General features: G+C 40.2%; 4 protein-coding genes across 7 annotated transcripts; all 4 read left to right on the top strand.

Moving 5' to 3' along the window:
• Window positions 1-5,822: 5,822 nt before the first annotated feature.
• LOC105033649 (transcription initiation factor TFIID subunit 15b) lies at window positions 5,823-38,540 on the top strand. The gene is made up of 6 exons (XM_010908533.3): window positions 5,823-5,974; window positions 6,085-6,217; window positions 6,307-7,048; window positions 35,714-35,864; window positions 35,947-36,028; window positions 37,871-38,540. Exons 1-6 carry the CDS (start codon window positions 5,911-5,913, stop codon window positions 37,986-37,988), a joined length of 1,290 nt encoding a protein of 429 aa, XP_010906835.1. The 5' UTR covers window positions 5,823-5,910; the 3' UTR covers window positions 37,989-38,540.
• LOC140851912 (uncharacterized) lies at window positions 9,350-13,105 on the top strand. The gene is made up of 2 exons (XM_073244059.1): window positions 9,350-12,006; window positions 12,086-13,105. Exons 1-2 carry the CDS (start codon window positions 11,521-11,523, stop codon window positions 12,251-12,253), a joined length of 654 nt encoding a protein of 217 aa, XP_073100160.1. The 5' UTR covers window positions 9,350-11,520; the 3' UTR covers window positions 12,254-13,105.
• Window positions 38,541-75,804: 37,264 nt separating the features above from the next.
• On the top strand, window positions 75,805-113,892 carry LOC105033651 (protein DOUBLE-STRAND BREAK FORMATION). Of its 4 annotated transcripts, XM_029261385.2 has the most exons (6): window positions 75,805-75,896; window positions 76,019-76,226; window positions 76,937-77,080; window positions 79,267-79,402; window positions 79,475-79,517; window positions 112,530-113,398. In XM_029261385.2, exons 1-6 carry the CDS (start codon window positions 75,838-75,840, stop codon window positions 112,591-112,593), a joined length of 654 nt encoding a protein of 217 aa, XP_029117218.1. In that variant the 5' UTR covers window positions 75,805-75,837; the 3' UTR covers window positions 112,594-113,398. The 4 variants fall into 4 exon arrangements, with proteins under 4 accessions (XP_029117218.1, XP_073101045.1, XP_010906838.1 ...); XM_073244944.1 differs by lacking the exons at window positions 79,475-79,517; window positions 112,530-113,398 and adding an exon at window positions 113,517-113,892; XM_010908536.4 differs by lacking the exon at window positions 79,475-79,517 and having other exon boundaries at window positions 112,530-113,392.
• A 3,892-nt stretch (window positions 113,893-117,784) lies between these two features.
• Window positions 117,785-118,920, top strand: LOC140852105 (LOB domain-containing protein 12-like). The gene is made up of 2 exons (XM_073244946.1): window positions 117,785-118,046; window positions 118,395-118,920. Exons 1-2 carry the CDS (start codon window positions 117,789-117,791, stop codon window positions 118,725-118,727), a joined length of 591 nt encoding a protein of 196 aa, XP_073101047.1. The 5' UTR covers window positions 117,785-117,788; the 3' UTR covers window positions 118,728-118,920.
• The last annotated feature ends 25,259 nt before the right edge of the window (window positions 118,921-144,179 follow it).

The following is a 144,179-nucleotide window of genomic DNA, read 5'->3' as shown; positions in this document are numbered from 1 at the left end:
CTCTGAGAAGAGATAGTGGAGGTCCAATTATGGCATCATCCGCCACAAGCGGGCCTTACAGTCCTCAAACTCAAGGACAAAGGCAATGACGGTGATGTCGATGGCTTCCTTCTCAAATGCCGTGGAGGTCTTGTAGTTTCTGACGCAGCATTCTTGAACTGCATGGGGAATTTGCTCGGCTTGGGGGGCACCCTCGCCCCCAGAGGATGGTGAAGATCATGAATCCAACGGTGCCCTATGAGAGGAGGACTACTCGGGCCACCTTGCTCTCCTCTGGGCCTCCCTCTCAACAGCCCTCTGCTCCTTCACTAAGTCTTTAATGGTTTTCTTCGAAGGCATCATAATGGCGAGAGGGAAAGAAGATTTTTGCAAGAACTATGAGAAGAAGGGTGGGAGGTAGAGTTCAATCGGCCATCAACCTCCATTTATAGGCATCAGCGTCCACACCAATCACCAACCTGAAAGGTGCAATTGTCCTTCGGACCATAAATGGCGCATTTTTCTAACTTTAAAAATCAACATGGGTGATGCCTCGTGGACCAGCATGTCACCATGTGGTGTATTCTCGAAGGACCGATGTCTCTTCTCAGATTTCATCCCATCAAAAAAAATGACGGCCGTTATTCCCTACAACCATTGCTCACCCTAGTCAAATTCATATTTAATGAATTGAAAGTTATGAAATATTAGGGCACCCTCCATGATTCACATGTGATGGAAAAAACACCGAGGAGTCCTCATCGAAAATAGGAAATCTTTCGAACCAAGATGGATGATGATATCAGATAGCATCACATAGCAAAAGAAAAGGCAATATAAGATAAGCATCTATTATTGTATTTATATGACTCATCGTAAGTGTAGGAGCATCGATGACCTCAAAAAATTCTACATTCAATCGTGACTAGCTCCAGTCTCTGAGGCCTCATCAGGAACCTCCTCATGGACTCTCTCGATAGCAGGATCGAGCTTATGGATCTCCACGCCCCTGGACCTACCCTGAGTGGTGGAGGGCTTGGTGCTATATTCAGAAGAAATGTTGGAGAGATCAAGCCCTGAAAATGCTATCTTATTCTGGTTTTGGCATGTCCAAAATCTAGCCGTATAGCCTACATCAAATATGCACCGAACCATGTCGTCTGGAGACACGAGATTGCCCAATCCATATCTGATCAGGCTTCGAGTTCTTATGACTACTCGTCGACTTTTCCTCAGCCTATATTCGGCGACCACATTGCTCGAGTGCTCAAGCTTAGAGATCTTATCTTGGGCAGCATGGAGATCTTTCTAAAGCTGCGTCACATGGTCAGTGGAGCACCTTCTCACCTCTTTGGCAGCAGCCTCCGATGACTTTAGTTTCGAGATCCTATCCTAAGACTAATGGAATCGGAGATGGATATCCTGCTACCTGACAGCGGTGCCCCAAGTGGCATCCTCTACGAGCTTGGATAACCTTGCAGACTCAGCTGTCAGTCGAGCTTTCTCAGCAAAAAACATCACAACACTCCAACGATTGATCATCTTCAACCGATCAACTTCTGCCAAGGCCTCACCTAGAGCTTTCTGATCTTGGATAATTCTTTCTTCCAAGCAGCAGCCTTCTTATTTAATTTTTTAATACTTCTTTCAAGGTTATCTATATACGATCTGATCCTTACTGTAGATGCCACCGATAAAGCCTCAACAACTGGAATCGAAGGAATACATTCAACAAGAGTGCACGGACGTAACTAGATAAGTAAAAGAAAAGTGACATGAATTTAGGCAAATGAAATGATTATTTCATTAATAACTGCTTTCTTACAAAGCAAAAGAGAGGAAGAAAATATAAATTTCATTTTTCGACCTTGTCTTGAGGAGCGAAGGAGTCAGGCATGACTCCTGAAGAACCCAGAGATGCTTCAGAAGGACCAACAGCTTCAGAAGGACCAGCAACGAGTGGTAGAGAAACTTCAATCATCTTCTCTTTGCTCTTTGTCTGCTCCTCGATGGCCTCAGAACTAGGAGGAGCCAGCTCAACCATAGCCTTCTTATCATCCTCATCCTTATTTAAGAAGGAGAGGTTGGCCTTAAGAAGTCGGGCGGCAATCAGGTGGCGGCAAGCATCAAATCTGATCCCATATCCCTCATTGAAAGAGTCTTGACCGTATTTGACCAAGGCATCATGGTATTCCTCCAATGCCTTATAGCCATCAATCACCTTGGCCATCTCCTGCTTGAATTCTTCTGAGATCTTGAAGGATTCCACGGCTGATCGGTGGGCCTCAGCAACTTTTTTCTCAGTCTCTCACCTGGCCTCAGCAATCTGGTCCTTAGCCGGCTCTATGGTCTCGATAACTTGCTCCTCGGCCTTCTGTTCAACCTCGGCAACTTTTGTTTTGGCCGCCTAAAGCTCCTCCCCTCTTTGCACAAGCTCGATGAAAATTTTATTGAGGGATTCCCCCAGCATATCAACTTCTATCCTAGCCATGTCAGCGTGCACGTGCACCTCTATGGCATTGGATTCGGCCTTTCAACATAAAGCTCTGTGGATCTCTACCTTATGCACGTGATTCAAAGTGTTGAATAAAACATGGAGTACCTACAGAAAGGTTATGATCAGTAGAAATGCAAGAGGAGAAGTCCAAGAATGAAACTAGGGATAAAGAGGGCACTTGATGTATGGCAGTCACGGAGTACTGCTGTAAGTCGTCGAAGCCCATGTCAGTGACACCCTTTAGCTCCATGGAAAGAATCGATCTCTCGGTTAGTTCTTTGATAACTCTCCAGTCATCAAAAGTTGCATCCTCAAGAATGGAGTCAAGGCGAGCATCAAGATCTATTTTGCTAGAAGGAAGAGGCATGTTGCTTGGGCTTGTAGCAGGAGGAAGCTGAGCGGAAGAAGACTAAGCTCTAGTCTCATGAGGAGGTGTCGAAGCAGTGGGTAAGAAAGCCACAGGTGGTGGAGACGCCAGCACTAGAGTGACCATAGAAATTGGAGCTGAAGCCAATGGAGTCAGACTTGGAGGAGTGGAAGTCGCTCAGACAACTGTGGCCTCGCCCGCTGAGCCACACTCATTTATGGTCTTTCCTCGATGGGTCACTAGCTTCTTGGAGGTACCTTCGAGTGCGGGAGACTTCCTTTTCTTCGAAAGGTTCTGTTTCATTTTGACGATGTCCTCGGGCCTCATCTCTACAAGCAGTTGAACTTGGCCAGCAACCTTAAAGAAAAAGACGAATAAGATTGACAGCTATACTACTCACCCCTGAGGTCGGTCTAGCACAGTCCAGCATTAAAAAGAGCCTCATCGGACACCAACTCATCGGTCAAGGGAGCCTTAAAGTCTCTAAGGGTTCTAAAGCGATGCTCTTCCTTAACCTCCAGCTTTGGGACGTTGAACATTGAAGCCTCCGACCTCAGCTCGATAAATCTTAGTCTTCCACTGTAGGGCTAGACACAAGCAAGAGTCGCTCCTTCCACCCATGAACAGAAGAAGGAGCGCCCTTGATTAGAGGAGAAACCTCCCTCTAAGAAGAAAAATACCATCAATCCTTGGATTAAGAATATCTTTTGATGGTGAAAAAAGAGTAAAAGAGATCAACAGATAGTTGGACACTAACCATGATATAAAAAAAATCTACCACGAATCTAAAGGAGTTCGGAGCAATAGCACCAAAAGACAAACCATAAAAATAGAAGATGTCAAGGATGAAGAGATAAATGGAAAAAATCTTAAGCTTGCCCAGAGTGACTCTTCATGCATGGCAAGCCGACCAGGAGGCAGGCTATCTACACGCTCACTTGCCTTGGGGAGTTCAAGATCCAAATCGAAAGGGATCCCATACCAAACCCATATCTGACTCTAATCATCTGAATTCAACACAGAGCTATAACCACTGGGACTTAGCTCGCTTTGCTCGGCCATCCTCAAATAAAAAAACTGAAAGGATATCTAAAAAAAGAAGGGAAGAATAAGAAAATAGATGGGTGAGAAAGAAAACTTATCTGAGAACGAAAGAAGGAGATAGAAGAAGTGAAGCAGTCACCAAGATCTTCAAAAATTCCTCTAAAGGATGCACTATGGAAGAAGAAGAAAAGTCCCCTGTTCCAAGAAGTTGTAGTAATGAAAGAAGAGAAAAGAGAAATCAAAGAGCCGGACAGTAGCCGAAAAAGCTAAAGACAGGCACCTCTCTTATTTATAGCCAGGAGAGGATAACACCTGGATATCAAATCATTTCTTTTCCAACAAGTTGCAGGATATGGTACATATGGCATCTCTCCATTCGATCGATCACTGCTGTTAGTTACATAAATCGACACCACAATTTAAAAAAGAGATATTGAAATGATGTCTATTTAGTTCTGCCATGATGACTCAAGTCGTGCTGCCTTACTTCCGTCTCAAAAATCATGCACGTCCTATTAGTTGAAGAGCCTTTTTACATCCTCTATCTTATGAAAAATAGATGTACTCCCTTTGTCCGACTAAAGTCGGACTCGAGAGTAGGAGGCATGAGTTGAAAAAAAATTTGCATGAACTGATTGCATGAAAAGGCCCAGAGTCTAAGATAATTATGCACTGCAGATCCGCCTACCAAGTCCATCGCTGACTTATGGTTAGCCATGACTCCCGCCGAGCTAATTTTCTGCAACCGCCTGGCCAACATCTTATTCCCTGAGCAGATAGGTCATGGCCGACCATCATTTGGCAAATCCCGCGTGCCATCTCCGATGTCTCCTCATTAGTCGATCATGTCTGGTCAACCAGCTTCGCACCAGTGAACAGATTCTAGGGTAGCCGACCTCTAGTCTTCGCCGACCAACTCTCATTTCGACAATACTCAGTTGGCAATCTCATTCGAAATGCAACATCCCCCAGAAAACAACTGTCTCTAGACTGATAAGGTAACTACAACCGTCGCATCTTGAAAATCTCGAGCGATAATTTCGTACCTCATGAATTATGTCCTGATTATATGGGATCGTGCTGATCACTTGCCAACTAAAGCTCCAACTTTTCGCTATAAAGGAGACTCAAAGAGAACTCCTGAAAAAAAGATACGTCATTATTCTGCCACTCACGCTTATCTTTTTGTTGAATGAGAGTTCTGACTTAAGCGTCAGAAGATCCTCGTCGGAGCTATTTCTGATTAGAATTTTTATGCATGTCACACCCCTGGGAGGCCAATCTTACTATCGACTCCAGCATCCCGACGTCAAAGGAATTCTCGCATCAACAACATCAATTCCCAAAAAAAAATGAATGAGATATATTTGAATTTTGATCTATTGATAAACATAGAAATGAAATGAACTCTATCACATTTCATTGAGTGGATAAAATAAATAAATAATTTGTATCTTCAATTGATAGAATGAAGTTATGAGATGGTCTAAATCAAAGAAGATAAAGACGGGCTGTCAACATCATTTTTTTTTTTTTTGTGAATGAAAGTTGCTGATTTATGAAGAATCTATGATATCACGATGATTCTCACATCTTCGGATGATATTTCCTTTGAATAGATATTCATCATTAGATTTTACCATTACAAGAGTTTTGTTACTAAGGTATTTTTCATTTTTTAGAATTTTTTTTATTGATAATCAGATCCTATGCCACTAAAAAATCCATCATAATAGCTGTTCTTTCTTACTGTAATAACGGCCGCTATTTTCAATCATCTTTACTGCGATCGCTGATTCTGCGATCGTACGCAGCTTACTCTCGCTTTCGTAAGATAGTATGGCGTCAGCGTGCTGAGGTAAGCGCGGCCGGATCTCAGGGCCACCATATAAGCTCCTGCCGGGCGAGGGAATCCAGTCTCAACTAGCTCTCCGCTCGAAGAAGCGTGCCCTAAGAACTGAGGCAACGCTTTTCCTCGTCCGTCTCCCCCCTTCCTCGATAAAGCAGGCAAAACCCTAGGGGCATGTCGGGATCGTACCGCTCTGCCCCGCCGCGCGGCGGCGGCGGCGGCGGAGGATACGGCAGAGGTGGCGATAGATTCACTTTTCTTTCCTTTCTTCATTAATTTTTTCTTCTAGAGTTTTTTTGGGTTTGGGTTAAGTTTAGAGTTTTGGATTTTCCGCTTTGTTCTAATTAGGCGGGGGCGCTGGATACCACGGTGGTGGATATCAAGGCGGCGACCGTGGAAATCGGGGAGGCGGCGGGTGCCGAGGCGGGGATCGTGGCAGCAGGGGCGGCCGAGAAGGGGATTGGCTTTGCCCTGATCCTAAGTATGTCTGCTCCCCTTTTTATTGTTGCTATTCCTCTTCAAGGTTTTCTTTTTCAAAGTTTGTTTCTTACTAAAGCTGAGTTGATCCAGCTGCGGGAATCTGAACTTTGCACGGAGAACCGAGTGCTATAAATGTGGTGCTCCAAGTCTTCGTGGTGGCAGCAGCACTGGTGGTTATAACAAAGGGGGAGGGAGAGGAGGAGGAGGTGGAGGTGGTAGTGGTTTTAATCGAGGTGGTGGATATTACAGCAGAGGTGGTTGTGGTGGTTATAGTGGAGGTGACGGGGGTTACGACAGGAACCGTGGTGGTAGGAGTAATAACCATGGTGGAAGAGGTGGTTCTTACGGTAGTTGTCAAGGTAGAGATAGAGATGATGCTGGTTATGCTCAAATTTCCCCACCACTTCCGGCTTCATATGGTGTCCCTCTGGGAGATGACCCACCTGGTCCAAACTTCTGTGGCGAGAATAATTCTGATGGTGTGGAGCCTGATCCGCCGCCCATTAGCTATGGTGGGCCCCCTTCTTATTCCGCTTCATATGGTGCCCCGCCAAATCTATATGGACGTGGTGGTCCCATTGGTCGTGGGGTTCCGCCAGTTGGTTATGATGGTGGCTATGCTGATCGTCCGATCCCTGGCCGTGATGGTGGTGCTCCTCCATGCTATGGGGGTGGTGGGCACCGTGGTGCTCCTGTTGAGCCCGCTCTTCCAGTTAAGCAGTGTGACAAAAATTGTCGGGAATCCTGTGACAATTCCAGGATCTACGTCTCAAATTTGCCTCCTGATGTCACCGCCGAGGAGCTTAGGGAGCTTTTTGGAGGAATTGGGCAGGTATTTGCATGCACATGGATTTACATATGTATGTACATATATATTGCTTATGTTAATCCTTTTACATTATAATTAATGGCATCTAAGCATGTGTTAGGATGACATCATGATAGTGCATTAGTCTCAGAGAATGCATGTTGTTTCTGTTTGCATACAATCCCAATATATATGTATGTATGTATTATTTTTTCTCAAATATTCATTCCACATTCTCTTTGGTAATTTTATTAATAACTGGGCATAGAAGAGAGGCATTTTATCAGCAATTAAAAATCTTATGTTACCAATGTTTTCTACTCCATTTTATTGGATTTGATAGTGACAACAAAATCATTTGAGCCAAGAGGATAGGATTTTTAGTTTCTTTAGGGTCTGTTTGGATGGTTGAGCCCAAAATCTCACAGGATTGTGGGTTTGGTCAATATAACCATCAAAAAACATTGAATTAGTGATGCAGGACGGTCTAAAATCCTATATGCTATGCACCAATACAGAAAACAAGATGTTACACGTATCCTACAGGTTGCTATCCCTTAGATGTCGCAGGCAAAACAGTTTGTAAAAATAAAATTAAGCGAATAATTTTTAAAAAAAATAATTTTAATAAAAGAAGAATGTTCGGTTAAAGAAAATAATAAAGTAAAAAAATTAAATCAGATAAAAAATTATACCATACAACGTCCAACGAGTGCGCAATTAAGCTAGTATGATTAATCTGAATCAATTCACAATCTGTCCGCAACAATCTCCTAGCTAGGCTTGTAGATATCTACATAGTCAATTTCTATCCAACAGCCACAATCAAATACCATGCAGGAAGGGAAGGATTGAATTAGATTCTTGGGATTTTTAGGAAGTAATATTATGAGTTTTCTGAGGAAAAAAAATAAAAATAAAACTATCTTACGCACCCAGCTTTTATTATCAATGGATGATATGTGTAGATCTGGATCTGGACAAAAAATTAGCACTACAATCTTTTTTTTTTTTAGAAGCAAAGAGATTAAAATGCTAATAGTTGACTTTGGGCTGAAGCTGGCCCAGATTGTTGGCAGAGATGGCTGGTCAGATGTCTCGGATAGAGCACGCAAGGAGAAGGGAAAGGAGATCTTCGTCTTCAATCTTTGTCTTTTTTCTATTTCTTGAAATCTCCTAATTTTCTCAAATCTCAACCAAATCTCATAAGTAGATAGTCAAAATTTGTAAAAAATGGAGAACACAGATCTAAAGAAGTATTAAACTTTGGACCTCGTCAGAATCTCTGGAAAAGAAAAAAGAAGCTTTCACCACAACTCTTTTAACAAAACTTGAATTTTATTCAATAATTCTGTCTTTCATAGCCAAAGCTTTGTAGGTTATTTATATACTAACACATCTGAGAATAACAGAAAAATATTTCAAACCTAGAGACTTAGCTAAAAAAAGAAAGATGATCAAATAAGATCTTTCTAAACAGAAAAAAAAAGATGACAAAATCTCTCCAAGCAGAAAAAAAGATGATAGAATAAAATCTTTTTAAATAGAAAAGGAAGATGATAGAATAAAATCTTCTTAAACAGAAAAAGAAAAATGATAGAATAAAATCTTTTTAAATAGAATAGGAAGATGATAGAATAAAATCTTCCTAAATAGAATAATTCAGAATATATCTAAAAATATCTTCAGGTCCATATAGTGGATTCGGGTGCTGACTTGTGCCGCCTTCGTTGATAGACCTGAAACTTAGATGTGGACGCAAGTCGGGCTCGGTCTGCATTATCCCCTCTCGACTTGAAAAAATCCGACTCCGACGGATTATGGCTGATGTAATCCTTATAGAGATTTGGAGTAATGTCTCTAAGCTTGTGCTTGGTATCCATGTCACTTCTTCATCAGGTCAAAATTCTTACTTTACCATAAAGCTATGCGAATCACCTGATCGTGTAATAACAATTTGGTCATCAAGAACCTATTCAATTTCTTTTTTCTTCCTCAAAATATTAAGTATGGGTGGAAGTGGAAGTGGTGGTGGAGGTATACTTATGAAAATGGGGCTATTGATGGAAAGAGGCTTATGATAGTAGCTAAGATCCTCAATATTGACTATTGAGCTAAAACCAACATCAGTGGGCAAATCCAAGACATAAACATTTGAATTTAGTCGTTTCAAGATTTTGAATGGATCCAAATTTCTCGCATGTAACTTTTTTGCGGTATCTGTGCGAAATCATTCTGGTCGAACCCTTACCATAACCATATCTTTTTCTTTAAAATTTTCTTCATACCGATGTTTATTTGCTTTATTTATATAAACCTTAGTTTTTAAAATGATTGCTCGTCTTATTTTATTATGCAAGTTTTTTATATGCTGAACAAATGCTTCAGCATGCTGGCTTGATCTATAGTCTATAGATAATGGAATTAGCTCAATAGGTGTCCTAGAGTTGTAACTAGTGGCAATCTTAAACGGACTCATCCCTGTGTTGCGATTAATCGAGTTATTGTAAGCAAATTCGGCCATAGACAAAATGCTATCTCAATTTCTAGTATGATCACCTACTAGACAGTGCAATAAGTCACCTAGGCTTCGATTGACAACCTCGGTCTGGCCATCTATTTATGGGTGATATGGTGAAGAAAATTATAATTTAGTATTTATTAGTTCTATATTGTTTTTCCAAAATAACTCACAAATCGCACATCTCTATCATTCATAATAGTTTTTAGTAATCCATGCAATTTTACAACCTGATCAACAAAAAGCTTTGCTATGTGGATGGCGTCAGAAGTCTTCCTACATGGTATAAAGCCTGCCATCTTAGAAAATCTATCAACCACCACAAGAATCGAATCATGATCTCGAATAGTCTTAGGAAGTCCTAAAATAAAGTCCATGCTCAAATTTTGCCATGGGGCATGAGGTATGGGCAAAGGTGTATACAAACTAGTATCTTTCATTTGCTTTTAGCAGTCTGACATTTGCCATATTGGGCAACAACACGTGCAGCATTCCATTTAAGACTCGATCAAAAAAAGTGATCCTCTACCAAAAGAATAGTCTGATCCCTATCAAAATATCCTGCTAAACCTCCAGAATGCAACTCTCAAGTCACAAACTCTCTCAATGAACCTTGGGGAATGCACAAGTGTCTATTTTTAAATAAATATCCATCATGAATAATAAAATCAGGGTTGTCACACTATCCATCTAGAAGGCTTTTGTAAGTTTCACCGAAATCTGGATATGTTGGATAATCCTCTTTGACTCGATCAAATCTTATAACTTGTACTCCTACAGCATGCAAAGTTTTAACAACACGACTAAGGGCATTAGCAGCTTTGTTCTCGACTCCAGCAAGATGTTTAAGAATGTAAGTATATTCCTCAAGAAATGCGACCCATTTGGCATGTCGTAAATTCAATTTCTTTTGCGACTTAAGATAGTTAAGGGCTTGGTGGTTCGAAAGTAAAACAAACTCGTTAGATAACAAATAATGTCGCCTGTTGCTGCTTGTTTCGGCTAGGTTGGAAGGCGGACGCCTGGTCCTTACGTAGGGAGTGCTGGAGTGATCTGCAAAAGAAGTCCGAGCAGGAGGTTTTTACTCCTGTGAGAATTCTCCGACGCTCAAGTCAGATTCAGAGAATACAGAAAGTAGCAACGAGTTCTCTGAGAGGGACCGCTTAACTTACCTTGATCCTCAGAACTTTGGTGATTTATAAAAAATATCGTCGAACAACTGTGAGATTATGCAATCTCGATATTGCAGGGCCGTTCAACATGCCATAGCGGGAGAGATATTTCAGCCTTCAATCGTTTACGTGAAATCAGGGGAGTTGGTTACGTTTGAGCCCATCCACTTTAGTTGGAAAGCTGTAGCACATGCCTGAGAGCTGATCAGCTGAGGCTATCGAAGGCTGGTGGAGGCAAATAGCCCGTGCAACAGATAAGAGGTAAATAGCTCTGTTCTACATACCTCAGTTTTGCATTTGGGCCGACGACTGCATGGATAGTCCACTGATATGAGGTGTCAATGACAACATGTCAAATCCGAGGCATTCAAGATACTACCGTGACACTACTCTCCTACTCCTGAGTTTGAGAATCAGACGAAAAAAGTATTTCGAGTGATTCCTCGGATCTGGGGATGTGCGTGCTCATGCTTCCATATGGCCCCGCATTTAAGTTTGATGACGTCAGTCTGACAAAGAACTATCGCGAACGACCACGGTTGATGGGACCACTCAGCTTGCGGTTTTCTCGAGGGTTTGATTTCATAAATGGTGGCTCTCTGTCTTCTCTTTTGCCGTCTTTTTAAATCTGACCTACAGATGCGCTAAAAGACAATCGCAACTTCTTTTCTGCTCTAGATTTTTGTTGACTCTCTATAGATTTCCAGCGGCAAAATAAAGAATTCGGAGTTCGTGAAAAAGTTTGAATTGATATTGGCCCAGAAAAGACAAATCAAGGCTCCATTGGCTGGCCTCCGACTTCGATGGGTGGCAATGTCGGGGCTCCGACCATCGAATCGACTTATGCGGTCATGGGGGATGTGAATCCCCCTTTAGTCATTGAATTTATGGTCCCTCTTTCGAAGGTTAAGACGGAAGCCTTACTGGAGGAGATTTCTGTGAGGGAGATCTTGATGGAGGAGACTTCAGCAGAGCCGATCTCGATGGAGGAGGCTCCAGCAAAGGGTACATGGATGAAAAAGACAGTTGGTCATCCAGGAGAGACTCCAGTAGCTGTAATAGAAGCTGAGAATCCTTCGGAGCAAGCAGTGCCCGCTGCGTATCTTTTTCTTCCGACCACTTCTCAAGCAGGTCCCTTACAACCTGTGCCCGCTGCTCCGTCCGCGGCAGAGAATCTCAAATCTGCAGCAAAGTTTCTGAGAAATTTTCTTTCTCTTGTCGAAAAATTATTTCTTGAAGAACAAGAGGATCAACAATGGATGGTGAGCACCCTCAGGTCCCTTGCCCAGGTAAGAGATTTTTCGAATCTCTCCTTCCTATCTCCTGTGACTTGTGGCATCTAATAGCCTTGATGTTAATTTTGTGCAGGTTGGGCATCATCTGGCCAGCTTCATTGGCTTTATTTCTGATGTGTCTGCACTAGAGCTTACAGCAGTGAGGGAGGAGATTGACTTGTTGAAGTACTGGTTGGAGCAGGCGGAAAGAACTAATACCGAGCTGACCAGAGAGCTCAACTCTTTTGAGGAAGCCCTTTAAGAAGCCCAAGAAATAATCAACCGTCATGATGATGAGATTAGAAAGGCCGAAAGGAAGATTGCAGATCTCAAGAGGCAGAGGTCTAAGGTCGAGAGGGACTGGCGCCAAGCTCACAACGACGTAGAGCGCTTGAGGAGAATATTCGGAGTGAAAAAAGGCCACGATTACACCTTCGAGGCTCGTTCTCAAGGGAGACCCAGTAGAGGCTCGGCCAAAAGGGCCAAGATCTTGGATAAGGCCAGCTATAGAGAGAAGACACTGCAGAGGGGTGGAGGCTCTACCTCCAAAGAGACTCAAGTGTCTTCGGAGCCATCCACACCTCAGGTCGAGCTTCAGGCGGCTCTCTCAGAAACGAAACGCTTGAAGAAGAAAGTTAAGGATAAAAAAATATGGAGGCTCTTCTTCATGGCTGGCTCGCAGACCAGGAGCTTCTGATCGAGAAGGCCCAATGGAGAGTGGATTGGCTGGCAAAGAGAGGAGTTGAGGTTATAAACCAAGCCTGCAAGTCGGCATTCTTCGCTGGCTTTGAGAGGTGCAAAGCAATGATTGAGTCGCATCTTTTTACCGTGCATGCAGAGCTTCTGAAGGCTAACTTCCTGGATGACAGTTTGAAGGTCGAATAGTAGACAGCATCGAAAGATTTGCAAGAATATTTTGGTACCTTGTTGAGCCGAGCAAAGTCGATGCAGCCATCCAAACTGAAGAGGTTGCCATCAGCAAAACATGTCGCTCCAAAGCGAGTCGCACCAATGATGCTCCGAAGAAGTGATGTGTTTTCCCTTTCTTTTTTCTTATTTTTTTTAACCTGAACTTTGTAATCGTCTTAGATGCAAAAGAATAAAGTTCGTCTTTATTAGTGGCACTTGTATTTGAATAGATGCGTAAACCATATTTCGAGCAACATAAGCCATATTTTGAGCTAAACTAAGTTAATCTGTAATAATAAAATATGATTCGAGCCATATCACTTGTACTTGTATGTAGGTTCTGGAGGAAATTGGAATTCAAATCGTATCCACATGGTGGATACCGCCACACGTCCGTGCATGTCTTTTCGAAAGTGGCATAGAGTATGCTTTACCTGCTACCAGCATTAATTGTCATATCAGCGGTAGGAGTCACATCCCATCAACAGCTACCACGCATCGAGCATCCGCTTGCATTTCATCGATTCACGCCTTCAATAACTAGTTTTGAAGATATGAATTGTCTGGAGATGATTTGATCTCCGGGTCTATATAAACCCCAAACGAGACAGTCTTTTAGGGTTATCGACTGTCTTTTCCTTGGTCGCTTATTTTCTTCCGTCGTCTTCCGCTTTAGAATCTCCTTTTTTTTTCTGTGAGGGGAATGGCTTTTAGGAGCTCCGACTTTGCGCCATCGGGATTCCGGTCTGAGTTGACGGAGAGAGCTGTGATTCTGCTCCATGAGCAGTACCAGATTCCTCTAAGATTTCAATTGGAAATCCCAGGGCCGAACGATCGAGTCTACCAACCTCCAGCAGGCCGGATGAGCCTCTATGAAAAGTACTTTCGAGTCAGGCTGAGGCTCCTCCTTCACCCCTTTGTTGCTTTCCTCCAGTTTTTCGAGATATCATTGTGTTCGATGGTACCCAATTCATGGCGGTACATCTGTGGCTTCACTGCGGTGCGCATGCTGGCTAGGATCGAGCCCAGCATCGCATTTTTTCGCCTCTTCTTCAACCTTTAGAGACATATAGAATCCTGTGGATGGTGGTATGTGTCACTGCGAAGGAAAAAAAATATCCGACCGCTGATCCAAGACGTCTCGACCGCTGTCCATGACTGGAAGGAACGCTTTCTCATTGTCTCCCAGACGTTCGGAGAAGACTGGGGGTTCGTCGCTTGGGGCGAACCTTAAGAAGCCGACCGAAAGAGCCCGTTTTGGACCAGCACCTGAGGCAAGAAATGGAGACCTTGTGAAGCTTCAAAGTTCCAGAGCTGAAGGAGCTACTTTCTGCTCAGACGTTGTTCAACATCGGCATTAGTCGGGCCAGCCCCCAAGGTGTGCATAGGTTACCTGCCTTAGAGCCTCGTGCCCTGGCTCTTTTTATGCTAACCACCTAATTGCTTTGGTTGCAAAGATGGACCTGAGCCCCCCCAAATAGTTGGAGAAGATCAAAAAGTTAGAGAAGACAGCCCATCAGAAAAGGGTGGCCGAGTCTGTGGGTGGCCGGAGCACCTGTAGCAGGGTTGCAAGTTCCCCTGTGCTGCTAGCTTCTAGGTCAGAAGATTCTGAGTCTCTTTGCGTGGACGACTTTAGAATTGTGAGGGTTGGCTCATCGGCTGCCTCAGCTTCCGATAGGGATCGAGGAAGCCACACAGACCGTGGCTTCGAGGAGGTATCTCTGAGCCTGCCAGCTTTACCAAGCCCCAAGTCATTGACTCTTTCACTGAGGAAGTGCCCATCAAGACAGCTGGGACTTCTAGGGTAGTGCCAGCTGGAGTTTCTGGAATCACGGCAGTCGGACTGGAGCTAAAGGCTTCAGCTTTAGAGGATTACAAGCTGGCATATGAGCTGTTCACTGGAATGCTCCTCGTAGCTAATGTGACTAAACTGCTAGCCGTGCCGTACAAGGAGATGAGGAAAGCAGTTGTGGAGACCGTCATCCGGGTAAGCCAATATTTCTGTAGTTTTGTTCAGTTTAAACATGTACTCACCAAGCCTTGCTGATAAGAGGTATCTTTTGGCAGCTCGTCCATTACCTAAATAGGTACATGGAGAGTGCCCATGGGCATTCGGCTGAGGCAAGAAAATATCAAATCGTTATCGAAATGCTCAAAACGACAAAAGATTAGGCATTGAAGGAAGCTGAGGAGGCCACTATGAGGGCTGACGAGATCATCAAGAGGGTTGAGGATGCTGAGAAGGCCTTGAGAGGAGCTGTCGAGAAGAATTATCAGCTAATAAGTGTCCAAGTAGCTCAAGCGGCAAAAATAAAAGAGCTTGAAACTCTCTTGGAGGAGAGCCAGGCCGCGGTCGAGGCAACAAAGAGGAAGGCAGTGGAGGCCGCTTCAAAGGCCGTTGCGGACTTTCTGGCATCAGCTGAGTACGAGGATGAGAAGGTTGAATTTTTCGTTGACGTCTATGATGTTGGGAGGCAGTCGGTCCAGGACATAGTCGCTGCCAAGTATCCAGAGCTCAATTTGAATTTTTTTAATGAAGTCTGGGATCCCACTGCAATCGATGCGCCTGCAGCGGACGTCTCTGCTCCGGATGCCACCTCTTAGGCTTAGGTTTTTTGTCTCTTTTTTGTATTCAGAACCTTTTAAATCATTGTAAAAACTTTCAAAAGAAATGAATGAGATTCACTTATCTTCATATCCTCTTTCTATTTGAGATTGCGTATTTTTATTCAGCACACCGATCTAAGGTAGTTACTCACGCTTGCCGATCTGAGGCAATCATTCGTGGAGACCGATCTGAGGTAATTGTTCGAGCGGCGTTCTCACTCTACTTTCAACGTGGGCGGTCAGGAGAAATGACAGCTGTTGACTTCTCCGATAGAATAACACCTAGGAAAGAATGTAAGACTTATAGGAGTACACCATGCTTGTAAGAAAATGCCACATAGCCATGCCTTGATTCACGAGGCATTAGTTGGATTTATTTTTGGCTCTGAGAAGATACGCCATTTATTGCTTGGTGGACAGCTGTGTTCCTTCGAGCATATCAACCGGCAGTTGAAGTGGGCATCGACGCCTTTAAATAGGGGCCAGAGGCCAGTTGAAACCCCCAATTTTCATCTGTCTCCCCTCTGACGCTATGGCACCAACTTTAGCACAAATTAAGGTCAGAGTGAAGGAGAGGAGGGCTTTCATAAGAGTAGCCCAGGAGTGAGTGAGAGCCAGGCATGCTGGTTCGTCCTCTTCTCATAGGGCGCCCTCTGTCACACGATCCCAATCGGCTCTTGGGGGTGGACGCACCTCCCAGTTTGTGCAGATTCCTCCTGACGTCCGGGCTCGCTGCATTCAGGAGTTTCGAGCCTCCGCGGAGTTCGCAAAGGAGGCTATCAACATTGCTGTTGTCGCCTTTATCGATAGTTTTGAGGACTGCAAGGTCCGCTTGCTACAGATGATGCCATATCTGGAGCTTCGATTCCTTCAGTCCGAAAACAGTGACGAGGAGGGGGCTTTTTCATCAGACAAGGATCGAGCTTCCTCATCTCTTCTTACCTTCTTCTTTTTCCCTTTTTTTAGGTGCTACAAGCACTGTCTCCTTGTAAATATTTGAATGAAAATAAATGAAAAGCAGTTATCCCATCTTCATGATGTTTGCATCTTCTTTATTATGCTTCTGTATTTTCATTTAGCGTGTACCGAGGCATTGCAGAGGTCTGTTCCAACCTAAGAAACTTAGAATTGCTTCAATCTGACTCAATTCTGACCCTAGGAGCTTTAGTTGAATCAACTCTGGTTCAGGAGACAACTCCATGAAAGCATAAGGGATAAGGCTGGATCTGAATAGAGGAACTTTACTCTGCTTATCTTGTGAGCGACAGCTTGTGCTCTGCTCGTAATACGAAAGGCAGCGTGTGCTCTGCTCATCTTGTGAGTGGTAGCTTATGTTTTGCTCGTAATTATAAATTGAGGGTCTTGTAAGTTAGCCCTCCGAAAGTCCCTTTGGGTCTCCCTCTACTTCTCATGCGACTTGGGCTCTGCAGGGGTCTTATAAGTTAGCCCCGCCTCTAAGTCACCGAGGTATTGTCGTCGATTGAGGGTCTTATAAGTTAGCCCTCCAGAGGTCTCTTTGGGTCTCCCTCTGCTTCTCGCGCGATTTGGGCTCTGCAAGGGTCTTATAAGTTAACTCCACCTCTAAATCGTCGAGGTATTGATCAGTTTTTCAGGCCACTCTTATGTGCAAACAAGAATTGATAAATCTGAAACTTTATATATGCGATAATAAGATGTTACAACATCCTCATTGATAATACACACGGAGGTTGGCCGAATTCCATGGCCTAAAAAGTGAAGTGCCATCAAGCTACTTCAGCCAATAGGTCTCAGGGCACACTACTTCATCCACTTGATAAGGATCTTCCCAATTAAGTGATAACTTCTCCTGCTCAGTGGGTTGTGATACCTCAGCTTGCCGCAATACCAGGTCGCCAACTTGAAACTCCTTGGTCTTGACTCGGGTATTATAGTACTTGGCCACTTTCTAGCGAAAGGCGGCCATCCTCATAGCGACGTGCTCCCTGCTTTCTTTGATCAAGTTGAGATTAGCCCGGAGCCACACTGAGTTGGTGTCTTCATTATATTCCTCCACTCTAAGGGATGGGAGCCCAAACTCCACAGGAATGACTGCCTCAGTCCCAAATGCAAGATTAAAAGGAGTCTCGCTGGTTGGGAGTCTCTGAGTAGTTCGGTAAGCTCATAGTACATGATGGAGCTCGTCTACCTAGGATCCCCCGATCCACTCTATCCTGGCCTTTAAGCCCCGTAGAAGAGTTCTATTTGGTCACCTCCATCTCTCCATTTGCCTGTGGGTGACCCATCGAGGTGAAGCGGTGCTCTATTCTATATTCTCTACAAAAATTGCAGAGTCAAGCATCACTGAACTGTCTGTCATTATCTGTAATGAGCACTGTGAGAAGATCATAGCGGCAGATGATTGACTTTCAAACAAAATTTTTTATTCTTGCCTCGGTGATGCAAGCAAGAGGCTTGGCCTCGACCTATTTTGTGAAATAGTTGATGGCCATCAAGAGGAACTTACGTTGACCCGATATGAGAGGGAAGGGGCCAAAAATATCCATATCCTACTAAGCAAATGGCCATGGGGCACTGATTGGAGTTAGAAGCGCTATCGACTGGTGCTGGATGTTGGAGTTTCTCTGGCATCGATTGCACTTCCTAACAAAGGCACCTGCATCTTGCTGTATTGTGGGCCAATAGTATCCTTGTCGAAGGATCTTGTAGGATAGGGATCTACCCCCAAGTGACTTCCGTAGATTCCTTTGTGGACCTCCCGTAATGCATAATCAGCCTCGGATGTAGCGAGCGGCTTACTTATCTTCCGAGCCTCCCTGCGATTAGGCGGTAGTTCTTCCGACCGTAGATACTTTAGCAGGGAGTCGATCCAACAGGGTTCTTCGTCAACTTGCTAGACGATAAGAGGCTCCTCGAGGCTCGAGATTTTCAATACTTCGAAGTAGGTCTCTTTTTTCTGATCAGTCGGCAGTAAGGCTGCTAACTTCGATAGTGCATCTACCCTGGCGTTTTCCGTTCTAGGAACCTGTCGAATGTCACAACTCAAAAAGGCTAAGATTAAATTCTTTATCTTCTAGAGATATTTCTTCATATTCTCCTCTCATGCCTCGTATTCACCCTTTATATGCCCCATCACCAGTTGGGAGTCGCTGAAGACCTTCAGGTGTTGGGCTCTCGCTTCTCTCGCCACCTTGAGTCTAGCAAGCAGAGCTTCATATTCTGTCTTATTGTTGGTGGTTGGAAATTCAAAGCACAATATGTATCCCGCAACATTGCCTTCAGGATCAGTTAAGGTCAACCTAGCCCCAGCTCTAGAAGCATTTGATGAGCCATCGACATGCAGCGTCCATAACTCTTTAGGATCAGATCCTACATCTGCCTCCTCATTTCTTGAGTTTTCAGCAGTTTCTGAGGCCTCACCAGTTCTTGAGCCTTCTCCATCTTGTGAACTCTGCTCGTTTGAGATGGTACATTCCAAGATGAAGTCCGTCAGCACTTGGGCTTTGATGGAAGGCCTCGAATGGTACTGCACGTCCAACTCGGCAAGTTCAAGAGCCCACTTGTAATTCATCTCGATGTATCCGGACAGTGGAGAACAGTCTTGATTGGCTGGTCAATGAGCAGTACAATAGTATGGATCTGAAAATAGGACCTAAGTTTTCTTGTCATGACGACCAATGCAAAAATCAACTTTTCCAGCTTTGAATATTTGGTCTTGGCATCATGAAGGACTTTGCTGGTGTAATATATTGGCTTTTGAATCTGTCCTTCTTCTTGAATGAGAACTGCGCTGATCTCCACTGGAGAGACAGCGAGGTATAGCAGTAGCTCCTCACCAGATTGAGGCTTTGTAAGCAACGGTGGAGAGCTGAGATATTGTTTTAACTCCTCAAATATCTTTTGGCATTCAATAATCCATTGGAAGTCCTTTGGTTGCTTGAGGGTCTGAAAGAATGGGAGACACCTCTCAGTCGATCTGGAGACGAAGCGGTTGAGCGAAGCGATCCTGCTAGTGAAATGTTACACCTTCCCAACTATTCTCGGTGCAGTCATCTCAAGAATTACCCTGATCTTCTTGGGATTCGCATCGATGCATCTTTGTGAGATTATAAATCCAAAGAACTTTTCAGGGGTCACTCCAAAGGCACACTTCGCTGGGTTCAACCTCATCTGGAATTGGTGGATAGTGTCAAAAGTCTCTTAGAGGTCAGCAATATGGTCTGAGACTGCACGGCTCTTGACCAGCATATCATTTACATACGTCTCTATATTGCAATCGAGTTGATCTTTAAAGATCTTGTCCACCAGATGTTGATAGGTAGCCTATGTATTTTTTTCAAGCCGAAGGGCATCATCCTGTAATAATAAAATCCACGGTCAGTAATAAAGATTATTTTTTCCTCATCTTCAGACGTCATTCGGATCTGATTATAGTCAGAAAATGCATCCATGAAGCTGAGGAGCTCATGCTCAGAAGTAGCATCCACCATCTGATCTATCCGAGGCAACAGATAGCTGTCCTTGGGGCAGATCTTGTTCAGGTCGATGAAATCGATGCACATGCGTCACTTTTCATTCGTCTTTTTGATCAGGACAACATTCACCAGCCAATTTGGATACATTGGTTCTCTGATGAAGTCAATTTTGAGTAGTTTGTCCACTTCCTCAGATATGGCCTTCTGGTGCTCTGGGGCGAAGCTTCGCTTCTTTTGCTTCACCAGTCGGCAGGTTGGATCCACCTTCAAGTGATGGGACATCACCTTCGGATCAATATCGGATATGTCTGCAGCTGATCAGGCAAAGAGATCTGCATTTTTCTGCAAAAGAGCAGTTAGCCGGCCCTTTGTTACCTCATTTAGGTGTGAGCCGATCTTCACTGTTTGCTGAAGATTCTTTCCTCAGTGGAATCTTTAGAAGGTCCTCGGACAGCTGGGCTTATTCTTCGGACAGATCATCTCGGGCATCCAACCTAATAGGAAGTTCAGGTTGGACCTCTGTTTGAGATGGCTGGCTTTCTGCTCAAAGTTTGGCAGCAAAACATTATCGAGCCATGGTCTGATTGTTTTTGATTTGTTTTACTCCATTTGGAATTGAAAACTTCACCATCAAGTGGTAGCTCGACACCACGATTTTTAGAGTCTACCAGCTTGGACGGTCAATGATTGCATTGTAAACTGAAAGGAGCTTGATCATCAGGAAATTGACTTGGATCGTCGTCCGTTTTGATGCAATACCCACTATGACGGGCAGTCTAATCATTCCCTTTGGGATCATGGAACTCCCAGAGAAATCTTAAATCAGGGTATTAAATCTACCTAGCTGATTTGATATAAAACCTATTTAGGCGAAGACAGAGAAATACAAAATATCAACCGAGCTTCTATTATCAATGACTACACAGTGCAGATTAAAGTCAGCGATATTCGCTATTACAACCACCGCATCATTATGCGGGGCTAGCACACCCTCTGTATCCCACCCAGTGAAGGTAATGGCATCTTCGTGCTCATCTTCGAGCCTCGGCCTCTTCGCCGTCAGAAGCTCCGTTGGTCTGGTCGACCCCCCAATTATCATATGGATTTCACCTCGGATGGGTCGGTCTTCTACTACCGCTGGTCTCCTGCTTCCTGTCTCACCGACTGCATTAGTGTTGGCTGTGGCTGAGGCAAAGAGAATGGCTACTGAGGCAGAGGAGGTGACGCTGAGCTCTCGGAGGTCATTGTGGAGGCGCTCTCCTTCGGATGAAGTGGTTCAGTCTTCCCTACCGGATGAGTCTCTCAATCTTATCACAGAACTGCATGCAGTCTTCAATATCGTGACCATAGTCGTGATGGTAGAGACAGTATTTATTTGGATCACGATGGCACTTTGGCTTTGTCCGCATGATTGGAGGCTCGGGCAGCTCAGCTTGAACTCCATCAACACCTCTCCCTGGAAACATTCAAAGGCATGTAGTTAGTGTAACACGTAGGAGGAGAGGGTCGTCGATCCCCTCTCGGAGGGCTTCGTGATCGATGGCTTCGGTCCTCATTTTTTTACCTTCAAAATGGGGACTGGGAGTGTTGGCGGGTTCTCCCCTCCCGTCTTGGAGAGCGCTCCTTGTTCCGACCTGCCACACCAAAACTGGTAGGGGTTTCTTCTACGAAAGCCTTCTCCGCGCAGGCATACTTCTCCGCACGGACAAGCATGTTTGGAAAGTCTCGGGGATAAGTCTTAGTCAACGATTTTTTTCAAGTCGTTCTTCAGTAGGCTATCCATCATCGTGGCCATCGCAGTCGACTGGTCCAAGTCATAGACCTCTAAAGTCACTGTATTGAAACGCTTGACAAAAGCATGGATTGACTCGCCCTTCCTTTGCTTGATGGTGTGGAGGTAGTCAGACTGCTTCTGCCATCATCGGCTGCTATCAAAGTGACCGACGAACGACTGGCACAGATCTTTGAAAGAGTGGATGGAGGCCGGCTTCAGATTTGAATACCATTGTCGAGCGGCCCTTTTAAGAGTAGCAGAGAATGCTTGACAGAGGATGGCATTTGCCGCTCCTTGAAGGAGCATTGCCGCCTTGAAGGTCTCCAAATGATTGACGAGGTCGGCGATCCCATCGTAGGCCTCAAACTGAGGCACTTTAAACTGCCGGGGGAGTGGCTCCCACATTATCTCTGATGCAAAAGGTGGCTTGCTGTTGAACTCATCATAGGGCGGCACCGAGGAACCATTGTTGAGAGAATGGTCGATTTTTTCCTTGAGCGCTTGGAACCGCTTCTCTATAGCAAGATTTTGGATGGTGCAGGCCTTGGATTGCTGAGGAAAGTGGCAACCGAGGGTTGAGTCGTGCTCTGATTGCAGGCTAGGAGATCACTGCCTAGTTGGTTGCTGGGTCTTCAGGCGGCTCTAGTGGGTCTAGCTCCTCTCTAGGCTTTGAGGAAGCACCCACGGTTGCTCTGGGACGTCGGATTTGGTAGGGATGCCACCGCAGGAGGTGTGGGTGACGTTGCTGAAAGAACTGGTTGCACCGCTGGAGGGGGTGCAGGAGTAGCCTGAGTAGGTTGTGGCACCGTCGTCGGAGGTGCCAAAACAGTCTTGATTGCTTGAACAGCGACTATCAGATTTTGAACCTATTGAAAGAGTAGGTTGAACTGGTCCACCGTAATCAATGCTGGTTGGGCTAGCGGAGGAGTCACCATCGCTGGTGGCTGCGCTTGGCTGGCAGCCTGGCTCCCTGCCTGGTGGGAGGTGGCAGCATTGGAGAGACGAGACGATACTCATTTCGGTGGCATGATGATGCAAAAAGTCGGCTCTTTCTCTATCTATTGCTGCTTGTTTCGGCTAGGTCGGAAGGCGGATGCCTGGTCTTTGCACAGGGAGTACTGGAATGATCTGCAAAAGAAGTCCGAGCAGGAGGTTTTCGCTCCTGCGAGGATCCTCCGACGTTTAAGTCAGATTCAGAGAACATAGAAAGTAGCAATGAGTTCTCTGAGAGTGATCGCTTAACTTACCTTGGTCCTCGGGGCTTTGATGATTTATAAAGAATGTCATTGAATAGCTGGTTGAACAGCTGTGAGATCGTGCAATTCTGAGATTGCAAAGCAGTTCAATATGCCACAGCGAGCGAGATATTTTAGCCTTCAATCGCTCCCACGAAATCAGGGGAGTTGGTTACGCTTGAGTCCATCCACTCAGGGTGGACAGCTGTAGCACGTGCCCAAAAGCTGATCGGCTGAGGCTATGGAAGGTTGGCCAAGGCAAATAGCCTGTGCAATAGACCAGAGATAAATAGCTCTGCTCTACGTACCTCAGTTCTGCACTTGGGCCGGCGACTGCGTGGACAGCCTACTGATTTGAGGTATCAATGACAACATGCCAGATCCAAGGTATTCAGGATACTACCGTAACATTGCCAATATTGTAGGGCTTGCACAATTGCATTCAATTTTTTATCATATATGGAGTACATCTTCGCCTCATTTAGTTTTTCGCTAAAATAAGCGATTGGATGACCTTCTTGACTTAAGACTCCATCTGTTCCTACTCCAGATGCGTCACAAGAAACCTCAAAAATCTTCTTGAATTTGGGCAACTTCAAAACAGGTGGACTAGACATATGCTTCTTCATTTCATCAAACACTTTATCCACACCCTTAGTCCATTTGAATTCTCTCTTTTTCATGCAGTTTGTAATCGGAGCCATAATTGTACTAAAATCTTTAATGAATCTCTGAAAAAAGGTCGCTAACCTGTGGAAACTTCTAACATCATAAATATTCTGAGATTGGGGCCACTCTTGGTTTGCTTTGACCTTATTAGGATCGGCTGACACTCCATCCACAGACACCATGAAGCCTAAGAAAATAATCTTAGTTTGCATGAAGGCACACTTCTTGGTATTAATGTAAAGTTTTTCTCTTCTAAGAATATCTAAGATCTGCCTAAGATGACTTAGGTATTCGTCCTCGATTTTATTATAAATCAGATTATCGTCGAAATAGACCACAAGGGATATTCCTATGAAAGGTTGAAGTACTTGATTCATAATATGCACGAATGTACTTGGAGTGTTTGTCAAACCAAACGGCATGACTGGCCACTTGTATAAACCTTCCTTTATCTTAAAGACAATTTTTCATTCATCTCTTAGCCTAATCCTTATCGAATGATATTCGCTTCTATGGTCAACTTTTGTAAAAATTGCTGACCCAGCCATCATATCAAGCATATCATTTAATTGAGGGATTGGAAATCTATACTTAATAGTGATCTTATTCGTGGCTCGACTATCGATATACATTTATCAAGTTCCATCCTTCTTAAAAGTAAGAAGTGTCGGAACGGCATAAGGGCTCATACTCTCCCTGATGAAATCCTTTTTAATCAAGTCATCTACCTCATATTTCAACTCATTATGCTCCTTAGGGTTCATCTTATAGTGAGGCAAGTTTGGCAATGACGACTCAGAAACTAAATCTATCGCATGCTGAAGATCTCTTATGGGTTGAAGTCATCGGATAACTCATTTGGGGTCAAATCAGAATAGTTAGACCATAAGTTTCAAAGGTTCAAGGTCAGCTCAAGGTTAAGGGAAGGCTCCTTTACCTCTCGGACAAGTAGAGCGTAGACAACTCCAGAATCGGCTTTTCGACAGAATTGCTTTTAGTTCAGGAAGTGAAGCAGTTTGGTTGGCTCTACCTTAGTGATGCTCAACGTGTTCTCCTTAGATGTAGTTGGTCCTTCAGGTGCACTAGGTTGGCTAGACGGATACTGAATCGGCTTAGTTCTGTGAGGTCTCAACACAATCTTTTTCTTATTGTGGGTGAAGGTGTATGTGTTTGGATGGCCATAATGTGTAACATCATGGTCGTAGAACTGTGGTTGTCCCAAAAGAATGTGTCCTACATTCATCGGGAGGACATCACACCACACTTTATCCTATATGTGGCAAAGTGGAGTGGGATCAAACATTGCTCAATGACAGGTATCGTAATCTTATCTACCCAAGCAACTCTAAAGGGACTCAGATGTGGTTTAGGGGTCAGTTTTATCCGGTCGAGGGCTGTTTTGGCAACCACATTCATGCATTTACCGTTGTCGATGACCATCTTGCACACCTTATTCTTGCACTTAATGTGTGGAAGATCGTAGTGCATCGCCAGTCATCCTTATCCTTTTTGGTGGCAAGGACACAACAGATGACTTGCAATGGAACAGTATCGTCGGGATCATCTACATTGTGTGCTCGTCCTCGTCATTGGAAAATTCTTCAGTCTCATGCACTACTTTTTCGAAGTCATCCTCATCGTTTTTCATCATTAAGTTACGCTTTTGAGGACACTTATTCGAGTAATGACCCATTCTCTTACAGTTAAAACACTTCATTCGGAAAAGATCTGGCTTGGTTCCCTCAACTATAGCTTTTTCGTTAGAATCTCAGTTAGGTTGATTGAAGGGCACGATGGATTTTGTAGTGTTTTGGCTCCTATCAGTCCACTTTCTAGTACTCGACTCTCCGGTTTGGTGATCGAAATGCCTAGTTGGAGGTTTGAGATAATGCTCATATTCGAGTGCCAGTTGGAACACATCCTCTACAGTGATGACTCGATGGAGTGTGACCTCTTTTTGAATTTCCTCATGTAGTTCTCTCCTAAACCAGGCAAGGTCACATTTTTTTCTTCTTGGACATTGCGCATCTAACAGAAATCTCATCGAACTTTTGTATGTAATCCACTATGATCAACGAATTCTGACGTAATGACAACATCTGTTCCATCCGAAGTTGCCTATGGGTGAGGATAAATACTTTTTACTCAATTTGGCTTTCATCTCATCCCATAATGCGATCGGTGCTTGTCTAGACCTATTGCTCAACACTTAGTATTGTTTGGCTGCTCCTACGAGTTTCATTTTGGCAAAACGAACACGACGGTCATCAGACATATCATACCAATCAAAGAATTGGTCCATGTCAGTCAGCCAATTAGTGAAAGTCTTAGGTTCAAATCTACCATTAAAGGTTGGGGACCTTAATTTTAACTTTCTTGATAATGTTGTCAACTGGTTGGAAGTTGAACCTAAAAGGGTTACGTTAGTTTTCATTGCTTAAAACTTTAAGAGCTGTTCTAGTTGGAGTAGCATTGGGATTCATGGTGTCATTTGTGGTCTGACTAGATTTAAGGGTAGTCACATGATTTCGTATGTCGTCTAATTTAGTATTCAAAGCAACCAACTGTTGTAAAATCTAGTCTATTGTTGTGGGGGTCAAAAAATATCTGTACAGGATGATAAATTTTACCACTCCTAAGAATCATGCACTGTCCTATGGCTTTGATACCAAATCGGATGCAGGACAGTCTAAAATCCTATATGCTATGCACCAATGCAGCACACAAGATGTCAAGCCTATCCTACAGGTTGTTATCCCTTAGATGTAGTAGGCAAAATAGTTTGTAAAAATAAAATAAAACCAGCAATTTTTTAAAAAAAATAATTTTAATAAAGAAAGAACATTCGGCTAAAGAAAATAATAAAGTGAAAAAATTAAATCAGATAAGAAATTATACCATACAACATCCAACGAGCATGCAATTAAGCTTTTTGATTAATCCGACTCAATTCATAATTTGTCCGCAACAATCTCCTAGCTAGGCTTGTAGATGTCCATGCAGTCAATTTCTGTCCAACAATCGCAATCAAGTATTATGTAGGAAGGGAAAGGACTGAATTAGATTCCTAGGATTTTTAGGAAAGAAGTAATATTATGATTTTTTCGAGTAAAGAAAATAGAAATCAAACTATCCTACGAACTCAGCTTTTATTACCAATAGATGATATGTGTAGATCTGGATCTGAACAGAAAATTAGCACTACAATCTTTTTTTTAGAAGTAAAGAGATTACAATGCTAATAGTTGACTTTGGACTGAAGTTGGCCTAGATTGCTAGCATGGATGGCTGGTCGGATGTCTCGAAAAGTGTGTGCAAGGAGAAGAGAAAGGAGATCTTTGTCTTCAACCTTCGTCTTCTTCCTACTTGAAATCTTCTAACTTTCTCAAATCTCAACCAAATCTCACAAGTAGATAGTCAAAATTTGCAGAAAATAGAAGAGAACACAGATCTAAAGAAGTATTAAACTTTGGACCTCAACAGAACTGGCAACATCTCGAGAAAGAAAAAAGAAGCTTTTACCATAACTCTTTTAACAAAACTCGAATTTTATTCAATAATGATTCTGTCTTCCATAGCTAAAGCCTTGTGGGCTATTTATATATTAATACATCCGAGAATAATAGGAAAATATTCCAAACCTAGAGACTTATCTAAAAGAAACGAAGATGAACAAATAAGATCCTCCTAAATAGAAAAAGAAAGATGACAAAATCTCCCTAAGCAAAAAGGAAAGATGATAGAATAAAATCTTTTTAAATAGAAAAAGAAGAAGATAGGATAAAATCTTTCTAAATAGAAAAAGAAAGATGATAGAATAATTTTTGTTTAAATAGAATAGAAAGATGATAGAATAAAATCTTCCTAAATAGAATAATTCAGAATAAATCTGAAATTATTTTTAGATCCATATAGTGGATTCGGGTGCCGACTTGTGCCACTTTCATTCATAGACCGAAAATCCGGACATGGACACAGGTCGGGCTCAGTTTGCATTAATTAGAGGCCGGACTAAGTCTATGTCAGCAATCATCCAAGACTATCTTTTATATGGGCCAGTCCAAATCCTATATTCCAAAGATCCCTGCATATTGGAAATATAAACTTAGCCCGGACTTTTTTTTTTCTATTTGCACTAGCCCAAGCCCATGAATCCTATGGGATTTTGGGTTTAGACATCCAAACAGACCCTTAGGGCCTTGTTTAGATGATTGGGCCCAAAATCCCATAGGAATCATAGGTTTGGGCCAATATAACTACCTAAATAAGGATGGGCTAGGCTTCTTTATAAATACCTTGAGGAGAAATTCTTTGTACACCGTCTGCGGTGTAGAAAATCCGACGTGGAGTGCACAACTTTGTCCGATGGGGCCACGTAGCCATCGCTTTCCAGCGCGTATTTAATGCACACAGTTTTATTTTTTCGTTTGAATTTTTGAATGATGAAAATGTTTTTCTTCTGAAAAAATTATGACATCCTGTGTCGATATTATAGTATTCTGCATTGAAATTATGACTTTTTGCATAGGATGTCATAATTTTTTCACATGATGTCATAAAGAGGAAAGGGCATTTTCATCATTGAAAAATTTTGATAATTTTTTCGGAAGGGAAGAGGTATTTTCATCATTCAAAATTTCAAATGAAAAAATAGAATTGCGGACATTAAATGCGTGTTGGAAAGCGGTGGCTACATGGCCCAATAGGAAGAAGTGATGCACTCTACGTCAGATTTTCTATACCGTGGGCGGTGTACAAAGAATTTCTCATACCTTGAGAACCATTGCAGTGGACTGGCCTGAACCCTACATAGAGAAAAAAAAGACCTTAGCACAGGCTGTGCTAGGCCTTATTTAGATGGTTATATTGGTCCAAACTTGCAATTCCTATGGGATTTTCTATACCGTGGGCGGCCTGAACCCTAGTTTTTCGAAGTCATCCTCATCATTTTTCATCATTAAGTTATGCTTTTGAGGACACTTATTTGAATAATGACCCATTCTCTCACAGTTAAAATACTTCATTCGGAAAAGATCTGGCTTGATTTCCTCAAGTAAAGATTTTTCGTTAGGATCTCGTTAGGTTGATTAAAGGGCATGATGGATAAAGTAGTGTTTTAGCTCCTATCAGTCCACTTTCTAGTACTCGACTCTCCGATTTGATAATCGAAGCTCCTAGTTGGAGGTTTGAGATAACGCTCACATTTGAGTGCCAGTTGGAACACATCCTCTACAGTGATGACTCGAAGGAGTGTGACTTCTTTTTGAATTTCCTCACGTAGTTCTCTTCTAAACCACGCAAGGTCACATTTTTTTCTTCTTAGACATTGCACCTAACAGAAATCTCATCGAACTTTTGTATATAATCAACTACGGTCAACGAATTCTGATGTAATGACAACATCTGTTCTATTTGAAGTTGCCTATGGGTGAGGATAAATATTTTTCACTAAATTTGGCTTTCATCTCATCCCATAATGCGATCGGTGCTTGTCTAGACCTATTGCTCAACACTTACTCAGTATTGTTTGGCTACTCCTACGAGTTTCATTTTGGTAAAACAGACACGATGGTCATCGGACATATCATACCAATCAAAGAATTGGTTCATGTCAGTCAGCCAATCAGTGAAAGTCTTAGGGTTAAATCTACCATTAAAGGTTAGGGATCTCAATTTTAACTTTCTTGATAATGTTGTTAACTGGTTGGAAGTTGAACCTAAAAGGATTAGGTTAGTTTTCATCGCTTAAAACTCTAAGAGCTGTTTTAGCGGGAGTAGCATTGAAATTCATAGTGTCATCCGTGGTCTGATTAGTTTTAAGGGTAGTCACACGATTTCCTATGTCGTCTAATTTAGTGTTCAAAGCAGCCAACTGCTATAAAATCTAGTCTATTGTTGTGGGGGTCAAAAAATATTGGTACAGGATGATAAATTTTACCACTCAGAATCATGCACCGACCTACGGCTCTGATACCAAATCTGATGCAAGATGGTCTAAAATTCTATACGCTAGGCACCAATGCAGCACACAAGATGTCAAACCTATCCTATAGGTTGCTATCCCTTAGATGTAGTAGGCAAAATAGTTTGTAAAAATAAAATTAAACAAGCAATTTAAAAAAAATAATTTTAATAAAGAAAAGACGTTCGGCTAAAGAAAATAATAAAGTGAAGAAATTAAATCAGATAAAAAATTATACCATACAACATCCAACGAGCATGCAATTAAGCTATTATGATTAATCCAACTCAATTCATAATTTGTCTGCAACAATTTCCTAGCTAGGCTTGTAGATGTCCACGCAATCAATTTCTGTCCAACAATCGCAATCAAGTATTATGTAGGAAGGGAAAGGACTGAATTAGATTCTTGGGATTTTTAGGAAAGAAGTAATATGATGATTTTTTTGAGTAAAGAAAATAGAAATCAAACTATCCTACGAACTCAGCTTTTATTACCAATAGATGATATGTGTAGATCTGGATCTGAACAGAAAATTAGCACTACAATCTTTTTTTTTAGAAGTAAAGAGATTAAAATGCTAATAGTTGACTTTGGATTGAAGTTGGCCTAGATTGCTAACATGGATGGCTGGTCGGATGTCTCGAAAAGCACGTGCAAGGAGAAGAGAAAGGAGATCTTTGTCTTCAACCTTCGTCTTCTTCTCACTTCTTGAAATCTTCTTTCTCAAATCTCAACCAAATCTCACAAGTAGATAGTCAAAATTTGCAGAAAATGGAAGAGAACACAGATTTAAAGAAGTATTAAACTTTGGATCTCGCCAGAACCAGTAACATCCTGAGAAAGAAAACAGAAGCTTTTACCACAACTCTTTTAACAAAACTCAAATTTTATTCAATAGTCATTTTGTCTTCCATAGCTAAAGCCTTGTGGGCTATTTATTTACTAACACATCCAAGAATAATAGGAAAATATTCCAAACCTAGAGACTTATCTAAAAAAAATGAAGATGATCAAATAAGATTGTCCTAAGCAAAAAGAAAGATGACAAAATCTCCTTAAGCAAAAAAGAAAGATGATAGAATAAAATCTTTTTAAACAGAAAAAGAAGAAGACAGAATAAAATTTTCCTAAATAGAAAAAGAAAGATGATATAATAATTTTTTTTAAAATATAATAGGAAGATGATGGAATAAAATCTTCCTAAATAGAATAATTTAGAATAAATCTGAAATTATTTTCAGATCCATATTGGGGATTCAGGTGCCGACTTGTGCCGCCTTCATTGATAGATCGAAAACCCGGACGTGGATGCAGGTCGGGCTCGGTTTGCATCAATTAGAGGCTGGACTAAGTCTATGTTTACAATCATCCAAGACTATCTTTTATATGGGCTAGTCCAAATACTATATTCCAAAGATCCCTATGTATTGGGAATATAAGTCTAGCTCAGACTTTTTTTTCTAGTTGCACTAGCCCAAGCCCATGAATCCTATGGGATTTTGGGTTTGGACATCCAAACAGACCCTTAAGGTCTTGTTTAGATGATTGGGCCCAAAATCCCATAAGAATCATAGGTTTGGGCCAATATAACTACCTAAATAAGGATGGGCTAGGCTTCTTTATAAATACCTTGAGGAGAAATTCTTTGTACACCACCTATGGTGTAGAAAATCCGATGTGGAGCGCACCGCTTCGTCCGATTGGGCCACGTAGTCACCGCTTTCAAGCGCGCATTTAATGTACACAGTTCTACTTTTTCGTTTGAAATTTTGAATGACGAAAATGCTCCTTCTTTTCTGAAAAAATATGACATCTTATGTCGATATCATGGTATCCTGCATTGAAATTATGACTTTCTGTACAGGATGTCATAGTTTTTTCACATGATGTTATAAAGAGAGAAGGGTATTTTTGTCATTAAAAAATTTTGATAATTTTTTCGAAAAGAAAGGGGCATTTCATCATTCAAAATTTCAAACGAAAAAGTAAAACTGCGGACATTAAATGCATGTTAGAAAGCGGTGGCTATGTGGCCCAATAGGACGAAGTGATGCGCTCCACGTCAGATTTTCTATACCATGGCCAGTGTACAAAGAATTTTTCATACCTTGAACCATTGTAGTGGACTGGCCTGAACCCTATATAGAGAAAAAAAAAACTTAGCACAGGTTGTGCTAGGCCTCATTTAGATGGTTATATTGGTCCAAACCTGCGATTCCTATGGGGTTTTGGGCCCAATTAGGAATATAAATACCCGAAGAACCATTGCGCTAGGCCGGCCTAACCTCTATAGGGAAAAAAAGACCTCAGCATTGGTTGGGCTAGGCCTCGTTTAGATGGTTGTATTAGTCCAAATCCATGATTCCTATGGGATTATGGGTCCAGTCATCGAAACAAGCCCTTAGTGTCTGCTTGGATGTTCTTGCAAGAATATCATGTAGGAATCATGCCTGTTGGCCTATCTAGCCTGCATCTTCTAAGGGTCTATCAAAGTTCTAGCTTAAATTCCAGCCTGTTGGCTTGTTGGTCTTTTGGAAAAAAAAGACTTATGGAGGTTTTTTTTTTCTTTCCACAGGATTCAAGCTGGGGAGTGTTTTGTTGACATGGGCCACGCTCAAATGGACTTTCCTGCCCACAAATCCAGCAAGAAATTCAGCCCTAATCCTGCTGGATTACCTAAACAAGCTTTTAATGAAATCTTGCCACAAAGGATTTATGTGTAGTGTGTATCTGAAGCTGTTTGATAATTGTTTTTAACTTGCCAATCATCTGCATGAAACTTGAAATATTAATCTTGTTAACTGCATTAATATTTTGTATGCAATTTTCCTTAATTAGAATGCGTTTATAAATGGGGAGTGCAGTGGAGTTGGACAAGTGTCTCCACAAGCATTCAATGATTTTTATTTTTCAATTGTATACAATGAATGGAGTAGTTCTGGAATTAGTTCACGGTTCTGAAATGTGTCTAGCACCATGACATGCCAATCCATTTATATGTGCCACTTAACAACATATTTCCATCCATCATGGATCAAACATGTTAGATGATACACAATCTATGTTTCTGGATTGTTGCATATTTGATTGTTTTTGTGATGATTGTAATTTGAACCTGTTCTTTTGCTTACAATATAATATTCCCATTTATGATATCCTGTCCAGTCAAAACTCAAAAGAATTATTGCACACTCCATGATAATTAAACATGCAGATTTTGCATGTCTTCTGCAAACTGTTCCTTATTGAACAACTGTACATAAAATATGCATTGTTCAGGCCACAGTTTTTGTGACTATCTTTTTGGAGAAGGACATGGAGTGGAGATGGAGTAAACATAACTTTTGTCCATGTTATAAGGGGTGATCTTTTGCTATACTTATTTTGTAAATATTCTTTGCTAATAGATGTTTTCTAATAAAAGTTAGTTAAATACTAATGTGAAATGTAATAAGCTAGAGTATTCACCTTATATGAATAATGATGATGTACAAAATTGCTCTAATTTTAGGGGATTAAACTTTACCATAAGGTTATTGAAAAGGGTAATTGAACATGGATTATGAAAATAACAACCACTTTAGATAAGCAGATTGGGTTTATGCTTGAAAGGTTAATAGTGGTGGCAATCTTCTTACCTAGGCAACTGATAAAAAATTATAGAGGAAAGGAAAAAGTCCATGTATTTCATCCAAATGCTTTGCAAGTAGTCAACTATAAGAAGAAAGTGTGCTGATAAATGGTGGATGGATTGTTTTAAAGACATGTATGCTAGAACGCTCACAAGCACATGAAGGTTCACACTAGGTCCATGCCATTTTACACTTAGATTAACTTGCAACTAATATTCAGGAAGGTGTAACACAGCACATGTTATTCCAACAAAATAGTGTTGCTTGATGAGAATAGAAGTAAATTAAATGTTAAGTTAAATTTATGAAAAACCGCTTTAGCAGATCAAGACTTAAAAATCAGCATACTAAAATAATGTTTATGAAATACAATTTTAGTGAAAATAAAATGAAGATGGGGTCCCAATTGAGATTGACCAACAATAGATACCACTAAGTGATATGTTTTATTATATGGGACATATTATATAAAATAATGGGGAGTTAGATGAATATATATGTAATATGATTATAGTTGGTCAGATGAAATGAAGAGGTGCTTTTGGGGTATTATGTAATCAATATTATACCTTGGTAGTTTAATAGGAAATTTTGTAGAATAGCAAAAATCATGTAATCTTGTATGGCATAGAATGTTGGACAATTAAAAATGTTCAGGAAACCAAATTGAGAGTGCAGAAATGAGAATGCTAATATTATAGGTGTAATAGAAGTAAAAGGGTTACAATGAGAAATGAGTATATTAGAGGAGCTGCTGGAGTTGCACAAGGACAAATTGATGGTTAATCGATTGAGATGGTATGGGAATGCACAATAAAGATTTGAGAGGGTTCTAGGAAGAAGAATTACTTGAATTTGTCTTGAGGATGCAGGAGAGAGAGAGACATGACACATTGTGGATGGAAGCTGAGGAAAGCCTGATATAGCACCATAGGTGGCCCTACATAGGAATTCTTGGTGAATTAGTATCCACAAAGCCAACCCCAAAAGCTGGAACAGGCTTGATGGTTATGGTTATGTATATGTACATATATGCATTATGTATGGTTTGGCATAAACTCAATTCTTATTACTATCTTATAAGTCCTTTTGGAGTATCACCAATTTTTTGTGAAAACATAATCAAAAGTATACTGCCTTTGTCCAATTCTTATATTTTTTATCACTAAACTTCTTAATGACTTTTGAAGGATAATTTTCATTTTGGAAGGAATAGATGAGTATTTTTGGTTGTTGTTTTGGATTTTGACTTAAAACTAGTTGTATATGAATATGATCTACTTAATTAAGCCTGTATCATGACTAGATCATCTGTTAGTTTACCAAGATCTGTCTCACTTTCCAGGAGCCTTCTCTTGACTGAAACAGTGATTACTGCAAACCTTTGTTTAGCTTTATATTTTAAGTAAACTTGCTATTGCACAGTCCTCACAAGAGACAAGGAAAGTTGGAACTGCATGTTCACAACATCCATTTCTAGCTAAGGCTAAAAGTATAAACTCCTTGAGAGGACTGCTTGCTAGTTTTAATCAAATTTTTCCAAGAAGCTAAGATTTAGAATCAAACTTTTGGTGGTTGAAGTGTAACCTTCATCCATGAGCAAGGAATCGTAGGACCTTTGAAAAAAAAATTGCATGGTTTGAATTCTGCACCTAAAACATGGCATCCATTTTGGGCATACAAAAAAAGCTAGTTGTTGCACAAAAGCTAGCTCCCATCCTAAGGAAGGACAATAGGCACTTCAAATATTCACCCAGCAAAGCAAGAATCTCATGATTAGCCTTCTGGCAAACTGTTAGAAAAGTCCTGAGGGACTTGATAGGTACTAGGTGCATGTAAATGCTCTACGACTTCTATGATGCTAGGACATTGCCACCTGTCTATACATTTTGTGAATTCTAGTACTTGTTTCCACACTCTTGTTTGATACACATTTGCTTAAGGTCACATTAGTCTTTCACCTCATAACGACGTTCTCTCCTAGATCTGTACTCTCCCTGTGAATAAGACCTTAATTCTCTATTTTGTCCTCTTTCCACAAGATTCTCCTCTTATTGTTATGATATTTAAATCGAATTTTTAATGAAAATTAAGTATGCAAAGCCAAAGTGGAAATGTTTGTGGATTACAAGAATCTTATATGTTTACACTTACATATGCCTGTTTTCTTTGTTTTTAATTTAGTCATCACAATAAAATAACCTGGAAATTATTTTTGAATAATATTTTGCATTTGCATTAGCAAGGTTTTCATCTTTATATATCCCTGCACATAGATATGTTCATAATTTACATAATAGATGATTTATGGTTGAGAACTTAATAGCTTTACTTTTTCTGTCTTACATACATATTGTACCAAGCAAGATATCTATTCTATCTAATAATATCTCTGTCTTTTATTTTTTGGCTTGTAATTGAACTATTTTATGTATCAAGCTGGGATCCTGAATGTTCAGATGCTTTCCATTTTTTAGGTTGGAAGGATCAAACAAAAGCGAGGCTACAAGGACCAGTGGCCATGGAATATTAAGATATATGCTGATGAATTTGGAAATAACAAAGGAGATGCTGTGCTATCTTATGAAGATCCTTCTGCTGCACATTCTGCAGGGGTGTTCTATAACAGTGAGTATTAGCATGTAATATGTTTCTACTGAATTCCTATTTTCTGTTAATTTCATTTTTGATGCTGTAACAAAACTGTCAGACTACAATATGAGAGGCTACAAGATTAATGTTGCAATGGCTGCAAAGACTGCACCTAGAGCTCCACCTGCTTATGGGCATGGGTACCCACTTTCCCCTCACTTCCTACACTCCCCAATCAATTAATATTTTTGGCTAGATAGGTATACATTCTTCAGTGGATGCTTTGTTTGGAACATATGTCTTGCATATGTGCCGTTGGTACTCCAAGGTCATTGGAATGGTAGGAGCATGCATAAGTAGTAATTTTTCTTGCCATAAATGCCACTGTTTCATGATTTGTGATATCTTTTTTTTGGCAGAACATTTTAGTGAAATTGTGCAGATATTATATGTTATTTGTGTTGAATATCTTATATAGTTTTGACTAGAGAACCCAAATTGTTAATTTACCTTTTTTCTATAAAGTATATGCTTTGCTTGTCTTAATGTTGCATTGTTCAGGGTGCTTTGCTGGTTTTATGATGCGATCTCTCTCTCTCTCTCTCTCTGTGTGCGCACATGCGTGCATGTGAGTGTGCACATCCAAGTACATAAGAGGAATTGGTCCATTCTATCCTTCAACTTAACACGGCTATGATGCTTTGGTTCGTAGTCATTAATCTCATATCTTGGTAGATTTAAAGGATAATAATAGCTAGTATGGTGTAATAAATTTAACTAGTTCTCAATAATGGTGTTGCATAAGCATGAATACAGGTGTTCAGCTCATGCATAATTAGGTGTTTGAGCTTCTAAGAGGAAAAAAAAGGATTTAGGGCTAACTATTTTTCTAATAAAAAAAATTCAAATCATATTGTTATAATTGTTCTTAGAGTTCTAAGACGAATCATATGGGGCAAAGTTTTGTTGTTTAAATAAGTAGGAAGCAGGAGTCTTGTGTACAGCTCAGAACAGTAGGATTTGGTCAAGCAATTGTGTGCACATATTGCACTAAAAAACAGTTCATTGGATGTTAAAATTGAAAAATGGGAAAAACCATGTTAGTATGAATTTGTGGTGGATTTGAAACATTTAGTAGCTTGTGGATTTCAAGCTAACTTTTGGAGGGGCATTGAGTTCTGTTTTCTATATCCTAATCCTATATTAACAGTTTAACACCATATGAACTACCCATGTTTCCCAACTATTTTCAGTTCTAAATAACCCCTATACTTCGAAAAAACTCCTACTGCTGATCTGACCTTTTTGTTCAAACCTACTCCTAATCTGATACTGTAAATATCTTCTTTCAAGGCCACAAGGGTTGTTGGTTTGGAGTTTGGACTCCTATCTCTACCACAAAGCCAACTCCTGAAGGCCCAAACCCCATGGGTTCCACGCTGATACTTTCCTCTGATCAGAAAGAGGGACTTTGCTTCATTTAGGCTGTGTTTATTGGCACATGTTGTCCATATTTCTCCATATTTCCTTTTTTCTTCTTGTCGAAAAGTAACAACTGAGTGTCTCAATGTTGATAGTCCACTCCCACTCATCATCCATGGCAGGTTCCAAGAAAGCAAATGTTGTTTCTCTACCATCATGCTAAACAGTAGGTTGTTATGAGTTGAGTTCAGAGGGAGTTTTGTTCTCTTAATGTGATAGTAATCAGTACCTACTGCAATCCATGTACAGAAACTTTATATAACAACCCTATAATGACATAATATATCATGCATGAAAGGGAGAAGAGGGAAGTTAGGAAGCAATATGATTTTTGGCTGAGTTTCATTTTTCTGGCATGACCCCTGAAAAGGTGCGAAAGTAGATGTGTGCGTGTCTGTCTGTCTGTTTGATGTGTAAAAGCTCTTTATGTTCACCTCAAAATTATGCCAACTCTTATGATAAGTTTCATCCATATCCTTTGCTTGTTGTTTCAGCTGCATGTTTTCTGAAATTTCCTGTGACAGCGAGCTTAGAACAATGTTTTTTCTTTTTTGGAGCAGAGGTGGGAGAGGTGGATATTCTGGTGGTGGAGATAGGCGCCGAGACAATTACCATGATGGTGGAGGTCATGGACCTGATAGGTACCACCATGGAGGCCAGCGCTCCCGTCCATACTGAAAAAGACATTATTTCTACTAAGAATGCCATCTCAAAGCTATTTCTATTCATATTCACAAGAGTTGTACTCAAAAAAAGGAGCCGAAGCTAGATAGTTTAATTTATCATAGCAAACCTGGTTTTTCTTCCATTAAAGGCATAAAATGGGAATTTAGCTGAAGTGGTTTTTAGTTCATTCATCATCCAACCATGAAATTGCACAGCCCATTTGTGGAAGAACAACGGGTTTTCCGTTGGTTAAGTTAGTTGCACCCGAACTTGCAGAATTGATTTCTATTGAAGAAATATTGTCCCAGAGAGTTTAGCCGTGGTTCATTCATTCCCGTCATCAATCCTGTAATATTGAATGGCTTGACTGATAGAACTTGAGGGTTGTGCTTATTCTTATTTTTCTTTTTTATTTTTTATTTTTTTTATGGTGATCGGTGAAGACATAGTATCTTACAAGCCAACCGTATGGATGATGCGATGGGATTATATATTTTGTATTATCTTCCTACTTATGTGCATGACACAGATTACTTTATATTTATGAGGTATTGTATTTCGTCATTTGCTGTATTATATTTAATTATGATTATGACTATGACGAACAAGATTAGGATAATGGTTTTAAGATCGTGATGAGATCATGTCAATGAGACTTAAAATTTTGATAGTTTTAGTTTAAAATATTTTAAATTGTAGGATCATCGAGTTGGGGATCGGTGTGTCGAAAAAATTGGTACATCATATGCATATTCAATGGAAAGGGTGATTGATCTCGCAATCACTTGTGTACAAGAATGTAAGTGCTCATTGAAGAATGAGTTCACGAAATTGATCCATAGGGAGAACATCTGATGGAATTTTATCAGCACGTTAAAAGATGGTTCTCCAGTAAGAATCGTATAAGTGATTTTTAGATCTGAGATCACTATGGTACATTGTGTATATGGATCCTTATTTAGTTTCATTTTCTAGCATGATTCTTTGAGACATATATGGGATGTTCTGGATATGGTGAAGTATACATGGAGGTTGTGAGTGGTCAACAAAGAATCGGTCACTCTTTGTAAGAGAAGAAAACATCCTATGTAGTCTCATAGGATGATGACTTAGAGAGTCTCTGGTCAGAGTAGGATGAACATTAGAAAGAGTTTCTATTGGTTCATCAATCGAGTCATCATCATCAGATCCAGATACATATAGATAGATTTTTGGATTTGACATGATTTTATGTCCATGGTCTGTTTGGGATGTTGTGTGATCGAAGGATTGAATTGCATGGTAATTCGCTACGGAAAGATAATTTTGGTATTTCGTCAAATTCCACATCTTTTTGGTGGTCATGACACATTGCTAGACGTCAATCTTGATTTGTAGGTCTAAGTGAATTAAAAAATTTAATTCAGTAAATTAATTAGAAGGGATTTTAATTAATTGATGGACTTGGGTTCAATGTGTCTTGTATCTAATTGAATTAGGTGCACATCAACTTGATCTACTGTTGGCTAGACGTGGAACCGAATGGATCACGTATAAAAGAAAATTGATCTAAGATTTTTGATTAGGTCTTGTTGAACCTAATTGAATTGGATTTGTTTGAAATCCTAAAAGGTTTGAATCAAATAAGCTAGCACTTGTTTAAATCCTAATCTCTAATCTTTTTAGATTCATGGTTACTTTAGTTTTGAATGGTCAAAACTAAAATCAATTAGACTTCTAATTGGTTTTTAAATGGTTAAAGGCTTATCATGAAAAGGTTTCATAGCTCCTTAATTTGTGGGCGTCCAAATGTTGGACGCAAGAAAGGGAAGGATGTCACCACGCCTTCCATTTGTCTCTCCTTATCCACGCATGAAAAGGGTTTGACGCACAAGGATGTATGACGTTTGTTTGTGTTTTGTGTGAAAGTTGTTTCACCTATTTATTAGGAAGCATATGTTCTTATCTCTTCATTTAAGGATGAGAGTCCTAACTTTCTAAGAAAGCCTCCAGACCATTTAAGGAGTCCATGACTCTTTGGACTCTGATATGAAGAGGCGACTCTTAGTTTTATATGGATGAATTTATTTCCGCCATAAAATGGTGCCGCATGGAGTTCTCACGTATCATTTAATTCTTACACGTCCCTTGGTTGTTAGGTGGCATTAAAAAGGGAAGAAATCCTCCACATTTCTTGATGCCCTTCAAAATTAGAAAGGTCTGATTTTTCTTCTTTTTGGATGATTCCTAACATCCAAGAGTTGGATGTTACAAGATTTTGTTTCTGCCTTCTAATCCTCATGCGAAGAGTGTCTTCACATCCCATGTTTTTGCGCTTAAGGAAAGGAAGAGTCTACATATTGAAAGACTCTTCTATACCCTTTTGCCCCATGCGTGAATGTGTTCACGCTAAAAGGAAGAATCAGCGCTCTTGATGGAGTCGTCCTCCTGAGAGAAGGACTCTTCCATCTTACATGCCAGATATGGTTTCTTGCCCCTGATGTTGATGCTCAAAAGACGGGTAGTTGGAGGGTGTTTGACACCTCATCGTGACTTCTGTTTAAGTCATGATATGGGACTAAAAAGGGCTGATTCTATTATTGGGCTTGGGTGTGATTTCCTAAAGTCTTTGGGTGTGATTTCCTAAAGTCCAAAGATTAGACAGCAAAAGACCTGATTTCATAGGGCATGGGTGTGAGTCCCTAAGGTCCAATTGTTGGACAGCAAAAGGGCTAAGAGATGAGGGATTTTTGATATCCGAGAGAGGGAACAAAGGAGTGAAAAAATACTAACTATTGGTACTTCCAAGAAAGGAGCTGTTGCTGATTTTCTGGGAAAGAAATTCAGCGAATCTAAATTGGAGAGAGTTCTAGACCGAGACTCGTGTAGATCATCATTGGAGGGCATATGCTTGAGTGCCTCAAGAATGCTGACTACCAGGCTATTCAGATCCACATGTTTGGTATAATATTTTTAATCCCTCATTTATATCACGTATGATTTGTATTTGATTGAATGCATCAAGGCATTTTTAGGTTTGGGGTTTGGATCACATGTTTTTCAAGAGTTATTATATGTTAAAAATTTTTAAAATCTAATTTCGTTGTGCATCCGAATCCCAATAGTGGTATCAGAGCCATCATTGGTTAATTCAATCAAACGTTACATTATTGTTGTGATATGGATTAGATCTTATTTATGACATGTCAAAATCAGAATTTTGTATGATGTTTAATTGCTGGTTTGTAGCATCATTTGTTAAAAAATAAAATTTATTTTTGTCTATGATCAAATCTTGGTATGATCAAATCTTAGTATGAATCTCCATGGCCCTTAGACTTATGTGACAAGTTTAGGATAGATCTTGTGATCTGAATTTTTCGTGGAATTGTTACCTTGTGCATGTGATGCGCATCACATACGATTGTTGCATGTGATGCACGCACCCTAGACCCAGGGTCGGTCACCATAGATTAGGCGTTGGTTATGTAGGGTTTCCCATTATGATTCTTGACCTAGTCATGTAGGCGGCTGAAAATTTCATGTCATGGAAGGGATGCTTCAAACTTGTATCATGATTTGTTTAAGAATTGGTTAACTTAACTCAAGAGGGTGACATATGGTTGACTTATAATTGAAATTGGATCAAGAGTTGAATCCAAATCAAAAATTCTAGATGGATTTTGTACCCATGTCTTAAACATTTTAATTGACATGTTCATGAATGATATCATAATTAAAATAACATGGTTAATTTATTTTCATGCTTTATATAAATTGTTATAAATTGCATGATGGATGGTTATGGATTAGGAACACCCATGTGATGGATGTATTTGTGAATGTTTCTGTGATGGCTGATTGTATGAATGTATCTGCAATGGTTGTAAATTTTTTATAGGGGTTGGGTGCCTCTAATGTATTATATTTTCAGTTATGTCTTTCTGTTTTTTCTTTTGTATATTCTCAGCTGTTGATTGAGATTTTTACATGTTGATGTAAAATTAAGGATAGAAAATTTTATTTATAAATAGATAAAAATTATTTCTTTGTATTTACGAATAAAGAAAGAAGACGGAGTATTCGTTGAAGCCTTCATGAAGATGAAGACTGGACTACCAAACGACTTGAGAGTAAAGGTGCATGAAGATCGATCATGAGATGGTTCAGTCTATGATGCACCTAGGGTTAGACCTGTAATCCATTCTTTTATGCTGGTAGTTGATATATATAATACCTGTGATGGATATATATGTTATGGATGTGTTTGAGATTAAAGTCCTTCATTTAAATTATATTAAGTTATAATGATAAAGTGTTAAGAATACTATCCATGCTTTCTTTCATGCTAAACTAATATTATGTCAGAAACCATAGTAGATTTGTTGTGCAACCATAAGACTTGCTGTGCAGACTGACATGATACTGTTTTAGTGCATAATGATGTTTATGGTATATTTAGCTTATTTTAAGTCAATAGAGTATGTCAAAAACTGTCATGAGTTTGTTGTGCTATCCACAAGGTTTACTATAGGACTTGATATGATGTTAATTTGGTGATGCTTATGGTATATTTGGGTACTACTGTCTTATTATGCTATCCATAAGGGTAGTATTATTTAAATATGACTATATGGTAATGAAGGATATGATTTAATTAAAATACTATAGTTTGTTGTGCAATCACAAGATTATAAATATTTTAGAGGCAAAAGTTATGTTGGAATTTACATGAGATGCAATTAGAAAGAGTTTTCCTACTTATGAACTTCTCAAAGGTTTGTTGTGCAACCACAAAGCTTTTGAAGAGGAATTAGGATCTCAACCCCACTAAAGAATCTGATGATAGGTTTCTTGTTTTCCATATTTAAGGGCTATGAAATTCGCTAAATAAGTAAGAGATACGATTAGATAAAAGACCTCATCTAATTATACATGTTATCATGAGTAGTTCTTTTATGTTATTGTTCTTATAGATTTATTTGCATCTTCACTATCACTGCTAATAAATTAACCAAAATGAATTATATGTAGACTGGTTGAGAAACCTAAGAATTATTTTCACTCAGGAGAAAGTCTCTTATTCTCTTGATCCTGATTAGATCGGGAATGATGCTATAAAGAAGGAAAGAATCGCATATAAGATTTGATGGGGTGATAGTGTGACTGTCAAGTGTATCCTGATTGGCTTGATTATGCGATTAGATCAGTTAGGTTTTTGTTATGAATGAAGAGTGGAGCTAGGATTTGATCCTGCAAATACTCCCTGATGCCTTCTCTATGTTTATGGATAGCATCCCTGAGGAGAAGGAGGTGAAGAATGTCTCCGCTAAAGGTATCTATTTTTCATTATAGCAATATTGTGTATTGGAAAAAAATTTGTGAGAACTATCTTGCTCATGTGAAGCAGTAACAGGATGTAAAAGTTGCATCTACTAAAGGTCTATATTTGATGCAGATTAATTTTGTTATTGAGTACTTCAGTTTGATTTTTGGGTATTAGATACCTCCTGTGGTTCCCACTTATACAAGTCGTTGCAAGGACTGCAAGGAATATGAAAACTAAATAAAGATGACCTAATCTCCATATACTAGACAAGGTGATAGGGCGAGCAAGCTGCTAGGTCTCGTGCATATAGATGTTTGAAGGATAATAATAACTTAGGTCAGAAATGGATACTCCATATGAGATATAGTGTGGTTCATAATAAATTTTACAGGCTTTCTAATTTCGTTCTAGAGATATATCTTAAAAACTGCTGCATATGGTTTGAATTAGGTACGATAAAAATTTGTTGCTAGCACTCCATATGAGATATGAGACTGCTTTGCTTATGTGAAAAGAGTTGATAAACATAAGCTTTGTGCTAAAACAGATAAGTGCAGGTTTGTAGATTACCCCAAGAAAAGTATGTGATACTATTTCTACTATCCTACTAAACAAAAGGTGTTAATTTATCAGTAGGCATGCCACTAGCAGTGGGAGGATACTTGAACTTGATACTTAAACTTGAGAAGTTCAAGACCTACGAACTATCCCACCACAATCTGTAGAGAGCCATAAGTTGATCCTCGATCAGATGTGCCTATTGATGAGGTACAACCTCGACACACATTTCTTCTCCGAAGATTAAAATCAAAGTGTGTAATGTATCATTTAGATATAGATTTATCATTGAGAATGACAATGAACCATACATCATTGAGAATGATGATCCTATGACCTATTCGAAAGCTATCATGAGTAGGGACTCCGACAGATGGCTTAGAGCCATAAAATCTGAGATGAACTTCCAGTATATCAACCAAATATGGACTTTGGTTGAAGCACCTGTGGGTATGACCTAATAAGTTGCTAATAAATATGTCCATCATGATGTTTTTTGCTATGGTTGTATATCAACCAGAGAGATTTATTTTTAGTGGGAGGGCAAATCTAGAATGCAAGCATCGAAAAGTTGGTATGTCTATTTTGATGAGATAGTCGAATTGTTTGACTTTATTAAAATATAGATAAACCATGTGTGTAAAGAAGACAAGTGGAAGTCTCACTGACTTTTTGATTCTGTATGTGGATGACATACTGCTCATTGAGAATGACATGATGATGTTTCAATTGGTTAAGACATGCCTATCACAAAAGCTTTTCATGAAAGACTTGGGTGAACCATTCTATATACTCGGTATAAAGATTTATGAGATAGATTTAAGTGGGTGCTAGGCTTGTCTCAGTCTAGGTACATTAATTTTATATCGAAGAGGTTCAATATGAATAAGTGTAAAAGTGTTTACTTACTCATGTATGCTATGTACCAAGTCTGTTGTGGCTTATGCTTTACGTATTAATTTTCAGACAGATCTAGTAAAGGATCATTGGAAAATCATAAAAAGTATTTCTCGAGTACTTGGGAAATACTAGAGGAGCAATGGATTGGAAGAGTTTCAAACAGCAAACTGTAGTTGATTCAGTATATTTCTATAAGTAAAGATTGCTATGGAAAGTCGCCTGATGAAAGGGTTTATCATTGAGTTGGATGTGGTCTCATTAGAAATCTACGCACATCCTAAGGCACTTTCACCTCATTCATGATTTGATCATAGAGTAAGCTGATATAAAGAACTACATAGCGGATCTGTTTACTAAGTCTTGTCACAACAGTCATGTAATCGTCATCTTGATAGCATGGGTATCAGGTATTGGATCGATTGGCTTTAGTGCAACAGAGAGATTAAAAGAATAGTGCCCTACAAGCCAATCACATAAATGATGCGATGGGACTATTCTGTATTATCTTCCTACTTATATGTATGACATAGTTTATTTTATATTTATGAGGTATTATATTTTGTTATTTGCTGTATCATATTTAATTATGATTATGACGAATCCCATAGATTAGGGTAATGATTTTAGGATCATGATGAGATCATGCCAATGAGATCTAAAACTTTGATAGCCCTAGTCTAAAATATTTTCTGACATAGGATCATCGAGTTAGAGATCGATGATGTCGGTAAGACTGGTACATCCTATGTATGCTTGATGGAGAGGTTGATTGATCTCATAATCATTTGTGTAGTGACACTAATACAAGGATGTAGATGCTCATTAGAGAATAAGTTCACTAAACTGATCCGCAGGGAGAACATCTGATGGAGCCTTATCAGCATGTCAAAAGATGATTTTGCGATGGAAGTGGTGCAAGTGATCCTTAGACCTGAGATTATCATGATACCTTATATATATGGATTCTTACTTTGGTTTATTTTCTAGTATGACTCTCTGAGATATGTATGGGATGTTCTGGGTATGGTGAAATATGCATGGAGATTATGAGTGGTCAACAAGGAATGGATCATTTCTTATAAGAGGAGAGAATATCCTATGTGATCTTATAGGATGATGACTCAGAGAGTCTCTAGTCATAGCAGGATGAATATTAGAAAGAGTTTCTATTGGTTCATCAATCGAGTCATCATTATCAGATTGAAATACATATAGATAGATTTTTGGACTTGATATGATTTCATGCCCATGGTCTGTTTGGGATGTTGTGTGATCGAAGGATCATGGTAACTTGTCACGAAAGGATAATTTTGGTATTCCGTTAAATTTCACATCTTTTGGATAGTTATGACAATCTTGACTTGTAGGTCCCAGTGAATTAAAGAGATTAATTCGGCAAATTAATTAGAAGGGTTTCTAATTAATTGATGGACTTGGGTTCAATATGTCTTGGACCTAATTGAATTAGATGCACATGAACTTGACCTGCTACTGGCTAGATATAGAATCCAATGGGTCACACACAAAAGAAAATTGATCTAAGACTTTTAATTAGGTCATGTTGAATCTAATTGAATTGGATTTGTTTGAAATCCTAAATGAATTTGAGTCAAACATGCTAGCACGTGTTTAAATCCTAATCCCTAATCTTTTTGGATTCATGGTTACTTTGGTTTTGAATGGTCAAGACCAAAATCAATTAGACTCCTAATTGGCCTTAAAATGGTTAAAGGCTTATCATGAAAAGGTTTCATACCTTCTTGATTTGTGGGCATCCAAATGTTGGACGCAAGAAAGGGAAGGATGTCACCACGCCTTCCATTTGTTTCTCTCCTTATCCATGCGTGAAAGGGTTTCACGCACAAGGATGTATGCCGTTTGTTTGTGTTTTGCATGAAAGTTGTTTTACGTATTTATTAGGAAGCATATCTTCTTATCTCTTCATTTAAGGATAACAATCCTAACTTCCTAAAAAAGCCTCCACGTCATTTAAGGAGTCCATGACTCCTTGGACTCTGATATGAAGAGGCGACTCTTGGTTTTGTGTGGCCATAAGATGGCGTCCCATGGAGTTCACACATATCATTTAATTCTTATACATCCCTTTGTTGTTAGGTGGTGTTAAAAAGGGAAGAAATCACGTTAAAATGGATCTCTTGACACCCTTTGAAATGAGAAAGGAGGTCTGATTTTTCTTCTTTTTGGATGTTCCCTAATGTCCAAGAGTTGGATGCTAGAAGATTTTGTTTCGGCCTTCTAATCCTTACATGAAGAGTGTCTTCACATCCGACTCTTCACATCCCATGTTTTTCTGCTTTAGGAAAGGAAGAGTCCACATATTGAAAGACTCTTCTATACCCTTTTGCCTCATGCATGAGGGTGTTTATGCTTAAAGGAAGAATCAACGCTCTTGATGGAGAAGTCCTTCTGAGAGAAGACTCGTCCATCTTACACGGCAGATATGGTTCCTTGCCCCTGATGTTGATGCCCAAAAATTGGGTAGTTGGAGGGTGTTCGACACCTCATCGTGACTTTTGTTTAAGTTATGATATGGGACTAAAAAGGGCTGATTCTATTGGGCTTGGGTGTGATTTCTTAAGGTCCAAAGGTTGGATAGCAAAAGACCGGATTTCATAGGGCATGGGTGTGGGTCCCTAAAGTCCAATTGTTAGACAGCAAAAGGGCCCAGAGAAGAGAGATTTTTGATGTCCAAGAGAAGGAACAAAGGAGTGGAAAAATACTAAGTGCTGGTGATGCAAAAAAAAAAAGCTATTGCTGATTTTCTTGGGAAGAAATTCAGCAGATTTAGATTGAAATTTTGAGACCCGTGTGAATTATCATTGAAGGATACGCATTTGAGTACTTTGAGGATACTGACTATCGGGCTATTCGGATCTACATATTTTGTATAATATTTCTAACCTCTCATTTACATGATATATAATTTGTGTTTGATTGAATACATCAAGGTATTTTTAGGTTTGAGATTTGGATCACATATTTTTCAAGAGTTGCTGCATGTTAAAGATTTTTAAATTTTAATTTTACTGTATATCCAAATCTTAATAATTAAAATATTATAATTTTATTGTTACAGCTTTGGTCCTCACTGTCTGATTTGTATTATTGCCTTCACTTTTGTGACCGCTGGATTGACATTTCTTTGTCATCTATATCATTCCCACGCATCTTATTTTCTTTTTGGCTTAGTAAACCCCCTAGAAACAATTGTCTCCAATCTGGTGAAAAAATCTTCATCCACTTGTTTCTGGTAACTATAAATGCTTTCTATATTTGCATGATTATTAACGTAATTATTATTGTGCATGTCATGAACCATGAAAGAGGGCTGTTTACTGATTTGGGAAAGACAATTCTGCTTCTGCCTGAGATCTTTGATCCCCGAGCTGGAGAACGTGGGTGGAGATGCGGCTCCATCCGGCGATCAAGCGGGAGGGTTCTTATCGATTATTTATTTATTTTTTTTGTATTTTTGACTTTTGAGATAAGGGGGAAGAGTTGCAGTGCTTTGCATTGTCTTGTAGTTTAGAGTGTCCTACCGAACGATTGTTATTTTTTTCATGCAACATGCTGCGTGAGTGCACGCTTTGCATTGTGTTGTAGTAATTTAGAGTGTCCTACTTCCTTTGATGTCTGATGATCATATGCTAAGAGAACATTGCATGGGTCGAATAAATTATTTAAGACGATTCTTGCATTAATAAGAAACAAACTTATAGATCATAAGAATACAAGATTAATATGAGTGGAATTGAAATTATAATATAGTTTTGGACATATGCAATGTATGTGGTGTTTCAAGAGGAAAGAGCATGTGATATTTGAATATGAGCCCATCGATTGTAATACACATGATCAATTTTACACTACAAAAAATTAAGGTATTAGCGACAGCTATTAGCAACGGTATTTCTACCGTTGCTAATAGTCTTTATTAGCAATGGTATTACTGACGGTAATATCTCTATCGCTAATAATATTTTCACCAATGGCTATTAGCAATGGTATTTTTGTCGTCCCTAATAATCATTTTTAACAACAAAAAATCATGGCCAAAAAATAAACCACCATAAAAAAAATATTTATTAAAAAAAATTATTTATTATAACTTATTAGTGACGGTACTAATTATCATTAGCGATGACATTATTAACGATGCATCTTGCCGTTGCAAAAAATTTTTTTTTTTTTATTTATTAAACTTATTAGCTATGGCTAAAAGATTATTAGCGACAAAATTTGCCGTCGCTAATAATCATTAGCGACGATATTATTAGCAATAAAATTTATCATCGTAAATAATATTTTTTTTTTATTTATTAAACTTATTAACGACAGCGGAAAGAGTATTAGCAATAATAATTTTTTTTTATTTATTAAAAAATTATTAGCGACGGCACTATTAGTGACGAAATTGCCATCACAAAAAATAAAAAAAATTATTTATTAAACTTATTAGCGATGGTGAATAATTATCTTCATTATTCATTATCTAAATAATTATCGTTAGAGTATCGTCACAAAACATCGTCTTGATCCGGTAGTCCTAGCAATGTCGATCAATAAAATTTGATTTCGACGGTCATGAATGACCGCATGATGATCTAATAGATAGAGACCATCGATAGATTCAAAAACTGACAACGATGATCTCAGTGATATTTATAGTATACTATCAAAATTTTATTTCAATTGGACATCATTATCATGATCAACTTAGTATTGGATGATTTGGATCGAAAAATGAGTGATCAAAAGGTCAAACGGCGTCCGATTATAAGATGATTTTTTAGATAAATGATCTTTTTTACTACTTTGATCATTTGTATGGTGGTGATCGTAAAGTTCAAATCGTGCATATATGAACCATCTACATTAAATAGATCTTACAAAAGCATAAGTATAATTACTTTAAGGACTTTAAGAATAAGTATCAAGAGATATATAGTTTTGGATCGTTCATATATGCATGATTTGAATTTTACGATCATCACCATATAAATAATCAAAGTAGTAGCAAAGATCATTTATCTAAAAATAAGACCTCATAATCGGATGCCGTTTGATATTTTGATCACTCATTTTTTATTTAACGACCTAAATCATCTTGTGTTAAATTCACCATGATAATGATATCTGATTGAAGTAAAATTTTGATGGTATGCTATAAATTTCATCAAAATTATCATTGTAAGTTTTCAAACCCATCGATGATCTCTATCTATCAGATCATCATGCAGTCGTTAATGATCATTGAAATCAAATTTTAATGATCGCATAACTAGGTCTACCGGATCGAGGTGATCTCTTGTGACGATACTCTAACGATAATTATTTAGATAATGAACGGTGAAGATGAGCTTTAAATTCTAAAACTATACCATATTCAGAGAAAAATAAAAAAAAATTATAATTATAATAAATTAAAAATTTTTTAAAAAAATTTGGTTATAATTATGATTAAATTAATTAATTATCGACGGTTATTAGCGACAGCTAAATTTTTTGTTATGAATAATTTTGAAAAAAAATTATTTAAAAAATTATAGAAAAATATTTTTTTGATAAAAGTATTAGCGATGGCTCTAGCGACAGAAGATGTCGTTGCTAATACTTTTACTGACAGCATTAGCGATTGAAACATTACCATCATTAATAATTTTGAAAAAAAATTATTTCAAAATTATGAAAAAATATTTTTTTTTGATAAAATTATTAGTGACGGCTCTTCTTTTTTACTGACAGATTTTGCCATCGCTAATATTTTTATCGATGGCATTAGCGATGGCCACTTTGCCATCGCTAATACTCCTACATACTACCAAGCGCGAAGGAAAAAAATTTCGCTCGTGTGCTCTCCTCACGCTGGCATCCAAAACCCCTTAACCCCCCCCCCAAACCCCTTTCCTCTCTCCCGACCCTGTCCCTCCCCGCCCCATCCCTCCGGCATCCCGCGGCCTCGGCACGCTCTCCTCTCACCGATATCCAAACCCCCCTCAACCCCCCCAACCCTCTTTTCCTCCCTCTCTGCCCCATCCCTCCGGCATCCCACGACCCCGGCATGCTCTCCTCTTGTCAGCATCCAAACCCCCCTCAGCCCCCCCACCCTCCCTTTCCTCTCTCCCCACCCCATCCCTCTGGCATCCCGCGACCCCGAGCCCGCATCCCTCCATGCCCGCAGCCGCCCTGGCTCCGTCAGCCCTGAAGTCGTCAGCTCGACCCCGTAGCCTCGAGCTCGCATCCCTCCATGCCTACGGTCGCCCCGATCCCATGGGCCCTACCTCGCCGCCCCCAGTCGCGGTTTTGCCCTATCAGCCTCACCCCACGGCCTTGACCTGCGCCACCTTCTCGTGGCCCTGTTCTCTTATCTCCAGCATCTCATCCCCGAGCTAGCATCCCGTCTCCAGCTATCCTCTCGCCCTTCAGTCTCTGTGCGCCAGCCCGCCTTCTATTGTGAGTATTAGCGACAGTTAATATGGTCACTGAAAGTTATTTTTTATTTAAATTATGTTAATTAAATTTAATTATATATTAAATATTAATTATTTAAATATTAATTTAATTAATTAATTAATTAGAAGCATGAGACTTGGGTCTTGACATGCAAAGCACTCGAATTGAAGAAAGGTGCCGGACAGCATTGCAAACATGGGGCTGGGGTGTGCCCTACGCGCTTGGGCCTTGAGTCCCAGCTGGCATCCAAGACATCCAGGCCCCATGCACCCTGCGTGCTTTGGCCAAGGGAAGGTGCCGGCAGCATGCATTGTGAACACGGAGCTGGAGCATGCCCTACGTGCTCAGGCCTCGAGTTCTAGCTGGTGTCCAAGGCATCCAGCCCTTGCGCACCCTGCGTGCTCAGATTGATGGAAGGTGCCAGACATCATTGCAAAAATGGGGTCGAGATATGTCCTACACGCTTGGGCCTCGAGTCCCAGCCGATGTCCAAGGCAGCCAGTCCTCGTGTAAGGACCAAGTGCATATTCTACGGCATCCCATAATTGAATGTTAATTTAAGTAATTAATTAGTTATTGATTTTAAAAAAAATTACATTACATGAAACCATAGACCTGTCTTTCAATTAATGTACATATTCTACCGTATCCATATATTTATATATTTTTATATAGATGAAAGAATTATATATATTGGTTAATTGATTATCTAGTATGGATAATTTGAGAAATACAAATAATTCTATAGGTCATTACAGTAATCAAACGATATGCTGAGGGTTCGAAAAAATTTTTGGATAATATTTTTCTTTAGTTTCTCCACACATCTTCAACTGTATGGAGAGAATTAAGAAAAAATACTACTGAATTTTTTTTCTATCCTTGTTACATATCGTTTGATTACTGTAATTGACCTATAGAATTAATATATTTTCTAAATGGGATAGGACCTTATATACCTATTATTTGATGATAGGATACATTTACTATGTAAACCATTTTGAATGATAAAATAATTAATTAGTAGTTGCTTTGTATTTATGTATATGCAGAATTCTTAGATAGTGTTCTATGGATCGTAGTTGGATGGATCGTTGAGTAATCGACGGGATGATTTCTGCTGAATAGAAGGAGGGTGTAGAGTATTGCGATTTTGCTTTTGGGAATGTAGCACTCTTACATTAAGGGCAGACTCGTTGCCCTTGCAACAGATGTGGCAATAGAGAAATATTTGATAGGGATATAATTACTATCCATTTGTATAAGAGTGGATTTATGCTCAACTATGAGCATTGGTACCTGCATGGAGAGACATAGGAGAAAGTTGCAAGGGCTAGAAGTGAGCAGGATAGGGACACAGATAGGATGGTAGACATGGTTATGGATGTGGCTGGTCCTGAATTTAACTGAGATGTGGAGAATGATCCAAAAGCTAGTAGTGACGATTTCTACCGTATGTTGAAAGATGCTGTTGAACCACTGTGGCTGAGATGTGAAATACACACTGTATTATCTGCTGTGTCAGAGTTGTTGAATTTGAAGGCTGAGTTTAATATGACGGTCAATTATTATGATAGAATGGTAGCAATAATAAACAAGATGCTACCCAAAGATGTGAAGTTTGTAGGGAGCTTCTATGCTTCAAAGAAAATGATGAAAAGATTAGGCATGGGATATGAGAAGATAGATGTATGCCGTAATGATTGCATACTTTTCTATAAGGAGGATCAATTGAAACGCTCATGTGACATATGCAGTGAAAGCCGATTTAAGCCGAGGCAAGATGGTAGAAATTAGAAGGGCAAACCTAGTAAGGTTCTTTGATATCTGCCGCTCACTCCTAGGCTTCGGAGGCTCTACTTGTCCAAGAGTATTACCGGACAGATGAGATGGCACAAAGAAAAAATTCTTAAGTCCTCCGATATGATGAGTCATCCATCAAACAGTGAGATATAGAAGCAATTTAATGCTTGCCACCCTTTATTTGCTCAAGAATCATGCAATATCTGACTGCGTTTATCTATGGATGGCTTTATACCATTAAATCATACAGCTGCCTCTTATTCATGTTGGCTAGTCTTCATTATTTCATACAATCTTCCACCTGAGATGTGCATGAAAGAGCATAACATCTTTCTTACATTAGTCATTCCTGGACCATGACATCCCGGTAGAAGCATTGATGTATATATAAGGCCTTTGTTGATAAGCTGAAATTCTTATGGTCTGATGGTATACATACTTTTGATACATCAAAGAAGCAGAATTTTATAATGAAAGCTGTATGGATATGGACTATTAGCGATTTTTCTGCTTACAGGATACTGTCAGGATAGAGCACTCATGGGAAGCTTGCATGTCTCTATTTCATGGAGAATATAAAATTATTTTAGCTTAAGTATGGTCATAAACCCTTCTGGTTCGATTGTCATCATCAATTCTTTTTCGAGCATCATCCTTTTCGAAAGCAACGGGACAGTTTCAGGAGAAATAAGATAGAGAAGAACCATGCACCCCTACACCTCAATGGTATGAAAGTATTTTAGAGGATATCCTAACTGGATGATGGCCGGTTTGGCATGCTATTTGACAAGCAGAAGCCTCAGGGGTTTGGTAGAACTCATAACTGGGTGAAGTGAAGCATTTTCTAGGAATTACCATACTTGTCCATCAATTTGATCCATTATAACCTTGACATTATACATATTGAGAAGAATATATTCGATAATATTTTTTATACTATTATGGATGTCAAGGACAAGACGAAGGATAATCCCAAGGCTTGAGCAGATATGAAGAACATATGCAAGCGTCCTTAGTTAGAACTAGTTGAGGTGTCACCTGAGAAATTTTTGAAGCTAAAAGTATCTTATACCTTAACAAAAGAGCAGTTGAAGGATGTTTGTGAATGGTGTAAAAGTAATCTAGCTCGATGCATTAATGTTAAAGATTGCAAATTCTATAGGCTAAAGAGCCATGACTGCCATATCTTTATGCAATGATTACTCCCATTAGCTTGGTGTGATCTCCTTCCCAACTATATATGGAGTTTTTTGATCGAGCTTAGTCTTTTTTTTAGAGATATTCGTGCTACCAAACTATCCACCGACCATATCTCCAGTCTTGAGGCTAGCAGTGTGGAGATCATATACAAGTTGGAGAAGATTTCTCTCCTAGCTTCTTTGACTCTATGGAATACCTCATAATTCATCTAGCATATGAAGCTAGGATAAGGGATTAATGCAGTACAGGTGGGTGTATCCATTTGAAAGATACATGCACTGTCTCAAGAAAAAAATATAAAATATGATCCGAGTCGAAGGTTCTATTATGGAGGCTTATATAATAGAAAAAATTTTAAATTTCAGCTGACACTATTTTAACCCTAATGTGCATACAAAGCTGACTTAAGTGGGTCGACATGATGATGGTGGTAAGGGATCAGAGGTAGAGATCTCAATATTTATCTATCTTGCTCGTGAATTTGGATACAAGATTCGTCGGATATTGACTAATACTGAACTTCGACAGGCAGAGATATATATTTTGGTAAACTATGTGGAGGTCGACCTATATATTGAGTAGGTATCCATCACAATCTCAATTCTTTAATCACTTATCATCCTGTACTTATCTTATGCATGTATAGGCAATATGATGAGATGCTGAGATGGGATAATCTGATGATAAGTGAGAAAAAAAATTTTACTTAGCGCTAACAGAACTTTGCAAATTGGTTCTATCAACTGGTAAGCGACCATTGTTATTTAATTTAATTTAATTTTCTTCAATTTATTTCTTTCATAATATGCAGGTCGTGCAAGGTAGCGATTCCATATTTAGGAAGCTAAAATCATTAAGTTACAGGCCAATAAAGTATGTGACATGTTATAATGGCTGTAACGTAAATGATTTCAAATTTCATATGCAGTAATATGGAGAACATAAAAGTACAATAAACAGTGGTGTGTATATAAAGGATAGCTGGTGGGTAGAAGCAGAGAGTGACTACTATGGAATCCTCGAAGAAGTAATCAAGTTGACCTATCCCTTAGGTGATAATAGTGTCATTCTATTTAAGTACCGATGGTTTGATATTGATAAGTGTATGAAAGTTGATCTATGATACGAACTTATTGAAATCAAACATAGATCAAAAGCATATATCAATGATCCCTTTGTGCTAGCCCAACAAGCTGCTCTATATTATACTCCTTTTCCATCAAGGAAAAGAGGAAGGAAAGATTGGTGGGCTGTATATAAGGTTAAGTCTCAAGCCATTCATTATATGCTCGAAGAAGAAGAAGAGCTCCAATTATCAGAATGCTTTCAGGAGGATAAAGAGTTGGATACTTTAGGAATTCTTGTACATGATGGCCAACATAAGGAGGTAGATCCAACTAATTTTGTTTTAAAGGACAATCCTATCCAAGAAGGAGAAAAAAAAGGAAGAAGAAGAACTAAAAAAAGAGGAAGAGGTGGAAGAAGTGGAAGAAGAAAAAGAAGTGGAAGAAGAGAAAGAATCAAAAGAAGAATCCGAAGGGTACCAGACATTTGAAGAGGCCGATGAGTAGTGCTAAGTATATAATCTTTGAATCATTTTAAATCTTTCATTGCCATCCATAATTGTATGATTAATTTAGTCAATCTATTTATTTTATTTTTAAAGATTATACATCATGTCTTTCAGAGGCAGGAGCTGTTCCAACGGAGGACAGAGCTCTTGAGGAGAGAGCGATCATATGGCCAGCTCGCATGGTTCTACACCTCTCACACCCTGTGGTAAACTCTAACATTTTAGATATTCTCATTTATGTTATTTTATCCTTTACTAACTAATATAATAATCTTTATATTAGATGTTTTGTGCTCAAGTTTGGATGATAAGGGGTCACTAGTGACCCCACAGTCACACGCACCAATGACTGGCTCCCAGACACAGAGGCATGGTAGAGGACCCGCCCGACTTACGGCACCTCCGACTCGATCGGAGGATAGAGAGCTCATCCATATTTAAAGCTGATCATAAGTATTATATCTTTACTAAATATGTTTAAAATTTAGTCACTATAAAGCCTAACATTTATTGTTCAAAATCAATTTTGTAACATATTTACAGAGAGCTCCATGCCTCATGTGATTATCGGATCATCCGACGCTTGATATTGAGGTTGGTGAACAAGTTCTCCAATTGGCCATCGGGAACTCATGATGTAGTCTGAAAGATGTTCCTGATAAGTCAAAGGTATTTAATTTAATAATTCATGATGAGTTTGTATTATATTTATTAATACATGCTTGCTTCTAAAGAAAAAATAGATAGTTCAAAGTATGTATTTTTAAAATTTTATAGTGAAAAATAAAAAATTAAATACTTTAATCTTCTAAATATATCTTGAATCAAATCTAAACTATCAATTAAGAATCTATGATATAAAAAATTTACATATAAAATCTGATATAAAATAAAAAATTACATCGATTACATCAGTGCCCTGAATCTGATCTAACCTTTAGATCACATTAGTTGAGTTCAGAACTCATCACTTTTTCATGGATTGATGATTTTTACTGTTGGTAGGTGTGGTACGAAGCTCTCGTTGATGCTGAGCGGCTACACAGATCATCCGACCTCTACAGATCATCCACTCAAAGTCCTGATCGAATCTTCCTTCATGGGAGTGCTAGTTCGCATCGAAGGCTCTAGATGGCCGATCTAAGTTTCTTTCTTTGGATCTTCTGGAATTTTTTAGATCAAAAGATGAAGCTTTACAAAGAGGTGGTAGTGTGGAAGATTGAACAAGACTCACTCTTATATTTTTCTTCTCACAAAATCTAGAGTTGAAACCCTAGGCCCTACACCTCATGCTCGAAAGGAAGAACACTTCCTCTGTTTCTCACGCACGGAAGCCCAACCCACACTCAACTTTTCATACCCCAACTCTCAAACTTCTCATGCCAAAAATCACTTTTAATCTCATATAAAACTGATCCCTTCTAAAGGGTGGCATCCCATGGAAGATAAGGATAAGGAAAAGATAGTTTCTGTTTAATTTTAAACGTTGGTTGATCCTTATCACCAATTCAAATCAAATTTGAATTAAATTTTGAACCAAACTTTATCCTTATCTTATGAACTCAAAGAGAGGTCGACTAACATTAGAATCATACAAAAAATCTTATATAACAATATTTTATGCATGGAGAAAGGTAATGGCATGAAGAGAAGAGTCCAACTCAATTTGGACTCTAGATTTTCATTCAAATTCAAACCTATTTGAACTTAAATTTAAATCAACCAATTTTTAATTTAAAAAAAATTAGATGTAGATGTGAAAAAGCTTTTGGACATAAGTAAAATTTATATAAAAAAAATTTCTCGCGTGAAGAATAAGAGGGCGCAGAGAAAGGAGGCGTAAGGGATTTGAATTTGAATTTTTTCTCATCCAATTAGATTTTTAACCCAACCAAATTAAGTTAGATCTAATTGGACCACTAAATTTAATCTAATTAGATAGCAAATAGATTTGATTAAATTTTAATCAAATTAAAAATTAATTAAGCTCAAGTCCTGATCAAATCATGAATCGAACACCATTAGCGATTAGGTCATCTCATAACCTAATCGGATCAAATCAAATTGAATCCAATTCAATTAGATTTGATCCAAATCTCAATCTTCAATCAAATTTAGCTAATTAGCAATCTAATTACTACTTAATTCTCTTACAATTTATCAATAATTAATGAAATAATTTATTATAATTTTTGCACAGGGTTAATCATCATCAATCGAATTGACTGTTTTATCCTAGAACGATTCTTAATCGTCAATCAGCCATATGATCAGTTAAAAACTTTTTTTGAATGTGACCCTATAGGTTCGAACCTAAGTCGGTAGTATAGAAATAATCTTTCTATACCAATCAAAGTGATCATCTAGCAATGATACTCGACGTCTGGATAGGTCGAAAGATTACGAAGCATCATTCAAGAACCTATTGGCATATGGTTACCGTATAATTCATCTCTTTGACCCAAATACTCAAGGTGACCTAGGATTTAACTATCAACCCTGATATGGTCATCTACATAGTATTTCAATTTTTAAAATCCATCGTATGGATTATCACGATCGAGATTTTACTGAATTAAAATACACTGATATATTAACTCCTACTTATTTGGAGGGGTCAATTCCATTTTGACTCACATATCGACTTCTCAAGTACTTGACTGTGTGTAGAAATCTTTCATCACTGAATTAGAAATTCAGATAGTCTGACATCAAAGCAAGTGGTTGCTTGCAAGTCATCGTGGTAATCTCAGGTTAGAGGAACACTTATATCTATATCCTTCGTGAGCTACTTTTGACAGCAAAGTGCTCAGCAGTTGATCACGTTCAGTGAGATATACTTTTAGATCTCACTTGCATGCCATACTAGTATCTCCACACTCTTTGATTAAGAGGACAACCAATGTATATGGAACACAACGACTTATATTTGATATAGCTATCGTCCTAACAATATTATATCATTTGATCGTGAACTTAAGGTTTAAGGACTAAATGATATATCCTCTTATATTGAATCAAATAGTCCTAAAGACTTTATCACATAACAGGAGTTCAAAATAAGATATACACAGTAATTAAAAAATTAAATAATATTTATTAATTTAATAATTTATATAAAATTATAATAATAAGCTCAATCGTCAACAGATTGATGATTGATTTTGGGATACAATTTTCAACAACTCCCACTTGGATTAAAGTCAATCGATACAGTATCGTATATCTATCTTTGATTTATAGTCTTCGAACTCCTTGACATCGAGGGCTTTAGTAAATGGATTGGTCAAATTCTCCTTTCCGTTAATTTTCTGAAGCTCGACATTGCCTCGATCCATGATCTCTCGGACTAGATGGTAGTAGTGCAAAATGTGCTTGATCTGTTGATATGACTTCAGTTCCTTCGCTTGAGCAATGGTGCTAGTGTTGTCGCAGTACAACAAGATGGGACCATCAAAGGAGGGTGCTACTTTGAGTTTGTCGATGAACTTTCATAACCACACAACTTTTTTCATAGCATCGGATGCCGCGATATATTCTCCCTCGCAAGTAGAGTTGGCTACAGTGTGCTGCTTGAAACTCTTCCAGCAGATTGCTCCACTGTTCAGGGTATAAATATATCCTGACACACTCTTGCTGTTGTCATGATCCACATGAAAACTGAAATCTATAAACCCCACAAATTTTAAGTCAGATTCTTCATAGATAAGTCACTGATCCTTAGTATTTTTTAAATACTTAAGGATGATCTTTACGACCTTCCAGTGGTTCTCACTTGGATCGAACTGATATTTACTCACTACCCCTAGTGAGTATGCTACGTCCGGTCGCATACATGCCATGATGTACATAATAGATCTCACTGTCGAAGTCTATGAAATTTTACTCATATGCTCTCTCTTTTGCAGAGTTGTTGGACAATCACTCTTCGAGAGAAAAATTTCTTGACCTATCGAAAGATAGCCTTTCTTAGAATTCTTCATGCTAAATCTTTTCAGCATAGTATCAATGTACGTCGACTGGGATAATCCAAGCAATCTTTTAGATCTATCTCTATAGATCTTCTTCCCAAAGATGAAGGATACTTCTCCCAAGTCCTTCATGAAGAATTGTGATGACAATCAAACTTTTATTCTCTGTAATGCAGGGATGTCATTATCGATTAAGAGAATATCATCCACATACAAAATAAAAAATACTATCACAAAGTTATTAACCCACTTGTATATGCAGGATTCCTCTTCATTATTAATGAAGCCAAATATTTTGATCACTTTATCAAAATGCATGTTCCAACTCTGAGATGCCTACTTAAGTTCATAAATAGACTTCTGAAGCTTGCACACCTTAGACTCATCCATGGATATGAAACTTTTAGATTGTATCATATACACCTCTTCTTCCAGCTTTCCATTTAAGAAGGTTATTTTCACATCCATTTGTCAGATTTCATAGTCCAGATGTGCTGCTATCGCAAGCATGATCCGAATGGACTTGAGCATTACCACAGAAGAAAATATCTCTTTATAGTCAATACCATAATGCTGACGGTAACATTTGGCAATTAGACAGGCTTTATAGGTCTCCATTTTTTCGTCTGTACTTTTCTTCTTTTTGAAGATCCACTTACATCCTATGGATTTTACTCCTTCAGGTGAGTCAACCAATGTCCATATATTGTTGACTTTCATAGACTTCATTTTGGATTTCATGGTTTCCAGTCACTTGTCGGAGTCAGACCTTTGGATCGCATCCATATAGGTGATCGGATCCTCATTGTTCTCATCGAGTTCAACTAGATCACCGTTCTGAACTAAAAAATTATAGTATCTATCCAGTTGATGTGGTACTCTACCAGATATCCTTAAAGATATTTCTACAATAGATTTCGGATTTGATCTAATCAAGTCTAACTCTATGGGTTTACTAGATTGTATTGATTCTTCTACCGATCAAACTTCATCAAGTTCAATCCTCGAGGTATTAGTTCCTTCTCCAAGAAACTCTTTTTCTAGAAAGACTGCCTTATTACTAATGAACACCTTCTGTTCGTTAGCAAGGTAGAAGTAATACCCCTTGTCTCTTTTGAGTTTTCCATAAATAGATACTTGTCAGACCTAGGTTCAAACTCGTCAGTTTTCAAACATTTGCATAAGCCGGACATCCTCAAAGCTTAAGGTGAGAGAGTGTTGGTACGTTCTGTCCACATCTTATATGGTGTTTTACTTACGGACTTACTCAAAACTTTATTTAAAAATAACAAACTGACTCGAGTGCATATCCCCAAAAAGAGATCGACAGACTTGCAAAGTCCATCATGGATCGAACCATGTCTAACAGAGTTCGATTTCTCCTTTTCGATATATCATTATGCTATAATTTTCTAGGAGGGGTCTATTGCAAGAGAATCTCATTCTCTTCTACGTATGTCAGAAACTTACTAGAGAGGTATTCTCTTCTTTGATCGGATCGAAGAGTTTTAATACTTTTTCTAGTTTATTTTTCTATTTCATTACGAAATTGTTTGAACATTTCAAATGATTCTGACTTATGTGTCATTAAGTAGATGTGCCCATACCTCGATAGGTTATCTATAAATGTAATGAAATAATAATATCCATCTCTGACACTGGTGTTCATCAGTCCACATATATCAGTATGTATCAGACCTAGAACTTTACTGGCTCGCTCACCTTTTTTAGTAAAAGATGACTTGATTATTTTTTCAAGAAGACAGAACTCATAGATTGAAAGTGATTCATAATCACTGACTTCGAGGATTCTCTCTTGTGTCAACTTATTTATGCTGTTCTTGTTTACATGACCTAACTATAGTGCCAAAGGTAGATATCAAAGATATCACAAATTCTAGAGCATTTGCTGAATGTGTATTTACACTAACAGGTTACGATAATATGTAAATACTATTTTTAGCTGTCTATTCATCACATTAACACTATTCATAATGATATTAAAATTATTTTTTTATTGAAATTTCATAACCGTATATGACCAAGAGACCTACAAAAATAATGTTCAATAAAAAAGAAAGACAAAAATAATATTTACTAAGAACAATTATATTAGACTTGAATACAAGCTTAATGGTTCCTAATGCTAGAACTGGAACTGATCTTCCATCTCCAACATTAAGGAACCTTTCGCCTTTTTCAAATCTCCTACTGACCTGCAAATCCTGCAATGAATTGTAAATATTAAAAGAGCTTCCGATATCTAATACCTAGATAGGAGAATTGCAAATTGAGAAATTACAAGGTATTATCATATAATTATCTTGTCGAGCAATAACTTGCCTTTTTCTCAGTTTGTTCGGATCCAAGGAGGCAATGTACTGAGGATAATTCTTCTTCCAGTGCCCCTGCTTCTTACAGTAGAAGCATTTCATCAAACTCTGATTAGACTTGATTTTTTGGTCTGACTGAGCTTGGGTGCCCCAGCACTTTGCATCTTTTTTTTTATTCTTTTTGTTCTTCTTTCCTTTCTTAAAAGGTCGACATCCAGAAGAAGACCTTCCCACTACATTTACCGACTCTTTGTGGAGCTGGTGATCCTTCTCAAAGTTCTGCAGCAACCCTAGCAAATCGTGATAGTTGATCGTAGGCTTTGTCATTCAAAAATGAGTAAGAAAAAGGAGGTAAGACTTGGGCAGAGAGTTCAGAATGGCATCTTTTTTCAGCTGCTCATGTAGAGAAAAGTCGAGCTTGCTTAAGCACTCAATCATCTCGATCATGTAGAATATATGATCAGTGACTGACGCTCCTTCTCTCATTCGAGTATTGAAGATGGCATAACTAATTTTGTGCCTTTTAACATCGTCGGATGTGTCAAAAGACTCGTTCAATATTTGCAACATGTTCTGAGATTGAGCATTCTCAAAACAACGGTTGAACTCATCATTCGTTGCCACCAGCATAATACAATGAACTGTAGTTCGATCATCCAGTCACTTCTGATAAGTATCTCTGATCATGCTACGTGTGTTCGAAACTGGCTCCTCGGATGCCGGATCTGTCAATACATGCAAGATCCATTCGTGCTCCAAGACTATTTTGAGCTTTCGATACCAGCTATTGAAATTTGATTTTATTAATTTATCACTATCTAATAATGATTGGAGCGACAAGGTGGTGGCCATAACTGCAAAAAATAAATCAAAACCTAATTAGTATATGAATTGATTAAGCCTAAAGACATGGATTTTAGTCTAAATTTTTTTTTTACTATTTTATTCAAATTGATAGTCTTTACCTTCAATTCGAGAAATTATATTAATTCTTTAGTGGATACTAGAATTCACACGGACTGCACATGGGCCCGAGTGTGGCTCGGCCAACTCCTGTGCACCCATGGGTAGATTTTTAATCAATTATTTCATCAAATAATTTCTAACATTCAATTTTGTCCCAGATATCTTTTCAGCAGGCGTGAGGCATCTCTATTGAAAGTTTCGGTTAGATCCAATCATTAACATACTAGAATTTAGTGCATCTGATAAACGAGTGATCAGGCTCGAGTGTGGCTTGGCCAACCTGACCATCATCAGAAAGACATAACTAAATCAACATATTGTGAATGATAATTCCGACAGCTAGATGTGCACCAGGCATGTGGTGCCTTCAATGATCATCTAAACTATTGGACCATTATCATCCAATTTAATGGGAGGCTATGATCTAGTTATTATCATAACTATTTTATTTTAGAGATCTAATAATTTTAGAAAATTTAATTAGTTGAATTGAGAGATGACAAAAGACTTGACCAGTTGATCTTAATCCTTCCACTGACTTCATCAAGTCAGATTAAAGAAGATCGGATATAAGCTGGTCTAGCCAACCAGTCATAAATCCTCCAACTGACTTCATCAAATCATGAAGAGGACTCAAGACAAGTTGAACTAGGGGCACCTAAATCAGTCATACTGATTTTCTAGTTAGCATGGGTCAACCCCAATCATTAAGTGATCTAATCAAAATATGATTCATCATATTGGCTAGATAAGTGAGATCGGTGGGAGAGATATGTCATTAACTCGATATAGATTCAATCTATGCAAATAGCTCTCAATTAATGACCACCAATCAAAGCTGCGATACTTATCTTAGACACCAATCGGTTAGTCATTTTCAATTTGATTAATTTATAAACTGGGGTTCGACCACGGAGCTATGATCAACGTCCATATTGATCTAATCAAAGATATGAATTTGACCAACTATAACTATTAAAATTGATCAAGAGAAGAAATTGACCTAATCAAAATTAATTTTTAATTAGATTTGATCAATTATTAACATGATCTATTATCAATAATTTCTAACCCTAGGTCTAATCCAATTAAATGGACTTGACTCGAGCTAACCCATTAACCAATAAATTATGAAATTAATGTCTTAGATCTTTGATTCTCAAATCTAGATCACTTAATGCTCAATTAAGTTTAGGACTGACATAGATTTGAGTTTGGTGTTTGAAAATAATTTTTAATTTTATAAAATATTTTTATAATCAATAATTTAATAATCAAAATATTAATTTTATATCTAATATATATTATTTTAGATCTAAAATAAAGTTTTAATTTTTTTTTATTGTTCATCATCATGAAAAAGACTACGCAGCACCCCTACATGCCATAGAAGATTCCATCGAATGAGTAAATAGAGTTGCAAAATCATAATTTTTCCTATGATCGGACAGCTATGAGGATCTATCCAATCAGATTACTATACTATTCAAATTTTAAATTAATTATTTAGATCTAATCTAAATAATTAAAATCAGATTTTATAAAAATCAGTACAAACTAGGACAATCTTTGCACTGTAAGGGATAAACTTTACAGCAGGACAACCTTATATTAGTTTGTACGATTGAATCTAAATATTATATATTAGATCTAATCTAAATTAAATTATAGATTTAAATACATGTAATATCTGATTATATGCAAAAAAAATTCATGTCATAAGAAACTGCGCTTTGATACCAATTGAAGGAAAAATGGGTAGTTCAAAGCATATATTTTTAAAATTTTACAGTAAAAAATAAAAAATTAAATATTTTAATCTTCTAAATATATCTTAGATTATATCTAAACTATCAATTAAAAATTTATGATATAAAAAAATTATATATAAAATTTGATATAAAATAAAAAACTGCATCGATCATATCGATGTCCTGAATCTGATCTAACCTTTAGATCACATCGGTTGAGTTCAGAACTCATCACTTTTTTATGGATCAATGATCTTTGCTATAAGTAAGTATGGTACAAAGCTCTCACTAATATAGAGCAATCACACAGATCGTCCAACCTCTACAGATCGTCCACTTGAAGTCCTGATCGAATCTTTTTTTGTGGGAGTGCTAGCTCACGTCGAAGGCTCTAGATGGCTGATCCAAGCTCTTTTCTTCGAATCTCTTGAACTCTTTCAGATTAGAAGATAAAGCTTTGTAAGGAGATAGTAGTGTGGGAGATTGAACAAGACCCACTCTTGTATTTTTTTTCTCACAAAATCTAGAGTTGAAACCCTAGACCCTACACCTCATGTCCGAGAGAAAGAACACTTCCTCTGTTTCTCATGCATGGAAGTCCAACCCACTCTCAATGTTTCATGCCCCAACTCTTTGGTTTCTCACACCAAAAATAATTTTTAATCTCACATAAAATTGATCCCTTCTTAAGGGTGGCATCCCATGGAAGATAAGGATAAGGAAAAGGTAGTTTCGGTTTAATTTCAAACGTTGGTTGATCTTTTCATCAATTCAAATCAAATTTAAATTAAATTTGAGTTAAATTTTATTTTCATCTTATAAACTCAGAGAGGGGTTGACCAATATTAGAATGGTGCAAAAAATCTCACGCAAAAATACTTTATGCATGAAGAAAAGTGATGGCGTGAAGAGAAGAGTCTAACTCAATTCGGACTCTAGATTTTCATTCAAATTCAAACTCATTTAAACTCAAATTTAAACCAACCAATTTCTAATTCAAAAAAAATTAGATGTGGATGTGGAAAAGCTTTTGAGCATGAGAAAAATTTATGTAAAATTTTTTTTTGTGTGAAGAATAAGAGGGCGCAGAGAAAGGAGGCGCAAGAGATTTGAATTCGAATTATTTTATCATCCAATTAGATTCTTAACCCAATCAAATTAGGTTAGATCCAATTAGATCACTAAATCTAATCTAATTAGATAGTAAATAATCTTGATTAATTTTTAATCAAATCAAAAATTAATCGAGTTTGTCCTGATCAAATCAGAAATCAAACACCCTTAGCGATTAGGTCATCTCATAACCTAATCGGATCAAACCAAATTAAATTTAATTCAATTAGATTTGATCTAAATCTTAATGCTCAATCAAATTGAGCTAATTATCAATCTAATTATTAATCAATCCTCTTATAATTTACTAGCAATTAGCAAATTAATTTATTATAATTTTTGCACAGGATTAATCATCAATCGAATTGACTATTTTATCCTAGAATGATTCTTAATCGTCGATCAGCCATATGATCAGTCAGAAACTTTTTTTGAGTATGACCCCATAGGTTCGAACCTAAAACTGATAATATAGAAATAATCTTTCTATACCAATCAAAGTGACCATCTAGCAATGATACCCGATGTCCGAATAGATGGAAAGATTGCGAAGCATCATTCAAGAACTTATTGGCACATGGTTACCGTATAATTTATCTTTTTGACTCAAATGCTCATGGTGACTAGAGTTTAACTGTTAATCTTGATATGGTCATCCATATTATATTTAAATTTTTAAAATTCATCACATAGATTACTCCAGCTGAGGTTTTACTGAATTGAAATATACTGATACATTAACTCCTACTTATTCAGAGAGATTAATTCTATCTTAACTTACACACCAACTTCTTAAGTATTTGATTGTTAGAGATCTTTCATCATTGAATTAAAAATTTAAATAGTCTGATACCAAAGCACAGTGAGTTGCTTGCAGGTCACTGTGGTGATTTCAGGTCGGAAGAACACTTATACCCATATCCTTCGCGAGCTACTTTTGACAGCAAAGTGCTCAACAGTTGATCATATTCAGTGAGATGTACTCCTATATCTCACTTGTATGCCATGCCAGTGTCTTCACACTCATTGGTTAAGAGGACAACCAATGTACATGGTGTACAACGACCTATATTTGATATAGCTATCGTCTTAATAATAGTATATCATTTGATCGTGAACTTAAGGTTTAAGGACTAAATGATATATCTTCCTATATCGAATCAAATAGTCTTAAAGACTTCATCACATAACAGGAGTTCAAAATAAGATGTACACAGTGATAAAAAAATTAAATAATATTTATTAATTTAATAATTCATATACAATTACAATAATAAGCTCAACCGTCAACAGATTGATGATTGACTTTAGAACACAATTCTCAATAGCTTCTACTTGTAGGGGTACTATCAATTCTTATCTTCTCAGGATGAGAAGGCTAGCTGTCTGATCTTCGAGTAGGTGGCCACACGTAGGTTTTGAGATGGGTTACATAGCCTACGGTAGTTCGCCATCAAGCATTCTAGTTCTCAATCACTATCGGACTGGAAGTCCTATTGGGATCACTAGGTACAGATGGATGTATGGGAGGCCCTCTACGATCAGTGAACCAGTGAAGAGTACGTCAGTAGGCGATAAAGGGCCTGACAGAATTGGATAGTTCAGCAGGATCTGATCAGGCACATGGGCGGCTTCATCGGCACACATATTGTGGTCGATAGACTAGTGAAAAATCTATGCCAAAATTCTTCATTAAAACTGTAAAAACTCTTATATATATTTTAATTAATTTAATTTTATTATTTACTTATTATAGATACGGCAGTTAGATCATCCACCAGATCAACGCAGTTATGGGATGCCACACACCAGTCTAGGAGGATTGATGATTATTTAGATTCTAGATTACGACAGATCATGGTAAGAATTTCAAACTATATTTATTAAGTTGTTACAGGATCTGATATGTATATTAAAATTAATATATTTTTGAACTGTGTAGGTGGATTATGCGGAGTACGTCGTTGTGTGGCACGGTGATGACCCATCTACTCAGCCACTCCTTAATCTTGAGGGATGGCTCAAGGTCATCAGAGGGGTGAGTAGAAGTCGAGTCATAGGATTTGGCCATAGCTTCGACCCTCCAGCTGCTCAATACTTTTTGACATCCTCATAGGCCTCGACGTCCTAGACTTGGAGCAATACGCATGTGGAGAAGGTCGTGCAGAGGCTTCTGAGCCAACAACGTTAGAGCTTCGGGATGCCTTCTGCGATACCATCGTAGAGATTCTTCGAAATTCACAATTGCGCAATCAGTTGGGTTTGTTATCCCAGCCATTATATCAAATAATTCTATTAGTAAATTCTTTTACTTATTTTAAGTTTTTATATTTAGAAACTTCACATATTTAGGCTTGAGTCGGAAAAAAAAATTAGGGATAATAAATTCAATCTAACTATCCAATCGATAGGTCGGAGGAGTCTATAGTTTCGTACCATCGAATAAAATATGTAAAAATAATCTGTTTGAGAATCGAAGGAGTGTATCAAAAGATACGTCTCTGCATCAAAATTTATTAATAATATTTTATTTTTCTTCATTTTAACATGCTGGGATATCTGGCTCTCATCCACCAGCTACTAGAAAGGAACAGGAGGATGAGGAGGAGGACAACGATTAGGATCTAGGTTGATTTTTTTTTATTTTGATGTATTATATTTTTTTGATATTACTTATAAATTTATATAATTTATATTTTTAATATAATATAATATAATTAATTTTTTATTTGTGATGGTCATATTATCTTTGGATTTTGATTATAATAGGTGTTAGGAACCATAATTGATTGTGATTAATTAAAATAGATTTTAAAAAATATTATTATATTTTTTTTAAAAAAATAGCATTAATTATTATCGATGACATTAGCAACAGCTTTGGCCATTGCTAATAATCAAATATTATTATGATTTTTTTCAAAAAAATAAAATTAAATATCACCGATGGTATTAGTGATGACATTGCGATCACTAATATTTATTAGCAATAACAAAGCCGTCGCTAATTTTTTTAAAATTTTATTTAAAAATAATAAAATAAATAATGAAAGATTTTAATTATCGCTAATGCTATCACTAATACAGTTATTAGCAAAGGCTAGAATATCTATCGTTAATAAAGATAATTAGCAACTAGAATTTATCTGACTATCAATTAGCGACTGGGTGCCGTCGCTAATGCACCTGTCGCTAATAGTATTAGCGATGGCAAAATGATGATTAGCGACGGTAATTAGCCATTGCGAATAGTCAAATTTCTTATAGTGTTAATATATATATTGACTAGATTCTGGTTGACTGGATCCTAGTCCATCTTTGATCACATACCTAGCCTTTGGATGGGCATGAATCTCAATGCAGCTCTAAAAAGTAACAGACGGGGGTTTGGGAGGCATTAGGTTGAGCTGGCATTGTTAAAAAAAAAATGCATTGAATGGAAGATAGGAGTCTTGCGTCTTTTGGTTGGATGAAGTGGGGGAGTTTGAAAAATAAAACAATACTTTAATAGGGATGAGACATGTAAGAGAAGCTTCATGGTTTAACCTACGTGAGATGGCATTTGAAAATAATAAAAAGGAGCTCTTCCCTCTCTCTCACCAGCAAATAATGTTTCATCCTATCTCTCTCCCTTTATTTCTCACTAGCAGATCACCTCTCATTCCTCCTCTCTCTCTCTGACACAAACATCTCTTATATCCTCTCTTTCTATCTCTCTCTCTCTCTGATGCAAACAACTCTCATTCCTACCTTTTCTCTCTCTAGTAAAATACATTTCATTCTCTCTCTCTCTATTTCTCGTCAACTAAACACCTCTCATTCCTCTCACTCTTCGACACAAAATATATCTCATCTCCTCTCTCTCCATCTCTCTCTTCATCTCTCTTTGGTGCAAACACCTCTATTCCTTCTCTCTTCATCTCTCTCTCTCTAGTGCAAACGTCTCTCTCATCTCCTCTCTCCATCTCTCTCTCATTAAGATGTAAAGATATATGGTTATATATTGTTATTCTGCATGAATGTATTACTTATACCCATCTTAAACTCTATTTAGAAAAATAAAAAGAAACTCTCCGTAATAAACTCAAAATTTTCTCCTTAAGAATAATAAACTCAAACTCTCTGTAATGTATGACTCATATACAATAATATGATTTGCTCTACTAGGTTTTGTGCATCTAATGTTATATTGATGATTATAAAGTTTAGATATTTACTCCATATGTTGTGTTATGTTATTTTTGACTTAATAGTGCAGGAAGATGATTTAAAAGCCCTGGATAATAAATACAAACTCCAGATAATGAACATCGAAAGGTCTAAAATAAACACAAACTCAGAGTCTAAAAAGGCTTCATTTAAGGGATAAACAGTAAGGAAGGAGGATAAACACTAAGTCCTGCTAGAATAAATACAAACTCCAAATAATAAATACAAACAGACTCAGGATAAACACAAACTATCTAAGTTGCTCGCTACATATTATGAACCCATGAAAGGATAAACATAAACTTCATATAATAAATAGAAACTATGAATAATAAATAAAAATTTTAGGATGATAAATAAAACTATCACGATAAACACAAACTTAAAGTCTAAAAGTTGAGTGATCCAAGAGTCCTCCTAGGATAAATAACAAAAGAGGAGGATAAATACTAAGTCCTATAAAAATAAATATAAACTATTAGAAGATAAACATAAATACCAAATAATAAATACAAACAAACTCAGGATAAACACAAACTACCCAGATTGCTCTCTGTCTTTTATGAACCCATAGCAGGATAAATACAAACAACCTCAGAAGAAACATAAATATCATATGATAAACAGAAACTACAAAAAATAAATAAAAATTCTAAGGTGATAAACAAAAACTATCCAAGATAAATATAAACTCAAGATTCAAAAGTTGGGTGATCCAAGGATCCTCCTAGGATAAATAATAAAAGAGAAGGATAAACATTAAGTTCTGATGAAATAAATATAAACTATCAGAGGATAAATACAAACTCCAAATAACACATACAGATCCAGGATAAACACAAACTATTCAGGTTGCTCTGTCTTTTATGAATCCATAACAGGATAAATACAAACAATCCCAGAATAAACATAAATATCATATAATAAACAGAAACTATGAAAAATAAATAGAAACTATGGGATGATAAACATAAACTATTCCGGATAAACACAAATTTGAGATAAAAAAATTAAGTGATCCAAGGGTCCTCTCAGGATAAACAACAAGAGAGGAGGATAAATACTAAATCTTGATAAACTAAATACAAACTATCAGAGTATAAATACAAACTTCAAATAATAAATACAAACAAGCTTAGAATAAACATAAAGTGCCTAGGTTGCTCTCTGCTTTTTATAAATCTATGGTAGGATAAATATAAACTATCCCAGAATAAACACAAATACCGTATAATAAATAAAAACTATAAATAATAAATAAAAACTCTAGAGTGATAAATAAAAACTATTCAGGATAAACACAAACTTGAGATCCAAAAGTTGAGTGATCCAAGAGTTCTTCCAAGATAAACAATAAGAGAGGAGGATAAATACTAAGTCTTACGCAAATAAACATAAATCATTGGAGGATAAATATAAATTTTAAATAATAAATACAAACAGATCCAGAATAAACACAAGCTGCCTAGGTTGCTCTTTGTTTTTTATGAACCTATGGTAGGATAAACACTAACAATCCTAGAATAAACATAAATATCATATAATAAATAGAAATTATGAATAATAAACAGAAGCTCTGAAATGACAAACAAAAATTATCCAAGATAAACATAAATTCGAGGTCGACCCCAAGAGAAATGAGTCGACTCCGATATGCTAAAGTAGAGCTGGCACATAGAGGGGATGCCCCATAGGATGACCCTTGTGCTAGAGGATGGCTTATGGGTCGATCTTTGTTGAACAGCAAGTGCAGAGTTTATATTTATCTTAGATAATTTTTGTTTATCGTTGTCAAATTTTTATTTATTAGTCATAGTTTCTGTTTATTATACAGAGTTTGTATTTATTATGGGATAGTTTGTATTCATCCTACCATAGGTTCATAAAAGACAGAGAGCAATCTAGATAGTTTGTATTTATTCTAAGCCTATTTATATTTATTATTTATTATTTATATTTATCTTCTGATAGTTTATATTTATTTTTATAGAACTTATTGTTTATCCTCTTCTCTTCTTGTTTATTTTTATAGGACTTAGTGTTTATTACTTGAAGAAACATAAAGAACAAACCCACATATCCAAAAATTCATTGCATCAATCATAAAAAATAAAGTTGATTCACATGTTACTGAATATTTATATACATCAAAATAATAGTTTTATTGCAGCAATTAAATTTTTGAATGCTGGTTTTATACAATTTTATACACAAAAGATTCACAATACATCTAAATATTTTAATAGAATATAAATTTTTTATAAATATAGATAAAAAGTGAAGCCAACACATATATGGTCATATCAATAGCACAAAGCAAACTATGATGATCCCATCTTGCGACCCTTCACGATCATCTATGTAATATATTTGGCATGTAACTCCCACACATAAGCATCCGTAATTATGATCTGCTGTCCCATGATCAGACTCTTCATAAAATGCAGGATGTAGATGGCACAATCAGGCTTACAAATAAAATATTTCATGCTCACAGTCAATAAAACAAACAACTGATATGTTGGATTAGTTGGCACGGATGTGTCTTGTTAAAAGAATAACTTAATATCTTTCTTACTATCAAAATAGTAATGCAACCATTAATATAACCAGTGCTCTCCTTCGCACCTCTCTCCTTTCTCTTTACCTTCTTGACAGCTCTCGAAATGAATTGCATTAGGTTCTCATGACTGCCACATGGCCCATGCATAACGGTCAATATCTCCTAAGGGATCGATAGTGGAGAAGATCCACAATGCAATGCTAAGTTGGATAGAGAAAATAAAAATATACCTATAAGGTACGCAATAAGCAATTACACCATCAATTAGATGCCATTGAAGATGAATCAGACAATAACTTCTTGATCTTATCTTCCAATGCATCCTCCTAACTACCCTTCCTGCAAAATGTGTGGTCCTAACCATACTTTGGGGAGCCTTCTTTATATCAATAGTTATCCCATTTAGAGATAGTCGCAAAATAAGGATGACGTTCTCAGCACAAAAAGATACGGGGAGGTGGGGTGGGGCCTGGAGAAGTCCCAATAAGTCCGACGGTCAGGGGTGGTGATCGTCGGGTCTAAGGAAGAGCCACCGACAGTGAACTTAGGAGAGAAGGAGAGAGAATGATGGATGGGTGGAGAGTTTGGGAGGAAAGGATGATGCTGAATGGGTAGGATTTTTGGGAGGAGAGGAGGGCCGACAGGTGAGTTTGGGAGGAGAGGAAGAGGGCCGAAGGGGAAGGGGGTTTGGGGGAGAGGAGGATGGCTGGTGGGGTGTTTGGGGGGAGAGGAGGATCGAGGGGTTTAGGGTTTGGGAGAAGAGGAGGATGGGTTAGGGGTTTGGGATGAGAGGAATACGGTGGCCGAAGGGGGGTTTATAAGGAGATGAGGAAGGTAGCCGATGAAGATTTTTGAACATCGAGGAGATGAGACGGTGGCTGCAGGGTGGAAAATTTTAGATGAGGCAAGGATCTGACCGAAGAGAGAGAAGAAGAGAGGAGGTGTGGGAGGTGATCAGAAGACGACGGTCATAGGTAGGCGGTTTCAAAGGAGACGAGGACGGTCACCGATGAGAGAGAAGAAGAGACGAGGAGGCGTGAGTCCTCTTACGTGTCCCATCTTACGTAGGCTAAACCATGGAGCTCCTCTTGCATGTCCCATCCCCATTAAAGCATTATTTTATTTTTTTTCAAACTTCCCACTTCATCCAAACAAAAGACACATGAGTCCCATCTCCTATTCAATATGTTTCTTTTTTTTTAAATAATGCCAGCTCAACTTAATGCCTCCCAAACCCCTATTTATTACTTTTTAGAGCTGTATTGGGATTCACACATATCCAAAAGCTAGGCATGTGACCCGAGATGGACTGAGATCTAGTCAATCGGAGCTTAGTCTATCTCTCTCTATATGTATATGTTGAAATGGAGGTATTGATAATGTCTCTATTTGACATATGGAGTTTTAGAAAAAGTGGAGGAAGTTGCATGTGAGTGCTATCATTTTGAAAAAAATGAAGGAAGTTATTTAAATGCTAGGCTCTTGCTTTGAGCCAAAAAAAAATTATTGCCTATCAGATCCATATCTCCATCAAGAAGCCCTCCACTGCTCCTCATGACACTGCCCATGCCTTCCAGCTCTACATCGTCATAGAAAAAAAATCATGAATTCGAAACTCATGATCGGAGGAGGAGAAGGGAGGGAAACAGGAGGGGAGGTCGAGGTATTTGACGGTAATAGACTTATCATTAGGGAGGAGGCCGTAGAAGACTGGGGCAGAGAAAGTACAATATGAGCGATGGCTGCTCGGAGGTGAAGCAGCAGGTGATGATGCGGAAGGTGATGAGGTAGTCAATGGGGTGGGCATCGAGGATACAGAGGATGTCGGTCCGGTCAGAGGCTTGCATGGTGCCTAGCTCATCGATGAAGGTAGAGCCGACACACACCTCAAGGCGTTCGATGCAGAGTGAGGTGGTGGTCTCAAGGATGGAGGTCCACTGGTGATGAGGTCCTTGACAACAAAAGACAAGGCCATGGGGGCAAGATCTCTGCAAGGCAGAGTAGTCGACGACATGGTCGGTGAGGTCATCGGTGGCGGTGAGATTGGGTCTCAAGAGGACCCAGCAGCACCTTAGAGCATGAAGATTCGAGGGATTTCTTAGGTGAGACCATCCATTAAATCTATTGACAGTGGATATCTATTTGATTTGACATCGGGGCCCATGGGGGAATGGAGTGCCTTTGCAGAAATACATAAACTTATGCAAGGCGATGCGGCAAACATCGGCATGGTAGCCGACGATGAGGAAGATGATGTTACTATTGCAGGCGATGGCAAGGGGGGAGTTGGCGAGATAGGTGTCACAATCAATGAGGGGCTAGGTCTTGGGAAGGAAAGCACCTGAGGGAGATTAGAGGAGGAAAGCCAATACTGATGATGATGAAGAAGAAGGTGACGGCACGGGAGGTGGGCGAGGGCTCGAAAATGTTCGAAGCAAAAAAAAAAAAAAAAAAAAAAAAAAAAAACACTCCACGCATTGCGTGAGCTAACATGCTAGTGTGTGTGTATCGTTCCAAATTATCTTTTTTTTTTCATCTTGCTTGGTCATATATACAAAAGGTACAATGTGTCCCCAGAAAAAAAAAAAAATATTGCATAACTAAGTCCAAACAATCTTGCATGGTAGGGTGCTAGTAGTTTACAAAATGCTCTCTTCCATTTGGGAAAAAAAAATCTCTTAATGTGTGCCTTGCATATCCAACACTTCTATACATATGCATTATGTATTGGATTTTGCATAAAAAATCAACTTAATTATCAATTTTATGAGAAAATTTGGATTTTTTTGTAAGTAGAACGTATTTAAGAATTTTTGGATAATTTTATACTTGGATCTAAATGTAAGATAGATGATAGTTTAAAAATAAATATACGAGTAATTGAAACTAATATATACTAGATATTCAAAATATACATATTATATAGTTAATAAATATATACATATTTGATATCTAAAAAAATATGTATCTTCTATCTTGTATTTAGATATTGGAAAATTTTTAAATATATATTATTTTGCAAAAGAAAATAATTATCGTTTTCAATAATTAAGTAGATTTTTTTATATGGAAAAAGCCAAGACTGGCGAGCATAAGTCAAGCCTCACTCTCAAACCGCCATTGCGCTTTCCCTGTTCGAATGGCTGAAGCGATCTCCGAGAGCATTTCGTTCTTCCGCTCCCAGCTCGAGAACCGAAGGTACGAATCGAAACCCTTCTCCTGCCTTGATCCTCTTCCAATCTCTTCATCTCCCCAAAATCCCCATCGTCCGATCTCCTTCGATCACGCCTCCTGGCCTCAATCTCTCGCTTCTCCACCAGATTCGGCGACGCAACTCTCCGAATCCTGGAATCAGTTCTAGTCTCCAAAGATGTCCTATCGCTTCTGGAGACCAGATCGGCCTTGCGATATCTCTTGCGATCCGAGGCCATCTCAGTGGTGCGAGAAATCTCGCAGAAGACGGCCGACGAGAAGCTCTGTGCCGTTGAATTCTTTGTCCGGGCGTTTGCCCTTGTTGGGGATGTGGAAGTGAGTTCTGATCTTAGCTTCTGATTTGATTTACTAATCTAGCGTTTTAGTCTGGCGTTCCTTTCGCTTGAAGCATGGTTATTGGAGTGTTTGATCCAGAATGGAACATAAATGGAGTAAGTTGATGGGAAAGCTAGCAAGCGAGCTCTTTTGAATTGGAATGTTCACAAAAGATACTAAACTAAGAGCTTTCACAGGGGTTCTGTCAATTTTGAAATGTATCAGCAATCTGCTGCATATGAATAATTTTGTGATCTGCTGCATATTTTGAAATGTATTAGCCATCTGAATCTAATTCTGTGAATTAATAGTCTCCGTTTTTTCTCCTTAAAGGTCACCAAAAAAAAAAAAAAAAGAAACTGCAATATCTTCTACCCAATTTTTTCATGGATTGACTTTGTGTTAATTACAATGGTCTCTATTTTTGGTCTGAACCTTTTGATATCTTATTGCCTACATTTAATCTTTCAATTTTATCATATGCTAGTTAAATTGAGGATATTTTTATGTTCTGGAGGACATAACTTAGAGTAGGTAAATTGATTGATTCACATCTAATGTGAAGTTTCTTTAGCATATACCACTAATCATCAAGCACCACTTGTTGGTTCTCCTTAAGTTTAAGCAACTTGTCATTCATTCCCTATTATAGAATTTGCACGTAATCTCATATTGTCTGTCATCTTACATTTGCATATTTGATTTCTTAGAGTTGCTTGGCTTTGAAATATGAGGCCTTGGTTCTACGGGAGACTAAATATCTTAAAGGTCATGGCCTTCAAGTATTGCATGAGGAGTGGCTAACTTTTGCCAAAGACTCACTTGATAATGGATTTTATGCCATTGCTGTCAAGGTATATGCATATTCCATTGTAGCTATTTTACTTCCACGGCCATATTGAAATTTAAGTTTTATTCACTTGGACCTAGACATTCCAACTTGTGAATCATTCCTCGTGTAATTTTCTGCAGTTTGCTACAACCATTATCTAGTTACACATATTCTATTTTGTTTTCATTAAAACTTCCATACAAGTTTGTCTTGGGTGTTGGTGTAAGCTAATCATTTACGACTTTACATTTGTCATTTAGCATGCAAGGAATTTCTAAAGTTACTGATATCTATGTTGAAACAATACTTTACACATTGCAATGCAAGAATTAAGCATGCAATGTATGCATGGGTTCTTATGGTAAGCAATTCTCATTGGCACTTCTTGAGTTGTTTATTCTAGGATTGCTAATTCTTATCTAAGATGGGTATTAATGGGGCAAGCAGATTTTGACTGTAAATCCATGCATAGGCCCAGCTTGGGTTGTATAGCAAGAATTTATAGTGTAACAATAATCTTAAGAGGAATTTGCACATGTTAATTTTAGCGATACTGGGAGCTTATAACTGCAATAAGCATAGAACAATCTAAATTTGCACCTTATGCATAATTGTGTTCTCCTATATCAGAGGATAAGTCATACAGAGGTGGCCTCTTTCAGTTTTAGCATGAGAAAAATATTAACCATACTAAATACATAAATACAAAATTTCCTTGATTAGACTGCTAGTATTGATAAATGAGGTAAAGGTATAAAGCAATAAAAGAGAGCTTGGTTGGATTTGCTTCGATTTCAATGAACATTGGATATCTAAAAATGCAACATAAGAAATATACCACTTGTAACACAGAATATATAGGTGACCCATAATACTTGTTTGCATGGCATGATAATCATGGTGGATCCTATACACAATTTGGCTGAGAGAACAATAATGCTTTAGTGTCGAACTTCATCAAGCAGTTAAAATTGTCAAAGCAGATTAGAAGGTGAGAAAGCAACCTAGAACAAACATCAAGGTAACAATCAACTTGATTTCTGTAGTTTATTCGTGAAAAGACATATTATTGGCAGTTTGGATGACTGATATATTGAAGCAACTATGGCTGGAGATAGAACAGCATTTGTTAGGATGAAGAAGCTTTATTTAGAGGAAAGGCCTAGAGCAAGTTTTCTGAGAACGAGTTCCCACTTCCCAATAGTCAAATTCAAGTTCAAAATGTTTCACATTGATGGATTGGGATTCTGAAGTGACAGATACATACAGTCAAACATATTTGTTTAGATGTTGGGGCCTATGGTCAACCTTGATCAACCATATCTGATTATAATAACCATGATAAGTCATGTCATGCATGGTGATAGACTAAGGGCCCTTTCCAAATTCATACACTTGAATGAAATATTGAAGCTAATGTGGAACATCTTTGATGGGCTTTCTGAGTATCCTGGGATTGTGAATGTTATTTTACTTGGATTTTCATGCTACTAGTCTTCACTATTTGTTATTTGCTTGCATTATATTTAAGAGGCTTGGTTCGGTAAGGCTAAACATCTGGGTTAGACAAGTTGATGTTCTGGATCAGAACTGTTCATAGATTTAAGTGAGGCAGCTTGTGACACTCAGTTCATGATGACCAATTTGATGTTGGTATTGTTGAGAGATTGGTTGGTATGCCATCAAGCTTGCACCTCAGTCAGCTTAAATTTAATATAGAACCCCTATCACCCTTTGTAGTTTTGGTGGGGAAATGCTGCATCAATGCTCAAGTGTGCAGCAATATCTTGTTTCCTTGATTGTAAAGGAGATAAAAGGGTTACCAGGAGAACCAATATGTAGTTTGATTAGTCTGCAATCGCAGTTTGATTTTCCAAGTAGCACGGGCAATTACTTTAATGATGCTAGCTGGGACCCCTCTTGCGTCGCTAAAACCTGATATGAGTTTTTTTTCTTTTGGTTAAGGGAGTTAGTCATTTCCATTTTAGGCCTTAGACACTTCTATTGTGCTATTGACATTCTACGTCTTAGTTAAGGAGCTTTGTATCTAACAACTAGCATCATATAGTTGCAGGCTGGTACATACCATTTCAAAGTTTTGACATAAAATTGCCTAAAATCTTATCATGAGTTTTGGAGACTTCATTGCTAAATCAAGATCCGCAAACTTCTCCTTCAGCTATGCTATTCCTTTCTCATAACTTGCAGGGTTTTGAAAGTGCACTTATGTGCATTCAGTCTAACAATAACATTGATCCAGTAACTGTCACCATGGAGGAACACGCTGTAAACAAGATCAAAAAACTGAGAGACATGGCCACGGCATTAGTTGCTTCACATTCTGGTATGTATTGCTACTGGATAAGTCTGGAATAGATTCACTTGCATTAGCAATGTTTTTCTTGTGTATTCGCAGATAAAAGTCCTGCACAGCATGATGCAGCTTTTACATGTTTGAGGTATTTAATTTTGTGGTTTCTAAATCATGGATATTTTGATCATGTCGTAGGAAAAATATGCTGTTTGATACTGGAATATCATATATAAATAACATTCACCTATAGCTTTAAGAGAATCAGGACGTGTGAGAGTAACCAGCTCAAATTGCTTACATGACAATTGACCAGATGCATTAATATCAAGGACATTATAGAGGAATTTATTTGGGCATTATTGACTGTCAAATTGAATTTATTGGTTGATGGCTGTAGCTTAAAACATCTGAAAGTACATTTTAAGCTGGGGAAAATAGTCTTGGATGGTGTTGGTCTTATGACAGCGCCACCAACTCGTTAGTCCTGTGTGTCCGGCTGTCTCAGGCCTGGCCTTATGTATGGTGCTTTCATGATGCCTGTAATTAGAAAAGATGAAACTGGGTTTTGCAAATAAGGCCCATTGAACATGGTACGAGGCTTTTTATTGTTATCTCTGATGAACTGGGCCTAATGTTTGGGGAACAAATTAGCTTTGTTGGAGCTATGGGACTCTGATCACTCACGAATTGTACCAGTCAAGGGAGGGGGGAAAAACTTAATGCTCAAAATGTTGGAAAAATAGACCAAGCTAGTGATCAGCTAAAAATCCTGAGGGCTTTAAAAATTTTAAGCATACAATCCGAATGAAAGAAAGAAGAGCAATATGCCTGTCCTAGATTTGTATTTTGTGAGGGCGAGAAACGTTTGGAGTGAATGATGGATTCAAATTGATTGGCATCAAAAAGCTTTAGATAAACTGCAAAAACCTAATGAAGGACAAACCAAACCCAACCAAATTGGGGGAAATTTTTAGGGGAAGAATATTTTTTCATTGCTGATTTGGATACAATAGGCAAATATGATCCACAATTAGATTTCTAAGTCCATCTATTGGTCACTGTTGGTGCAAAAATTCACCTGCATCGGAGAAGCTGGAGTCGAGGGAGTCGCGGTCGTCGTCAGGACCTATAAAGGAAGTCTAAACCGGAGTTGGGGTTGCTCCGGCAAGACCCTCCGATGCTCAAGTCAGTTCTCTGCCTCAACAAGAATGGAGTGCTCGAACGAAAATTTTAGCAGAGTTTTGGGATAGAAATTAGAGCTTAGAGATTAACATATCTGGGATCCCCCTTTTATAGACGGAGGGTGCAACAGATTGATAGCGACGTTTGTAATCGTCTGGCAGTGGACCGTTTGGGGCCAGAAGGAGCTTGTTATGAGGAGTAGTGGAGTGGAATCGTGGTCATCACCGTGACCTGCCACGTGGAGTCTGTTGCGGGGAGTGGAGCGGTGTCCGTTGTCGTGACTTGCCAGAGAGTGGAGGAGCTGCGCGGTATCCGTCGCAGGGAGTGGAGCAGAGTCGTGGCCGTTATTGTGGTCTGCCAGGGAGTGATGGAGCCGCGCCGAATCCGTCGCAGGAAGTGGAGCAGAGTCGTGGCCGTTATTGTGGTCTGCCAGGGAGTGGAGCCGCGCGGAATCCGTCGCAGGAAGTGGAGCAGAGTCGTGGCCATTATTGTGGTCTGCTAGGGGGTCCAGACCTGTCGGTCGAAGTTCGGTTAGAGTCCGATCTCCGTAGAAGCCCAGATGGAGATCATTTGTCGAGGAATCTCGGTCGAGACCTGCAACAGGAGTTCAGGGCGGAAGTCCAGCTCCCGTGGGAGCCCGAACGAAGTCTACCTGCAGTCGGAGTCGGGGACGAAGTCCGACTCCCGTAGGAGTCCGGATGAAGTCTACCTGCAGTTGAAGTCGGGGACGAAGTTCGGCTCCCGGAGGAGTCCGGATGAAGTCTACCTGCAGTCGAAGTCGGGGACGAAGTCCGGCTCCCGTAGGAGTCCGGATGAAGTCTTCCTGCAATTGAAGTCGGGGACGAAGTCCGGCTCTCGTAGGAGTCCGGACGAAGTCTTCCTGCAATTGAAGTCGGGGACGAAGTCCGGACGAAGTCTTCCTGCAGTTGAAGTCGGGGACGAAGTTCGGCTCTCGTAGGAGTCCGGACGAAGTCTACCTGCAGTCGAAGTCGGGGACGAAGTCCGGCTCCCGTAGGAGTCCGGACGAAGTCTTCCTGCAGTTGAAATCGGGGATGAAGTCCGGCTCCCGTAGGAGTCCGGACGAAGCCTTCCTGCAGTTGAAGTCGGGGACGAAGTCCGGCTCCCGTAGGAGTCCGGACAAAGTCTTCCTGCAGTTGAAGTCGGGGACGAAGTCCGGCTCCCGTAGGAGTCCGGACGAAGTCTTCCTGCAATTGAAGTCGGGGACGAAGTCCGGCTCCCGTAGGAGTCCGGACGAAGTCTAGCAGGTAGAAACTTGGGTGGAGTCCGTCCGTCATGAAGAATCCGGTCGACGCTGGTGGGGGTTTATCTGTCGGCAGAACTTGGGAATGTTGCGGAGGCTCGACCGTCGGAGAGGTTCGGAAAGGTGTCGCCGAAGGTCGGACGTCGGTAGAATCCCTGGAGGGTCACTCCTGTTATGAACTTCGGTTGGGAGGTATTTTATATCCAACACCAGTTCCCTTACTTTCGAGTTCGAGTTTCGAATGAAGTACAGAGAAATTTTCACAGCCGAAGTTGCCCTCTTGAATCCCGTGCACGATCGTCCTCAGATATTCTGGCATTTAATGCGCGCGTGCTGGAGTCTTTTCAAATCGGGGCGATCCGAAGGGACCTTTCGGAACTCCCGTTGGAGCGCTGGCCCAGGTACGGCGCAGTAATGGCTTTGTCAGCTGTCAGCCGCTTTTGGCCGCTTGCCGTGGCGAGTGGGACACGTGGCGAGCATGAGTCGGCCTGGGGGAATTCGCGATCATTATAGCGTCGGATCCCAGGGTCTATTTAAACCTGTCCTTCCGCCTTCAGGAGCCTCATTTCGCCTGAAAGTTCTATCGGTGTCTGCCTTCTCTTCGAGAGCTCTGACCCTCTTTGGCGTCTACCTTGGCCCTAGGCGTTCTTCGAGTCATCCCTGTCCTCGCACCTCTGCATCCTTCGGAGCGACTTAGGTTAGTCCCGGAACTTTCGTTCCTTTTCTTGCCATTTAGGTGCCCCTTCTCCTCCATTTTTCTTCTGCCACATCCCTCTGGTTTGGTCCCCCGCAAACCTTTCGCCTCTTATCCCGTCTGATTTCTCCGGGATTTTTAGGATCCTTGTTTGAAATGTCTTCCGGCACCTCCGCCTATAGTGGTTCCAGGAGTGCGTCCGCCTCAGCCCCCCAGAACCTCCATACTGTAGACGAACCCACATCTGGGGCTGGGCCTCGCCTGGTTTTTGCGTCGGGTGCCATTCCCTGTTCTCTGACTCCGGATGAACTCTTACTGACAAGGGTTCAGTATGGAGTTCCTCCGGAGTACGATCTGGAGCTTCCTGATCCCGCCGACCGGGCTAGCACCCCCTCACCTGGCCGTTTTTGCCTGTACCAGGAGGCCTTCCGTGCTGGGCTCCAGCTTCCGCTTCCATCCTTCGTCGTCGCTCTTTTTCGTTTTTTGGACATTTCTTTAGCTTCAGTCACGCCGAATTCTTTTAGGTTTTTGATAGGGTTCCTCTTCCTTTGCCACGTAGTCGAAGTTCAGCCATCTCTCTCTTTGTTTAGGTATTTTTACACCTTCAAGCGCCACCCCTCGGCAAAGGACTGGTGGTATTTCTCCCCCCAGTTTGGCAAGAAGGAGTTGCTGAAAGGTGCTCCCTCTTCAATCCACAACTGGAAGGGGAAGTACCTCTTCGTCCACTGCCCGACCTTGAGGCTGGGATTGCCCCCTTGGGGCTCCCTGAGGGACTCTGTCCGCCGGGCTCCTAGCCTGGGGGAGGACGACCTTCAGGCCGCCCGAAGGCTTCTTAGTTACTCAACTCCTTCCCTTCCCAACCTTCTGAGGGAGCAGTTTTTGTTCAACGTCGGCTTGAGCCCCCTGGATCCTGCGAGTATTCCATCTTTCCTTTCCTCTTCTTTTCTCTTGCTCTTCTTCTCTTTCTCTTTCTTTTTTTTTTTTTTTTTACGCGTCACCTCTTCCTTTTTCACTCCACTGCTGATTTCTTTTTCTTTCTCTTCTCTTCTTCTTCTTTTTTTTTTTTAGGAATGGACGCCGAAGCAGTACGGATGCTCGTCAGGGGCCTCAAGGCCCACAAAAGAAAGGGTGTCGCGGCCTCCGGATCGGCAAAGAAGGCCAGGACGGAGGAGACGTGCTCGGCCACGCCTGCCCAGGCGGCCCTCGCGGTCGACGTTCCTTCGGACGTCGAACCCCCAGCCCCCCAGGCCTCTTCAAGGAGCTCCCCCGCTGAGGTTCTCGCTTCGGGGGTCTGCTTCGAGGAGGTGCCAGGGGTAGAGAGGGGGAGGAGAAGAAAGTCGGTGGCCCGTAGGGTGAGTAGCCGCCGAGCCGCCATCGAAGAGTCCCACGGTTCCGAGGAAGAGCCGGGGGAGAATCCCTTTAATGATAGGGACCTGATAAAGCGACTGATCGACGGCTGCATTCTGCCTGAAGTCGTCCAGAGGATTGATCGCGCCGATCCCGAACAGCGGGTTTGGGACTCCCTAGGGTCCTTTCTCGAGGTAAATAGATTCACTTTCCTCCTTCCCTTTGCACCTTCATTTAATTAGCTTCCCAACCTCTGGTCTGATCTCCTAGCCGTCCTTGCAGATCGGGCACCAGCTCCTTGCCAACATCGAGACGACGTGGACGCCATCCAGACGGAGGAGAGTCGTCGGGCCGAAGTTGCCCGCCTCAAAGAAAAGGCCGCCGAGGTAGCCAACCTCCAAGAGGCCCTTGAGAAAGAGAAGCAGGCCTTGGAGGAGACGGTGAGGAAGGCGGAGGCCGAGGTTGCAAATTTGATGGAGCAGATTTCGGTTCTGATCTCGGAGGCCAGGGCCCTAGCAGTGGAGGAGTTCAAGGCTTCTGCAGAGATGAGGGATCTAAACGTCAAGTTTGGCCAAGAGGCATTCATCAAAGGATTCGAGCTCTGTCAAGAGAAAGTGGTCAAGAAATTTTTCGAGCTCGACCTCAGCTTCTTGGACGAGGCGTCTGAAGACGAAGTCGGGCCCTCTCACACTGCTACTGCCACCACAGCCCTCCTTCCGAGAACACCGAGCTCCCCAACTCCTATTTCAGAGGTCTGAGACCTCCGACTTTGTATTTTTCTTTTATTGCAATTTTTCTTTTCCTTTTTGTCTTTTAAGAAACATTCAATCAATAAAATTGAATTTCTCCTTATGGAGGGCTTCTCCACTCTTCCTCCCTCTTTTTTTGTTTTTCTTTCTGCAATGAGACGCGCCTTGATGCTTTTGTCTCCTGATGATAGTGTCTTGCCGAAGTGCTTCCCTTGCCACAGGAGATTCCGCTGAAGTCCACGATCCAACGTCTGAAGAAGAAAGTTCGTTATTTAACAAAAGGGTCGAGGGAGATGGAGGGCGAACTTCGCAGGTTGAGGGAGAGCCACTCTGAAGCTACCGCGGAGGCCACCTACTTTCGGAACCTCCACGTGAAGGGGATCATGGAGTACAGCCGGAGGAAAGCGAACTTCAAGAAAGAGCTCGAGGAACATAAGAAGCGTGCCAGCGATCGATCTTGGGCCCAAGCTGCCAAGATCAGCTCTCTCAGAGTGGAGCTGTCGGCTGCGCAGGAGAGGATTAGCCAGTTGGAAGGAAGCTCGTCCCGGCTTTCGATTTGGGCCGACTGCGATCGAGAATGGTCGAAGAAGCTCTTCGACCTTCAGCAACAGCTCCAGGATGCCGAGGCGAGCTATAATGCGTACCGTGCCGGCTGGTGCAAGCAGGTGGATGACTATAGGGGGAAGCTCAGGATGGCGACCGACGAGGTTGTCCGCCTTCAAAGGTAGCTAGCTGAAGGAGCTCAGTTTGCTCCCGTTCAGGATCCCGACGAACTCCAATTCTTGAGAAGAACCGTAGAAGAGCTATCTGTCGCCCTTGGGGAGGGGAAAGCCGAACTGCAGCAATTGAAGATCCAGTTGGTATACGAGCAGCGGGCAGTTAAGGACGCAGAGGTGGAGTCTGAGGTCCTGAGAAAAAGGCATCGAGAGGCGGAGAACGAAAGCCAGCGGCTTCATCGGAGATATATGGAAATGCTAATGAGAGAGAAGGAACTGGAAGAAGAAGTTGAGAGCTTAAGGCGCTCCCTGATGAGGGTCGAAGCCGAAAGTTCGAAGTCGGAGGAAGCCGGGCCCCCTTAGGGCTCTTTTGCCTTTTGTCCTCCTATGTGTCTCCTTTTGCCGTCTGTTCGTTTGTTGTTGCTGTTGTTGTTATTTTTTTTTTTCGGCCTTCCAGGCTCTGTAACGCACATTTTGCTAATGAAATGAAAAGATCTTTGTTATCTTACCCGTACGTCGTGTTGAATTATCGTGCGTCGGACTTCTTTCATTTTTGTCCCGCGCGATGTCGATGTTGTTCGAAGGTTTCTTGTTCATCTTTGTATTAGGTCGTCATTACCGAGTTTCTTGTGCTTTTGACTGGTTCGGCATCGACACCGCTTGGAGGTTTCTAGCCATCGTCGTGTTGATTTGCCTTTTTGTTTGTGACCGTAGATCTTACTTTCTCTTCCTCCTCCTTCATGGAGATGAGGTCCTTTGTGCTTTTAGTGTAGCTCGGCCTCCGTTTTTCGTCGGGGTAGCCCGCCGCTGTTCCTTCACATTTTCCTCCCTTTTTTTTTTTTTTTAGGCAAGGGTTCTCCCTAGCTTTTTCAGAGTCGTGGTAGCGTATAAGGGTCGCCGAGAAGGTTTTCTTCTTTCTTGTCGGGTCTCGAATGATCGGACCTTAATTGGTGTTGAGACGAGGTTCTTCTCCTATTTCTGATGTGATCGGTTTCAGCTCAGGTTAGGACGAGGTTCTCCTCCTGTTCCTAACAGGGCTGCGGGGGCACATATGGGCGCTGTGTGGCTTCTCCCCCCATCCGGTCTGCAAGTAATCGGGCCTTCGACCTTGCTCATGTTAGGGCGAGGTTCTCCTCCTGTCCCTAACATGGCTGTGGGGGCGCATATGGGCGCTGTATGGCCTCTCCCCCCGTCCGGTCTACAAGTAACCGGACCTTCGACCTTGCTCATGTTAGGGCGAGGTTCTCCTCCTGTCCCTAACATGGCTGTGGGGGTGCATATGGGCGCTGTGTGGCCTCTCCCCCCATCCGGTCTAAAAGTAATCGGGCCTTCGACCTTGCTCATGTTAGGGCGAGGTTCTCCTCCTGTCCCTAACATGACTGTGGGGGCGCATATGGGCGCTGTGTGGCCTCTCCCCCCATCCGGTCTAAAAGTAATCGGGCCTTCGACCTTACTCATGTTAGGGCGAGGTTCTCCTCCTGTCCCTAACATGGCTGTGGGGGCGCATATGGGCGTTGTATGGCCTCTCCCCCCATCCGGTCTAAAAATAACCGGGCCTTCGACCTTGCTCATGTTAGGGCGAGATTCTCCTCCTGTCCCTAACATGGCTGTGGGGGCGCATATGGGCGCTATATGGCCTCTCCCCTCATCCGGTCTAAAAGTAACCGGACTTTCAACTTTGCCCGCCTTAGGGTTTGTTTTCATTGTCCGATGGGGTCGTCCCCTGTCGCTACAGGTCTATGCCAAAAAGGAAAAGATGTGCAAGTCTGAAAGGAATTTTGATTTAAAGCGGGATCGTTCATAATACATTTACAAGTTTTTCGAATCCCAGGGCTGTAGAAGGCCTGCTTCCTGTTAAGGTCCTCCGGAGACGGAGTTGATGATCCCAATTGGAGGCCGATCTCTAGGCTGCTCTTCCCTCCTCGGCGGTTCAGGCTGCGGTAGGGCCCTTGGTCGATCCTCTCTACCCTCAGGCCGGCGTCGAATAAACCTGTCGAGCCGACCTCGTCTGATGAGCTCCTCGATCTCGTCTCGGAGCTGAATGCATTCCTCCGTATCGTGGCCGTGATCATGATGGTAGAGGCAGAACTTATTAGGATTGCGCTTTTCGAGGTACGTGCGCATCCTTTCTGGCCTTGGGAGTTGCTCTCTGACTTCCATCAGCGCTTGGATTTTCGATGCGTTTAGGGGGGCATAGCTGCGGAATCTCCCTGGGGGAGACCCCCGACGGACTCGGCGCTCCGGGCTTCTCTGTCTGCGTGCTCGGGGAGGAGTCTGGGCGTGCTTGTGCCCGGGGGGAGTCCGAGAACGCGGTCGAGCTTCTCTCGCCCCTTTCTCGACTGCGGGCTTACTCGAGTCTCCCGCCTGCCGCTCTCTCACGATCTCCTCGTCCTTCATCTTGAAGGCTTCTTCTGCTCGGGCGTACCCCTCGGCTCGAGCCAACAAATCAGCAAAATCTTTGGGGTACTTCTTTTTCAGGGAGAATAGAAGGTCGTTCTTCTGAAGGCCACCTTTCAGAGCGGCCATCGCGACCGATTGGTCCAAGTTCCGGATCTCCAACGCGGCGATATTGAAACGGTTGACGTAAGCCCGAATGGACTCTCCCTCCCTTTGCTTGATGTTGATGAGGGACTCCGAACCCCTCCGGGGACGTCGACTGCTAACAAAATGAGCCACAAACTGGTGGCTCATCTGATCAAAGAAAAAGATGGTACCTGACTTCAGCGTCGAGTATCAATTTCTCGCCGCCCCCTTCAAGGTGGATGGGAAAGCTCGGCACAGGATGGCGTCGGGCGCGCCATGAAGCAGCATCATTGTCCGAAAGGCCTCCAGATGGTCAACTGGGTCTGAAGTCCCGTCGTAGCTTTCAAACTGAGGGAGCTTGAAGTTCGGCGGGATCGGTTCCTGCATGATCATTTGAGAAAAGGGAGGGTCAGTACAAATGTCCTCACTATAAGTGGGGGGAGCGTGGTGGAGTTCTTCGATCCGTCGGTTCATCTCTTGGAGCCTCCGGTCCAGAAAATCCTCTCGACTACGGGTCTCGAGGGTCTTCTGGCAGAATGGAGGTAGAGATCTTTCAGGGGTGGAATCGTGATCTGACTGAGGGCTCTCCACCCTCAGATTCGTCTTTCCGGGAAAGACGGGGCGGCTGGCCCAAGTGGCCTGTCCTACTGTCGGATTTTGGAGTTCTGGCGATGCTCTCTCCAGTCGCACTGACGCCTGCGGCTGCTGCTGTTGTTGTATGGCCTGCACAGCTTCAGTGAGGTCTCTAACCTGCTGCACCAGTAGGTCGAATTGCTCCGCGCCAACCGTCATTGCCGGAGGAGGGGGAGGAGGCTGGAAAACTGGAGGTGAGGTCGGAGCCTGAGATCTGACCGCGGAGGTCGTGGATCGCCGCGTGGATGCTTTATGGGGAGGCATTGGGCGAAGACCTAGTGGGGGAAGGAGGAGAGGACGTTGGAAAAGATGACCGGAGGCGGTCCCGTTGAGCGCTCCTTTAAGAATAAGGGTACTGCGAAGACACAGGACCCTTCCTCTAGCGTCAATCCTGTTGGTGCAAAAATTCGCCTGCGTCGGAGAAGCTGGAGTCGAGGGAGTCGCGGTCGCCGCCGGGACCTGCAAAGGAAGTCTAAATCGGAGTTGGGGTTGCTCCGGCAAGACCCTCCGACGCTCAAGTCAGTTCTCTGCCTCAACAAGAATGGAGTGCTCGAATGGAAATTTTAGCAGAGTTTTGGGATAGAAATTAGAGTTTAGAGATTAACGTATCTGGAGTCCCCCTTTTATAGGCGGAGGGTGCAACAGATTGATAGCGACGTTTGTAACCGTCTGGCAGTGGGTCGTTCGGGGCCAGAAGGAGCTTGTTATGAGGAGTAGTGGAGTGGAATCGTGGTCATCACCGTGACCTGCCACGTGGAGTCTGTTGCGGGGAGTGGAGCGGTGTCCGTTGTCGTGACTTGCCAGAGAGTGGAGGAGCCGCGCGGTATCCTTCGCAGGGAGTGGAGCAGAGTCGTGGCCGTTATTGTGGTCTGCCAGGGAGTGATGGAGCCGCGCAGAATCCGTCGCAGGAAGTGGAGCAAAGTCGTGGCCATTATTGTGGTCTGCCAGGGGGTCCAGACCTGTCGGCCGAAGTTCGGTTGGAGTCCGATCTCTGTAGAAGTCCGGATGGGGATCATTTATCGAGGAATCTCGATCGAGACCTGCAACAGGAGTTCAGGGCGGAATTCCGGCTCCCGTGGGAGCCCGGATGAAGTCTACCTGCAGTCAGAGTCGGGGATGAAGTTCTGCTCCCGTAGGAGTCTGGATGAAGTCTACCTGCAGTTGAAGTCGGGGATGAAGTCCGGCTCCCGTAGGAGTCCGGACGAAGTCTACCTGCAGTCGAAGTCGGGGATGAAGTCCGGCTCTCTTAGGAGTCCGGACGAAGTCTTCCTGCAGTTGAAGTCGGGGACGAAGTCCAGCTCCCGTAGGAGTTCGGACGAAGTCTTCCTGCAGTCAAAGTCGGGGACGAAGTCCGGCTCCCGTAGGAGTCCGGACGAAGTCTTCCTGCAGTCGAAGTCGGGGACGAAGTCCGGCTCCCGTGGGAGTCCGGACGAAGTCTACCTGCAGTCGAAGTCGGGGACGAAGTCCGGCTCCCGTAGGAGTCCGGACGAAGTCTTCCTACAGTCGAAGTCGGAGATGAAGTCCGGTTCCCGTAGGAGTCCGGACGAAGTCTTCCTGCAGTCGAAGTCGGGGACGAAGTCCGGCTCCCGTAGGAGTCCGGATGAAGTCTAACAGGTAGAAACTTGGGTGGAGTCCGTCCGTCGTGAAGAATCCGATCGACGCTGGTGGGGGTTTATCCGTCGGTAGAACTTGGAAATGTTGCGGAGGCTCGACCGTCGGAGAGGTTCGGAAACGTGTCGCCGAAGGTCGAACGTCGGTAGAATTCCTGAAGGGTCATTCCTGTCATGAACTTCGACTGGGAGGTATTTTATACCCAACAATCACTAACCACCAACTACCCTAGATTTAGTCCATGGTGATGGAACGTGGCATGTGATGTGTTACGGTAGTATCTTGAATGCTTCGGATCTGACATGTTATCATTGATAACTTAGATCAGTAGACTGTCTACATAGTCGTTGGTCTAGGTACAGAACTGAGGTATATAGAGCAGAGCTATTTATCTTTGATCTATTGTACAGGCTATTTGTCTCGAGTAGCCTTCTATAGCTTCAGTCGAATAGCTTTCGGACATGTGTTATAACTGTCTATCTCGAGTGGATAGTCTCAAGCGTAACCAACTCTCCTGATTTCGCGGGAGCGATTGAGGACTGAAATATTTCGTCTGCTATGGCATGTTGAATGTCCCTGCAATATTGAGATTGCATGATCTCACAGTTGTTCAACCAGCTATTCGACAATATTTTTTATAAATCACCAAAGCCTCGAGGATCGAGGTAAGTTAAGCAATTTCTCTCAGAGAATTCGTTGTTGCTCTTTTTATTCTTTGAATCTGATTTGAGTGTTGGAGGATCCTCACAGGAGCGAAAACCTCCTGCTCGAATTTTTTTTGCAGATCACTCCAGCACTCCCTGTGTATGGACCAGGCATCCGTCTTCCAACCTAGCCAAAACGAGCAGCAAGAGAGGAAGGGCTTACTTTTCGCATCATCATGCCACCGAAATGAGTATCATCTCATCTCTCTAACATCGTCGCCTCACATTAGACGGGGAGCCAAGCTGCCAGCCAAGCACAGCCACCGGTGATGGTGACTCCTCTGCCAGCCTATCCAGCATTGGTCATAGCGGACCAGTTCCACCTGCTCTTTTAGCAGGTTCAAAATCTGACGGCCGCTGTTCAAACGGTCCAAACTATTCTGGTGCCTCCGCAGATGGTGCCACAGCTTACTTAGGCTGCTCCTGCACCCCCTCCAGCGATGCAATCGGTTCTTTTGGCAGCTCCACCAGCACCTCCTACAGTGGTGTCCCTACCAAATCTGGCCTCCCAGTTATCACCATAACCAACGTAACCGCAGGTGTTTCCTCAGAGCCCAAAGAGGAGGCAGACCTGCCAGAGCCGCCTGAAGGCCCAGCAATCAGCCAGGTGGCGATTTTCTAGCCCACAATCGGTGTATAACTCAACCCTCGATCGTCACTCACCTCAGCAATCTGAGGCCTGCACCGTTCGGGATCTTGCTATAGAGAAGTGGTTCCAAGTGCTTGAGGGAAGAATCGATCATGCTCTCAATAAGGTTTCTCGATGTAGCTCTATGATGGGTTTAACAGCAAGCCACCTTTTGTGTCGGAGATAATGTGGAAGCCACTCCTCCGGTACTTTAAAGTGCTCTAGTTTGAGGTCTACGACAGGACCGCCGATTCCGTCGATCATTTGGAGACCTTCAAGGTGGCAATGCTTCTTCAAAGAGTGGCAGATGCCATTTTCTATCGAGCGTTCCCTGCTACTCTTAAAGAGGCTGATGGACAGTGGTATTCCAATCTAAAGCCGGCTTCCATCCACTCTTTCGAAGATCTGTGCTGATCATTTGTTGGTCACTTTGTTAGCAGCCGACGATAGCAGAAGCGATCTGACTACCTCCACATTATCAAGCAGAGGGAGGACGAGTCAATTCGTGCTTTTGTAAATCATTTCAATGTGGCAACTCTGGAGGTCTATGACTTGGACTAGTCGACCGTGATGGTGGCGATGATGGATGGCCTATTGAAGAACAACTTGAAAAACTTGTTGACTAAGATTTATCTCTGAGACTTTCTGGGCATGCTTGTCCATGCGGAGAAGTATGCCCGTATGGAGGATGCTTTCGCAGAAGAACTCTTGTCAATTTTGGTGTAGTAGGTCGGAACAAGGAGCGCTCTCCAAGGCAGGAGGGGAGAACCTGCCAATGCTCCCGATCTCCATTTCAGAGGCAGAAAAATGATGGTCAAGGCCAATGATCTCGAAGCCCTCCGAGGCGGGATCGACAACCCTCTCCTTCTACTCCTAGGCGTTACATTAACTTCATGCCTTTGAATGTTTTTGGGGGGAGGTGTTGATGGAGATTCGAGCTGAGCTGTTCGAACCTCAAATGCTGCGAATGAAACCAGAGTGCCGCCATAATTCAAATAAATACTGCCTCTATTATCGCAACCACGGTCACGATATTGAAGACTGTATGCAGCTCCGTGATGAGTTTGAGAGGCTCATCAAGTAGGGGAGATTGAACCATTTCATCTGGGAGAGAATGCCTCCACGATGACCTCCTTCGAGAGCTTAACAGCCACCTCCTCTGCCTCAGCAGTCATTCTCTTTGCCTCAACCACAGCCAACACCAGTGTCGTCAGTAAGATAGGAAGTAGGGGGATCGGTGGTAGTAGAAGATCGACCCATTCGAAGTAAAATTCATATGATAATTGGGGGGTCGATCTGACTGATGGAGCTTTCGAAGGTGAAGAGGTTAAGGCTCGAAGATGAGCACGAAGATGCCATTACCTTCATAGAGCGGGATGCAGAGGGTGTGCTGGTCCCGTATAATGATGTGGTGGTTGTAATAGCGAATATCGCTGACTTTAATGTGCACCGTGTATTCATTGATAATAGAAGTTCAGTTGATATTTTGTATTTCTCTGTTTTCGTCCAAATGGGCTTTACACCAAATCAGCTAGGTAGATTTGATATCCTGATTTAAGATTTCTCCGAAAGTTTCGTGATCCCGAAGGGAATGATTAGGTTGCCTGTCACAGTGGGTACTGTATCAAAACGGATGACAATCCAAGTCAATTTTTTGATGGTCAAACTCCCTTCAGTTTATAATGTAATTCTTGGCCGTCCAAGCTTGTGGTTCTAAAGGTTGTGATATCGAGCTATCACTTGATGGTGAAGTTTCCAACTTCGAATAGAGTAGGATAAATCAGAGGCAACCAGACCATGGCTTGATAGTGTTTTGCTATCAAACTTCAAGCAAAATGCTAGCCATCCCAAGCAGAGGTCCAATTTAAACTTTCTATTGGGTTGGATGCCTGAGATGATCTGTCTGAGGAACGAGCCCAACTATTTGAGGACCTGAAGATTCCACTGAGGAAAGAGAATCCTCAATAAATAGTGAAGATCGGCTCACACTTAGATGATGTAACAATGGGCTAGCTAACTGCTATTTTGCAGAAAAATGCAGATCTTTTTACTTGGGCGGTTATAGATATGCCCGGTATTGATTCGAAGGTGATGTTCCATCACTTGAAGGTGGATCTAACCTGTCGGTTGGTGAAGCAGAAGAAGCGAAGCTTCACCTCAGAGCATCAGAAGGTCATTTTCGAAGAAGTGGATAAATTACTCAAAGCTGGTTTCATTAGAGAAGCAACGTATCCCGATTGACTGGCAAATATTGTCCTGATCAAAAAGGTAAATGAAAAGTGGCGCATGTGCATCGACTTCATCGATCTGAACAAAATCTATCTTAAAGACAGTTATCCGTTGCCTCGGATAGATCAGATGATGGATGCTACTTTTGGGCATAAGTTTCTCAGCTTCATGGATGTATTTTTCGGCTATAATCAGATCCAGATGGCGTCTGAACATGAGAAGAAAATAGCTTTTATTACTGATCGTGGGCTTTATTGTTACAGGATGATGTCCTTTGGCTGAAAAAATATATGGGCTACCTATCAACGGCTAGTGGACAAGATCTTTAAAGATCAACTTGATAGTAATATAGAGGCGTACGTAAATGATATGCTGGTCAAAAGCCATACAGTCCCAGACCATATAGCTGACCTCTAAGAGACTTTCGACACCTTTCATCGATTCCAGATGAGGCTGAACCCAACAAAGTGTGCCTTTGGAGTTACTGTCGGAAAGTTTCTTAGGTTCATGATCTCGCGAAGAGGCATCGAGGTGAATTTCAAGAAGTTCAGGATAATTTTTTAGATGACTTCGTCGAGAATAGTTGGGAGGATGCAGCGTCTCACTGACAGGATTGCTTCGATCGAACGAGAGGTGTCTTCTATTCTTTCAGACCCTCAAGCAGTCAAAGGACTTCTAATAGACTATTAAATGCCAAAAGACATTTGAGGAGTTAAAGCAATATTTCAGTTCTCCACTGTTGCTTATGAAGTCTCAATCTGGTGAGGAGCTGCTATCATACCTCACTGTCTCTTCAGTGGCGATCAGTGCAGTTCTCATTTAGAAAGAAGGATGGATTCAAAAGTCAATATATTACACCAGCAAAATCCTTCATGATGCCAAGATCAGATATTCAAAACTGAAAAAGTTGATTTTTACGTTGGTCGTCACGGTAAAGAAGCTTAGGCCTTATTTTCAGGCTCATATTATTGTACTGCTTACTGACCATCCAATTAAGGCCGTTCTCCACTATCTGGACACTTCGGGATGAATTGTTAAATGGGCTCTTGAACTTGTCGAGTTAGATGTGCAGTACCATCCGAGACCTTCCATCAAAGCTCAAGTACTGACGGACTTCATCTTGAAATATACCATCCCGAACGGGCAGATTTCACAAGATGGAGAAGGCTCAACAGCTGGCGCAAGCTCAGAAGCGGGTGAAAACTCAAGGAATGAGGAGGCAGACGTAGGATCTGACCCTGAGAAGTTTTGGATGCTGTATGTCGATGGCTCATTAAATGCTTCTGGAGTTGGGGCTGGATTGATCTTAACCGGTCTTGAAGGTGATGTTGCGGGATATGCATTACGATTTGAATTTTTAGCCACCAATAATGAGACAGAATATGAAGCTTTATTTGCTGGACTCAATGTGATGAGAGTAGTGGGAGCCCAGCATCTGAAGGTCTTTAGCGACTCCCAGCTGGTGGTGAAATATATAAAGGACGAATACGAGGCACGAGCGGAGAATATGAAGAGGTATCTCTACAAGGTAAAGGATTTAATCTTAGTCTTTTTGAGTTGTGACATTTTACAAGTCCCTAGAACGAAAAATGCCAGGACAGATGCACTATTGAAGTTAGCAGTCTTGTTGCCGGCCGACTTGAAAAAAGGGACCTACTTCGAAGTATTGAAAATCTCGAGCCTCGAGGAGCCTCTTGTCGTCTAGCAAGTTGACGAAGAATTCTGTTGGATTGACCTCCTGTTGAAGTATTTGCAGTTAGGAGAACTACTGTCTAATCATAGGGAGGCTTGAAAGATAAGGAAGCAATCTGCTCGCTACGTCCTGTATGATGACAAGCTTTACAAGCAATTATTTTCTCTGCCTTTGCTAAAGTGCTTATGCCCGTCCGAGGTTAATTATGCATTGCAGGAGGTCCACGAAGGAATATGCAAAAATCACTTAGGGGGTAGATTCTTATCCTACAAAATTCTTCAACAAGAATACTACTGACCCACAATGAAGCAAGATGTAGGCACCTTTGTCAGGAAGTACGATCAATGTCAAAGAAACTCTAATATTTAGCACCAATCGATAGCGCTTCTGAGTCCAATCAGCATCCCATGGCCATTTGCTCAGTGGGGTATGGATATTCTTGGGCCCTTCTCTCTCGCGTCAGGTTCGTACAAATTTCTCTTGGTGGCCATTGACTATTTCACAAAATGGGTTAAGGCCGAGCCTCTTACTCGCATCATCGAGGCAAGAATAAAAGACTTTGTTTGAAAGTCAATCATCTGCCACTATGGTATTTTTAAAGTACTGATTATCGATAATGACAGATAGTTTAGTGGTGCTGGACTCTGTGATTTTTGCAAAGAACATGGAATAGAGCACCGCTTCACCTCGATAGGTCATCCACAGGCAAATGGAGAGGTGGAGGTGACTAATAAAATTCTTCTACAGGGCTTAAAGGCTAGGATAGAGCGGATTGGGGGGTCCTGGGTAGATGAGCTCCATCATGTACTATGGGCTTACTGAATCACTCGGAGGCTCCCAACTGGTGGACTCCTTTCTATCTTGTATTTGGGATTGAGGTAGTCATTTCTATGGAGTTTGGGCTCCCATCTCTTAGAGTGGAGGAATATAATGAAGACACCAACTTAGTGTGGCTCTGGACTAACCTCGACTTGATCGAAGAAAGTAGAAAGTGCATCGCTGTAAGGATAGCCGCCTATCGTCAGAAGTTGGCTAAGTATTATAATGCCTGAGTCAAGACCAAAGAGTTATAAGTTGGTGACTTGGTATTGCAGCAAGCTGAGGTATCACAATCCACTGAGCGGGGGAAGTTATCACTTAATTGGAAAGGTCCTTATCAGATGGATGAAGTAGTGCACCCTGGGACCTATCGGCTGAAGCAGCTTGATGGCACTCCACTTTCTAGGTCATGAAATTTGGCCAACCTCTATATGTATTATCAATGAGGATGTTGTAACATCTTATTATCGTATACATGAAGTTTTAGATATATCAATTCTTATTTGTACATAAGAATGGTCTGAAAAACTGATCAATACCTCAGCGACTTTGAGGTGGGGCTAACTTATAAGACCGATGCAGAGTTCAAGTCGTGCAAGAAGCGGAAGGAAACCCAAAAGGATCTTCGAAGGGCTAACTCATAAGACCCTCAATCGACGATAATATCTCGACGATTTAGAGGTGGGGCTAACTTATAAGACTCTTGTAGAGCCCAAGTCATGCGAGAAGCGGAGGGAGACCCAATGGGACTTCCGGAGGGCTAACTTACAAGATCTTCAACCTATAATTACGAGCAAAGCACAAGCTACTGCTTACAAGATGAGCAGAGCACACGCTGCCTCTCGCATTACGAGCAAAGCACAAGCTACCGCTCACAAGATGAGCGAGCACACGCTGTCGCTCATAAGATGATCAAAGCAAAGTTTCTCTGTTCGGATCCAGTCTTATCTCCTATGCTTTTATGATAGAGTTGTCTCCTAAATCAGAGCGGATTCAACTAAAGCCCCTAGAATTAGAATTGAGTCAGATTGAAGCAATTCTAAGTTCCTTAGGTCGGAATAGACCTCTGCGATGCCTCTGTATGCTAAATGAAAATACACAAGCATAAATAAAGAAGATGTAGACATCATGAAGGCGGGATAACTCTTTTTCATTTATTTTTATTCAAATATTTATAAGGAGATAGCGCTTGTAGTGCCCCCTCCCAAAAAAATCTAAGCCTAAGAAGTGGCATCCGGAGCAGAGGCGTCCGCTGCAGGCACATCGTTGGCAGTGGGATCTCAAACTTCGTTCAAAAAGTTCAGATTGAGCTCTGGATATTTGACAATGACTCTGTCCCGGACCGGCTGCCTCCCAGCACTGTAGACGTCAATGAAAAATTCAACTTTCTCGTCCTTATACTCAGCTGATGTTCGAAAGTCCGCAACGACCTTTGAAGTAGCCTCAGCTGTCTTCTTCTTTGCTGCCTCGATCGTGGCCTTGCTCTCCTCTAAAAGAGCTTCAAGCTCTTTTATTTTTGCCACCTAAGCTTCTTGGACACTTGTTAGCAGGTAATTCTTCTCGATAGCTCCTCTCAAGGCCTTCTCGACATCCTCAGTCCTCTTGATGTCCTCGTCAGCCTTCATAGTGGCCTCCCTAGCTTCCTTTAATGCCTGATCTTTTATCGTTTTTAGCATTTCGATAGCTATTTGGTATTTTTTTGCCTCGACCGAATGCTCATGGGCACTCTCCATGTACTCATTCAGAAAATGGACGAGCTACCAAAAGATACCTCTTATCAGCAAAGCTTGGTGAGTACATATTTAAACTGAATAAAACTACAGAAGTATTGGCTTATCCGAATGACAGTCTCCACGATCGTTTTTCTCATCTCCCTATGCGGCACGGCTAGCAGCTTAGTCGCGTCAGTTGGAAGGAGCATTCCAGTGAAGAGCTCATATGCCAGCTTGTAATCCTTTAAAGCTGTAGCTTCTAGCTCCAATTCCCTGGTGCGGTTCCAAAAACTCTAGCTGGCACTGTCCTAGAAGTTTCAGCTGTCTTGACTGGCACTTCCTCAAAAGAAAGAGTCAATGACTTGGGGACTTGGCACAGCTGACAAGCTCGAAGGAGCTGGCAGGCTCGGAGCTACCTCCTCAAAGCCACAATCTGTGTGGCTTCCTTGGTCCTTGTTGGAAGCTGAGGCAGCCGGTGAGCCGACCCTCACAATTCTGAAGTCGTCCACCCAAAGAGGCTCAAGATCTTTTGACCCAAAAGCTGGTGGCACGGGAGAACTTGCAACCCTGCTGCGGATGCTCCGGCCACCGACGGGCTCGACCATCCTTTTCTGATGGGTTGTCTTCTCCAACTTCTTGGTCTTCTCCAACCTTTTGAGGGGGGGGGGGGCTTAGCTCCATCTCTGCAACCAAAGCAATTGGGTGGTTAGCATAAAAGGAGCCAAAGCACAAGGCTCTAAGGCAGGCAACCTATGCACACCTTGGGGGCCAGTTTAACTAATGCCGACGTTGAACAACATCTGAACAGAAAGCAGCTCTTTCAGCTCTGGAACCTTAAAGTTGCGTAGGGTTTCCGCTTCTTGCCTTAGGCGTTGGTCCAAGATAGGCTCTTTCAATACGGCTTCTTGAGGTTCGCCCCAGGCAACGAACCTCCAGTCTTTTCTTGATGTGTGGGAGACAAAAAGAAAGCATTCTTTCCAGCCATAGACAGTGGTCGGGGCATCTTGGATCAGCGGTCGGATATTTTTCTTCCTCCGCAGCGATACATACCACCATCCGTGGGATTCTAGATGCCTCTTGAGGCTAAAGAAGAGGTGAAAAAGCACGATGCTGGGCTCGATCCTAGCCAGCATGCACACCGCGGTGAAACCACAGATGTGCTGCCATGAATTGGGTACCACCGAACATGGGATATCTCGAAAATCGAAGAAAGACAATGAAAAAGCGGTGAAGGGGGAGCCTTAGTCCGGCTCGAAAGCACTCTTCATGAAGGCTCATCTGGCCCGCTGAAGGTTGGCAGACTCGATCGTTCGATTCTGAAATTTTCAATTGGAACCCCAAAGGAATTTGGTACTGCTCATGGAGCAAAATCATATCTCTCTCTGTCAGCTCAGATCGGAACCCCAGTGGTGCAAAGTCAGAGTTCCTAGAAGCCATTCCTCTTACAAAAAAATACGGAGATTCTAAAGTGGAAGATGATGGAAGAAAATAAGCGATCAAGGAAGAAAAAGATAGTCGATAACCCTAATAGACTGTCTCATCAGGGGTTTATATAGACCTGGATATAGACCTAGAGATCAAATCATCTCCAGGTGATTCATATCTTCAGAACTAATTATTGAAGGTGTGAATCGACAAAGTGCAAGCGGATGATCGATGCGTGGCAGCCCTTGACGGGATGAGACTCCTGCTGTCGATATGGCAATTAATGCTGGTAGCAGGTAAAGCATACCCTGCACCACTTTTGAAAAGATGTGTACAGACATGCGACGGTATCCGCCATGTAGATACTGTTTGAATTTCAATTCCTTCCAAAACTTGCGTAATAGGTACGAGTGGTATGGCTCGGATCATATTTTATTATTACAGTTAAACTTAGTTTAGCTCAAAATATAGCTTATATCATTTGAAATATGGTTTACACATCCATTCAAATACTGAGTGCTATTAACAAAGATGAACTTTATTTATTTGCATCCAACATGATTACAAAGTTTAGATTAAAAAAAAGAAAGAAAAAATACATCACTTCTTCGAAGCACCATCGGCACGACTCGCTTTAGAGCGACATATTTTGCTGTCGGCAACCTCTTCAGTCTGGATGGCTGCTTCAACTTTGCTCGGCTCAACAAGGTATCGAGATGCTCTTGCAAATCTTTCGGCGTTGTCTGCAATTACAGCATTCAAACTTTCATCCAGGAGGTTAACCTTCAGAAGCTCTATGTGCGTAGCAAGAAGATGTGGCTTGGCCATTACTTTGCCCCTCTCAAAACTAGCGAAGAATGCCGACTTGCAGGTTTGATTTATAATCTTAACTCCTCTCTTTGCCAGTCGATCCACTCTTCATTGAGCCTTCTCGGTCAGAAGCTCTTGGTCCGTGAGTTGGCCATGAAGTAGAGCCTACATTTTTCTTTTATCCTTAACTTTCTTTTTCAAGCGCTCCATTTCTGAGAGAGCTGCCTGAAGCTTGGCATGAGGTGCGGATGGCTCCAGAAATACTTGAGTCTCTTTGGACGTAGAGCCTCCACCCCTCTGCGGTGTTTTTTCTCTATGGCTGGCCCTATCTGAGATCTTGACCCTTTTGGTCGAGCCTTTGTTGGGGCTCCCTTGAGAATGGGCCTCGGAGGAGATGTAGTCGTGGCTTCTCTTCCCTCCGAACATTCTCCTCAGGTGCTCTACATCATCGTGAGCTTGGCACCAATCACTCTCAACCCTAGATCTCTATCTCTTGAGATCTGCAATCCTCCTTTCATCCCTTTTAATCTCATCATCACGACGATTGATTGCTTTTTGGGCTTCTCGAAGGGTCTCCTCAGAAGAGTTGAGCTTTCTGGTCAGTCTGATGTTGGTTTTTTCTGCTTACTCCAATTGGTACTTTAGCAAGTCAATCTCCTTCCTCGCTGATGTAAGCTCCAGTGCAGATGCTTCATAAGTAGAGCCGATGAAGCTGGCCAGATGATGCCCAACTTGCATAAAATTAACATCAAGGCTATTAGATGCCGCAAGTCGTAGGAGATAGGAAGGAGAGACTCGAAAAATTCCTTACCTGGGCAAGGGATCTGAGGGCGCTCGTCATCCATTGCTGAGCCCCTTGTTCTTCAAAGAACAATTTCTCGATGGAAGAAAGAAAATTTTTTAGAAACTCTGTTGCAGATTTGAGATTCTCCATTGCGAATGGAGCAACGGGCGCAGGTTGTGAGGGACCTACTTGAGAAGCGGCTGGAAGAAGAAGATACATAGCGAGTACTGCTTGCTCCGAAGGATTCTTAGCTTCTATTATGGCCACTAGAGCCTCTTCCGGATGACCAACTGTCTCCTTCACCCATGTGCCCTCCGTTGAAACCTCCTCCATCGAGATTTTCTCTGCTGGAGTCTGGTCCATCAAGATCTCCCTCACCAGAATCTCCTCTAGGAGGCTTCCGTCGCAATCTTTAGAGGGGGGACCACAGATTCAACGACTAAAGGGGGATTCACATCCCCTATGGCCGCAGAAGTTGATTCGATGGTTGGAGCCCTAATATCGCCATCCATTGAAGCCGAAGGATTAGTTGATGGAGTCTTGATTTACCTTTTTCGGGCCAATCTTGAAGGAAAGCATGGCGGTTTGGTGCATGCATTTTTAAATTTTTGCAGCGGAACATACATAGATTAAATAATTTAATCTATAATGTATGCATAGATCAAATCTAAAACTACCATACAGGATCCATGACACGAACTAATATGTATGTATGTAAATCTGAAATCTAAAATTTAACAAGTATAGATCATATCTATATTAAATTAGATCATATCTAAATTATATTTAGATCATATCTGAATATAAATTGAGTTCAAAACTTCATACTTGAGTGTGGATAGCAGATCACTGCATCCAAAATTCATAGTAGATAGTTCTTTATGATGTTCAGTAGCCATACACGTGTTCGACCTCTACAGATATCCACACGAAGTTTTTGTGTTGATCGGTCTCTTCGGGAGTGCTAGCTTGTGAAGACACCATTCTATTGGCTGATCTAAGATGAACATGAAAAAGATGAAGAACAAAGAGATCCTCTCCTTTTCTTTCTATATCCACGCATCAAATCTCTATGATAGAGATCAAGAGAAGAATCTTTTCTTCTCAATTCTCCCACGTATAAGAGAATTTTTCTCTCTTCCTTTTATACTTTTAAGAAAAATTTTTCTTCCCTGATTTTTCATGATGAAAATTAGATCTAATCTAATTTCTCATGTAAAAATTAACATGGAATCCTAAGCTCTAGAAGAACCCAAAAGAGAGATCCAAGAGAAGAACCCATTTTCTCTTTTCTTCTCTCTTTTTCTCCTTGATCTAAAGCCTTAAGAAACTTCAAACATCCAATCAGATTTTTTTGATTTTTTTTTTCTAAATTCTCATATTAAAAATTAGTTCCAATCTGATTTTCATCTTAAAAAAAAAAAATATGAGAGAAGAACTCATTCTCCAAGGCTGCGCCAAAGAAAAAAGATCCTTCTTCTTCCTTCTCTTTCTCTCATTGGGAAAAATTTTTTTTCTCCATTTTTTTGCTGTAATACTAGCAAGAGAATTTTTTTTTGATGCCTTGAAATCAGTAGCAAACTCTCACAAATTTTTTTTCAAAGTGGAGAGAGAAGATAGGCTTCACGCGTGGAGTTATGGGGCGTCCAATTCTTAGACGCCCCCTCTTTTTTTTTTTTGGGCGCTCGCAAGAGAGGGATGCCCACTTTCATGCATGGAAGAGAGGAGAGGGCACGGCATTATGATGGGGCATGGGATCTCAATGTTAACTGGAGTGGAGGCATGGAGGATTTCTTAAATAGATGGATTTTGGGTTGGTCAAGTCCTATTCCAAATAGGGCTCAAGAATCTTATTCCAACTCTAACTAATTTTTGGACAAAATCATAACTATCTTAGAAATTAGTTATAACAAACTAACTAATTAGATCCTAGCCCAATTATGAAACTAATTAGGTCCCAATCCGATTAGAAAATTAGTTAGATTAAGATCCCATCAATCTAGCGATTGATTCTTCTCATCTTAATGGATATCAGGAAAGCTTTTGATAATAGTACTTGACTATCAAACCTACTATCTAATAAGATTTCATTTGATCAAATCCAAACCAAATTAAATTGAATCCTATTCAACTCAAAATTTGATTTGCATCCCTAAGATCAATTGGAACAAGTCTTGTTATCTATTAAGGATGCATTCAATCAATCTAAAGCCAACCTAATTGAATCCAATTCAATTAGATCTGATCCAATCCCATAGCTCAATCAAATTGAGCCAATAACAATCAAATTGTTAATTAATTACTTCTTTGATTTATCAATCATTAGTAAATAATTTATTGCAACCTTTGCATAGGATTAATTATCAATCACATTGATAATTAAAATCTTCAATAATTCATAATTGTCGATCAGCCATTTGATCATACAGGTACTTCTATATGTGTGACTCCATAGATTCAAACTTAAGTCGGTAGCATAAGAACAATTTTTAGATTAATCGATGTAACCATCTAGTAATGAGATCCGACGTTCGGATAGACCGAATGTATATCCAGCAACACTTTAGAACCTACGTGGATATAGTTACTGTATAATTCATCTTTTTGACTCTCGATGCTCAAAGACGACTTAGAGTTAAACTGTCAATTCAGGATGAGTGGTCCACATTGTGTCTCAATCTAAAAAATCCTGTGACTCCTCACTAGGACTACTCTGGTCAGAGTTTTACTAAATTGAAACACATTGATGCATCATCTTCAATTTTACTTGGAGCGGTCAATCTCATCTTGACTCGCACTCAGACTTCACAAGTACTTGATTGTATCCAGAAATCTTTCGTTATTGAATTAAAATTTTGGATAGTCTGACACTAAAGTACAGTGAGTTACTTGCAAGTCACCGAGACAGCCTTAAGTCAGAGGATACTTATACTCATATCCCATCAGAGCAATTCTTGACAGTAGAGTACTCCGAAGGTGGTCATGTTCAGTGAAATGTACTTCTACATATCACCCATATGCCATATCCGTGTTACCACACGTCTTGGTTAAGAGAACAACCAACTAATATGGCACACAACGACCTACACTCGATACAATTATTATCTTTGTAACAATTGTATCATTTGATCGTGAGCAGGATTTAAGAACCACACGATAAATCTTCCTTTATCATTTTGGAAGTAGCTCTATGGACTTCATCATAACATATGAGTTCTATTTAGGAAGATGTATTTCTTATGATGAATCTGTTAGATAATATTTATCAATTTATAATTCATATATATATGTATGAAATGCAATCATCTGTAATCTAGATGATTGACTTTAGAACATATTTTCTAATAACTCTCACTTGCACTAAAGCAAATTAGATCAGTATCAAATATCCATCTTTCATTTGTAATCATTGAACTCTTTAGATCTGATTGCTCTAGTCAATGGGTCGGTCAAGTTCTTCTTTCAGTCGATCTTCTTAAGGTCTACTTTATCTTGATCTTATCGAATAAGGTGATTGCAATATAGAATATATTTGGTTCTCAGATGGAACATTAGTTCTTTAGCTTGAGCTATGGCTCCAGTACTGCTGTCAATACAGAAAGACTGGGCCATCAATGGAGGGTGTCACTCTAAGCTCGTTGATGAACTTCCATAACCAAACAACTTCTTTGCCAACATCAAATATCGTAAAAAACTTCGTATCGTAAATAAAATTGGCTATTGAATACTGCATGGAATCTTTTCAGCATGTCTCTCTTCTTTTTAGGATAAAAACATAACCTGACATAACTTTGTCATTTCGATCCAACTAGAAATTGAAATCAATATTCTATAGGTTTTAAGTCATATTCTTCGTAAACGAGCTATTGATCCTTAGTATTTTATACATACTTAAGGATGATTCTCATAACTTTCCAAATCTTTATGGAGAATAGAGATGACAATCAAGTTTTTATTTCCTATAATGTAGGGATGTCATTTTCAATTTAGAGAATTTCATCCCAAACAACACAAATACTATTATTACAGAACTATCAACCCATTTGTACATATAAGATTCTGCTACGTTCTCAACGAAGCCATACGTTCAATACGTATGTTCCAACTCCGAGAAGCTTGATCCAATCCAAATGGACTTAAGGATTGCTAAAAGAAAAACGTCTCATCATAGTTAATACTATAACTTTGATGAAATCCTTTGACAATCAGACAGAATTAATAAGTCTCCATCTTTCTATTTGCACTTTTTATCCATCTAAAATTTACTCACAACCTATGGGTCTTATCCCTTTAGGTGAATCAACGAATATCCATACATCATCGATCTTCATGGACTTCATTTTAGATTTAATGGCTCCAAGCCACTTCTCAAAGTTAGATCCCTATATGGCATCCGTATGGAAGATCAAATCTCTATCTCGAATCTAGAAATCGAAGCATCCGTTCGGCTGACACGATACTCTACTGTATCTACTCAAGGATGTCTTTACCTCGGACTTCGGATTTGATCTAATCAACTCCAATTCTGTTGGTTTGTATCAGAGTCGGTTCTGTTACCTATCAAGCTTCACTAAGCTTGGTCTTAACAGCATCAGTTTCCTCATCAAGAAACTTCTTTTCCAAAATGAATGTCTTAAGATTCATGAACATCTTATATCCATTAGGAAGGTAGAAGGAATATCTCTAAAATGATATTTATCAAATCAAGATCCAAGTTAATCAGTTTGTGAACATTTTATATAAGTTCGACACTCCAAACCTTAAGGTAAGAGAGCATCGAATTATCGAAGTCCATATCTCATATGAAAATTTGGTTATCAATTTGCTCAGAATGTTCTCGAGCATATAACAAGTAATCTTTAAAATATAACCTCAGGCAGATCAACAAACCCACAGTGGATCGAACCATGTCTAACAAAGTTCGATTCCTCCTTTCAGATACCTTTTTAAACAGTGGTGTCGCAAGAGAGGTCCATTAAGAGAGAATCCAATTCTCTTTAAGGCATGTCAAAAACTTACTGAAAGGTATTCACTTCATCAGTCTAATCGATGAGTTTTAATACTCTTTGTAGTTTATTTTTCTACCTCATTATGGAATCATTTGAATATTTCAACCGATTCTGACTTATGCTTCATAAGCAAGACGCATCCATATCAGGATAGATCGTCAGAGATTTTAATGAAGTAGTAAGCCCTCTTCTGGCACTTATGTTCATGAGTACAAATATATCAATATGTATCTAACTCAGAATATTACTGACTCATTCATCCTTTCCAATAAAAAGTGACTAAGTCAACTATGTCAAAGGCAGGCTTCAGTGACATTATCTAATATAGGATGCTAGTTAGATGTGTACTTTACACTAACAGGCTATGATACTGGATTTATGTTATTTTCAATTTTTCACTCAGTATCATTCATAATGATATCGCAATAATCATTCTTATTGACACCATCAATAAGATTGGACAATAGTGACAATCACTTAAAATGACATCTTCAAGATTGAAAATAAGCTCAACGATTCCTAATATTGAGAATGGAACAGACTTTCATCTCTTACATTCAGGAGTCTCTCGCATTTTCAAACCTTATACTATCTTGAAGTCTTTTGCAACTATTTACAAACATGACTTATACTGTCAGTATCCTATATCCTGATAGTAGTATTACCAATAGAAAAATTTCAAGGAGTTATCATATAATTATCTTGACAAGTAAGCATTTGCTGATTTCTCTTTTAGGTCTATTTAGGTTAGCCTTAGACTTCTTAATCAATTAGCTCAAAAACTATACTCAACTTCTGATATTGATTATCAAAATTAGGTCTGATAATGTTGTTACTGTCTAACAGTGAACAGAACGATAATTTTTTAGCCATTTCTGAAAAGAGAACAACTGACCTATTAGTATATGAACTATTTTAAGTTTAAAGATTTGGATTTTAGTCTAAAGATTCTCCTACTATTTTATATGAATTGGTGGCCTCTAACTCTAATTCAAAGAATTACTTTAATTCCTTAGTGGGTATTAGAATCCACACAGACTACATTTGGGCCTGAGTGTGGCTCAACAAACTCTAGTGCATACACGGATAGATTTTCAATTAATTATTTTTTCAAACAATTTCTAGCAATTAGATTTTGCCCCAGGTATCTTTTCAACAAGCGTGTGGCACCTCTACTAAAAAATCTGATTAGATCCAACCATTAACATGACTACATCAAGTGCATCCAGCAAACAAATGCTCAGGCTCGAGCGTGGCTTAGCCAATCTGACCATTGATCTGAAGGACACAACAAGATGGTCATATGATGAATGATAATTTCAATACCCAATAGATACCAGGCATGTGGCACCTCCAATGCCTATTTAGAATATTGGACGCATTATCATGCACCTTAATGGGAGGCTATGATCGAGTTATCTCTATAACTAGCTCATTTTACGGATCTAATATTTTAAAAAATTTAGTTAATATATATTAAACACATCAGTCGATCTGTAAGTCATAAATTCTTTCACTGACTTCATCAAGTTATGTAAAAGACTAGAAACTAGCTGGTCCAACCGACAAGTCATAAATCCTCCCACTGACTTTATTAAGTCATGAGAAGGATTGAGATAAGTCGATCCAACCGACAAGTCATAAATTCTTTCATTGATTTCATCAAATCATGAGAAGGACTAGAGACAAGTCAGTCCATGACACTTAAATCAGTCATACTAATTAACCTTAATGACATGGGTCAACTTGAATCACTTAGCGATCTAATCAGTCTAATGACTCGGGCTCAACCATTGAGCCTCATCAAGGTCTATTTGGTTTAATCAAAGATATGGACTCGACCAATTATACCTATTGTGTTTGATCTAGAGTATCCTTGACTTAATTTAAATCAACTATTGATTAGATTTTATCAACTACTCTTTTTAGTCCATTAAGTTTTTGATTCTAACCTTAGGTCTAACCTAATTAAAAGGATCTGATTTGAATTAATCCATGCCCCATATTTTATGCAATGTCATTAGATCTTTAATCACAATTCTAGATCTAAAATATATTTTTTAATTTTTAATTAAGCATAGCATTAACATGGGTTAAAGTTATTAATTGAAATCATTTCAATTTTATAAAATAATTTTACATCATTTTTATGCAAAAAATTTTTATTCTGAAAACTAGATTGGCTCACCCCTGAACTGAGTTGGCTCACTTCAGTTGATTGACTAAGTCTGATATTTGATCGACTAATTAATTATGAACAGTAACCATTATTGTTCGGTCTGAGACAACTAGATTGGGTCAGTCAATACTGAACCGACTAAACCAAACGATTGGATCAAGTCAGTTCAAAACTGAGTCGGCTTAGTTGGCGTGCCAACATGTATTTTATAGTTTTAGATATGAAAATTCTTGTATAAATTGAAATAAAATCAATCATAACGAACTTTAGATCATATCTAAACATTTTATGATTTCAAATTTTATTTTTTATGATTAAAATAATTTTAATCATATAAATTAGATATTCTACTTATCATACAACTTAAGTTTTGTATCACATACAATAAATTCTAGAGTTTCAACATCTAGAATTTTGCAAAAAGGTAAGTTCTTTCTTTCGCGTTCTTCTTTATGAGATTACATCACATGGCACCCCTATACGCCATTAAAGCACCCTATCAAATAGAAAGAGAGGATCTTTAAATCTTTTTTGCTTTTATGATCGGACGGCCTGGTGATCAACTCAATCTAAGTATTTGCTAATTGGATCATCTAATCTACTTACATATCATATATGCAAAAATTTAGTTCTAATCTAAATTATATCAAATATGATTTTTACATTAAATCATATCTAAAATTAGATAATAATACATCTCATGTATTATTAAATCTAGATTTCAAATCTACATGCATATATGTTCATGTCATAACAAACCTTTGCTCTGATACCACTTGAAGGGAAGCATGGCGGTTTGGTGTATATATTTTTAAAATTTTGCAACAGAATATACATAGATTAAATAATTTAATTTACAATATATGCATAGATCAAATTTAAAACTATCATATAAGATCTATGATACGAACTAATTTGCATGTATATAAATCTGAAATCTAAAATTTAGCAAATATAGATCACATCTATATTAAATTAGATCATATCTAAATTATATTTAGATCATATCTGAATATAAATTGAGTTCAAAACTCTATACCTGAGTGCGGATAGCAGATCACTATATCTGAAATCCATAGTAAATGGATCTTCATGATGCTCAGTAGCCGCACACGTGTTTGATCTCTATAGGTATCCATATAAAGTTTTTGTGCTGATCGATCTCTCTGGCAGTGCTAGCTCGTGAAGACACCATACTATTGACTGATTTAAGAGGAACATGAAAAAGATGAAGAACAAGGAGATCTTCTCCTTTTCTTCTTAGACCCAGACATCAAATCTCTACGATAGAGATCAAGAGAAGAACCCTTTCTTCTCAATTCTCTCACGCACAAGAGAGAACCTTGTTCTCTTCCTTTCACGCCTTTAAAAATTTTTCTACTCTGATTTTTCATGGTGAAAATTAGATCTAATCTGATTTCTCATGTAGAAATTAACACGGAATCCTAAGCTCTAGAAGAATCCAAAAGAGAGACCCAAGAGAAGAACCGTTCTTCTATTTTCTTCCCTTTTTTCTCCTTAATCTAGAGCCCTAGGAAACCTCAAACACCCAACCAGATTTTTTTGGTATTTTTTTTCTAAATTCTTATGTTAAAAATTAGATCCAATCTGATTTTCATCCTAGAGGAAAAAAAAAAAAAATCTAGGAGGAGAAGAACTTCTCCAAAGCTGCGTACAAGAAAGAAGATCATTCTTCTTCCTTTCTTTCTCTCATTAGGAAGAACTTTTTTTCTTCAATTTTTTACTGTAATACCAGCAAGAGGAGCTTTCTTTGATGCCTTGAAACCAGTAGCAAACTCTCACAAAATCTCTTCCAAAGAGGGGAGAGAAGAGGGGCTTCACGTGTGGAGTTATGAGGCATTCAACTCTTGGATGCCCCATCCTCTTTTTTTTCTTTTAGGCGACCACAAGAGAGGGACGCCCACTTTCATGCATGGAAGAGAGGAGAGGGCACGGCATTATGATGGGGCATGGGATCTCAATGTTAAAGGGAGTGGAGGCGTGGAGGATTTCTTAAATAGATGGGTTTTGGGTTGGTCAAGTCCTATTCTAAATAGGGCTCAAGAATCTTATTCCAATTTTAACTAATTCTTGGATCCAATCCTAACTAACTTAAAAATTAGTTATAACAAACTAATTAATTAGGTCCTAGCCCAATTATGAAACCAATTAGGCTCCAATCTAATTAGAAAATTAGTTAGATTAAGATCCCATCTATCTAGGGATTGATTCTTCTCATCTTAATGAATATCAGGGAAGCTTTTGATAACAGTGCTTGACTATCAAACCTATTATCTAATAGGATTTGATTTAATCAAATTCAAATCAAATTAAATTGAATCCTATTCAACTCAAAATTTGATTTGCATCCCTAAGATCAATTAGAACAAGCCCGGTTATCTATTAGGGATGCATCTAATCAATCCAAAGCCAACCTAATTGAATTCAATTCAATTAGATTTGATCCAATCTCCATAGCTCAATCAAATTGAGTCAATAACAATCAAATTATTAATTAATTGTTCCTCTAATTTATCAATCATTAGTAAATAATTTATTGCAATCTTTGCATCGGATTAATTATTAATTACATTAATAATTAAATTTTTCAACGATTCATAATCGTTGATCATCCATTTGATCAGACAGATATTTCTATATGTGTGACCTCGTAGGTTTGAACCTAAGCTGGTAGCACAAGAATAATTTTTATACTAATTGATGTAACCATCTAACAATGAGACCCAACGTCCGGATAGGTCGAATGTATGCCCAAACACTCTAGAACCTACGTGGATATAGTTATCGTATAATTCATTCCTTTGACTCTCGATGCTCAAAGATGACTTAGGGTTAAACTATCAACCCAGGATGAGTGGTCCACATTATGTCTCAACCTCAAAAATCCTGTGACTCCTCACTAGGACTACTCTGGCTAGAGTTTTGCTAAATTGAAATATAGTGATGCATCATTTTTAATTTTACTTGGAGCGATCAATCCTATCTTGACTCGCACTCAGTCTTCACAAGTATTTGACTGTATCCAGAAATCTTCTGTCATCGAATTAAAAATTTGGATAGTCCGATATCAAAGTACAGTGAGTTGTTTGCAAGTCTCCGAGATAGTCTCAGGTCAGAGAGACACTTATACCCATATCCCATCAAAGTAACCCTTGACAGCAGAGTGGTCTGGAGGTGGTCACACTCCGTGAAATATACTCCTACATATATCCATATACCATACTCGTGTCACCACACATCTTGATTAAGAGGACAACCAACTAATATGACACACAACGATCTATACTCGATATAATTATCGTTCTTGTAACAATTGTATCATTTGGTCGCGAGCAAGATTTAAGAACTACACGATAAATCTTCTTTTATCATTTTGGAAGTAGCTCTAAGGACTTCATCATAATATATTAGTTTTATTTAGAAAGATGTATTCCTTATGATAAATCTGTCACATAATATTTATCAATTTATAATTCATATACATGTATGAAGCGTAATCATCTACAATCTAGATGATTGGCTTTAGGACACATTTCCCAACAAATCTCAGTTCAAGTTTTTTCATAAATTCTGGATTCTTCATTCTATCACTGGAAATCTGCTGGGAGTCTCAACAAAAATCTGGAGCAGAAAAAACTTATGATGGTCTTTTGGCGTATCTGTAGGCCAGATTTAAAAAGAAGATGGAAGAGAAGACAGAGAGCTACCGTTTAAGGAATTAAACCCTTGAGAAAATCACCAACTGAGTGGTCCCATCAATCGTAGTCATTTATGACAGTTCTTGGTGTGGCTGACGTCATCAAACTCAAATGCTGGGGGCGCATGGAAGCATAAGCGCGCACATCCTCAGATCCAAAGAATCACCTGAGGTACTCCTTTCATCTGATTCTCAGATTCAGGAGTAGGAGGTAGTGTTACGGTAGTATCCTGAATGCCTCGGAGCGGTATGTTGTCATTGATATCTCAGATCAGTAGGCTGTCCACGCAGTTGCCGGCCCAAGTGCAAGACTGAGGTACGTAGAGCAGAGCTATTTACCTCTGGTATGTTGGATAGGCTATTTGCCTCAATCAGCCTTCCATAGCCTTAGCCGATCAGCTTTCAGGCACGTGCTACAGCTGTCCACCCCGAGTGGATAATCTCAAGTATTACCAACTCTCCTGATTTCGCAAGAGCGATTAAGGGCTGAAATATCTTGCTCTCTATGGCATGTTGAACGCTCCTACAATCTCGGGATTGCACGATCTCATAGCTGTTTAATCAGTTGTTTGATGATATTCTTTATAAATCACCAAAATCTCAAGGACCGAGGTAAGTTAAGCAATTCCTCTCAGAGAATTTGTTGCTACTTTTTTTGTTCTTTGAATATGACTTGAGCATCGGAAAATCTTTACTGGAGTGAAAATTTTCTGTTTGGACTTCTTTTGTAGGTCACTCCAGTACTCCCCACGCAAGGACCAGGCGTCCGCTTTCTTACCTAGTCGAAACGAGTAGCAACAAGATGTATCAGGAAGGTGGATCAATATTGACTAACCTATTAAGCTTTGGTCATTGCGGCTCAATAAAACAAGATAAAATTGCAGCAGTTTTGGGACAGACGTCTCATCTCAATTGTGGAGCGAGTTCCTTATTAGGAATGAACAGCAAGAATCCATATATTCTCATTCTCAACAATTGGGATGAGACCCGTTGGATATAGCATCTAGTTCATAAAGACCTGATGGCTTGTGATGCCGACGCTATGATGGCAATACTGAACTTTGATGTTGTAAGAAACGCCATGACCTTGAACATTGGGAAATTTCTCATTCACCATCTGACCTTAGAAACTGATAGACTGGAGTTATTTATTGATGATTCCTCTCCATACACCATGTTCACTTCCAATCATTCAACTAAATATTGGATCTACCGCCATTCTTGAGCAGACTGTTGCCCCCAATCACATTTGTTGTGTTATAGCCCGTTACATTATGAGGATTTACTTGTGTTCACACATGAGCAGAATTACATTGGATGTTGAATGATTTGAGAATTGATTCTCCCTTTTTTTTTTTTAGCTTGGTACAATCTTCTTGCTATGACCGAATAAAGACGTAACTAAGCTCACATTCTTGATAACTTTGCGTGCAACACCATTTAAAAGTATAATATTTATTTCCAAATTTTGAGGACACAGTATCCTACCATCATAGTTATACAGTGTTGGCCTACATGAATCCGATACTTGGGGCATGCATTTGGACGTAATGCTTTTGCTTCTCTTATGGCTCTTTGTGCGCAATGAAAGTTTTCGACTGCTTTAATTCAAACAATTTGAGCCACAGAATGACTGACTGAGTTCTGTTTCATCTCCAAGAAAACTTTTTGCTGCAAATATTGCTTGGTAATGCTTTTAGTGTTTTGGGACTGATCAGTTCAGACAGAGTCTGCTACATACTTGAAAAGAAAAGCCATCCATGAAGACCTCATAGGCAGTTCGTGCTCAGCCACCACAACCTATGTTGCAAGTTCAATGTTCCGACAAGGGATCAAGAGGAGGAACATGCAAAAACTTTACCGGAGTCAAGTCCTTTGAGATTCACTTGACTTTTGCCAACATAGAAAAAGTGGCAACATTTTACCGCATTGGACGTCCTAAAGCTTTGCTAGGGCGGATGCTCATGGCCATATTTTTTTCATTCCATTAGTCCAGCCCAGTTTTTGTTTTCTTGTCATTTTTTCCCTCATTGTTGTACGAGAATCCAGACTCCCCTTCTTCCACCCAAGAAAAAAAAAAAAAAAGAGGAACTCGTTGGCAAAATTACCTCTCTTATTTGCGCACATTTCCAACATTAAACGTTTATAATTCGTTTATTCAACTTTAAAATGGCACCGGCATTGAGCTGTCTTCGTTCTCGACCAAGTCACATGTTGGTGTCGGCTCCTTTTCCACACTCCTGATTCAACTAATTAGAGCTCTATTCCATCACAGTTGCTCCAGGATTGAGTGAATCTGGATTCATGCAGAATACTCTGGAATTCCATGAACTAGGTTTCCAATGGCTAGACATGGACCTGGCAAGCCTCACTGAAACAATTTGCATGCATTCTTGGCATTGGACTAGGTTCATTTAGGGGGTCTGAGTCGTCCCCGACTGACCTTCTCATTTAGTGTCCTCTTAACTATTCCGGTTGGGTTGAGTCAGGATTTTGGGTCTGGGTCTGGTCCATTCTATGGCCCTTGGTGTGCCGGTGCCGACGCTTACGTCCATTCTACGTTACATCACGTGGCAAATGACCAATCTGAAGCCCCTACTTAGAGATCTAATCCTACACTTCTCTCTTATTAGCAGAGAGGGACACGACTCGGTCCATCCAAAGCGAATCTTGTCGCCACTAGGCTTTCAGTGTTTGCACTGGAGGCCGCTTATCTGCTCTTTTTTTCTTAAATCCACTCGAAAGTAGGGAAAACGTCCTTTTCCTTCTAGTTTATTCAAACTCATGGGTTTTTTCCTTCGTTTTCCCTTCTTCTTACCCTAGCAGCTACTCCTTAGGATTGGAAGGACGCGCTTTGAAGGGTAGCTACTAACATGGTTTCAATATTAAAGATGTAAATATTTTTTTAAGTCAAGGACCGAGGATTAAGACCGTGACCACTAGGAAAGGTGGGCTGTTTTTCCTTGGAAGGGAAGTGAGGAAGAGTAGTTTGTGGAGGGAGTCATGTGAGAACATTAAATGCAAGGAAGGCGGGCATATGACTTAGATGATAGAAACTAGTTGTTTCAACTTTCAATTCTTCATCGCCCTAGAAATGGGTTGCATTTTTATAATCTCTAGGCCTTAATTGAGTGTCAGATCTCATTGAGAGGCCCACAGTTTTGTCCTCCTTACTGCATAAGTGGTCGACGACAAGGTAGCCTTGGCTTGCATGCCTTCTTCTGTTTGTTTTTGTCCATACAGAAAGTAGCACAATATACACAAAAAAATGATGCAATTGCAGTTAGCTTCACTCCATTTGATCGTCGAATACAAGCTTGAAGGGCTTAAACTCAGTATAAAAGGCCTTGTACATTTCCATATAATGTATTGTGCAAGCAATGACCTGTACACATTTATATTTTAATGAAATATTAATTAAGATGGGAAATCAATCTGTAATTCATTGAGATCTATGAAAAGGCATGTCAGAAAACAAGGAGAGAATAGGAGAAGCAACAGAGGATCGGCTTGCAAATGTGAATATATGTGGGGTTATATAAAGGGGGATATAGAATGCTATGAGATTGTACAATTATATAACCAGTCAATCCCCGCTTTTAAGGCTAATTGATGGTCGAAATGTTGAAATCCACCTCAGTATGCCAATCAAAAGAGAGAAAAATATTTAGATGTTAATGTATACCAAAGTATAATTTAGGTAAAATTAAGTTTTGTTTCCTAAACTAAGCTCTTTTTCAACCCATTCAGCTGAAAAAAAGGTTAGTTTTGCTTGCCCTAAATAGGAGAACGAGTTGACTTTGGAGAACTGCATGATGCTTTCAAGGTTTGATGAGGAGCCTTGTGAAGGATTGAAGATCCTATATGAAATCAATGGATTGGTTCACAGGCCGAAGAAATGAAGAGCCTTGTAAAGGATTGAAGATGTAGAGGCCTGTTTTTTCAAGAGGATCCTTCAGTTCCTTCTGTGCTATATATACCATATAATAGATACGAACAGTTGATCCCAACCTTTTCTCATACTCTATAAAATTTTTCTACACCTCCAAGAGGTCCAAAAAGCATTTAGATTGGGAAGCCGGCCTCTAAGGTTAAATCATGAGGCAATGGGTATCCAGATTGCTTAAGCGAAGGGTATCGGATGAAGAGATGGACGATGGTCCCCAATTGGGTACCACATAGGGGACATTTAGAGCTTATTTTCCATCCTTTGCTTACCAGTACGTCATCAGTTTGCAGCTTATTTTTGAGAGCCAACTACATGAAGGCCTTCACCTTTTCTGGGATATGGGCCTTCCAAATGATTTTGTAGAATGACCAAAAGCACCCCCATTATTAATGAAATTGTAGAAAGACTCAATACCATACAATCAGTCTTTACCAAGCTTCTATACCGGCAGAACAGAAGACAGCTTGAGGGTAGACCATGGAAAAAAGGCCCTTGAGTTGATCCATTTGGACTGATTTTGGGGATAAGAGAGGTCTAAAAACTCGAATCCTTCACCGTCTTTATCTTTTATTCCAAAATGAAGCTACAGAGGAATTACGTTTGATGTCTTGATACCATTTGTTCCTAGCAATGTCACCTTTTCTTTACCGCATATCTCTTTGAGAGAGAGAAAGAACTAAATCTAGAGAGAGAGAGAGAGGGGAGCTCGATGTGAATGTTTGTTTGTAGCCATTCAGATGGTCACATCCCCCCCCCTCTCTCTCTCCGTGAGAGGGAAAAGGTGTTCTTCTAAAGAGAATAGTCAATGAGGAACGTGGGAGCTTAAACTAACCAAACCAGACACCGATGAGGCCTATAGTCTCTACTCTCTTAATAGAAGAGCAGGCGTCCCTTTCATGAGCGGTGGTCAACTTCTACTCATCTTCGCCTCTTTACATTTCTTAATATGAACTCTTTTTAGAGCTCCACCGCCCCGTATCTCACAACCTAAGACACAAATATTATATTATTTAGTTAATTTATTATGATAACAAAAATACCGTCTTAGAGGAAGAATAGATAAAAGGGCTATGGACCTATGGGTTCCTTTCTTCATGCTAGCTTAAGCTTGTGCGCTGCACATGATATGCAAAAAGTTTTATATGTTTATACTGGATCATTCATAAAGTTAAACCAACTCATAATAATAATAGCCGAACATGTTTTGTAATTGGTGTCTGTCTGGCCAAGTGGCTCGAATCCGTTGGATTGGATCATGTGGAGAGATTAATTTGGAGGAATCAATCATGTCAGTTTATACATAATTAAATTTAAGATGGCGTTTCTAAAATGTAATTAGATCAATGTTCTTGATTAAAATATTACTTGCAAATAGGATTTATGAACTTCATCTATGGAACATCTTATTATAGAGGAAAAATGAATGCAAGACAAAACGGGTGATAAAGCCTTTTGTTGGATATGACTTTGGCATTATCGTAACAATTATTGCAATCGACACAAAGAAATTTGATGGGACTTAAGTTTCAATATAAACTTTGGCAAATTATTCAAATATTTATTATCTGAAAGTATTCATAAAATGTATGTGATTTAAAGTGGGCCACGGAGGGTCCACCAATGAGCGCCCGAAGGGAGGGTGCACCAATGAGTTTTCTATGTAGGTATGAGATCTAAAACTTAAATCCATCTTCGAGGCATTTTGCTAGAACACAGAGGTACTGTCATTTTGTAATATAGAGCCTGTACACAACATACATAATAGTTTACCACAAGAACATTGTTTTAAATTCGATCTAGGATACCTTGACTTATACTTTGGGGTGAATGAAAATTTTGTTCATATCAATTAAAATATAGAAAAACTAATCACTCCTTATATGACTGCTAGGCCAACATTGTAATATTCAAATAAAGAGGCGGTCATTTTAGTGTTTCTTGAAAACCTAAGTATATTTTTAAATATTTTATTACTTGATTAGTTATCACTGAATCTGCCTACCCTGGCAAGCTCCCTTTATAAATAGGCTCATCTATCTCCATGAGTCCATCTACCTTCAGCTTCTTTCCTTTGAAGCAATCTTGCCATAGGCAACTCCATCTTCCCACTCTTCTCTGTCCTCGTGATAGCACTGATAGGAAAATGGGTGCGGGTTCACCCTGTGCTTCTTGCAAATTGTTGCGGAGGCGGTGTGCCAAGGATTGCATCTTTGCCCCCTACTTCCCTTCTGATGATCCCCACAAGTTTGCCATCGTTCACAAGGTCTTTGGTGCTAGCAATATCAGCAAGATGTTGCAGGTCTCTCTCTCTCTCTCTCTCTTCCCCCATGAATGAGTGCAAATGCAGTGTGAGCATACTAAGATGGTTGTAGAATAGTTAGCTTTCTCCTATGAATTTCTCTCTCTCTCTCTCTCTCTCTTTTTTTTAAAGGAAAATGGACCTGGATGTCTCCCTAACTTTTTAGTATATAGAAAGTTACAACCTCAAAATCTCCACCGAAGGTGGAGAAAACCAATCTGAATTTGTATTTGTCTAAAGATTTAACCAACACATCACGGTCGGCTATCTTTTATTTATCACTAAATTATTTGCCAATGAAGCATTGTTCTTGCAGTCGCTAATGCTTAAACTAATTTCCTGGTACAGGAGCTTCCAGTTCATCAGAGAGCTGATGCTGTGAGTAGTTTAGTGTACGAGGCAAATGCGAGGATGAGGGACCCAGTTTATGGCTGCGTTGGGGCGATATCATTCCTCCAAAACAAAGTGTCTCAACTACAGATGCAGCTTGCCATGGCTCAAGCGGAGATTTTGTGCATCCAGATGCAGCAAGAGCCTTCCATTTCTCATCAGCAGTTAGACACTGATGACAAGTCCTTCCTTTTGCACCATAACATTGCTAGCTTCCCCCAATTCATGAACTTTGCCTCCTCTAGCAATGTAGTTCAAGAGTCTCTCAAGATAGAGTCTCTTTGGACATAGACTTGTTTCTCTCCTTCTCCTTCTCCTCCTTTTGTTATTTTTATTTTTTTGAGAAAACATGTTCCGATCCCTTTTGTTGTAATAGAATGCTAAAATGATGTTACTTACTTTTCAATAGACAATGATGGTTTTTGTAAATAGTTTCTCCAATGAATAAAGGCTGGTGGTAGTCCCAGACTACCGCCATTTTCCATCAAATAAAAAAATGGACAATGATGAGTACAATGAGGTTGGGATGGGGGAAGAGGCTTGGGTGACAGTGTAAGAAGTTTAGGTAATTATTCTGATTAGTGGGTCAACCATAGCATGTGAGACATGGAGTAACTTGGGGTTTAATGTTTTGCTTCTTAGACAAACAACACTCTCTTGAGCTCGTCCCCTTAAACAAAAAATTCTAGCTTTTCTGCTCACAAATCTCCTCCTTCTCCTTGCTTTCACGTGGGGGCCAATGCCCCAGATTAGATGAGCTTGGAAAAATATAAAACCCTAGTTTGCCTTTGTCCTTCTCCTACGCATTTTGTTTAGAGAAAAAAATAAAAGGGAGGGCAAGCCCCACCAAACCTTCTCCTAAGAATTAAGTGACCCTTGCATCTTGTCCATATCTATCTAGTTGTTTGAGCTAATGAGGACAAAAGCAACACCTGACTTGAAGATTCCTCCCTTTGTTTTTAGGCTTTCCTTGCTCAAGCTAATCTGTCCCGTCATGAAAGCTAGTGTTCTATCATTGTTGTGAACTGTTTGGACCTTACTGAAAAGCCTTGAGCATCTCTTCATTTCTTTCTTCCTCTGCCTGCCCTCTCCAGTCTCTCCATTGTACAGCATTCCACTATAACTGGCAATGTTATTTTTTAAAAAAAAATATTTATCAGTCTATTCACTTTTTTTATTATATATTTCTTCGCAATATTAAAACAAATTATAATGACATTTCCACTTTTTTGTAATTAATCCACTCTCCTAACCAACAACAATAACATGTCAAGATTACTGCACAGAACAGTTACAACTGGTGGCTGCTTGACCGTTACTTTTGAATTGAAATACATCTGGTAGTTCAAACTAGAAAGTAACTTGTGTCTAAATAATCTCTAAAAAAGAAAGAAAGAAAGAAAGAAAGGGAAAAAAAATTTCTCGGAACATAATTTTGAATCCTAATACAAGGTCGGTTCATACCCGATGATGATCTGCTTTCGGAGTTTCATTGCAAGCCCCTCTTCTCAAGAGTCTCCTTGGCAAGAATTTCCAAAATTAAGAGAGCCGGTGCGGGCTTTGAAAATTCTCAAGCAATGATAGTAACCTTGGTTTGCATAACTAATCTATATGGAATAAGGATTTACACAGATAATGTAATGTCAGTCAATGATGAGTTGATGACTTCTTCAAATTTGATCAAAAAAAAAGGAAAAAGAAAAACCTTCTCAGACCATTCCATCCTCAAACCATTCCATCAAGGAAAGGTGAGCTACATTAGGAGGATGTCCTACATCCGAACCTACAACATTTCCATGGGTGTCCGATACTAGCGAGTCCATCATTCTCATGAGATGATTGACATACTCATTGAAAAGAAAAGAACAGAAGATAAGGGAGCTAGTTTCTCTAGACTCGGGTTCATGTTAATCGCCCTTAGATGTATCTGTATGGTGCATTTACCTTTGTCTCTACTTTGGTATGCATATCCTCCCATAGTGTTCCCATGAGCAATTTTGTGCCCATGTAGGATGAATCTCCCCAATTGATGTGCCTCACATGAGTTCTCGTGTGCAAACAATATGTTACTAAGATCACATGGCGTAGGGCTGCTGCGAGTGCCCGTGAGAAGTTTTTATATGGCTTAGATGAATAGATTAGCCAACCTCTCAAGATAAGTGTAGACAAAGATCTATCAGCCTCGAACTTTGAGAATCCTTGGAAAAAGTGAAAATATGGTGAGAAAGAAAGAAAAATCCTCTATCTCTTTGGAGGGCTCGAGGAAATTGCCTCCAAACACGGCTTGGTTGGTTCAAATGTCACTCCTCTTTGTGGCCTTATTCTTGATCTCTTTCCCAAGACATTGACGTGAAACTGTAGTTCTTAAGAATAGGTTAACTGCTGCTGGTGACCACACTATATTTTATTTGTGGGAATTGTAGACTAGAACTACTTGGTAAACTGATGCTGCAATTTTAAATGAAAGTCAACAATCTTATTGTAGCATAAAAGCATGTGATGTTATGGTAATGTGTCGGTCTTAACATACCATCTGAAAAAGATTCCTAATGGCATACTTTATCCAACATTGCATGTTATGCTTATAGTGGACACATTGAAATTTATATCATTCGCTTATACACGTGTACGTCCAATATGCCTCTAAGAAAAATATTATTAGTTTTAATAGTATAAATTATATTCATATGATATAGGTTAAGCAAATAACCCTAAAATAGTTAGGCCAGGCTAAGCATCTTTGGCTTAAACTTAGATGTTGTGATAATTGTGGATTAGACCAAGTTAATACTTTATTATGTGATCGGTTGTAGAGAAGGCTTGATGCTTCCGAGCACCATGCTTCTAAAGCAGCACAATTGGCCTGCCTAAAAATGAACATAACTTTGGAAGCATTTGCACCTTGGTCAGAATGGGTTGTGTTATGGGGTCAAACTATCTTGGCTATAGCCTTTGAGACTCATCCTTGAACATACTCTTCGGATCGACTGAAGTATCAAGATAGACCTCAAATGATGAACATCATCCGAATGTTCTAATAACGGAGTAGATAATTCTTCATTAGATTTTATCCTCGGATGTCATCCTCAGCCACATGCCAAAGACATCAACATGCTGTTGTTGACCCTGTAATCGGCCCAGCACCGACGGTCATCAAAATCATCATAGAGAATCAGGACGGAATGATCCTGTTGGCTCCCACCCAACCCCAAGGTCGAAGTCTTACTGACCACATAGGATGATTTTCTATGACCGATACTGATGATGACACCCCTGGGCCAAGGCCTCGACTGCGTGCTAATTTTAGGTCATCAGCTTATTTAGCCATATGGGCCACCATCAAAAATTTTTTAACGAACTGTCAGAACGTGACTGCTATCAATGATTAATAACCTCTGATTTGTAGATTCTTTATCCCAATCACTACAAGAAAATAGGGCAGCTGTAATGGAAAATTTGTGATAGAAAAATTCTGTTACAAATTATGACGGATTTGTGACGGATCTGTGACAGAAAAGTAAAATAATTTCTTTAGTCTTTTAGTGATGGAATTGTGACAGAAGTATCCATCACTAACTGATCCGTCATAAATTTGTCAGAAATTTATGATAGATTTGTGATAAAAAAAATATACAGATTTTTGAAGGCTTTTAGTGATGGATTTGTGATGGATTTATCCAGCACAAAATCTATCACAATTCTATTATAAATTTATGATGAAAAAAAAATATAAATTTTTTATTATTTTTAGTGATGGATTTATGACGGATATATCTGACACAAAAAATATATCACAAATCCATCACAAATTTATGATGGATTTATGATGAAAAAAATATAAATTTTTTTATTGCTTTCAGTGATAGATTTGTACCGGATATATCTGACACAAAAAATTTATCACAAATCCATCATCAATTTATGATAGATTTGTGATAAAAAAATTATACAGATTTTTTGAAGGCTTTCAGTGATGGATTTGTGACGGATATATCCAGAACAAAAAATCTATCACAATTCCATCACAAATTTGTGACAAATTTATAATGAAAAAGAAATATAAATTTTTTATTGCTTTCAATGATGGATTTATGATGGATATATCCGATATAATAAATCTATCATAAATCCATCACAAATGTGTGATGGATTTATGATGAAAAAAATATAGACTTTTTTTATTATTTTTAGTGATCGATTTGTGATGGATATATCCGACACAAAAAACCATCACAAATCCATCACAAATGTGTGATGGATTTGTGATGGAGAAGAAATATAGATTTTTTATTTTTTTTTGAAAAAAAGACTTCATGTAAATAATTCTATCCTATGTTTGGATGATAAATAAAGATTTCTCCCCTCCCTTCTTAATTTCTTTTCCCTCTTCCCTCTCTTTTTCTTTTTTATCAAAATAATAAACTTATCATTATCAAAATATCATATTAATCATTAAAATTATAAAATTATTTGCTTCAAGAAAAGTTAATATATCTTTATGTTTTTTGAAATCTAAAATTAAAACTTATTTTGATTTGAAACAGATTTGAAATTTGACCCTACGAATTTGAAATTTGCTTCTCAAATACTTGCTACTCGAAGCCGATTATATATAATATATATTATTAATTTTTATAAAAAATTTGATCATAGATCTGATTCAATTCAATCCGATCCAATCAAACCCTTCTTATCCATTCGACCTGATTCAATCTAATCTGATCTGATCCAAGATGGATATGGGATAGATATAGATAATGAAATTATTGATTATTTAAAGAATAGATATGGATATTGGTTAATTTAATCTATATTGAATACTATCCCTAACCCATTTAGTGGTACCCTATGAGATTTGAGAAGGGTTTGAAATTTAAAACTAAAATCTATTTGGATTTAGGTAGGATTTGCCCATCGAAGACCTCCTATCAAAATTTAATTTTATATATTTATATATATGATAAATTTATTAAAAATATATATCTAGAATATATATAATAAATTATTATGAATTTTTAATATTTTTATAACTTAGTAAATTTTTATAATAAATAAGTATATATATAAAATTAATTTTTATAAAAATACAAAAATAATAAGATAGCATGAAGATTTAAATATCAAATTTTTGGATGGCCTAATCACTATCTTAACCAATCAGACACAATTATCTATAATTAAATCATATTAAAATTATAAAACCATTAATAATAGGAAAAGCTAGTGTATTTTTATGTATTTTTTGAAATTTAAAGTTAAAACTCATTTTGATTTGAGATGGATTTGAAATTTGTGCCTATGATTTGGAATTTATCTGTCAGATACTTGCTACACAAATCCGATTATATATATTTTATTATCTTTAATAAAAATTTTAATCATAGATTTGACTTGATTCAATCCGATCCAATCCGACCCGATCTGACTGCTCTTATCGAGTCAACCTGACTCGGTCTGATCCGATCCAAGATAGATACGGGATAGGTATGGATATAAAATTTTAATTAATTATGCAATAAATATTGTTGGGTATAAAATACCCCCTAGCCGAAGTTCGTGACAGGAGTGACTCTCCGGGGATCCAACCGACTTCCGACCTCCGACGACGTCTCTTCAAACCTCCCGGGCGGTCGAGCCCCCGCAACACTCCCAAGTTTTGCTGATGGATGAGCCCCCACCAGCGTCGACCGGATTCTTCACGACGGACGGACTCCACCCAAATTTTCACGATGATCGACCATCTTCTAGACTTCGTCCGGACTCCTACGGGAGCCGGACTCCGCCCACGACTCCAATTACAGGCAGACTTCGTTCGGACTCCTACGGGAGCCAGACTCCGCTCACGACTCCAATTGCAGGTAGACTTCATCCGGACTCCTATGAGAGCCGGACTCCGTCCACGACTTCAATTACAGGCAGACTTCGTCCGGACTCCTACGGGAGCCAGACTCTGCCCACGACTCCAATTGCAGGCAGACTTCGTCCGGACTCCTACGGGAGCCGGACTCCACCCACGACTCCAATTGCAGGTAGACTTCGTCCGGACTCCTAAGGGAGCCAGACTTCGCCCCTGACTTTGATTGCAGGTAGACTTCGCCTGGGCTCCTACGGGAGCCAGATCTCGTCCCCTATCCCGGCTACAGGCAGACTTCGCCCGGACTCCTACGGGAGCCGGACTCTGCCCGTGACTCCAATTATAGGTAGACTTCGTCCGGACTCCTACGGGAGCCATACTTCGCCCCCAACTTTAATTGCAGGAAGACTTCGCCCGAACTCCTACAGGAGCCAGATCTCATCTCCGACTCCGGCCGCAGGAAGACTCCGTCTGGACTTCATCCCCGACCTCAACTGTTGGAAGGCTTCGCCCGGACTCCTACGTGAGCCGGGCTCCATCCCCGACCTCAACTGCTGGTAAACTTCGTCCGGACTCCTAAGGGAGCCGGACTTCGCCCCTCGTCCCCGACCTCAACTGCTGGTAAACTTCGTCCGGACTCCTAAGGGAGCCAGACTTCGCCCGGGCTCCTATGGGAGCCAGATCTCGTCTCCGACTCCAACTGCGGGGAGACTCCGTCCGGGCTCCCACAGGAGCCGGACCTCATCCTCGACTTCGACTGAAGGAAGACTTCGTCTAGACTCCTACGAGAGCCGGACTCCGAGCTCCTCTCAGACGGGTAACTAGCCACCTCTCTCCGCCAGACACTCCAGTCGAACTTCGGCCGATAGGCTTGGACCCTCTAGCAGGCCACAGCATTTCTATGGAGATCGTACTCCAGTCGGACTTCGACCGACAAGCCTGTACCCTCTAGCAGGCCACAGCATTTCTACGGAGATCGTAATCCAACTGGACTTCAGCCGACAGGCCTGGACCCTCCAGCAGGCCACAGCAATGGCCACGACTCTGCTCCACTTCCTGCGACGGATTCTGCGCGACTCCATCACTCCCCGGCGGGCCGCAGTAACGGCCACGACTCTGCTCCACTCCCTGCGACGGATTTCGTGCGGCTCCATCACTCCCTGGCAGACTACAATAATGGCCACGATCCTGCTCCACTTCCTACGATGGATACCATGCGATTCTCCCATCCTCTGGCAAGTCGCGACAACGGACGCCGCTCCACTCCCTGCGACAGACTCCACGTGGCATGTCCCGGTGATAGCCACGATTCTGCTCCACTACTCTTTGCAACAAACTCCTCCTGACTATGGGCAGCCCACTGCCAGACGGTTACAAACATCGCTATCAGTCTGTTGCTCCCTCCGCCTATAAAAGGGGGACCCCAGATACGTTATTCTCTAAGCTCTATTTTCTATCCCAAAACTCTGCTAAAATTTCCGTTCGAGCACTCCATTCTTGTTGAGGCAGAGAACTGACTTGAGCGTCGGAGGATCTTGTCGGAGCAACCCTACCTCCGGTTTAGACTTCTTTTGCAGGTCCCGACGGCGACCGCGACTCTCTCGACTCCAGCTTCTCCGGTGCAGGCGGATTTTTGCACCAACAGGATTGGCGCTAGAGGAAGGGGGGCTGTGCTTTCGCAGCACCCTTGTTCTTAAAGGAGCGCTCAATGGGACTGCCTCCGGTCATCTTTTCCGACATCCACTCCTCCTTCCCCCACTTGATTTTTGCCCGATGCCTCCCCGCAAAGCATCCACACGACGATCCACGGCCTCCACGGCCAGATCTCAGGCTCCAACCTCACCTCCAGTCTCCCAGCCTCTAACCCCTCCTCTGGCAACGGCGGTTGATGTGGAGCAATTCGACCTACTGGTACAGCAGGTCAGAGGCCTCACTGAAGCTTGCAGGCCATGCAACAGCAGCAGCAGCCGCAGGCATCAGTGCGATCGGAAAGAGCATCGCCAGAACTCCAAAATCCGACGGTGGGACGAGCCACTTGGGCCAGCCGCCCAGTCTTTCCTGGAAAGACGAATCCAAGGGTGGAAAGCTCCCAATCAGACCACGATTCCACCCCCGAAAGATCCCTACCTCCATCCTGCCAGAAGACCCTCGAGACCCGTAGTCGAGAGGATTTCCTGGACCGGAGGCTTCAGGAGATGAACCGGTGGATCGAGGAACTCCGCCACGCTCTCTCCGCTTATGGTGAGGACATTTGTACTGACCCTCCCTTTTCTTAAATGATCATGCAGGAACCGATCCCGCCAAACTTCAAGCTCCCTCAATTCGAAAGCTACGACGGGACTTCAGACTCGGTTGACCACCTGGAGGCCTTCCGAACGATGATGCTGCTTCATGGTGCGCCCGACGCCATTCTATGCCGAGCCTTCTCATCCACTTTGAAGGGAGCGGCGAGAAACTGGTACTCGACGCTGAAGCCGGGTACCATCTTTTTCTTCGATCAGATGAGCCACCAATTTGTGGCTCATTTTGTCTGCAGCTGGCGCCCCCGGAAGGGTTCGGAGTCCCTTATCAACATCAAGCAGAGGGAGGGGGAGTCCATTCGGGCCTACGTCAACCACTTCAATGTCGCCGTACTGGAGGTCCGAAATTTGGACCAGTCGGTAGCGATGGCCGCTCTGAAAGGTGGCCTTCAGAAGAATGACCTTTTATTCTCCCTGAAAAAAAAGTACCCCAGAGATTTTGCGGACCTGTTGGCTCGGACTGAAGGGTACGCCCGAGCGGAAGAAGCCTTCAAAATGAAGGACGAGGAAACCACGAGAGAGCGGCAGGCGGGAGACTCGAGTAAGCCCGCAGTCGAAAAAGGGCTGAGAGAAGCTCGGCCACATTTTCGAACTCCTCTCGGGCACAAACGCGCCCAGACTCCTCCTCGAGCACGCAGGCAGGGAAGCCCGGATCGTCGGGCTCGACGGGGTTCTCCTCCAGAAAGATTTCGCAACTATGCCCCCCTCAATGTCTCGAAAACTCAGGTGCTGATGGAGGTCAAAGAGCAGCTCCCTAGGCCAGAGAGGATGCGCACGCACCTCGAAAAGTGCAATCCGAACAAGTTCTGCCTCTACCATCGTGACCACGGCCACGACACGGAGGAATGCATCCAGCTCCGAGATGAGATTGAGGAGCTCATCCGACGAGGTCGGCTCGACAGATTCATTCGACGCCGATCTGAGGGTAGAGAAGATCGGCCAAGGGCCCTGCCGCAACCTGAACCACTGAGAAGGGAAGAGCAGCCCGAAGATCGGCCTCCAATCGAAATCATCAACTCCGTCACCGGAGGATCTCAAGGAGGAGCAGACCTTCCACGACCATGGGACTTGAAAAACCTGTAAATGTATTACTAACGACTTTGCTTTGAATCAAAATTCTTTTCGACTTTGTATGTCTTTTTCTTTTGACATGGACTTGTTACGATTGGGGATAACCCCTTCAAACAATCAAAACAAGATCATGTTAGGAACAGGAGGAGAATCTCGTCCTAACATGAGCAAAATGAAAGTCCGATTATTTTAAGATCAGATCGGGGGAGAGGCCCATATAACGGCCCTTAGGTGCCCCCATGGCCATGTTAGGAACAGAAGGAGAACCTCGTCCTAACATGAGCAAAATAAAAGTTTGATTATTTTAAGATCGGATCGGGGGTGAGGCCCATATAACGGCCCTTAGGTACCCCCATGGCCATGTTGGGAATAGGAGGAGAACCTCGTCCTGACATGAGCAAAGTCAAAGGTCCAATTTTTTTAGATCGGATGGGGGGAGAGACCTTACAATGCCCTTATGTGCCCCCACAGCCATGTTGGGAACAGGAGGAGAACCTCGTCCTGACATGAGCAAAGTCAAAGGCATGATTCTTTTAGACCGGATGGGGGGAGAGGCCCTATAACGCCCTAATGTGCCCCACAGCCATGTTAGGAACAGGAGGAGAACCTCGTCCTAACATGAGCAAAGTCAAAGGCCCGGTTCTTTTAGACTAGATGGGGGGAGAGGCCTTACAGCACCCTTATGTGCCCCCACAGTCATGTTGGGAATAGGAGGAGAACCTCGTCCTGACATGAGCAAAGTTGAAGGTCCGATTCTTTTAGATCGGATGGGGGGAGAGGCCCTTGCAATAACCCTTATGTGCCCCCACAGCCTCGTTGGGAACAGGAGGAAAATCTCATCCTAACCTGAGCTGAGATCAACTACGTCAAGAACAGAAGGAGAACCTCGTCCTGATGATGACAAAAACCCGATCACCCAACATGATCGGATAAAGGAAAAAGTCCCCTCAATGGCACCTCTACACCTCTACGCGATCTCGCAAAAAGCAAGGGGAGGACCCTCACTCAGAAAAGAGGAGAAAAATTAAAAAGAAAGCGATGAACTACATCGGCAACAGATGAGAAACAAACTACACCAAAGACACAGGGAACTTCGTCTCAACAAAGACGAGAGTTTCTACCGAATATTCTCGGTCTCTAAGAAGGCTCTTGACACGGGTCAAAAAAATAATGACTCCTTCAAGGTAATGCGGAGTTCAGACCACGAGCTCGAGCCTACGACCATGGACGACAAAAAAAGTAAATCAACGTGGCGATGACTGGGCACCTCCAAACGACACCGACGCCGAACAAGTCGAAAGACAAAAGAAGTTCGGCGGACGATAATTTAATGCAATGCGTGGACGAGGTAACACAAAATCTTCTTTTCATTTTATTCACGAAATATACACTACAAAGCCCAGCAGGCTAAAAGAAGAAAAGCAAAACGACAAGAACAAAACAAAATGATAAAATCAACAACGACAGCGACAAACAGATAAGCGACAAAAGAGGACACTTAGAGGAACAAAGGACAAAAAGAGCCCTAAGGGGGCCCGACTTCCTCCAACCTCGAACTTTCGACTTCGACCCTCGTTAGGGAGTGCCTTAAACTTTCGACTTCTGCTTCCAATTCTCTCTCTCTCATTAATATCTCCATGTATCTTCAGTGAAATCGCTGGCTTTCGTTCTCCGCCTCTCGATGCCTTTTTCTCAGGACCTCGAATTTTGCCTCCGCATCCTTGACGGCCTGCTGCTCGCATACCGGCTGGATCTTCAATTGCTGCAGCTCGACCTTCCCCTCCCCAAGGGCGACAGATAGTTCCTCTATGATTCTTCTCAGGGATTGAAGTTCGCTGGGATCCGGAGTGGGAGCAAGTTGAGCCCCTCCAACTAGCTGCCTCTGGAGGCGGGCGACCTCATCGGTCGCCATCCTGAGCCTCCCCTTGTATTCATCCATCTGCTTGCGTCAGCCGGCTCGATACGCATCGTAGCTTGTCTCAGCATCTTGAAGCTGTTGCTGGAGGTCGGAGACCTTCTTCGACCATTTTCGGTCACTGTCGGCCCGAGTCAAGAGCCGGGATGAACTTCCTTCCAACTGGCTAATCCTCTCCTGTGCAGCCGATAGCTCCACTCTGAGAGAACTGATCTTGGCAGCTTGAGCCCAAGACCGATCGCTGGCATGCTTCTTGTGCTCCTCGAGCTCCTTCTCGAAGTTTGCCTTCCTCCGGCTGTACTCCATGATCCCCTTCACGTGGAGATTCTGAAAGCGGGTGGCCTCCGCGGTGGCTTCAGAGTGGCTCTCCCTCAACCTGCGGAGTTCGCCATCCATCTTCTTCGACCTCTTCATCAAATGATGAACTTTTTTCTTCAGACGCTGGATCATGGACTTCAGTGGAATCTCCTATGGCAGGGGAAGCACTTCGATAGGACACTGCCATCGGGAGACAAAAGCGTCAAGGTGCGTCTCATTGCAGAAAGAAAAATAAAAAAGAAGGAGGAAGGAAGAGTGGAGAAGCCCCCCATAAGGAGAAATTCAACTTTATTGATTGAATATTTTTTGAAGACAAAAAGGAAAGAAAAAATTGCAGTAAAAGAAAAATACAGGGTCGGAGGTCTCAGACCTCTGCAGTAGGAGTTGGGGAGTTCGGTGTCCCTGGAAGGGGGGCTGCGACAGCAGTAGCAGCAGGAGAGGGACCGGCCTCATCTTCAGACTCCTCGCCCAAGAAGTTGAGATCGAGCTCGAAAAATTTCCTGACCACCTTCTCCTGGCAGAGCTCGAATCCCTTGATGAATGCTTCTTGGTCGAACCTGACGTTCAGGTCCCTCATCTCCGTAGAGGCCTTGAACTCCTCCACCGCAAGAATCCTGGCCTCCGAGATCAGGACCGGGATTTGCTCCACCAAATTTACGACCTCGGTCTTTGCCTTCCTCACCGTCTCCTCTGAGGTCTGCTTCTCTTCCTCCCGGGCCTGCTTTTCTTTCTCCAGGGCCTCTTGGAGGATAATTACTTCGGCTGCCTTTTTTTTGAGGCAAGCGACCTCGGCCCGACGACGCTCTTCCATCTGGATAGTGTCCCTCCTCGCCCGGTTCGTCGCCTCGATATTGGCAAGGAGCTGGTGCCCAATCTGCAAGGGCGGCTAGGGGATCAGAATAAGGGTCGAAAAGCCAATTAAATGAAAATTTGTTTACCTCGAGAAAGGACCCTAGGGAGTCCCAAACCCATTGCTCAGGATTGGCGCGATCAATCCTCTCGACGACTTCGGGCAGAATGCAGCCGTCGATCAACCGCTTGATCAGGTCCCTGTCATTGAAGGGATTCTCTCGCTCTTCTTCAGAACCGTGGGATTCTTCGATGGTGACCTGGCGGCCACTTATCCTGCGGGCCACCGACTTCCTTCTCCTCCCCCTCTCGACCCCGGGCGCCTCCACGGGACGGACCCCCGAAACGAGAGCCTCAGTGAGGGGACTCCTTGAAGAGGCCTGGGGAGCCGGGGGTTCAACGTCCGAGGGAACCTCGACCGTGGGAGCCACCTGGGCGAGCGCGGCCGAGCTCGTCTCCTCTGTTCTGGCCTTCTTTGCTGATTCGGAGGCCGCGGTGCCTTTTCTTTTGTGGGCCTTGAGGCCCCTGGCAAGCATCCATGTCGCTTCGGCGTCCATTCCTAAAAAAAAAAAAAAAATCAATCAAAAATCGGTGATGGGGTGAAAAAAGAAGAAGTGACACGCAAAAAAAAAAAGAAGAGAAAAAGAAGAGGGATGGGAGAAAAGAAGAGGAAAGAAAAGATGGAATACTCGCAGAATCCTAGGGGCTCAAGCCAATGTTGAACAAAAACTGTTCCTTCAGAAGGTTGGGAAGGGAAGGAGCGGAATAGCCAAGAAGCTTTCGGGTGGCTTGAAGGTCGTCCTCCCCCAGGCTGGGAGCCCGACGGACAGAGTCCCTCAGAGAGCCCCAAGGGGGCAAGCCCAACCTCAAAGTCGGGTAGTGGACGAAGAGGTACTTCCCCTTCCAGTTGTGGATTGAAGAGGGAGCACCTTTCAGCAACCCTTTCTTGCCAAACTGGGGGGAGAAATACCACCAGTCCTTTGCCGAGGGATGACGCTTGAAGGTGTAGAAATGCCTAAACAAAGAGAGGGATGGCTGAGCTTCGACTACGTGGCAAAGGGAGAGAAATCCTATCAAAAACCTAAAGGAATTCGGCGCCACTAAAGCTAAAGAAATATCTAAGAAACGGAAGAGGGCGACAACGAAAGGCGGAAGCGGAAGCCAGAGTCCGGCACGGAAGGCCTCTTGATACAGGCAAAAGCGGCCAGGCGGGGGGGTGCTAGCCCGGTCGGCGGGATCGGGGAGCTCCAGATCGTATTCCGAAGGAACTCCATACTGAACCCTTATCAGTAGGAGTTCATCCAGAGTCAGAGAACAGGGAATGGCATCCGACGTAAAAATTAGGCGAAGCCCAGCCCCAGATGTGGGTTCGTCTACAGAGTGGGGGTCCTGGGGGGCTGAGGCGGAAGAACTCCCGGAACCACTAGAGGCGGAGGTGCCGGAAGATATTTCAAATGAGGACCCTAAAAATCTCAGAGAAATCAGGCGGAACAAGAGGCGAAAGATTTGCGGAGAACCAAACCAAAGGAGAGCGACAGGGGAAAGATGGAGGAAAAGGGGCACCCGAATGGCAAGAAGGGGAACAAAGTTCCGGGACTAACCTAAGTCGCTCCGAAGGATGCAGAAGGTGCGAGGATAGGGATGACTCGAAGGATGCCTAGGGCCAAGGTAGACGCCAAGGAGGGTCAGGGCTCTCGAAGAAAAGGCGGACATCGATAGAACTTTCAGGCAGAATAGGGCCCCTAAAGACGGAAGGATGGGTTTAAATAGACCCTGAGATCCGACGCCATAATGATCGCGAATCTTTCCAGGCCGACCCGCACTCGCCACGTGTCCCACTCACCATGGCAGGCGGCTAAAAATGGCTGACAGCTGACAGAGCCATTACTGCGCCATACCTGGTCCAACGTACCAGCAAGAATTTTGAAAGGTCCCTTCAAATCGCCCTGATTCGAAAAGACTCTAGCACGCGCGCATTTAATGCCAAAATATCTGGGGGCGATCGTGCACGGGATTCAAGGGGACAGCTTCGGCTGTGAAAATTTCTCTGTACTTTCTTCATTCGAAATTCGAACTCGAAAGTAGGGGGACTGGTGTTGGGTATAAAATACCCCCTAGCCGAAGTTCGTGACAGGAGTGACCCTCCGGGGATCCAACCGACTTCCGACCTCCGACGACGTCTCTTCAAACCTCTCGGGTGGCCAAGCCACGCAACACTCCAAAGTTTTGCTGACGGATGAGCCCCCACCAGCGTCGATCGGATTCTTCGCGACGGACGGACTCCACCCAAATTTCCATGATGATCGACCATCTTTTAGACTTCGTCCGGACTCTGCCCATGACTCCAATTGCAGGCAGACTTTGTTCGGACTCCTACGGGAGCCGGACTCCGCCCACGACTCCAATTACAGGCAGACTTCGTCAGGACTCCTATGGGAGCCGGACTCCGCCCACGACTCCAATTGCAAGCAGACTTCGTCCGGACTCCTACGGGAGCCGGACTCCGTCCACGACTCCAATTACAGGTAGACTTCGTCCGGACTCCTAAGGGAGCCGGACTTCGCCCCTGACTTTGATTGCAGGTAGACTTCGCCCGGGCTCCTACGGGAGCCAGATCTCGTCCTCGACCCCGGCTACAAGCAGACTTCACCAGGACTCCTACGGGAGTCAGACTCCGCCCGCGACTCCAATTGTAGGTAGACTTCGTCCGGACTCCTATGGGAGTCAGACTTCGCCCCCAACTTTAATTGCAGGAAGACTTCGCTCGAACTCCTATGGGAGCCAGATCTCGTCTCTGACTCCGATCGCAGGAAGTCTCCATCCAGACTTCATCCCCGACCTCAACTGCTGGAAGGCTTCGCCCGGACTCCTACGGGAGCCGGGCTCCGTCCCCAACCTCAACTGTTGGTAAACTTCGTCCGGACTTCTAAGGGAGCCGGACTTCGCCCCTGACTTTGATTGCAGGTAGACTTCGCCAGGGCTCCTACGGGAGCCAGATCTCGTCTCCGACTCCAGCTGCGGGGAGACTCCGTCCGGGCTCCCACGGGAGTCGGACCTCATCCCCGACTTCGACTGAAGGAAGACTTCGTTCGAAGGAAGACTTCGTCTGGACTCCTACGAGAGCCGGACTCCGAGCTCCTCTCAGATGGGTAACTAGCCACCTCTCTCCGCCAGACACTCCAGCCGGACTTCGGCCGACAGGCCTGGACCCTCTAGCAGGCCACTGCATTTCTATGGAGATCGTACTCCAGCCGGACTTCGACCGACAAGCCTGGACCCTCTAGCAGGCCACAGCATTTTTACGGAGATCGTACTCCAACCGAACTTCGGCTGACAGGCTTGGACCCTCCAGCAGGCCACAGCAACGGCCACGACTCTGCTCCACTTCCTGCGATGGATTTCGCGTGGCTCCATCACTCCCCGGTGGGCCGCAGTAACGGCCACGACTCTGCTCCACTCCCTGCGACAGATTTTGCATGGCTCCATCACTCTCTGGCAGACCACAATAATGGTCACGATCCTGCTCCACTTCCTGCGATGGATACCGCACGATTCCCCCATCCTCTGGCAAGTCACGACAACAGACGCCGCTCCACTCCCCGCGACAGACTCCACGTGGCATGTCCCGGTGATAGCCACGATTCCACTCCACTACTCTTCACAACAAACTCCTCCTGACTATGGGCAGCCCACTGCCAGACGGTTACAAACATCGCTATCAGTCTGTTGCTCCCTCCGTCTATAAAAGGAGGACCCCAGATACGTTATTCTCTAAGCTCTATTTTCTATCCCAAAACTCTGCTAAAATTTTTGTTCGAGCACTCCATTCTTGTTGAAGCAGAGAACTAACTTGAGCGTCGGAGGGTCTTGCCGGAGCAACCCCACCTCCAGTTTAGACTTCTTTTGCAGGTCCCGACGGCGACTGCGACTCCCTCGACTCCAGCGTCTCCGGTGCAGACGAATTTTTGCACCAACAAATATATATTGAGTTTTGGTGGCACAGCGAAAGGACTAGATGTTTAAAGTTTTTCATTCAAACCCCTAGGTGTACCGAAACCCTAAAACCCAGGTTCTCATGACTATACCAATCAAAGTATAATTAAAATAAACATGAACAAGAAGAATACCTATAATGTTTATTTCAATTTTCACTAGATGCCCAAGTGTTCATTCTTCAATGATGATCCATGTGAAAATTGAATCAAGAGTAGTGCTCTTGCACCTTTGCTTCAAGAGTTATGGACTCTAAAACTCGACTAGTCTTGTGCCGAACAAATTTCATCAAGAACCTGACTTCACCCTCACTCCACCTTGTTTGGACTTCTAATTTTTCTCCTTTAGGACCTCCCTCACCCTTGTCTGGATCTGATTAGACTTTGTCTTAAATACCAAAGCCTTGTCCTAAGGCTAAGTGGGGATGTAAGAAAGAAAGGAGAGGTAAACAAGAGAAAATGGAAAGCAGACTTGGAATGATCGGAACACCCAACGCACCACCTATTTATAGGTGTCAAAGAGGCACCTAAAAGAAAGGACATGCATCATTTAAAAACCATATAACATCTGCATATCAGGTTATTTAAGAGTCTTCAAACAGAAGGACTCTTCTGCCTGATACGTCGATCAGCCTTTCTCCACACATGCACGTCAATGGAGAGGAATTTTGGCATCCCATCTGAATTTAGAAAAATTCAGAAATTGCCATGTTGCAAGTGGATTTAAATATGATTTCAAATTAGTGGATAAGGAAAGATGAGATGCTACCTTCAGCTTAAAGCAGAAGGACTCTTTCCTGTCCCTTCACACTTCCTCTTATCACTGTGCATGCGCACGCACTCAGGGGCATATCTGGCATCCTTCCCACCTTCAGATAAATCTGAAAAAATTCTAGATAAATTTTTATTTAAATATGGATCAAATAAAGTATAATATCTGATAGGTGACATACAATTTGAATGGCAGAAGGACTCTTCCTAACATGATGAGTCGTGTGAGTTCTTCTCGCGCACGCACCATACCAAGATTTGTTTCCATGTTTTCATGTCCCATAAATTCCAAAAAAATAACATCTCATACTTTAAGATGTGTGCCAAAAGATGGAGGATGATGTGGGCTGCCAAACGAATCTGAATCCCAAAGCAAAAGGACTCTTCTACTTCTTTTCATGCCAAGATGCATGCCCACCTTGTTTTAGCGCGCTTAGAGTCCAACTAAGTTTGGACTCTATCAAATGGCACCTCTCAAGGCTATGTGGCACCATCCAAAGTAGCCACACCTTGATCCAACCCAAATTAGTCTATGACTCAATTTGGTTTGATCAAGAAGCAAGATTCAAATCGATTTTGAATCTGATTCAAGAAACTAGGGTTTATACACGTGCTAGCATGCTTACCGAAAATCTTGATTGGATCCCAAACTTTAATCAACCTTATCAAAAGGGTCTTTGGCCAACTTTCTTATGTGTATAACCCATTGAATTTCACATCTAACCAATAGCAGGTCCAGATGCAAGTTGACCTAATTTGATTAGATTCTTACTAATCGATTAAAGGCCAAAATGAGCTAATCTGAGTTCAGCAATTAAAACCCTTTCTAATTGATGATCAAATTGAACTCTTCAATTCGATCAAATCTACAAATTAAGATTGATATCTAGCAATATATCATGACTATTCAGAAGATGTAAAATTTGATAAAAATATCAAATATACCCTTCAGTGTCAAGTTACCGAGCAATATAATTCTTCGATCATCCTTACATCCTGAATATATTCTTGAGTATGAAAATATGTCAAACTCAACCATATATTCAAATCAAATTTTCATCAATCAATGATGACTCCAATGATGAAGCATTAGAAACTCGTTCTAATCTTTATCATGCTTTTGGTTAAAAGACTGTTCTTCTAGAGATGAGAATTCACAGGATGCTATCTTCTCTTACTAGAAGTGATCGATTTCTTATTGATCGACTCACAATCTTCGTACACACTCCACCATATCCAGAACATCCTGTATATATCTTAATGCTATGCTTGGGTATGAACCAAAATATAGATTCATGTGCATAAAATTTTATGATGATCTTAGGTCTAAGGATTCACTTGCACAACTCTCACTCAGAGAACCATCATTTGACATGCATGTAAGGCTCTATAAGATATTCTCTGTAAGCGAGTCAATTAAGTGAACTCATTCTCTAATGATCACCCACATCCTTATATTAGTATTCCTACACAAGTGGCTAGTGAGATCAGCTATCTTCTCTGTCGAGCATACATAGGATATGTCAGTCTATCCAGAATATTGATCTTTGACTTAATCTCCTATGATCAGAAATGTTTAAGATTAGAGTTTTAGAATTTTAGATTTTACAGACATGACCTATTCATATCTCTTAAAATCATTGCTCTAATCTTTGGGGTTCATCATAATCTTAAATATAGTAAGATGTAGCTAAAATAATGAATCAATACCTCATTTTATTATCATATAAAAAATATCATTACATGAGTTGAAGTTTACAAAAAAAAATCTCATTGCATTACTAATACGATTAGCTTGTAGGATACTCTTCTTTCAATCTTCTACTTATACTAAAGCCAATCATTTTTGTATTTCAATCCCATACAATCAAGATGACGACCAAATAGCTGTTGTGGTATGGTCTTAGTGAATGGATCTACCATATTATTCTTAGTATCAACTTGTTCTAAGATAACATCTTATCTCTGTATAATTTTTCGAACGAGATGGAAGCATCTGAGGATGTGCTTGAGTGTCTAATGAGACCTAGATTCTTTGACTTTAGCAACGACCCCAATATTATCATAATAAACTAGCCCTGATTGTTCAATCTCAGGAACCACACCCAATTCTGTGATGAAATTTTTTCATCCAGACAACTTTCTAGGTGGCTTCACTAATAGTAATATATTCTGACTCTGTAGTAATTGAGTCAACTACAGTCTACTATTTAAAATTTTTCTAACTTACTATTCCACCATTTAGGATAAATATATATCAAAATTGACTTGCTATCATCGGGGTCAGATTAAAAATTAGAATTTATATATCTTTCTAGTTTCAACTCTGATCCGCCTCTGTATATAAGAAAAATATCTTTAGTCCTCCTTAGGTACTTAAGATATTTCTCACGACTTTTCAATAATCCTTTACTGGATCTGTCTGAAATTTGCTAGCTACTCCTAGAGCATATGCTACATCAAGTCTGATACATAGCATAGCATACATTATTGATCCTACAGCCGAAGCATAAGGGATTTCACTTATTCTCTTCCTCTCCTCTAGTGTCTTAGGATATATTTTTTTGGAGAGACATATGCCATGATTTACAGACAAGTAACCTCTTTTACTTGCCTCCATGTTGAACTTCTTTAATACAAGATCTATGTACCAATACTGAGATAAGCCTAGCATTCTTTTAGATCTATCTCTATAGATCTTTATACCAGTATATAAGATGCTTCACCCAAGTCTTTCATGAAAAACTTATTTGATAGCCAAAATTTGATCGATTGCAACATTGGGATATCATTCCCAATGAGAAGTATGTCATCGACATACAGAACCAAGAAGACAATAGCACTCCCATTTATCTTCTTATACACACATGGTTCATCCTCATTTTTGATGACGCCATACTCTTTGACTATCTTATCAAAATGGATGTTCCAACTCCTCAAAGCCTGCTTCAATCCATAGATATATTCTTTTAGCTTGCATACTTGATTTGCCCTCCTACTTAAGATAAATCTCTCTGGCTGAGTCATATAGACTTCTTCTTCAAAATCATCATTGAGGAAAATGATCTTGACATCCATCTATCAGACTCATAGTCGTAGTATGCAGCTATAGCAAGTAAAATCTGAATGGACTTGAGTATAGCCATCGGTGAGAAGGTTTCATCATAGTTAATTTCTTGCCTTTATCTGAAATCTTTCACCATCAATCTGGTTTTATAGATTTTCACTTGGCCATCTGCTCTGATCTTCTTTTTTGAAGATCCACTTGCACTCTATTTGGGTTACACCCTCAAGCGTATCAACCAAGGTCCACACTTGGTTGGTGTACATAGAGTCCATTTCAAATTTTATGGTTTCCAACCATCTGTCTGAGTCTCTACTCATGATAGTTTTCGAATAGGTTAGTGGATCATCATCTTGAATGATATTCATCGTATTGTCATTCTCAATGATAAAATCATATCTTAGAGGTGCTTGACACACTTTATCTGATCTTCAGAGAGGAAGTGTGTATTGTGAATGTATCTCATCCTTAGATACTTCTGGTTGAGTATCTCCTTATGATCCAACCATAGGTATTTTTGAATCGATTTGTAGGATCTGAACTTTTTTAAGTTCAATATTCTTCCTATTGCCTCCTTCTTGGATGAATTTATTTTTCAAGAAAGTGACATGCCTATTAATAAATACATTTTGTTCAGTAGCATAGTAGAAATAGTATTCATTAGTTTCTTTAGAATACCTTACAAACCTATATTTGTCTGATCTAGAAGCAGGATAGCTCCAAATCTTAAGATATTTAAGATTAGACTTTTTTTTCTTCCATATCTCATATGGAGTACTAGTAACAGACTTTGAAAGCATCCTATTTAATATATATGTAGTAGTCTTTAGGACATATCCCTAAAATAATATTGGAAGATCCATGAAGTACATCATGGATCACATCATATCCGTCAGAGTATGATTTCTCCTTTCTGCTACACCATTTAACTGTGGTGTATAAGGAGGGATCCATTCAGAGAGAATATCTTTATTCTTAAGATGATTAAGAAATTCATTGGATAAGTATTTTCCTCTTCAATCAGATTAAAAAATTTTGATACTTTTTTCAGTTTGTTTCTCCATTATATTTTGATACTTCTTGAACTTATCAAAAGCTTCGGATTTATATTTCATTAGATATACATATCCGAACCTTGATAGATCATCCATAAAGGTGATAAAATAAGAGCATCCTTTTTTGATTTGAGTTGTCATCGATCCACATATATCTGAATATACTAGCACTAATAGCTTCTTTACTCTCTCTCCAGATCTAGAGAATGGAGTCTGGATCATCTTATCTATGACACAAGATCCACAAGTTTCCAATGATTCATAATCATAAGGGTCAAAATTTTTTTTTATATAATTTATTTATTTTTGACTCACTAATATGACCAAAATGATAATACTAGAGATATGTGATATTTATATTTTTTTAAAATATTTTTTTTAATATAAAAAATATTTTTATTGAGTGTAAGAATTAGAAGATTATTATCAATATAACCATTACCATAAAATTTATTAGAAAATAAAATGAAGCAACCATTGCCCATTAACTTTATTTCATAATCTTATTTTAATAATAAAGATATAGAAATAATATTTTGACTCTCTACTTGCACCAAAAAGCTTGAGGTCATCTTTTTTCAGCTCTCTAATATTCTGTAGTCACTGTAATGAATTACAAATATATGATCTACATGCAGTATCCAATACCCAAGTATCAGAGTCGGAGGTACTCAATGAAAAATAGGTTTGCATCATATACACACCTTTTGATATATACTTGTACCCTGCTTCAAGCTTATAAGATAATTCTTGCAATTATTCTTCCAATATCCTAACTTGCCACAAAAATAATAGGTAATATCCGTGGGGACATCCATTGTCTTCTTATTTTTGAAAGTATTATCACTGATCAAATCAGATTTAAAATTTTTAGAACATCAGAGATCTTCTCCTATGTGAATCTAATTTGCAAGTTTCTCAACCAGTCCACATAGATCGGATCGATCAATAAATTTTTATCTATAGTATCATACAGTGAGAATGAAGAAGCCATAATGTAGAACTAAATCTATATAAATTAAGAATAATAGTATAAGCAGACCATTCATGGTGACATGTATAACTCGATGAGATTTTTTATTTTAGTTATTACTCCCACTATTTTATCATATATCGTAGCCCTCTCTATGGTAGACGAGAAAATCTTAAATTGACTTTTTAGTGGGGTTGAGATCCTAATTTCTCAATAAAATCTTATGGATATCACAGCAAATCTTAGTGAGTTCGAAGATAGAAAAATCTTTCCAATTGCATTTCATACAATTCTTAAACACTCATAGCCTTATGGATATTACAATAAATTACAGTATTTTAGTTAAGTCAAATCCTTCATTTTTATACAATCATATCTGAAAAATACTATTTTTGTGGATATCACAACAGAGCAACATATCCAAATATACCGAAGCATCTAATATATACTAAGACAATCTCACATCAATCTCCATAGCAAGCCTTGTGGATGTCACAATAAATCTACTATGATTTTTGATAGGGTATTGGCTTATTATGAATAGGGATGGCAATGAGTAGGGTTTGAGTCAGGTGGTGTATTACCCATCTCCAAATCCGAACTTAATACCCTATACCCAAATCCTATCTGATACCCAATCGGATAAGAAAAGAGATACCCATCCCAATACCCAACGGGTTCGGAGATACCCGTGGGTAACCCATTTCTCCATACCCAACCCATACCCACCCCATACTTAACCCATACCCATCCATTCTATACCCAAAAAAAAAGTAAAATAATTTTATGTATATTATCAATCAAAAATAAAATTATCAATTTCATATAAAATATAATTTATGAGTCCAAATTTATAGAAATCAAACATAAAAATAGAATTATATTTAAATATACAACATATAAACAACCAAAATAAATTTTTACATATTATCAATCAAAATAAAATTATCAATTCAACATAGAATATAATTTATAAGTCCAAATTTATAGAAATCAACATAAAAATAGAACTACCAATCAAAATCTAACATAACCATTAAGTTTATTATTTCATCCATGAAAATTTAGTATAATACTAAAAAGGTAGTGAACTTGAATACCAAACTTCCAAATAATTTCATGAAATGACTGCAACTCTACAAATCATTCAAGGAAAATAGTAGGCTCTGCAACAAGTAATTAAAAAATTAATACATAATTAAGTAAATATATATAACAAGTAAGAAAAATAATCATAAAGTAAAAATATTATTACCTGAACAATCCAAATGACCATCATCATCTTCATCATCATAAGTATTTGTAGCTAATGATCCATCTATCAATGATTCAAAATAAGATAAACATATTAATATAGTAAAAAATACACAAAATAATAAACAATGTTAAATTTAATATACCTTTTCTTTTAGAAGCTAATAACTAATTGTGAGCACACATCAATGCCTCAATTATTTTTGCATGGAGTCGGCTTCGATGAGGACTCACAAGTCTGCCACTTGTACTAAAAGCAGATTCAGAAGCAACTATGGATACAGGAATAGCAAGTATATCTCTAGCAATAGTTTGTAATGTAGGATATTTTAATCCATTTTGCTTCCACCATACCAAAATATCAAAATCATCAGAGCAAGGCAACACATCATCCTCTAAATAATGGTTCAACTCAGTCATAACTGTTACTTTAGCTTTCTTTTTATTTTGAATAAAAGAAAGTAAATCACTATCATCATAATCAAGCTTTGACTTGATAGTTGATTGTCCCTCACTATCTTTAGCATTTTTTGCATTTGAAATGTTACCTGACTTGTAGCTCTTTAGCAAATTATTTAATAATGTCTGAATTTTATCAACATACTTGAGAGCTTCTTCTTTCTCAAAGACTTGATCAAAATAAAACTCAACCAAACTCATCTTATATCTTAGGTCTAAAATTGAAGCAACACCCATTATCTCATGCACAACACCCCAATTTTATCATATTTGTTCAGCATCTTCATTGCCATGTCATATATTACTTCATCTTCAAACAACCATTCTCCTAAAGCCAACTTAATTTGACAAATTTTTCTAAAATATAAGTTGGCAGTAGGATAGTTTATCCCTGAAAATAACTCAGTAATAGTATAAAAAATCTCCAATTTTTCACAAATTTTTCGAGCAAACTCTCAATCATTCTCACTAGGTGAATAGTTATATTGAGATTCATGTTGTCTTAATCGAGTAAAAATACTCTTATATTGAATAGTAGTTTGAAGCATCAAATAAGTAGAGTTTCATCTTGTTGGACAATCCAAACATAATTTCTTACTACAAAAAATCCATAATTGTCTAACAGTTTCTTCAAACTTTTCAACTCTTTTAGGAGTTGTAGTCCAATATGGTACACTATCCTTTATATTCTCAAGACTACTTTTTATCACATCCAAACCATCTTTCACAATCAAATTCAAAATATAGACACAACAACGCATGTGTAACATGGAACCAGATTGCAACAAGTAATCAATTTGTAATTTATCTTTCACAATACCAATCAAAGCATCATTCGTTGAACAGTTATCCAAAGTAATTATTGATAACTTTGCATCCATATTCTAATCCAATAAACAATCGACCAATACTTTAGCAAGAACATCACTGGTATGCGGACAAGGCACATAGATAAACCTATTAAAAATTTAATAATTCATAATAAAAAAATAATCATATAAGTATAAAATATTATAAAACAGCACTAAAAAAGTATTAAAGAGTTCGATACCTCAAAAGTTGGCTTTGTAAAGTCCACAAGTTATCAATAAAGTGTGCTGTGACGGCCATAAATCCCTTCTTTTGGGTTGAAGCTGTCCACATGTCTGTTGTTATAGCAACTCTACTAGTATTATTCTCTAAGATCTTCATCATCTTATTTCTTTCGAAGTCATAAATTTTAAAAATATCATTTTTTATAGTATTGCAAGATGGACACTTGAAAAGTGGTTGAAGTGTATTGAAAAATTTTCTAAATAGATCATGATCCACTATCGAAAGAGAATATTCATGTACTATGATCATAGAAGCCAAGTCTCTCCTTGCATTTGCTTGATCAAAAGCATGATTAGCTATGTCCCCTTTAACATCCATACTTAACATCATTTGTCTTATGTCCTTTGTACTTCTTTTCGGATAAGATTTCATGTGTTGATGTAAATGATTTGTTCCATGCTTCGAAGACCCTCCAAGTAACTTATGACAATAATTGCATTCTGCTTTATCCATTCCATTGACTTTTTTCTTGGTAAAGTGATTCCAAACCACACTTCTTTGCTTTCCATGCTCTACAGTTGAGTTATCTACCACAGGAATTGGTTCAGATGAAGCACCCATGACATTCGATGTAGGTGTAAAAATTGTACTAAAAGTAGAAGTTTCTTGTGGTATTGAAGGATTAGATTTTTCCTCTAATTCTTGAGAAGAACCTCCATTTTTGGGATTCTGAGAGCTCAATATTTTTTTTGACATCATTAATAAATTGCCATGAGAAAAGTTATGTATAAAACATAAATAAGAAACTATTCTATAAATTTATAACATTTTAT

This window comes from Elaeis guineensis, chromosome 10 (assembly GCF_000442705.2).
Source record: "Elaeis guineensis isolate ETL-2024a chromosome 10, EG11, whole genome shotgun sequence".
Classification (NCBI taxonomy): domain Eukaryota; kingdom Viridiplantae; phylum Streptophyta; class Magnoliopsida; order Arecales; family Arecaceae; genus Elaeis; species Elaeis guineensis.
The sequence above is the reverse complement of the archived record's forward strand: the minus strand, read 5'-3'. Positions and strand labels throughout refer to the sequence as shown.

Bases quoted from the DNA above. Each gene is read 5' to 3' on its own strand.
- LOC105033649 (XM_010908533.3), top strand. From the start codon at position 5,911: ATGTCGGGATCGTACCGCTCTGCCCCGCCGCGCGGCGGCGGCGGCGGC. The intron at 7,049-35,713 runs GTATTTGCATGC...TCCATTTTTTAG, and splicing joins TTTTTGGAGGAATTGGGCAG to GTTGGAAGGATCAAACAAAA. The intron at 35,865-35,946 runs GTGAGTATTAGC...CAAAACTGTCAG, and splicing joins TGCAGGGGTGTTCTATAACA to ACTACAATATGAGAGGCTAC.
- LOC140851912 (XM_073244059.1), top strand. From the start codon at position 11,521: ATGGGTGGCAATGTCGGGGCTCCGACCATCGAATCGACTTATGCGGTC. The intron at 12,007-12,085 runs GTAAGAGATTTT...AATTTTGTGCAG, and splicing joins CCCTCAGGTCCCTTGCCCAG to GTTGGGCATCATCTGGCCAG.
- LOC105033651 (XM_010908536.4), top strand. From the start codon at position 75,838: ATGGCTGAAGCGATCTCCGAGAGCATTTCGTTCTTCCGCTCCCAGCTC. The intron at 76,227-76,936 runs GTGAGTTCTGAT...TTGATTTCTTAG, and splicing joins CCCTTGTTGGGGATGTGGAA to AGTTGCTTGGCTTTGAAATA. The intron at 77,081-79,266 runs GTATATGCATAT...CATAACTTGCAG, and splicing joins TTTATGCCATTGCTGTCAAG to GGTTTTGAAAGTGCACTTAT.
- LOC140852105 (XM_073244946.1), top strand. From the start codon at position 117,789: ATGAGTCCATCTACCTTCAGCTTCTTTCCTTTGAAGCAATCTTGCCAT. The intron at 118,047-118,394 runs GTCTCTCTCTCT...TTCCTGGTACAG, and splicing joins ATATCAGCAAGATGTTGCAG to GAGCTTCCAGTTCATCAGAG.